This window comes from Orbilia oligospora, assembly GCF_000225545.1.
Source record: "Orbilia oligospora ATCC 24927 unplaced genomic scaffold scaffold00193, whole genome shotgun sequence".
Lineage (NCBI taxonomy): Eukaryota > Fungi > Ascomycota > Orbiliomycetes > Orbiliales > Orbiliaceae > Orbilia > Orbilia oligospora.
In genome coordinates this window covers 387,697-526,609 of record NW_011645750.1, presented here as the reverse complement: position 1 = coordinate 526,609, position 138,913 = coordinate 387,697, and the positions used below count along the sequence as shown (strand labels likewise).

The 138,913-nt window shown below is 45.6% G+C and overlaps 33 protein-coding genes across 33 annotated transcripts in view; 15 read left to right on the top strand and 18 right to left on the bottom strand.

The window, feature by feature from the left end:
* AOL_s00193g145 (uncharacterized protein) overlaps nucleotides 1-797 on the bottom strand; it is a gene marked incomplete at both ends in the record, with an annotated part of 1,899 nt that extends 1,102 nt beyond the window's left edge. The window contains one exon of the mRNA XM_011128756.1: nucleotides 1-797. This exon is cut by the window's left edge and continues 920 nt beyond it. Within this exon, the coding sequence (XP_011127058.1) occupies nucleotides 1-797 (797 nt within the window).
* Nucleotides 798-3,454: 2,657 nt separating this feature from the next.
* Nucleotides 3,455-4,102, top strand: AOL_s00193g144 (uncharacterized protein; the record flags this gene model as incomplete). The annotated part of the gene is made up of 2 exons (XM_011128755.1): nucleotides 3,455-3,641; nucleotides 3,810-4,102. 2 exons carry the CDS (start codon nucleotides 3,455-3,457, stop codon nucleotides 4,100-4,102), a joined length of 480 nt encoding a protein of 159 aa, XP_011127057.1.
* A 547-nt stretch (nucleotides 4,103-4,649) lies between these two features.
* On the bottom strand, nucleotides 4,650-6,662 carry AOL_s00193g143 (uncharacterized protein; the record flags this gene model as incomplete). Its single annotated transcript, XM_011128754.1, has 3 exons — nucleotides 4,650-4,790; nucleotides 4,853-6,303; nucleotides 6,362-6,662. 3 exons carry the CDS (start codon nucleotides 6,660-6,662, stop codon nucleotides 4,650-4,652), a joined length of 1,893 nt encoding a protein of 630 aa, XP_011127056.1.
* Nucleotides 6,663-9,794: 3,132 nt separating this feature from the next.
* Nucleotides 9,795-10,811, top strand: AOL_s00193g142 (uncharacterized protein; the record flags this gene model as incomplete). The annotated part of the gene is made up of 1 exon (XM_011128753.1): nucleotides 9,795-10,811. The coding sequence occupies one exon, from the start codon at nucleotides 9,795-9,797 to the stop codon at nucleotides 10,809-10,811; it is 1,017 nt and encodes a 338-aa protein (XP_011127055.1).
* Nucleotides 10,812-12,844: 2,033 nt separating this feature from the next.
* Nucleotides 12,845-14,151, top strand: AOL_s00193g141 (uncharacterized protein; the record flags this gene model as incomplete). The annotated part of the gene is made up of 3 exons (XM_011128752.1): nucleotides 12,845-13,935; nucleotides 14,012-14,084; nucleotides 14,143-14,151. 3 exons carry the CDS (start codon nucleotides 12,845-12,847, stop codon nucleotides 14,149-14,151), a joined length of 1,173 nt encoding a protein of 390 aa, XP_011127054.1.
* Nucleotides 14,152-14,349: 198 nt separating this feature from the next.
* Nucleotides 14,350-16,754, bottom strand: AOL_s00193g140 (uncharacterized protein; the record flags this gene model as incomplete). The annotated part of the gene is made up of 12 exons (XM_011128751.1): nucleotides 14,350-14,437; nucleotides 14,507-14,621; nucleotides 14,682-14,779; nucleotides 14,841-15,041; nucleotides 15,108-15,253; nucleotides 15,326-15,346; nucleotides 15,408-15,471; nucleotides 15,529-15,657; nucleotides 15,751-15,818; nucleotides 15,879-16,430; nucleotides 16,561-16,629; nucleotides 16,731-16,754. 12 exons carry the CDS (start codon nucleotides 16,752-16,754, stop codon nucleotides 14,350-14,352), a joined length of 1,575 nt encoding a protein of 524 aa, XP_011127053.1.
* Nucleotides 16,755-22,115: 5,361 nt separating this feature from the next.
* On the bottom strand, nucleotides 22,116-23,444 carry AOL_s00193g139 (uncharacterized protein; the record flags this gene model as incomplete). The annotated part of the gene is made up of 7 exons (XM_011128750.1): nucleotides 22,116-22,143; nucleotides 22,212-22,643; nucleotides 22,703-22,843; nucleotides 22,917-22,973; nucleotides 23,040-23,194; nucleotides 23,271-23,349; nucleotides 23,431-23,444. 7 exons carry the CDS (start codon nucleotides 23,442-23,444, stop codon nucleotides 22,116-22,118), a joined length of 906 nt encoding a protein of 301 aa, XP_011127052.1.
* Nucleotides 23,445-31,527: 8,083 nt separating this feature from the next.
* Nucleotides 31,528-32,148, top strand: AOL_s00193g138 (uncharacterized protein; the record flags this gene model as incomplete). The annotated part of the gene is made up of 1 exon (XM_011128749.1): nucleotides 31,528-32,148. The coding sequence occupies one exon, from the start codon at nucleotides 31,528-31,530 to the stop codon at nucleotides 32,146-32,148; it is 621 nt and encodes a 206-aa protein (XP_011127051.1).
* Nucleotides 32,149-32,976: 828 nt separating this feature from the next.
* Nucleotides 32,977-34,271, bottom strand: AOL_s00193g137 (uncharacterized protein; the record flags this gene model as incomplete). The annotated part of the gene is made up of 2 exons (XM_011128748.1): nucleotides 32,977-33,842; nucleotides 33,956-34,271. The coding sequence occupies 2 exons, from the start codon at nucleotides 34,269-34,271 to the stop codon at nucleotides 32,977-32,979; spliced, it is 1,182 nt and encodes a 393-aa protein (XP_011127050.1).
* A 2,258-nt stretch (nucleotides 34,272-36,529) lies between these two features.
* AOL_s00193g136 (uncharacterized protein) lies at nucleotides 36,530-40,305 on the bottom strand (the record flags this gene model as incomplete). Its single annotated transcript, XM_011128747.1, has 7 exons — nucleotides 36,530-36,925; nucleotides 37,005-37,182; nucleotides 37,240-37,402; nucleotides 37,461-37,647; nucleotides 37,722-38,117; nucleotides 38,193-39,394; nucleotides 39,456-40,305. 7 exons carry the CDS (start codon nucleotides 40,303-40,305, stop codon nucleotides 36,530-36,532), a joined length of 3,372 nt encoding a protein of 1,123 aa, XP_011127049.1.
* A 4,233-nt stretch (nucleotides 40,306-44,538) lies between these two features.
* On the top strand, nucleotides 44,539-47,655 carry AOL_s00193g135 (uncharacterized protein; the record flags this gene model as incomplete). Its single annotated transcript, XM_011128746.1, has 3 exons — nucleotides 44,539-44,674; nucleotides 45,167-45,374; nucleotides 47,106-47,655. 3 exons carry the CDS (start codon nucleotides 44,539-44,541, stop codon nucleotides 47,653-47,655), a joined length of 894 nt encoding a protein of 297 aa, XP_011127048.1.
* Nucleotides 47,656-49,317: 1,662 nt separating this feature from the next.
* On the bottom strand, nucleotides 49,318-51,739 carry AOL_s00193g134 (uncharacterized protein; the record flags this gene model as incomplete). The annotated part of the gene is made up of 4 exons (XM_011128745.1): nucleotides 49,318-51,140; nucleotides 51,226-51,312; nucleotides 51,397-51,492; nucleotides 51,661-51,739. 4 exons carry the CDS (start codon nucleotides 51,737-51,739, stop codon nucleotides 49,318-49,320), a joined length of 2,085 nt encoding a protein of 694 aa, XP_011127047.1.
* Nucleotides 51,740-53,800: 2,061 nt separating this feature from the next.
* Nucleotides 53,801-57,386, top strand: AOL_s00193g133 (uncharacterized protein; the record flags this gene model as incomplete). Its single annotated transcript, XM_011128744.1, has 2 exons — nucleotides 53,801-55,262; nucleotides 55,342-57,386. The coding sequence occupies 2 exons, from the start codon at nucleotides 53,801-53,803 to the stop codon at nucleotides 57,384-57,386; spliced, it is 3,507 nt and encodes a 1,168-aa protein (XP_011127046.1).
* Nucleotides 57,387-58,122: 736 nt separating this feature from the next.
* On the bottom strand, nucleotides 58,123-59,810 carry AOL_s00193g132 (uncharacterized protein; the record flags this gene model as incomplete). Its single annotated transcript, XM_011128743.1, has 4 exons — nucleotides 58,123-58,297; nucleotides 58,398-59,089; nucleotides 59,155-59,179; nucleotides 59,563-59,810. The coding sequence occupies 4 exons, from the start codon at nucleotides 59,808-59,810 to the stop codon at nucleotides 58,123-58,125; spliced, it is 1,140 nt and encodes a 379-aa protein (XP_011127045.1).
* A 1,184-nt stretch (nucleotides 59,811-60,994) lies between these two features.
* AOL_s00193g131 (uncharacterized protein) lies at nucleotides 60,995-62,071 on the top strand (the record flags this gene model as incomplete). Its single annotated transcript, XM_011128742.1, has 1 exon — nucleotides 60,995-62,071. One exon carries the CDS (start codon nucleotides 60,995-60,997, stop codon nucleotides 62,069-62,071), a length of 1,077 nt encoding a protein of 358 aa, XP_011127044.1.
* Nucleotides 62,072-63,625: 1,554 nt separating this feature from the next.
* AOL_s00193g130 (uncharacterized protein) lies at nucleotides 63,626-65,116 on the bottom strand (the record flags this gene model as incomplete). Its single annotated transcript, XM_011128741.1, has 1 exon — nucleotides 63,626-65,116. The coding sequence occupies one exon, from the start codon at nucleotides 65,114-65,116 to the stop codon at nucleotides 63,626-63,628; it is 1,491 nt and encodes a 496-aa protein (XP_011127043.1).
* A 7,518-nt stretch (nucleotides 65,117-72,634) lies between these two features.
* Nucleotides 72,635-75,039, bottom strand: AOL_s00193g129 (uncharacterized protein; the record flags this gene model as incomplete). Its single annotated transcript, XM_011128740.1, has 4 exons — nucleotides 72,635-72,726; nucleotides 72,793-73,716; nucleotides 73,779-74,112; nucleotides 74,278-75,039. The coding sequence occupies 4 exons, from the start codon at nucleotides 75,037-75,039 to the stop codon at nucleotides 72,635-72,637; spliced, it is 2,112 nt and encodes a 703-aa protein (XP_011127042.1).
* Nucleotides 75,040-79,213: 4,174 nt separating this feature from the next.
* On the bottom strand, nucleotides 79,214-80,335 carry AOL_s00193g128 (uncharacterized protein; the record flags this gene model as incomplete). Its single annotated transcript, XM_011128739.1, has 1 exon — nucleotides 79,214-80,335. The coding sequence occupies one exon, from the start codon at nucleotides 80,333-80,335 to the stop codon at nucleotides 79,214-79,216; it is 1,122 nt and encodes a 373-aa protein (XP_011127041.1).
* A 2,159-nt stretch (nucleotides 80,336-82,494) lies between these two features.
* On the bottom strand, nucleotides 82,495-83,576 carry AOL_s00193g127 (uncharacterized protein; the record flags this gene model as incomplete). Its single annotated transcript, XM_011128738.1, has 6 exons — nucleotides 82,495-82,917; nucleotides 83,001-83,111; nucleotides 83,186-83,242; nucleotides 83,318-83,359; nucleotides 83,433-83,465; nucleotides 83,523-83,576. 6 exons carry the CDS (start codon nucleotides 83,574-83,576, stop codon nucleotides 82,495-82,497), a joined length of 720 nt encoding a protein of 239 aa, XP_011127040.1.
* A 1,798-nt stretch (nucleotides 83,577-85,374) lies between these two features.
* AOL_s00193g126 (uncharacterized protein) lies at nucleotides 85,375-86,643 on the top strand (the record flags this gene model as incomplete). The annotated part of the gene is made up of 3 exons (XM_011128737.1): nucleotides 85,375-85,389; nucleotides 85,502-85,624; nucleotides 85,714-86,643. The coding sequence occupies 3 exons, from the start codon at nucleotides 85,375-85,377 to the stop codon at nucleotides 86,641-86,643; spliced, it is 1,068 nt and encodes a 355-aa protein (XP_011127039.1).
* Nucleotides 86,644-87,085: 442 nt separating this feature from the next.
* On the top strand, nucleotides 87,086-88,660 carry AOL_s00193g125 (uncharacterized protein; the record flags this gene model as incomplete). Its single annotated transcript, XM_011128736.1, has 3 exons — nucleotides 87,086-87,157; nucleotides 87,405-87,468; nucleotides 87,891-88,660. The coding sequence occupies 3 exons, from the start codon at nucleotides 87,086-87,088 to the stop codon at nucleotides 88,658-88,660; spliced, it is 906 nt and encodes a 301-aa protein (XP_011127038.1).
* A 17-nt stretch (nucleotides 88,661-88,677) lies between these two features.
* Nucleotides 88,678-90,398, top strand: AOL_s00193g124 (uncharacterized protein; the record flags this gene model as incomplete). Its single annotated transcript, XM_011128735.1, has 4 exons — nucleotides 88,678-88,898; nucleotides 88,972-89,703; nucleotides 89,763-89,859; nucleotides 89,925-90,398. The coding sequence occupies 4 exons, from the start codon at nucleotides 88,678-88,680 to the stop codon at nucleotides 90,396-90,398; spliced, it is 1,524 nt and encodes a 507-aa protein (XP_011127037.1).
* Nucleotides 90,399-93,056: 2,658 nt separating this feature from the next.
* On the top strand, nucleotides 93,057-95,069 carry AOL_s00193g123 (uncharacterized protein; the record flags this gene model as incomplete). The annotated part of the gene is made up of 1 exon (XM_011128734.1): nucleotides 93,057-95,069. The coding sequence occupies one exon, from the start codon at nucleotides 93,057-93,059 to the stop codon at nucleotides 95,067-95,069; it is 2,013 nt and encodes a 670-aa protein (XP_011127036.1).
* A 1,143-nt stretch (nucleotides 95,070-96,212) lies between these two features.
* On the bottom strand, nucleotides 96,213-97,877 carry AOL_s00193g122 (uncharacterized protein; the record flags this gene model as incomplete). Its single annotated transcript, XM_011128733.1, has 4 exons — nucleotides 96,213-96,351; nucleotides 96,409-97,006; nucleotides 97,070-97,731; nucleotides 97,834-97,877. The coding sequence occupies 4 exons, from the start codon at nucleotides 97,875-97,877 to the stop codon at nucleotides 96,213-96,215; spliced, it is 1,443 nt and encodes a 480-aa protein (XP_011127035.1).
* Nucleotides 97,878-99,504: 1,627 nt separating this feature from the next.
* Nucleotides 99,505-101,458, bottom strand: AOL_s00193g121 (uncharacterized protein; the record flags this gene model as incomplete). The annotated part of the gene is made up of 3 exons (XM_011128732.1): nucleotides 99,505-100,823; nucleotides 101,068-101,240; nucleotides 101,304-101,458. The coding sequence occupies 3 exons, from the start codon at nucleotides 101,456-101,458 to the stop codon at nucleotides 99,505-99,507; spliced, it is 1,647 nt and encodes a 548-aa protein (XP_011127034.1).
* A 5,749-nt stretch (nucleotides 101,459-107,207) lies between these two features.
* AOL_s00193g120 (uncharacterized protein) lies at nucleotides 107,208-109,229 on the top strand (the record flags this gene model as incomplete). Its single annotated transcript, XM_011128731.1, has 5 exons — nucleotides 107,208-107,382; nucleotides 107,453-107,539; nucleotides 107,594-107,750; nucleotides 107,806-109,026; nucleotides 109,091-109,229. The coding sequence occupies 5 exons, from the start codon at nucleotides 107,208-107,210 to the stop codon at nucleotides 109,227-109,229; spliced, it is 1,779 nt and encodes a 592-aa protein (XP_011127033.1).
* A 4,008-nt stretch (nucleotides 109,230-113,237) lies between these two features.
* On the bottom strand, nucleotides 113,238-114,937 carry AOL_s00193g119 (uncharacterized protein; the record flags this gene model as incomplete). Its single annotated transcript, XM_011128730.1, has 4 exons — nucleotides 113,238-113,277; nucleotides 113,378-114,180; nucleotides 114,753-114,854; nucleotides 114,920-114,937. 4 exons carry the CDS (start codon nucleotides 114,935-114,937, stop codon nucleotides 113,238-113,240), a joined length of 963 nt encoding a protein of 320 aa, XP_011127032.1.
* Nucleotides 114,938-116,050: 1,113 nt separating this feature from the next.
* Nucleotides 116,051-118,277, bottom strand: AOL_s00193g118 (uncharacterized protein; the record flags this gene model as incomplete). The annotated part of the gene is made up of 3 exons (XM_011128729.1): nucleotides 116,051-116,756; nucleotides 116,821-117,855; nucleotides 117,973-118,277. The coding sequence occupies 3 exons, from the start codon at nucleotides 118,275-118,277 to the stop codon at nucleotides 116,051-116,053; spliced, it is 2,046 nt and encodes a 681-aa protein (XP_011127031.1).
* A 1,078-nt stretch (nucleotides 118,278-119,355) lies between these two features.
* On the bottom strand, nucleotides 119,356-120,494 carry AOL_s00193g117 (uncharacterized protein; the record flags this gene model as incomplete). Its single annotated transcript, XM_011128728.1, has 2 exons — nucleotides 119,356-120,337; nucleotides 120,394-120,494. The coding sequence occupies 2 exons, from the start codon at nucleotides 120,492-120,494 to the stop codon at nucleotides 119,356-119,358; spliced, it is 1,083 nt and encodes a 360-aa protein (XP_011127030.1).
* A 1,601-nt stretch (nucleotides 120,495-122,095) lies between these two features.
* AOL_s00193g116 (uncharacterized protein) lies at nucleotides 122,096-124,838 on the top strand (the record flags this gene model as incomplete). Its single annotated transcript, XM_011128727.1, has 4 exons — nucleotides 122,096-122,260; nucleotides 122,431-123,154; nucleotides 123,212-123,525; nucleotides 123,585-124,838. 4 exons carry the CDS (start codon nucleotides 122,096-122,098, stop codon nucleotides 124,836-124,838), a joined length of 2,457 nt encoding a protein of 818 aa, XP_011127029.1.
* Nucleotides 124,839-125,841: 1,003 nt separating this feature from the next.
* AOL_s00193g115 (uncharacterized protein) lies at nucleotides 125,842-129,035 on the top strand (the record flags this gene model as incomplete). Its single annotated transcript, XM_011128726.1, has 2 exons — nucleotides 125,842-126,537; nucleotides 126,600-129,035. 2 exons carry the CDS (start codon nucleotides 125,842-125,844, stop codon nucleotides 129,033-129,035), a joined length of 3,132 nt encoding a protein of 1,043 aa, XP_011127028.1.
* Nucleotides 129,036-129,904: 869 nt separating this feature from the next.
* On the bottom strand, nucleotides 129,905-132,119 carry AOL_s00193g114 (uncharacterized protein; the record flags this gene model as incomplete). The annotated part of the gene is made up of 4 exons (XM_011128725.1): nucleotides 129,905-130,561; nucleotides 130,647-131,298; nucleotides 131,582-131,783; nucleotides 131,861-132,119. The coding sequence occupies 4 exons, from the start codon at nucleotides 132,117-132,119 to the stop codon at nucleotides 129,905-129,907; spliced, it is 1,770 nt and encodes a 589-aa protein (XP_011127027.1).
* Nucleotides 132,120-137,352: 5,233 nt separating this feature from the next.
* AOL_s00193g113 (uncharacterized protein) lies at nucleotides 137,353-138,422 on the top strand (the record flags this gene model as incomplete). The annotated part of the gene is made up of 2 exons (XM_011128724.1): nucleotides 137,353-138,127; nucleotides 138,190-138,422. 2 exons carry the CDS (start codon nucleotides 137,353-137,355, stop codon nucleotides 138,420-138,422), a joined length of 1,008 nt encoding a protein of 335 aa, XP_011127026.1.
* Nucleotides 138,423-138,913: the final 491 nt, after the last annotated feature.

Genomic DNA, 138,913 nt, shown 5'->3' with positions numbered 1-138,913 from the left:
TTATATTGGCTTCTCAAATCAATAGGTCGAGAAGACTCTGGAGCCGCTGGCTTGAAAGCAAGGACCCTTGAGTCAGTTTGAATACCAACGGCGCTGCCAAGAGCAGACTGGTAGGCGGCAGAATTTGGTGACATCTTTGGCTTAGACGACGGAGAGTCACAGTCTGCGTTGCCGTTATAGGTTGAGAGAGTAGTAGCAGAAAATTCGTCAGAGAGGGAGTTAAAGATGCTGTCAGGATCAGTGTGTCCGCGGGGACCGGTCTGTCTCTTGAAGTTTGCCTTGGTGATACCGGTTGGCGACGAAGCAGTCCTGTTTGGGACAAACCTGTCGATATGGCTAGAGTGAGCTCTGATTGTGGTCTTTCCCTTCCTGACCTTCTTGATCGGACTGGCATGCTTGATAGCAACATTGGTGTTGTTGTTGTTGTTATTATTGTTGAGCTTATCAGCATTTGGACCAGTACCAGTAAGTGCCCAATCAGAAACACCTAGCTTGACAGGTGTGAAGCTACTACGGGTGATGTTCGATTTAGGAGAATTCTTGAAGGTGGGCTTTTTGGCACTACCATTAGCCACAGCACTAAAGTGGGAAGTAAGACCCCCAGCGTAAATCGAAGTTCCGAGATCCTTTCTGCTAGCACCCATGTTTTTGGGAGGTGGGGTGAAAGGGGATCTATTGGAGGTGGAATTGGACCTGTTGCGAGGAGATGGGCTCAAAGGCATCCTGCCCCCGGCGGTCTTCATGCTGAATATTCCAGCATGGGACTTGAGGGGTGTGTGGACAGAAGCAGTTGCCATTGTGTCTTGATATGTGTTTCAAATATTCGAGGATGTATAGGTACTTCTCAGGCGTGTAAAGAAAGTACGATTCGCAAATGCGTATTATTGTCGTCTCTTAATGAGTCTCGAGTGAATCAATCTTGTCGGACGGATTATATTATGGCGATAATAATACAATCCAAGATGATCAAGTTAATGAATCCTGGATAGATGCAAAGGTCGAGAAGTGTCCTGGAGGACTTCTTGTTACCAAAGATCTAGCTGATATTCGAACTTCGACTAACGAGTCAACGTCAGGAGGAACGTGTATGCAGCTGATAGAAGGAGCTTTTGGATGGCTGAAGGAAGCTTCAGGTTATCTTTTCGGAATCTGTGCAACTGGAGGTTTGCGAAACTTAGGATAATGGCGGTTTGAGATAGTGGTGATAAGGAAGATGGAGAAATATGTATGTGTGTTTTGATTGTGGTGAGAAGGAGGAAGGAAGAAGGAAGAGAGCCGTGAGAGAGCGCTTATGTACCTGTCGACAACACCAAAATCTGTGCAGCTTAGAAGTACCTGATGTGTGGTGATCGACGCTTTTGGAGTTGTTGCTGTGGGAGCAGACTACCCATGTGTTGGCAGCCGTAAACAGAGAGCTACTTTTGGACGCCAACACAGTATCACCACAGCAACCAGCTACTATTGAGGCAAGGGCGCCTGGCATTTGAGACGACCACCGTCGTAGTCATCGCAACAGCACAATCTCCATGGAATCTCTTTCCCTTTTGACATTAACCTCTCCGCTGGCTCTCCACTGCCCTCTTCTCATTCGGCCCTTCATCTCCGCTTGTCGGATGGAGAAACACTCACCAACTCCGAGCTCAGGTTCAATATGTTTCCAAATTAGGAAGTCTAATTAAGTCAAACACTCTTGGCATAGTGAATTGGCTTGTACCACCTGAGGGAACAACCTGAAACTAACTTGCGACGTATGAGGCACAGATCAGCCTCGAGGGCTTACAACTGGCCCATCATGTGCCAATGCCTGTAAACAAAACAAATTGACAGCCTCCCGAAAACTGTTGGGGAGCTCATTTCATACATAGTAGTACTGTGATGTCAAGTGGACGCACTTCGTCGAACTTATTTGTCACCCGATGGGCCCTCCCAGAAACCTTTAACTCATCATCTACAGAAGTATCTTAACGCGATGCCCGATTCACGATGCAGTATTCTTGTCTGCCGGCTTGTCTATCCGTAGGCTGGGTTGTGGTGTCCTGCATTGGGAATGCTTTGGTCAAGGACAAAAAATTATCACTATCATGCAATACCCTGGTCTAGCGCCATGCGTGAACAGCAGATTAGGAGGCAGATTGACCTCTCTCGGGTCTAGTGATCAAATTTTTTCTCTCTTAGAGGTGGTATTAGCTCGGTAACGTCGAATTTAAACAACAGGATCCAAAGATTATGCCTTAGAGATTTGAAAGGCTGACCGGTATCATATATTATTACTCGGATTTTTTATTCGTAATTATGCAAGTACCTAGCGCGGATACCCTGGATTAATATAACTCGCCTGCAGGATGCATTGACAATGTTTCAATCGAATTGAAAATAATCATACAGAGTCATTGGAAGTACTTCACCTCGTTTGTGGCAGCAACGTATGAAGGGTGTTTTTTTTTAACGCTCTCAGACAGTTCCGATTTGAGAGTAACTCACAATCTCGTCCAAAGAACGATGAAATCACGAGCTTGCTAGTCAATATCAGAGATTTCCTAGAAGCTTAGACAGGACAGGCACCTCAACTAAGACAGGCAAACAAATCTACAGGCCCGGATCAGCTTGGAATGCTAGATCCTCGCCAACAACAAAAGTCCTGAAATCTGAGACGGAATATGGAATATAGTGTCGACATGACGTTTACCTTTGGTCGATCGTATTATCAATTTTCAAGGACCACCATCCGAGACTACTCCACTATTATGCATCTCACACACCTTCTTCGAAATGTGAATTAGTGATAATTTTCCATGTCAGGTCAAGGGCGGCGGTATCATAAGGCTACTCCGAGCTCAGGCACAACAGCCTTTCGGGCGGGGCCATCCACACCCAGGAAGCCAAGGCTTGAAAAGCCCTGGAATATTTAGCGAAGGATAGTTCCTTACATATCATGGCGTGAGTATGTCTAGAATTCATTTCTCGATCCTATCCCAAAGTGGAGACCCTGCCTACTTCTAGCAGCAGCTTAAGAATTCACCGTGCCTGCAGAATGCCATGTCTCGAAGCCAATTGGTGGGATCACCAGATGGGTTATACTGCCAGGTAGGCCTGCCTCGCAATCGACCCAGGGGGTCCTTGGAGGTTGGCTCATCTGATCATGCAAGGTACGCGAACGCACTCCACAGGTCCTCCACGGGATCAGACCTTGGAGTTGGGTTGCAATGATCGATAACCGATAACAGCTATGTAAGGTCCGGATCCTATTGCATTGAAAAAAAAAAAAAAAAAAAAAAGACAAGAATTGCTATGTTAGTTTTTTTTTAAGGTCTATAGACTTGGTCCTAGTCCTAGCTCCCGGAGTTCATAACTTATAAACCTCCAAAACATCCTGTCAATTCATCTTTACAACACCGCAATTCGGATTAAACAAGCCAGCCAACGTTTTGATCCTTAACCGTAATACCGCTTTAATATGATTCGTTCAATCCATTCGTCGTCATCATCTTCTTCGAAGACGCTCTCCATTATTCCCCCCCTCACAGCGGAAGAATGCGGACAGAATACACCAACTCACGAACAGCCACCGAACACAAGCAGACCTCATGAACGAACCGAAAGGTCACGAAGAGGGCCAGTAAGGAAAGAAGTCCAAACTAAAGGTATGGAGGTTGTGCGTTAAACCGAAACAGATCTTACAAACATGAAATCTATTTTGGTGCCTTTCTTAGTCTCGTATTGCAAACGCGGTCCGCACGAAGTGCCTTTCTATTGCCGTAGTGTCTTTACTGGTCTCGTTCCCGTCTTTACTGATTTATAATCCACATTAGAATCCCTATTCGATGAGCGACTGAAACACGGTCTCGGAGCCCGTTCCTCCACCCCACCGGTGGAAGAACTCTCCCAAGACAATTTCTTCGGCCTCTCACACGAATACAGCTTCAGCCAATATGAAATCAACAATAACCTAAATATTGGACTTGACCCTGTATTTCAATCGACTGTTAAAAGCCTACCAGAAACATCTTTCCACGAACCCCAGCCTCAAAGTGGATGCTACGGCATTGATCGGTACCTTGCAACGCCTAGGCACGGGGATGCAGTCCGTTACTATCGCCCTTAGTAACAACGATGTGCATGCACGAACTTATGAAATTACGGATATACGCTTAGCGGGTTGCAATAGCTTTTGTCCTGTTAGAGCTTTAGCATTTGAGCGTTGCAGAGATACCTGGTTTGTTAGTTGGCCACGTTGGTGTGATATTGTCCGACTGATATTGATAGGGTTTCTTTCGGGTTTGATTTGGTCCACATATCTACGTGTCCTAGTTGTATTTATTATTCCACCACTTACCTATTGGCTTCTACTATTGTATTACTAGTACTTACTAATTTTTAATTTACAAGTTTCTGTTTCCGGTTTCGTCGGATGTCTGATGTTGTATTTGTTCCGGTTGATGTGTTGAAGACTCGAGCTTGACCAATCTCTTAGCTGCAGCCTGATTCGGATCGTGATCGGACCCCATCGGTATAGATATATTCGTAGGTGGTTATGTAACTTGGGAAGCGAGTGCCCCTTATGCCGAACATTTATTCCACTGAACTAATGTTTTAATTCTTAAGATCTTTTACTTAGTTATTATGTACACGAATATTTATTTATTATACAGCTACGCTTCCTCCTCCTTTACTAATGGGTTGTGCTGTGCGGGCTTGTTCCTCTTCCACCTATCCTTTTCAACTGTTTGAGGGTCCATCCTAATGATCTTATCGCAGTTGAGAATGCACATAGGATCGAATGCCAGTTTCATCTATGATTTAGTGAGTTAGTGAATTTTATAGTTAATAATACCAAGAATCAGTTCAAGCATACCTTTCTCATGGCATTCACAGTTGTCGGCCCAAGCTCTTTAGGGAGATAATCCCTCTTTACAAGCCCAACTCCATGTTCTCCTGTCGTAGTACCCTCCATGGCAATCGCTCTCTCAACCATCCTGTGGACCACACCCTCTGCCTTTCTCCTGTCCTCTTGCCCAAAGAGTAAAATACAGTGGAAATTTCCGTCGCCAACATGCCCAACCATCGAGCCAAGAAGATTGTTCTTAGTCATGTCGTTTTTTGTTGCTTCAATGATGTCTGGAAGCTTCGATATTGGAACTGCGACATCCGTAGTCCAGACTTGGTCATCGGGCTTTTGCTTCAACGACATTACCGACCAGAGTGCATTTTTCCTTGCGGACCACAGCTCAAGCCTTTCCTCCTCCGACGTTGCGAACTCAAAGGATTCGGATTGGCACGATTTAGCGATAGCTTGGACCATAGAGATCTGCTCTCTGACCCCATTCTTTGTTCCTGCAAACTTGAAGAATAGTGTTGGCTTCTCCCTCCACGCCCGAGCTGTTGATTTGCTCTGATTTATGCACATCATCTGTACTTCGTCCAGGATCTCAACAGCTGCGACGGGGATTCCTTGACCAATAACCTTTGACGCAGCAGCAGCCGCGTCCCTTATTGAAGGGAAAGCACAGACAGCAACGCTCTCGTTCTGCGGCTTGACGGCTAGCTTCAAGGTCGCTTCGGTAACCAATCCGAGAGTACCTTCGGACCCGACAAACAACTTGGTCAAGTCATACCCTGCGGAGGATTTTCTTGGTCGCTGTCGCGTCTTTATGATTGTGCCGTCAGCGAGAACAACCATAAGGCTGAGCACCCATTCCCTCATTGTGCCGTATTTTGCCGCATTTGTCCCAGAACACCCGGTTCCCACCATGCCCCCAATCATAGCACCCGGGCCTGGGTCAGGCGGGAAAAACAGGTTGTGTTCTGCCAGCATTTCATTCAGATCTTCCCAGCCGAGGCCTGGTTGGACAACGACATCTAGGTCGTCCTTGTGTAGCTGTAGAACCTTGTTCATGTGTGTGAAATCGACACAAACACCACTCCTCGTCGCTGCAAAGTGCCCTTCCAAGCTAGTACCCCCAGAAAATGCAGTAATAGGGATCTTGCGGTGACTGCATATTTTCGCTATCTCAGAGACTTGTTCCGTGGTTGACGGGTACAAAACCATGAATGGTAGGTCGTTCGGATTTGCAGGATGTGAAGACCAACTACTTCCAGCATGGTGCTCAAGGTCGTCAAGGTTGCACGATACGTTTTCTTCGCCGAGGAGGAGCACAAACTGGGACCACGCAGCGCTTAGGTTATGTTTTGAGATATCGTGGTATATTTCGGGAACGTCTTCCAACTTGGTGGTCGACGAAGGTTTTGCTGGTCCCCATCTGTATGTTCCGAGCCAATAGGCACACACTGCCGATAATACCCATGCTATTCGCTCTGTCAGCACATCTGTAACACGTTTTGCTACATTGATACCGAGAGTTACCAAACATTTGAGGCAACGTATTCGAGAAGTACCCGTCGCCCTCACGGTTCCGTTTCTCCTGCCTCTCTTTCCAATACCGTTCCATCTCCGCCCGTTCGGCTTGAATACGTTTCGCCGTAGACTCCCATACCTGTCCATGGAACTGTCCCGGCCCGGATTTATTCGATTGTTCACGAATCTGGTGGTACGAAACCCGTGCCCGACTCTGCAAGGTGACAGCAGAAGAAATTGCCTCACAGGTTTTCCGCCTCAGCGGTGCCCGGGCTGCATTGCGCAAAGAAATAGATACTGTTGGGTGCATATTGGCGTTTTTTCCCGAGTCGCGGTTTGATTTGGCAGTTGATAATATAGTCCAAGACTGTGGGGATCTGGCGAAACGACCAATGCAGTAAAGGAAAGATACCCGACACTATATGAACGCCATTGGAGGCTCCTAAGCTTATGGGTTATTTCGGCTATCTGAGTCTATCTTTGCGTAAGCAAAGTACAGTGTCGGCAGCTCGGTCGGCTCGGATGAATGGCAGTTGTAGTCTCGTCGACGAAGCCGAAGTCGAACTTTGAAGGAGAAAACTTTCGGTATCGGCACTTTAGGTCTAATCTGGTGGGGATTTGGTGCAACCTCAAAATTACAACACGGGAAAGGCAACATCTCCCCGGACTTTGTGTTGAATTTCCGAACATCATGACACTGATACGAGAATGAATTGTATTCCGTGCTATCGGACGCTTGAATAATGAGGGATGCTTATCGCGGCTACTGTTTTTCTTTCTTTCTTTCTCTCTTTTTGTTCTTCGGGAGGGTTAGGCACAGTTTCTGCACAACAACTTAGTGTGCAAAACCAATGCCAAAAACAGATGCTAGATGCTGCAGTACGTATACGCCATGTACATACAGTTCTTCGTCTTATCTTCCCACTGGAAGGAAATGAAAGATCAATGGCCAATAATAACCCCGTGATAGCCTCGAAAGGCGCGCATGCTGTCTTTCTCGTCACATGAGCACTCGGGATTGCGAAATCCAACATGTTTCTATTACCTGTTAGACTCGAGCCATTAAGCCCTTTAAGGCGAACGTTATATCTCAATCTCTCTAATAGGTCTGTAACGGCGAAAAAAGCCAGGTGAAAGAATCACCGAATTATCTCTAAACACAAAGCTGTGACCGTCACCATCGTCAATTTTCTCCACATTCATAAAGGTCGGGTTGGATGTTGCGTCATTACTGCATATACATGCATTGTTTGAATAGCCGGTTTTTTAGTGGAATGAAGGCTGCAGAGCGGCCAATGGAGGCCTTTCGCAGTTACAAACCGGTTAACCTCTAGAGTTTCGAGTATCTTGAGAATAGAACTCGAGGGTGTGACAGAAAAATCCCTCAAAGGTGGTTGCATCGTGGTATACCAATAGGCTGCCCGATTTCCTTTTCGATAACGTACCGCCCAGAAACAATGCCTGCAACTGTATTGATTCAGGAAATTGATGAAGTTTTGAACTCGTCAGTCTAATTTAACTCGCATTTTCACCATCCTCCCGGATTCTGCTGAAAGTCGAGAAGCGATTGTGAGCGCCGAAACACTCATATAAGAGGAAGAAGGGCGGCCACTTCCTGTGGCAAACTCGTCTGAATTAGATTTAATAAAAAGTAAGGACTTACTTAAGCAGCCAGCAGGCATCTTCTAGGCTGAGACAGCTCGACTATTTTAAAAAGGAAAGCCGAGACACTGCAAGGGAACACCCGATAAGATACGAGATCAATCAAATCATACCGCCTTCCAATACAACAATAACAACACCAGCTCAATTTTCGGCTTTCGATGCCAATTCTCTGCGAGGAAGATGGTCTGTGGTCACTTTCTCTCGCCCTTAGCGTCTGGGAAGGGTGAAGGAAATCGAATAGAAGGTTCAAAGAAGGAAACCAACTTTCCCGGCTGACCTTTACACAATTAATTGGTGGCTTGTATGCATGGTGTATGCGCTTCGATTCGTTCCACATTCAAAAGTAACCCCGGCCACCGTACATACATACACACCAAGTGCTACGATGATCAGAGTGGTCCGATGGAACAGCATTAGCTCCAATGCATGTCAGCACGGATTGTATACTTCAGGCAAGCTTTCTATCCCTCTGAGGATTCGAAGCACTAGGGATCCCGGAAACTAGCTGGCTACGTGTCCCCGCATTTTACCAGAAACTCGCTCTCTAGATAGAGAACTTCATATTCTCATGACAAAATCAAAATCCTTTAGGGTTACACTACGCTGAAAACTGGTAAGTTTTGGACGATTTATGCTCCTAACAAACGAAATACGGTGTCACTAGGAAAAAGTAGGTTTCATTTAGGGCTGGCGGCGACGCCTCCGTGATCTTGCCCTCATTGATTTAGCCCGGTTCGAACACCTGCAGCGGTCAATTGGCTAGGTAGCTTGTGCTTCATGTTCCCTTGTACGTGCATACGTGCATTAAAGGCGACCTAGGAGTATTAGTACCTTTAGTACTTTTGATCATGAGGTTTGTGATAGCGAAGAATTATCGTTAACTAGCCCCTCCTTCATGCACCCCTCCACACACTAATCACTAAACTCTAAAGCGGGCATCGATAGCTTCCAAGCGGGAGTTCGGGGTGTGCATGAAGCGAAATTTTGAAAATTCGAGCGATATTACTGGAGTATATGGCAGCCAGTTCCTACTTCATCAGTAGCCGCCGACAGCACATTTTAAGAGGTCGTGCTAAAAACTCTTTCCTCATCCACCGCAGAACATGCCCCGATCTTTTAACTCGCATACGATGTTGCTTCACCGTCGATAATAAACGGAACCCTATTTGAATTTTTCAATTGGCTTTAGAAGTTGAAACGGCATACGTGTCCCATTCTTATGTTAGAGTCACGACCACGCGTATACGTCTATGTGGGCCCCAGTCTAGGAATGGATTGCCTTAAGCCAGCGCCAGCACCAACCTTGCAACTTTGCCATCCTTGTGCAGATGAGTGCACCGACGAAGCTGCACATTCGTAGAACTGCATGAGCTACATTGTCCTAGCTGTTCTTGGAAAATGAGGCTCAAAATGACTTGACATGGTTGCGAAAGGTTATAAAAGAGGTTCAATCAACTGCGATAGGGACGGGTAGATCTATCAGTGGCTTTTAGCTACCCGTTGGTGTTCAATAAGGCTCAAACTCTTAATTACTTGATCAATTGAACGCTGGCAACCACCGATCCTGGTCTCGCACTGACCCCGACCTAAACTTTTAGGTTGCAGTCCCGATTATATATTAGTTCACTTACGCACGTGTAACTTCAGCCACCCTCTACATACGAAAGGCCACTCTCCATCTTCGATACCAATCTCTCCTCTCTCTTTGTTATTTACGAGGTCTTACTTATCCATATACCCGTCCTCTCAACCCTAAACAATTCCTCTTACTCTTAAAATGGACGGAGGAGTAGTAGCTGAAACTCCACAGAATTTCTTGGGGAATACTCCTTCTGAGCTTTATGCGGAAATCTTCAAACATCTTCCGTCAGAAGAGCTTGTTGGAAATATTCGAGCTTTCCCATTCATCCAAGATGAACTTCTCAATTGGAACATGACTTTCCTCACTGCTGAGCAACTCGTTTACTTTCACGGATTCCTTGAAACCGGCACACTTACACTCCCTCCTTCCAAGGTCAATACTCTGAAGCAGAACATAATCGCTGCCCTCCCGAAAGCATTTCAAAAGTTCACCGATTGCGTGTTGGCGGAACAACCCCTAAAGCCCAGCTTTTTCAACTGCTACTTCGATGACATTAGCACCACGATGGAGGAAATCAAGGAATGCAAGACCGATGACGCGAAGAAAGAACCTGTCATCCGGTTTTTAGAGAAATTTGACAAAAGAAATACAATCGTCCGAAAATTTTGTACCGCCGTGAAGACGGCTGATCCAAATGGTAAGACGTGTCGATATGGTAAGGTCGAAACGCCAGAACAGGAGACTTGGTTCATTCATTTACTGTTCTGGCTCGCAACCGACTATGTGCACAAGAACCGCAAAGGTTCGACACCGCTGGGCGAGGAAACCATCGCCTTTCTTTGGAGCGAGTTTCTTCGCCGAGTCAGGACACTATTCGGCCCAGAAATCAAAGATTCTCTCAAATATTGCGTCTTGCCACAGGGCATACTTCTCTTGAAGTATCGGGACTATATCGCTGAATGCAGTTCCTCCCTCCCAACAGTATACAATTGCCTAAAGACGATGGCATTTAAAAACCAATACGTCTCAATCGAGGACTACGCAACCTTTATGATAGTAAACGGGCTCGATCGTGCCTACGGGTTACTCCAAGAAGATAAAAATGCGATAGAGTTTATCGCTCAGCCTCGGACGGAGCGTGAAGTTTTCTCTTGGAGAAACCTTTGGCGCAACTTTGAAGACGAATGGGATGCCGAGGGTTCAGCTAGCTAACATGTTGGAGCAGTGGAGGATTTTCTTCAACTCGTTCCTTCGCACTATAAGTTTATTTCTCATTACACTAGCCGGCAATGTAGTCAACTATAACCTTATGTTTCCCTTCTGGCCGCAAGCTATATAAATATTCAAAACTACGAGGGCGAGTACAGGTAGTCTCTATCAACTTTGGCACTGGCTGGTCAGTATTCGTACTCTCAATCTCGCGTTTCATTTTCTTATGCAATGCTATACTGTTGTAATTCTTCTCTTGTTTTGTTGATTTACAGCCAGGCGCATCCGCCGAGTATCCTTAACTTTCAGATTGTTCAATGTGAATAAATGTTACCATTATGGTACTAGTGTTAGCAATGCAATATTTCAATGTCGTACCGTATATCTTCTACATGCTGCACTGGTTATCTGGTTTGTTAATAGTTTAATCCGTATCTTAACTTGAACATATTTGAATTTCAATATGACTAATATTGAATAGGTTGTATACATCGGTAGCCTCATTAATTGTATTGACTAACAAGTCCATTAATTAACTGACATAGGCTCGAGATTTGAGAATGCCTTTCAGCTCGCTGAATCTCGATCTACAGACCCAGACTTAGACCAAGGTAGATTCCCAAATCTCCCTTACTCGTATGATCGATTGCCCCCTCCTTGCTTCCCATTCCTATTAGCAGCCGTTTCATGCTGCAACTTATCTGGCAGGTTCCCCATTTATGACCTAATTGGGAGAAGAGCCTCATACAACTCAACACGCTAAAAAAAATGCAACACGTCTCATCCATAGCCCGATTGGCCAAAGCTGTGGAGGCCAACAGATACATTTCTCCGATTCATCGTGATATTAATGTCGCCGGGGTTTTTAACTAGGTATAATGCAACTTAACGGTCATCCGAGGTACCGAACTGCAAGGTACGCAACTCCCCCCATTTCTGCCACTGTACTGTATTTAGTGTAAATACAGAATTCAGAACCGATATGCACATGCCGTGCATACGCACTAACAGGCATGGTATCATGGCAAGCAATTAGATCCCCATGTTACACCTAGTTCCCCTTCTCGACTGGACTTCTATATTTAGATTTCTGTAACATAGGTATAGGATTTTATGTACAATGCCGTTTTTTGCGATAGGACTTCAAGATTCATGCCTTTCTGGACTATTCATGCTACTTAACCGCAACAACCGAAAGAACGGACTTACGCACCCTCAATTTAATAGGCATTGAAAAGGGTAAGATTACCGTTTATGCCGTCCTGACAATTCGATGTTTCCTAATGCAATCTCGAGTAAAACTAGATTGGAGCCGGAGTTCTACACTCTGAGTATCAATCGGTTTGTTGTTTGTTTCTATCGGTTCTCTCCCGGGATTCCCGTGGCTGTACCTCCTTTTGCACATATATATGTATGCTTATACATATGCAGAGAGTACAACTTACGAAGACATCAAGGGATAGTCTGCAGTTTGAACTATATGAGTTTCATTGATTATATGGGCATGTTGTGATCACGATCGTCCACGATTGCATATAGTCAGCCTGTAGGCCTAGTCGCCGGTTAGCAGATCTTCTGTGGTTGCATTTACAACTTCTCGAGCATTCTCGTATTACGTATGCTCTCTAAATTAATTATATATGCAAGATTTACTATTCGCCACCATGGAGGGAACCTAGCTTCCGCATACAGGAATAGCTGAGGTCCGTGGCGCGTTGCGTGAAGCTATCAGCTTTAAGCTTTGTAAATTTGGCGAAGATCTCAGCTTCCCATTTCGTCTCAGCCCCCCAGGTTCAAGAGAAAGGAGTGGTATCCGATCGAGTCAAGGGAAGACGAGGTGCAGTTACAAATGGCCTATGAATCAGCGCCATGGCGCTTAAGGGATGTTTGCACGAGAGTTATTTCTATTGTCCCCATGTTGAACATTTTATATATAAAGGATAGGACACCCCAACCGCCTATTACCATTTTCGAAGAAGATCTCGAGAGCAGCCCATTTTTAAAGTGATCGCGCTATACATACATCTACTATTAAAATGCATAGAATCGCGGCTCTGATCACCGCTACTTTGCTAGCAGGCCAAAGTACCGAGGCCCTTCCACTTACGCCTACCGGAAACCCACATCCGGTCCCAGCATATTGTCCCTTTATACAAACGAAATTCCTTCCGTTTTACAATTCTGGAAACCAAAAATGGAATGATGCACCTACTCTCAGCATCACGGTTAACGGCCTTCCTCTAATCGCTACCATGGACACCGGGTCGACTGGTATAGTAATCGATTCTAAATATGGATTTAACACCACCTACCTCCAGAAAAACTGCGAAATCGGATATGTATTCTATAGTTCATCGCACTGGTTACAAGAAGGTTATTGGTGTACCACCGATGTCGATGTTGGGGGTGTGGTTACAAGCGCTTTGGCGCTTATTCGGACGAACGAAGTTTGTTGCCCAAAGTTCTCGGAATCAGTCGATGGGAATCGATGTAAAATTCGAGAGAAGGCGTGCGTTTGTAAAGGAACATGCACATCGACAGCTGATCAAAGCGCCTTGACACGTCGTATTCTCGAGGAGGACGAGGAGATATCGAAAATTGAAGCTCGACAGAGTACGACAGCGGCAGTTGGAAAGGCTTATATGGGTGTTGGGTTCGCTCGAGGAAATCCGCCATCACACAACCTATTCATGAACATCAAGTCTATCGATGGTGTGCCAGTCGCTGCTTCGAAATTCAGGACTGGTTATGTGATCAATTCCACCGGTGTTTGGTTGGGGATCACGAAAGCAAATACAGCGGGATTCAGCGCTGTCAAGTTGAACTTGAGGGAAGGAAATGCCGACAATAGAGACTGGGGAGAGCCACCATGCGATGTCCAAATCAACGATGGCTCGTGGGTTACTGGAACATTCCTCGCGGATACTGGGATTCCAAACGCCTATGTTAGGGGCGATGTCGCCCATAAAGAAGGAAACGACATAACTATCAGAATCCCAGAGCCGTCGAATCCATTTGGAGAGGTTAAGTTCGTCTCTGTACCGAAGGCAAAGGCTGGAACCATTGGTACCGAAAATCCCATGCAACCCACTTGGGTTGGGGTCAGGTCTATTCCTGGTGTCAATGCGTAAGAAATCCAGGTTCTCGAAGACTTTATTAGGGTTAGGTGAAAAAAAAAAATTAATTCATGGGCTGAGCAATAGAGGGCGCAAATTCTATAACGGGTACGATCTTTACTTTGATGGTGATGGTGGTTACTTCGGTCTTCGGAAGAAGGTTGGTATATGTTCGCGGCCAGATTTATATGGATTGATACTAATAAATCTATTTCTAGTCTATTTAGGACAAATCGGGAAGGGGAGGGGGGGGGGATTCTATAGGGGTGTGCATGATGATATTGTGTAAGGTAATATGTTGGCTTATTTCGAATATTTCGGGTTGTATAATATCTTTAATGTTGCCATAATATGTATAGCCAGCTAGCAATTCTTTAATGTATGCTATATATCTGCATATTTCAATTGGACTTGTGTCGGAGGATTTATTTCTCGTCGTTTGGAGGTGGGTTAACATCGCTGGGCAGCTGTACGGCTTTATCGAGTGAGATTGGAAGCCCACGATGGCGTCCCCTGTTATACAGCAAACCATGGGCTATGTTAGTCATCAGCTCAAAAACTTGCATATACGGAGCGTCTTACCGCAACATAATCAAACACATTACGAGTTTAGATAGCGATTTGAATTCCCCTGCGAAAGAGTAGTTAACATCTGGGAATCCAGTGCTGACACCGACGGTACCGTATCCGGAAACAGCTAGCGTTGTAAAAGTATGTTAGCGGTACGTCAGGATACGCCATTTCATCTAGGACAGACCTTCGAAGCAGATATTGAAAAACGAGAAGTTCTTTGGGTCAGCCTCAATTCTCTTCGCCTCGATAACAACGATAACCCAGATGCCGAAAATGAGAAACCTAGCAAATTAAATAAGTTAGCTAAGTTGGTATATGCAGGTGTCTTGGTTGATATCCTTACCAAAGATCGTTAGAAAGCTGGGCTTTCAACTGGGATGTGAAGAAACCGAGGAATGGTTTTATCTTTTCTTGACGAAGTTCATAGATAGTATCGTCGTCTGCCTTCTCTTCATCATCACCTTCATAAATACCCAAACTTCGATATAAGTATTCATTACTCCTGCGGATCGTAATGACGACTGGATATACCCCAATATACATCCTTAAGTTTTCCTCGCGTAAGCACTTCTGAATAGATATGACAATCCAAATGAAAAGTAGGACTTACATAATTACGTATAGGGCTTGAAGACTGATTCTAGTGGCAGCAATCGGCACAACGTAGAAGCCTCCGCTTCTGATGGCTAACGCTTGGAAGAGGCCATCAATGATTCTTGCTGGCAGTGGGAGTTTTTCGATTTCAGGTATTCCAATCTGACTTGGACGTTAGCAAGAAACTAAAGCGCATGTATGCATGTCGTTTAGAGAGTATTATTATGAGCTCACATTTAGAACTTCGAATGCCACCTAAATTTCTTTTGTTAACCGCGTTCAACGAGTTTAAAATAATATCAAGGTCGGTGCTTACCCAGTCGGTCCCATTCAAGAATATCACAGCTGTCAGTAGCCACCATGTATGCTGGGGAGGGAATCTATGTTCAGGTTAGGCACGACCCTGGACGCCGGTCACAGGGTACAAGTTAACCTACAGGTGAGTAAAGCATCTCCGCGGGTGACGCAGCAAGAAACCCAGCGCCCGTTTTGTCTCATGGAAGTAGCCGTCTTCCGGCAGGATTTTGAAAAGAGTCCACAAGATTAGTCGCAGGAAGATCGGGAAGCTATCAAAACGTGGAATGGATTAGCCTGATATCTTGGGTACTTGGGTACTTTTAGTTCAGACCCCCTGTTGGGAGAGGTAAGAGGATACCTACCATGTATTCCCCGCTAGAATAAGAAATGACATTGTCACAATAACAAAGTAAGAGTCTTGAAAAGCAACCTAGGCATTTTGGTCAGGCCATAGGGACGCATGGTTAGAGAGAAAAAACAACGACCTTACCATGTTCGCATCTAGTAAACTCATCCCAGAGTTGTTAAATGCGGAGACCGTATTAAACGCCCCGACCCACCAGGGGTTCAACCCGTTAGCCCGGGTCACATCCGCCTTATAGGTTGCGATCCATGCTCCAAGGGAAATACAAGACAAAAGCTGCCAAAGGATGAAATACGCTGGAACGATCCATGAGAGCAAATAAATGGCTCGATACTCGAGTCCCCCGAGATGAAACCTTTGCTCCTGGTCTAGATCGCTTCTATGGGCCTTTGCATGATCTAGAGGTCCACTCTGTGTGACATGGAGATCATCCGGTTGTCCAGCTGATGAACGATTGTGCAACCTAATCGCAGACGGTTGTCCATGAATGTTGATATCCAGATCATTGTGAACTGTACAGGGAACAGCCTCGACCGTCTTCGTGTCAGGGATCTCGCCGCCATGGGGTGCTACTTCCTTTGAATGACCACCTGATCGGTTCCTATCTGCTGCAATTTGCGCGAATCTTTTCTCAAACGCGAATCGCCGAATATGAACTATCACTATTGAGACGAAGACCTATTCGACCAAAAGCAATGCAAAGGAAATGTCAATCCAAGACCTCGCCAACACAAAAATGCACGGATGCAGCTTTTTTATATATTGAACTTCGAGTACATCAGATGAAATGAAGGCCAGCGGAACTTACCGATGAACCAAGCAGTAGTTCTAAAAAGAGAATAAACTGCTGGAAAGTGTTCAATGAAGACAGATCCACCTACAAATGACAATATTCATGGTTAAATTACCAACCTATTCCAAAAGAAGGTAGGGTTCGAAGTTTGAATTCAAAGCGGCTGGCCATAGTTGATTACTAACAGTATTGAGCCCAGCAAGTGTCATCGCACTGATGGACAAAAACAAAGCGTCGACGTATCCCAGCCCACCCCGCGGGTTATGAGCACCCCAAAGGATGCCTGACGCGACAAGCGTCGTAACAATAAAATAGCCATAGTGGTATGTCAGAAAACCAACACCTAATGAGGGTAGTCGACGCCCAAATAGATGCCTGAAAATGGCGGGTCGCTTGAATTTGTGTGAGCCTATTCTCCGCGAAATATATGAAATTAAGGGAGGTTGATTGGTTCCGTTAGCCTATTCCCTTACCCAAGGTTTTCCCCACGATCCTTCCCCCCATGCATAGACCAGACATTTGCATCCACTTGTTATGGCAGGTGATGACGATTGGATCAGGAAAAAGCTTACCCACCATCCCATATACTCGGGATGAGAGCCGATTACTTCAATTAGATGATACAGGTTGGCTTCTCTTAAGGATCCCGGGCTCGAGATCCTCTTGGTACTACCGTCTGGTTGCTAGCTTTCCGCTCCCTACAGTCAAGGCGGAGAAGCTCCGATATCAATCCGCTGAGGTTGCGCCTGGTATGCTGGTATGTAAGTTAGATGCAATAATGTACTGCTGAACTAGTGGGTTGAGCCGCGAAGGTCGGGACCGGAGATGTTCGGGCCTCGAGGTTTGTTAGTCGATGCTTTAGAGGATCAGGAGGCCTGTATCCCCCCGGTTAGAAATTTTTCCCGTAAATAAACTGTGAAGATAATCCGTCGATTCTAGCGTATGTTCACGTACAATGTAGCTTGTAAGTTGCAGGTACTATTATACGTACTGAGGGACTTTTCCGTGAAGGTATGTCAGATAGGTCTGCACAGAGCGACAGGAAAAATTCTTTCTCAAAAGCGAATGTAGGGAGTGAAGAAAAAAAAAAAAAAAACCTTCAGGGCCTCGTATTCTCAAGCGATACACGTCAAGCTAAGATTACTACCGTTGTTATCACTTCCAACCTAAAAAAGTCTCACTCTTTGTCATAAAAATTGGCTAGAGAAGCGAGACTCATGGTCGAACTTGGTGTCTGCTCCGTCTACAAACGCTCAAGGCGTCAGATCAAGCCTGTCTCTCACTGGTTCACAACTGTGAGGGTTTTGGAACTTTCGGTTAAGTTATCCGTAGACCGATTTACCGGCGCATACCGCAGCGCCATCATGCATCCGGACATCACCAGCCAACTAGTTAGCCAGGCCGAAGAGCTGCAAGAAGTATAGAGCTAGCGCAAGTGCTGTCGACAAATGCGAGGTTGAAGCTTCCCCTGTACATGCATCCGGTATTCCGAGGATGCATTTCCGTTGGTTGGGGTTATATGTGAGACACAACTGCGTTGCGGCTTCAACAAACCCAACATCCCGGCCTGCAGGTCTGTGTTGCCATGACATGTATTGTGTAACGGTCTGGATGTGGAATCGATACTGATTGAAGCTTAAGATGTATGATATCTAGGTATGAATCCGTGAAGTCTACAATTTGATTGCATTACATGAACGCAGGATACAAACGCTTGGGCCGCTCATGCAAAACCGGGCAAGGCTTTTGCTTTGGGGAAATGTGAAGTTAAGATAAAGCTAGGAAAAACCAAGGTTTGTCTGTTGTGATTCCCGGGAAGTTATAATACCAAGCCTCGACAATGCCCGTCGGTTCCAGGGAGCCCTATCCTCGACAAATATATTAGAAACAATCTGTTTCAGGATTCGAATCGAATCAAACAAAGTCCGGGCGGGTTTAAATTTTATAGTTAATCGATTCCCGCAACCGATCGCGATTTACCAATGTTTGAAGCCACGGCGTCCCCATAGGGGCCCATGGCGCCCATAGGTATTTCCGATGGAAGGGGTCTTGATATTGCAGACACTCTAACTACTTAAGTAAGAAGTACCTATGTACGGTATGTGTTCACAATAAGTACTCTGCGCTGGCAAGTTTAGCCAGTCTCTGAGACAGTGTTTCGCAGCGCAGTCCATGTCCCCCGCATCGCGTTTATGCATTTAACCCTATCTGGTCGGATATTGGATGTCTACCGCAGTTCCGCTCGGGAAATGGCCCCCAAAAGCTTAATACCTACTGAATACTTCTTCTGAGTCTAGAAATTTACCAGCATATCCCAGGGCGTGCATCGTGAGATCACTTCTAGCTATGGTTGCCTACGATTAATCGATTTTAATTTTTGTTTGAATTCAAATTCTTGTTCATAGCTGCATTAATTGCAATTGAGTTTTACCAGGGTGGAGGTACAGCTCCTTGCTTTTGTTAACTGTGTAAACGTTTGTGCCACATGGAATATGTTCCCCACGGGACGGGTCGAGCATCTCATATCTCACATTATAGGGGAATATGGTATGTAATGATAAGCCAATCCCCTTGTTTCTCGTAGTCATCGTCTTTGTCATCGTTTCAGATCAACTCCATGCGATGGCGCATATGCATATGGCCTCACCACACATACCGTCCACTTCTAGACCAAAGCCGTCCTGACATAAAAAAAATTTTCTATTTCTCTTTCTGCCTACAGGTATTTGCAAGATGCATAAATTCATGTACGACTTAGAAATCATCTAAGATGATTCGCGCATGCATGCGCGCGCACGGCACTATAAAAAAAGGTACTGGTATACTGTCTGAGTTGGAAATGCGTCGTCATATCGGATTCATCAGTTTTCCCCGGGTCTTCCAAAGTAACGTCAGATATTAGAGCTCGATCGGGTGAAGCCACAAGGCCATGCTAGATACGCAATATATGTCGTGTAACGACATCTAGGTGCATAGTTATTCGCCTTATATATTAGATACATGACGGTTTAGGCTTAGAGCATATAGTTCGATATTCGTCTGAACCACGAACAGAAAAGCCACCAAGCCATTCATCCAGTACAGTGACGCGCGATGGGTTCCGACAGTCATCTAGATTCTCAAGCAAGCTACCTTGTGCTACAATATAACCGGCTCCACCGAATACTGGATTGGAAGAAAGAAAAACTTTCGGTCCGCCTTATGCCGTGTTCAACATGCGATCTAGGTGGTATCAAGACATGACTCTGTAACTCCAACCAGTACTAGCTTACGCCTTGTGCTATATATTATGTATATAAGTGTATATAAGACAGAAAGGAAAACAAGTTCTCACTCTTCAGTCCCAAACCTTGAATTGGGGTAGGTGGTACAGGATCTCGATCCTCCCACGCATTATGCAGGTCTGATTCCGACCCATAAGCAAAGAGAAATCGATATAGGTACAACCCTCTCAAGAGTACGCAGTCTCAGACAGGTACACACACACATACCATCATGGAAACAACTGTCTCTTGAATCTTGTAGAACGTTGAACCCGCATTGCACCCTTAGCTATGACAAACAAGATTAAGATCTGAAACATGCATGGCAGTGGGAGCTCCGATATATAAAAAATATATACGTATTTACTTATTGCCCGGGGACTCGCTCGAATCCTAATACCTGATTTGCGATTTCGGGTTTCTGGCGTCATGAGTTACCTCGGGTGCCAATTTTCTTCCTCGCACATCTAGATATTGGACCCGTATTACGGAGTAAGTGACAGCAAGATACATTGCAGGTTCCACGGGGTGGGCCACCGAACATATACCACATTTTCCCTTGCCATACCTTTAAAGTGGATTATGATAGGTCCCACTAGTTATGATATAGGATTAACCTCCCTAGCGAATATATTGTACCCCGAAAGTCTAATCACAAATTAGTTAAAGGCCAGATTTCGATCTTCGCGGTCATTGACTCTACTGTGTCAGGGAGGGAGAAAAAAAAAGAAGAGAAAAGGAAAGAAAACCACGCTTATCTTTAATTCACTAATCGTTAAAAGGGCTTTACGAAGGCCCAATTGGTTAGACTAAGATGGTAACGTGACAAGCTTCTCAAACGTATATCTCTGTGGAGTCAATTCAACAATGCCCTGTCACGGATAAGCTCATAAATACCCAGAATATAGCCCCCTGGTATATGTTATATGACGTGTAACACTATCAGGTCTTACACAAAATATTTTGCGGAGAGGGGGGAAAAGAGAAAGGGGATTAAATGGCAGAAGCTATGAAACTCTGAAATATTTAGTTAGTGCCCTGAACGCCTAGAATAGTGGGTTGGGAAGAAATTCGAAGGAGAGAGAGAAAAAGGAAGTTGGAGAAAAGAAAATCGTAAGAGAGGAGCGCTTTGAACTTTAACGTTCCCGCTGTCTTGTTTTTGGGAACGACGAGGCGAGATGGGTTGGCTCCTTTTGGTTTAAACCGTGCTCTTGAGCCCGCGTGGGATTTTAATCCGTGTGCTGTGACGATCGTATCAAAGAAGGGGAAAGGGTGAAATTTGTCTGCTCAGATAATAATGTTGGAAAGGTGGGGAATTAGGAGGTAATGTTATCAGGGCATTTGGTCGATAAAGGGTTAGTACAAGAGGGCGAGGAGTGACCGTATTATCGTATCATCAAAATTTCGGGTGTGGGATGGTACCGAATTCACGAACGAACGACCATGGATATTGGAATGGCTGTGAAATTCGAAAGGAATAAGTGCCCCTTGCGGAACGTATACGATTTTTTTTGTGCTATGTAGAAGGCGAATGAATCTAAATACAAAAGGAGATTTAGAAAACAAAGGAAATAAGATAAAAATAAGATAAAAAATAAAATAAAAGACCATTTGTGTACTATCCACAATCCCCAAAACTCCCAAGATATATAGTCCCCCTATACTACTGTTACAAAGTATTATAAGGAGAAGGAAGGAAAGGCGCGTGGGAAATTGAAATTTTGGTAATAAAAAAAAGTATGCAAAGTTTCGCCCACCAGCCAATTCCAATAAAGTAGATGAATGATGCTCATGATATCAAAGAAATACAAAGGTAAAATTGAGAAAGGGCAAAAAAAAATAGAGATGGATTTTTGGGGGACAGTAAAAAAAAAAAAAATACTCAAACCCGCAGAACGCCTTGTGCAGATGACTTTGGGAAGCTATTATCGTGGGAACAATTAAACCTTAGAAATACCAATATGGAAGAAATCAAACTCCAGTACGAGCGGAATAGACTTTCAAGGAGATGAGGGACAAATTTAGAAGTCAAGAGAAAAGAAAATCGTTATCAAGGAAATAAAATTGGGTGCTAAGTTGTTGGTATGCGAATGGAAAGAGGTAATTGTGCAGGCGACGGGGTACTCATAAGATGGGCCATCAGGTATTATCAAAAGGAATCCGTAGGAAGAGGGGTATCTTTGCATGAATGGAAGAAACGTAGGCAAGCAGAATATTCCGGTCGAAGCCAATAGTGCTTCGGTTGCGATGAAAACACATCAAGGAAAGTGACGAGGCGAGCCATTATTGTAAATGAATGGATGTATGTTAGGGGCGTCGGGCAATCCAAATATGCCTAGAATCACAGCTGAAATTAGTATCACAAAAGTTATCCCGCATAACCGAAGAAGAGACAAAACTTACATGTTGTTGTACGCATGAACCTTTTTACTTAACATTTCCTTTTTGACAGGGCCAAGAAAGCCGGTGATTTGTTCTAGATCCCAGCCGTAGATCCTATTGAATGGTGCGATGCAAAGGGACTCTAGACCTTCAGACATGGCTAGGGTATACCAAGAGCCAATCTTCTTCAGGTGAGGATCGCTTGACCATGGGCTGTAGGGTACCTGAATGATAACTTCGCGAATATCTGTGAAACCGGCGTCCGCAAGCATCTTTCCTGTCTTATGTTGATACCGAAGTGGTTTGCCAGATCGTTCGGTGGCGTCGGCTAGATATTGATACCATTTGACAAGAGGCGAAATATTTGGATTTGAAGACATTGTTCCATCATCACAACGTGGCTCATAATCGATCTCTACCTGTTCAAACCACCCATATCCCGGTTTTAGATGGCTATGACGGGCGGTCATTAGAATGGATATGCTTTGATACTTGAGATTTGAAAAACCTACTTGAAAACATTTCGATATAAATTGGGCCAGCTTGAGACGCTGCCGACGCCGTTACGCATATGGATGAGGTCAAAAGAGTTTTGTCCTAATGTCCAGGTACTCTCAAAATCGCATATCCTAACCTGAAGATTTCGGGGAATCCTGAAGAAGGCGATATCAGTTAGCAATTTTGTTAATTTATAAACCATATAGCCGAAGTATACGAGTGTCGTACCATTTTGGCTGAATCGGGGACAGGTCTGTTCCAATAACTTCGGCGTCTGGATATTTACTGTTGAGAATGCGTTGTTAGTCTGAATCCAACGCATATGTGTTTCTTGAGGCTATTTCAACATACTCTGCCATATCTATGGACCAAATTCCTGTTCCTGTTCCAAGATCTAATATTCTTGTTTGGCTGTATGGAGTAACTGAAATAGGAGCGCGATGTAATTCATTTCGGCGGGAGACAAGGTATAGTTTGTGCAGAATATCTAATCGATCTTGTTCCTTCTGTAGACACCATAAAACAATCATATTGTTAGCCCGAACGTCCTGAACAACACAGCCCAAGAAAGCTCGGACATACCTCATCGTTCGGATACATATACAGCCCAGCCAAGTATCCGTGATATCTGCGATTTAGCTCATATTGAAACGGTTCCGATCTAAGGATGGGAAGCAAACGGTTAGTAAATTATTTAAACCTCAATGGTTTGTATCGGTACGCTATATTTCAAGTAACATACTGATATATCGTCATGTTTTCTTGCCGATTCCCGTGTACTCTAGGTCCTGGATTCGAATGAGATGGAAATGAAGGCGGAGGTGGAGGAGCAGAGTACCCGCTCGGGGGAGGTCGTGAGTTCGCCAATGCGGATACTCCTCGTTGCTCCTGCAAAGAACCGGACGGTTGACGTTGAGCGTATTGATAGACTTCTGTCATTCAGACCAATTCCCCGGAAAAGGGGGGGGGTTTAGAGGTTTGAAAATCGGGAGAGAGAGAAGGGGAGAAAGAAAGAAAATAAAGAAAGAGAGAGAGGAAGAGAAGAAGAGAGAATGGTGATATTGTTCAAGTTGATTTTTGGTTATCGAATTTTGAACACGGGCAAAAGCAAAATTGCCCTTGCGGAAACGTTCCTCCAGGAAATCGATGCTGCAGAAGGAATCGTTCTAGTCGGGACAACTAATCGACCAATTTCTTGGGAAGCAACCTTTAGCACTAGGACCAAGCGGAACCAAGTAGAACGAATGAGGTAGTGAGTCGGAATCAAACGTTCCAGGGCCAAATGATGCAGAATGATCCGCGCACGATGATGATGTGTATGGGAAGGAAAAATCAGGCTGGTCCAGCTGGCACACTACACTACGAGAAGTAGTGTCCGAATTTTCGTGGCCGAGATGTCGTGAATAAGAGCTTGCGGCTAGTTAGCTCTGAAGTTCAGAATTTTATCGATCTGCTGAAAACGGGTTGCGTGGATATGTTGGACATCCGATGGGACAAGCAAGTCTGGTTCGTCTTGGAAAACTCGATTGACAAGCAACGCGGTAATTTGTGGATGTCTACGGTCGACGGTCCGAGAAATTTGATTCTTGAGGAAAAGTGGAGAAGGGAAGACCGTCTGGTTTTAATTCTTGAGTGAGTGTGAGAGAGAGGGAACAAGAGAAGGTGAAAAAGTGTGTTCAAGAAGCTCGCAAAGCGCGGGAGGGCTGCTCGTTCTTCATATACTTTGGGATAAAGAAACTCTCACCTCCACCAGTTTTTCTTATTCGTTTTCTTCGACTTATTTTTTATTTTTTTTTAATTCCTTCGTGCCTACGTGAACCCGCTTGATTGTGAATTGGAGCTAAACTAACATGAACATGTGCAGACTTCTGGGCTCTGGCGGTGGGACCCAAGCGAGGAAGGGGGATAGGGAAAAGGGAAGGCTCGCTCAGGCCTTAGTTTTGTCGAGACTAGCCTTGGTTTTGGGACTGGACACAAAAGTGCAGCATACATCGGAATAAGCAAAGAACGGTAACGAGGGCCTCTGTACCATGTACAAGTTGGGGACTGGGGAGCGGCTAGCTGGAAAGTACTTGCACTAAGCTAGCTGCCACTATGATGACGGGAAAACTTTAATGCTTCTGGGATTCAAGAGCTGAACCCGAAAAGATACAGACGACTTACGGTACACAGGATGCATATGCTCGGCGTCTCAAAATGAAAAGGTAGACACGGACACGATGTCATCTCTTCATTCTCTAGATGCATAAGATGAGTGGAAAGGAATCTTGCAAGAGAGACAATCACGATAAGAAGTATGGAGTTCCATCCAGTTGGAATATTTGGGAACGGCCGGGGCTCCACTGTTACGTAGAGCTATTTGTGGTACCTCCCATTCTGAGGAATTGTTTTTTCCTTCGACATATTCTGCAGCAAGTGCAGCCCCGGGTACACCAGAGGGGTGTACGGGCCTCAAAGCGTCAGGATTAAACAAGCCTGCAGCTTTTGTTGCTTTTTCTGCATGCAAGATTGGTCGCCCCTGGGTCCTGCGAAGAAAATTCCCGGAAGAAGGTGCGATTTTCAAGGGTAGTGGTTGGCCATGTTTCTCGTGGAAAGTTTAGACCTGCTGCTCCGTCGATGGGGATGGAGAAAAAAAAAGACATTTACAGAGATTCGATTCTGGGTCCGCAAGAGATTTGGTAATATTATAATGTACGAATGTATAGAGCATTGCGGGTTATTATTGCATGTAATACTTTTTGTGGACTGCTTCGAGATAAGCTCTATGGCAGTTCTCAACGGGAATTCGCGGCGGTCATCTGGCCCACTTTTCAGGAAGAGCAGCAGAATGAGGTTAACCATACCATTTCGGTCTGGCTGAAAGGTGGGGACTCTTTTTTCACTTTCGAATTCGAGTCCTCCCTCTGAGGGAATCGCGGAAATTCGAAATTTAAACACCATCAACATTGCAACGGATCAAGCTCAAGACGAACCACCGTCCCTCTCTCTCTCACTTTCACCGGATTGCGTACATGCTCATGATAAGTACCCTGTTCACGATCGGAAATATCGTCTTTTTCGAAATTTCCTCGCGCGATGACCCGAGGCCAATTCAACCAATCCATCAATGATTTATGCGGAAGTGCTAGTAAAATGTGACGGGACAGGGAATACTAAGTCGTTAGTGGGCTGAGTGTGCCAGCAATTTTCTAGTCACCAGCACAGCACAGTCCTCATCTTGTTTCATTCCAACCAAGCGACTATCGCCTCAACGGCTCACGGGGATGTCATGAATTAATAGCGTCAACCCCGATAAAATTAAAATAAGGAATAACAATAATAAAAAAAGATTTCGAATTCGAAGTGTGCGCCCAGAGATAACTTTAACCATTTCTGCTTTGTCATCGTTCCTGATACGTCAATCTTACCATTCAAAGAGTGCTTACAGTACTCTGCATTGAAGAAACCCTCACTTTGTCTGTGCCAGAATACTGGGGAGCCATTGAGGGAGTGGGTCTATCGCCTCAAACCTCAACCGAAAAGGCTCCTTCAGCATCAAACCGGAGGAACTAGAGTGGATCCATACCTTGGACTCTCGCAGACAAGGCAGGGAAAGTAAGCGACAAGACCCATAATTCGGAGCTAACAACCCTTATGAGCCAGCATTTCTTGAATCCTTTTTGTGGTGAAGCAAATGAGCTTTCATTTTCAGAATATTGATATGATTGGGACCATTATCACCTACAAACCCGATATTGCTTAATTACAGACATCGATTTTATTGAATACTGTTAAAGAAGCATGGAATTGTTTCTGGTTTCAAACACGAACTGGAACATGACGGTTTCTGTCAAACTGCAACTGGCCGACCTGACCAGCTCCTACTTCACTTTGCTTCCCACAACCACCCCTTCTTGAGCTCGCCAGGAAATCGGTCCGGTTGTTTCTTCTCGTGCCGTGTTACCCTCTGGAAGTACCCGGTACTTGTTCCTCAGCACACCGCTGTTCTAGCCAAATCCATGCATAGTACCAGACCCCGACCCAGACTGTCGGGAATGTTGCTTGTTAGCTCTTTGGGGGCTTGCAATGGGAGGATCCTCCCGTCAGAAAAGGTCCCGGTGAGATCTTGGAATGCACCTACCAGTACCCAATCGCGCGGGACCCAACCGGAGACAAAGGGCCTTTATACTTCGTGCCTGGTGGCATTTTTTTTTATGCTGATGCATGATGATGGCTTCCCTTCTCTCGCAGGAATCTATGAACGTGACTTTGCGGGAAAACTTTGAGAAGTATCAATACGGTATAGCCTGGACCTTAATTATATACCAGCACTAAGCATACGTATTAGCTGCTGTGGATCCGGCTGGTCACATGGCCTTACGAAATCTGAAATCTGAAATGTTCGTACGAAAAAACTTCCACCGACCAGATTTTCGGAGTAGTACTAGTCTCAGGAACGGATACGCAATCATAAGAACTCGCCTTGTTACTATGTACCACAACATACATTGATACTTACTTATTTAGAGCCTCTCCGTCGATTTCTGTAGATTTAACCTTGGTAGCAATTGAAACATTTCAGGGCAATTGACGACAAGGCAAGGCGAAGAACTCGTTGGTGATCACAGCTAAATCCAGCTAGTTGGTATCAAACTGTCCAATAGAATACCCAAACGCCAGCCAATAGGTTGGGTTAGGCCATGTGGGTGAATCTCACTAGTAGAGTTACAGACTTTAGGCAGCCATATTAACTTCGGCCTTCTGTTGATCGGTCTGTGCTGAATCCAGCTGCTTGGGTACGCTTCTGTCGATTTCGAGACAGTTATTCCTCCACGCCAACGATAGTACTATAACCTATCCTGAAGAGGCTCGATCATTATTGTGGAGATTAATTAGTCGATTCCTGTCTGGAGAGCTTGTTCCGGCTAAACCTCGACGCCGCCCATAGGATTGGGTTCAAACCAGGAAAAACCATGCTAGTTGGTGCGATATTCTGCGGTATTTTCCTGCACTAGTCCGGGAATACACTGGGCTTATCCTGGGAAGGCCTTCCTGGGCCCGGCCACCCGTGAGGGAGCCCAACACCAATCCGGGCACAAAATCTGTGCATCGGTTCAATTGGTTACCGCCATGCTGGGTCGTCTGTCCCATTACAGAGGCACCCGAGCCGTGAGCATCTCGCCTAATCGATCCAGAGCATTGGATATGGGGGCAGGATACCAATTGCGGAGGTCTCGAGCGAGAGAAGCAGGCGTGTATGCAAGGAGGCTTTTTAGCATTCCTAAAAAAGCTGAGAGCGCTGGCTGGACTCTTCGACCAGTCGTGCTTGATGCGATGACCTTGGATATATTGGATAAGTATGAGGGTAGCATTGTGGCAAAGATTATTCTTTTATGGCGCTTCGGATTCGAATCGAGTCCGAGGTGGCGGTTCGAGATATTATCCCAATCTACGTAATTGAATTAGCCCCCGATATTAGATATATTACTATCTTGTACTAGCTACTTGGTACCTAATAAGAAGGGAATTCTAGTCAGGACATATCAAAGAATCCTCCTCTAGGCTGACAAACATATAATTCTTTGCATCTTACTCCATAAAGGGGGTGATATTAACCCACAGGTCTCAATCCTAGATCTCTCAAACTAGTCGAAGCAAGAGAATTCGAACAGGGCCTAGGGATCACCTCAGCAGGGCGTATATACTCACAAACCCCCTCTCTACCGTCCTGGACGCCGCAGCATTTGGTCAGTTTTTTGACATGTCATATTCAACCAACATGCTACAGACCATGATACTGACGACAACATGACCCGACGCATCGATTGTCTCCACTTCTATGCATTTATTTCTGGCCATCCAAGCCGGCTAAGCCGGCGTTTCGCATATAATATGATAAAGGTTAGGGGTTTTTTCCTGATGCTGGTAGCCATCACTTCAGCCGTCGTATCACCAGTCAACCACAGGGCTGGTGTGCATCCCGTGCACGGGGTCCCCACATGGCCTCCAGCTAGTCGTTTTCTTTTTCCACGCTTGAGTAATTAAAGTTTTCGACCTAAACTACTTGGAATGTACCCGAACCTGATTCTTGGGTATGAAATGCTGCAGCTGACTTACAGCATCCCGGTTTCCAACTTTTTCCTTCTGGTTCTCCTGCCTTTTTTCGATGTCGATATGCAGCTACCGAACGAGCTCTGGAAAAAAAAAAAACTGGCCGCTCGGTTCCTATCCACGTTCCCAGATTTCTGGCTTGCCTCGCATTGGGATAAGCCGACATCATTATCCGGACATGCCCCTATTGTTTTCCGAGGACTCGAGAATTCAAGAGTGGAAAAAAATAAAAAATAAAATAAAACAGAAATGCCACTTAACTTCGGCATGCATGAGGATCCTGTATATGTACGTGCGAATGTACAGAGAACGCATGTTCCAACAGCTTGGTTCCAAGCCACTCCCACCGACGAAGCCAAAGCGGGCTTCGCGGCCAAGTCTTTCGCTCCAGAATCCCGCATCAATGGAAGCCCACAATACCACCAATCAGGGAGCAAGGTGCGGATGAGGAGGGGTATGTCAGCTCAATGCCCATCGAGCATGAAACGACCAACTTCGCATAGACGATGTTCTTTTCTGGTTGAGGGAATAAACTACCTGCAGATTATAGTTGCGTCTGATGTCAGTCAGGTTTTCTCCAAGAGAAAGCGAGAAAGAAAAAAAAAAAAAAACGGCCGTGAGAGCTGATTGTTCGTCGACGCCTCATGTCCGAACGGGTTCTCTTCAGCTTTCCCCGCCGACAAGGGCATCGTACCCTTGATAGGGTCAAGCAAAGTTCCCGTTTCATTCCAGTTGAACGGGTTTGGTAAAATCACGCCAGGCGCGGAGACGAAACCGAACTCTATCCCACCCTGACGTATTGGCGTCTCCACCGAAGAGTAGACAGCGTCTCATCACCGGCTTCTAATCTGGTCCCTCCCCCTCACCGTCCCAAGAATGCGAACAAAAATTGGAAACTGGAATATTGTTTGTCATGGTGTGCGTGATTGCCATAGCCCTCATGCAGGTATGCATTCCAATCATCCAGCAAAGGTTTCCAACGAGCTGGTCAAGGAGACGAGATCTTGGGTAACCCTTCGCTTGGAGTAGAACCCGAGCCCATGGCCGTTGGGGCGGAATACGAGGCTGTTGGTTGGCAGGCGGCAGCAACTGTGCGTGCAAGTTGGTTTCAAAAGCGCTGCAATGCACCTTCCTTAAATTACCACAATGCCGATCGAGGGAGCAACACAATCCGGTGCGTTCGCGTTCCCACCGTTAAGTTTACACGACGTTGCTTCTAACTTCTTCGAAAGAGGTCTTCTGTCCCGCCTACTCGCATGATCCCAAAACCTTGGTTCCTCCGTGTGATTTATGTCCAGTCGAGTCCATTATTAGTAGGTACTATTACAACTTGCGCCGTTAAAATGGTGCTGGGCTTTAGCAAACCTGCGGCACAGGCCATTCCTCGGATCAGATTGCTTCAACTTGCTCCGAATTCATGCACTCGCTGGCAGCCCATCACATTTTGACTCCTCTGATGCCGGGGATACCTATCCAAAGAATCAACAAGGGTATATGCCTGCTGTTTAAAAATGACAAAGGGAAGGGAGGAAAAGAGAAAAAAAAAACTTCTACACGGCATTACTCATAACCGAATCGATGTTATGTCCGTCATATCGAAGCCTTCGAATCAAGTTTGGATGCGGATATTTTCCCTGGAGCCCGAATCCGCACCTTACTGCATGCGTCTCTCCCTCATCCAATACATCCGTCTCAGGATATGTCGGCATACTCCACTCTTCTGCAAGTACTCTATGTACTTATGTACATACATACCATAGGTGCTTCTTGCTTCCTCATCTACGACGGATATTTTCCTTGTCACATACCGGTCCGGTCCCTTCATCCGATCCTGGGGCATTTCTTGGGGCGTTGGACCACGGGTAGCCCGTCGGGCGAACCGTAACCACGGGACCCGAAGATCTGGGTAGTGTGTCTGGAGAGGTATTTCCTCATGCACGATGCTTCACACTCAAGCCAGGCTTCGCCGGCTAGTTGGTATCATCGCAACGATGTAACCGAAACTGAATCTCTTATCTCATATTATGATTCTTATCCCGTCATCTCTCGGTTTGCTTCATTCGGGAATCCTAACCCCTTCGAACGTCTAGAAGGAAAGAGCCGGGTTTGAAAGTCTGCAAGCTGATGCAAGGTGGAGCAAAAAGTCGAGCTTGGAGCTTCCTTTCACCAACCAGGACTGATCTTTGCAGATATAGTGGGCCATTCGACAGTCCATGAAGGGGCTAAAGGTCTACAATAATGCTATCATGTTAATAGTATGCCATCAATTGACAGGGGTCGTTCACGTCTACTTTGGGGGCTTCATTTGCTGGCAGAGATATTTCCATTCAGTCGGGACCGAGTCCCAGCTGTCTGGGAATGTGCAAGTTAACCAACGGCTGCATTAACAGCGGATGTTGTGTAATTTTCAATTCGTCAAGGCCCCCTTTCTCGATGGCATCGATCTCGCAGTGATCTCAGCAAGTTGTCCAATTGTTTTTCTGGGGGTAATTCTTGATATAATAGAGCCATTGGACACCTCTCAAGGGAAGGCAGCACAGCATCCCACCCACCCCTCCTACACTAGAGCGCGCAGTCTATGATCTCTATTGTTCTTATTGTTTGACAGAATGTCTACAGCTTGACCCTCAAACTCGCGAATCATTGATATATTCACATTGCATACATGAATACATTTTGAAGTTACCTTTATCTACACGATCGTTTCATTTTTAAGGGGTATTCCCAGCTACCATAAAACCCAGCTACCATGTCGTCCCCCCACTCAGCATCCTCGATCCATAGCTTGATTAATCAAGCTCTAGGTGTCTCTGGAAACACAACCTCAGACAATTTCATATCGAAGTCCCTTGATGCTAGAACAGATGCTTCTTCCCGATCGCCGCAAACTACCTATGCTGACCTTTCTATTATTGCCTCACCGAACGAAACCCGTTCCGGCCCCATTGGCATATCTCAACATCCACTTGGAAACATTACCGAAGCCGCTTCAACCGAGACATCCGCCGGTATAGCTCCACAGCATCTTCAATTCAACACATTCTCACACCAGACTCCCTTGAATAATCCCCAATATCTCCACCGAGGCGGTGGTGAGAGTAGGAACGCCCTACTTTTCTCGCACACTTTTACTACGGCGGATACACCCGTCCGGGACGGTTACGAAGCTCTTGTTTCGTCAATGCCCATTGCGTTATTCATTCCACCCCGGCATATCCCAGAACTATGGATTTTCCCAGCTCCACAATCGTCTGATGATCCTAATTCTGATTTGCGAACGGACCCATACGCTCTGCAGCGTTATCTTGCAGAATCTTACACCGAAGATCCATATCCGTTCCGGTGCAGATTACAACTCAGAGGGCCGTAGCCCTGTGAAATTTCGTAAAAAGGACAAATCTGAACGGTTTTTCCGAATCACGTTTTTCTGTCATGCATGTGCTCTCGTTATTATTTCCGTTCTTGTTCGAAGCTTCGAAGCCAGAGTGGCCGCCTCTTTTTTTATTTTATTTTTTTATGTTAAATTGCTTTATAACATATTACCAACCCATTTTATAGCTTTGCTATATATAGATGGGCGTTTCATTCCGACGGCTGGAGTCACGCGAGATTTCCAACGTCTTTCTTGAACGATCGGTCAAAGTATTTTCCTTGACGAATCGTGGGTTTAATCCGCTCCCAAAAGAAATGGATTAATCCGGGCCTGTACGCAACGAGCAGATTCCCCACATTTATGAGGCACCTGTTAATTGTTTTTTGAAAATTGGATTCGTACGTAGTCCACGGCCGAAGTGGCCTGACTACAAATTCCCGTTTACACGTTGATTCGGCACATTTTGCTTGTTTAGTTTAAGAGTTTCAGGCTGGTGGAGAAGCAATTTTTGTGCCGCACTTTTTAGCCATTGATGTCATGTCAGGTGCAGAATATTCCACGATCTATTACAAGGATTAGGGTTCGAAGCACGGGATAGGAAATGTGATAGTTCGAACCAGACGCTTTATGTTATTGGGCAGAGACCGCAGAAAAATTCTTTATATACTTTATATATATTGGACTTCTAAGTCAGTGCATATATCCTCCTTAGGATATATATTTCTATGGTTTTTTCTATATTAAGGTCATTAGGCAAGTTAGTGATAGCAAACGTGATAATGCAACGTTGAAATTGCTCAGACCTCTACTACTTTTTTTTTTTTTTCACACTTGGATAGGACCTGCCTTTGATTTTGACTTTGTGTCTTCTGACTTAGGTTCAGTAACCACTGCTGCCTGTTCCCCAGCTTCTCCTGCTGGCCGTTCCGTAGCCGGGACCTCAACGGGGTGACCGGTGGCTGTTTCCTTCAACGTCGGTTGCTCAGATGATGTCTCCCTTAACACTAGTACTGGATCCCCGTGAGCCGGTTCTTTGGCAGTGGATTGCTCGATAGGCGTCTCCTTCACTGCGGGATTCGCGGGATAACCCGCCGCCTGCGCCTCTGTCGTTGTTGTAGGCTGTGCCGCTCCTGGCTGTTCTACCGACATGACTGGAATCTCCGGTGCCGTATGCATTCTTTCGGTTCTTGTCTCTGGCTCATCTTCCACAGGAATATAGATAACTTCTTGAATCTCAGCCCCAGCGACCGGCAGGACACTTTCCGTCGATGACGATCCTCTCCGTCTCGCCCGTCCTCTTTCTTCTTCTTTCTCCAGGATGACACCTCTATCCCGTCCTCTCACCGCTTCTAAAACCAATATGACCAGAAGGATTCCAAGGACATAAACCCCGAATAGGATCAGAAACCTGCCGCGCGTGCCGTATAGCACCATTCCGATTGGAATGTTCGCAAGTCCGAGCCCAAGGGTAGCCCATCCTAGGATAATGTGGAGCTTGTTCGAGAAAGGTGTCTTCAAAGGATCTTGGGTATTGCGTCGGACTCTTAACGGTCGTAGCATGAAATGGTTGACAATACCCAGTAGGGCTTGTGCCAACACTGCAGCGAAGACCGCAGCCCCGATCTGGAAATGTGGATTCTTAAATTGATATTTACTGCCAGGCTGGACTGCATAGTAACCCAATATGAAAGCTGGGAAAACAATCACATGTCAGACCATGCACATATGTTACTAATGCCACCAATTCCTTTCCACTCCCCTCCCCCAAAGATTCAGAGGTAAAAACCAGGGTTTCAGGACTTACTCAAAACCATGAAGATCACCGTCCCAATCTGTATCGTGAAATGGAGACGAAACCATACCCTTCCCCTTCCGGTTCTTGCAGTTTTGAAAAACCTTGCGATAATAATTGCGACGGGAGCGAAGAACAGCCATGCTACAGCTGCAAAAGCGGAATGGATGAGAACTAGTTTCCGTCTTTGGGGACTTAGATGTATCTTGATCCCTGCGTCAAGTCCTTTGTCATCGCCACGGATAACCTCACCAAAATCCGGCTTCGCAGATGCCAATGCGGTTGACGTAAAAGTAATAATGCTGGCTGCGTAGGCCGTAGCTCTCATGCCTATACCGATTCGAGGTTCCATTATCAACTTCGAAGTTCTCGACTCTTTTCTAGAGGGCGGCCTAGACGATCTCGCCCTCAATTGATTGAATTTTCGAGGAAAAGATATATGGGAAAACCTTGGAATCCATAGCATACAGGTGATATCGGCCCGCAGTATCGCACCCATAAACAGCAGCCGTTACATTTTAGTACCATTTCGAGACCCTGATCGCTCATATCGCCTCTAAATCCATCAAGCACCACCTCGTGGCCCTGAACACACCAGTCCCATCTCGCAAAATGCAACAAAGTCAAACCCCATTTGCAACACAAAACCCGCTCTTCTCACGAAACTTAAAAAGAAAGGGCACAAAGACGTTCTGTTCCACAAGATTTAAAACAATCTTGGAAAGAGAAGATTCGAGTCTTTAAACGACAACTTTAAAGTATTAATACCTCCCAGCAAGGGTGGCGAGAATTGGCGAGAAAAAAGAAGGTTAAAGGCGTTCCCGTTTTCGTGCAACCTGCACAGCGCCGAAGCCGCCCTATGGGCCTTGGGCTGCACCGGATTTTTCTTGCGTTGCCACCGAACCCCAATATAATTTTTCAAGAAATTTCCTGTTTGTATAGAATGGGCTGCAAGATTACTTCACGATTACTCTTTTCGACGTGGTTTGCATAAAATGGTTCGTGCTTTCCAAACAATAGACTGAAGACCGAACAATACTGTTTTGTGCATACAAGTTACCAGATCATTGGTCGAATACGAGGGTACTTCATGCAGTCCGGGGAAAATTCCTTTGTTCGATGGCAATTCTTTCAAAAAGGTCTTTGCCCGTTCATGAAGGTTACGTCCTGCATCCGGGGTATTCCGGACAGTGCGGTGGGTGGCAACTTGCAGGTGATATACGTATGATTTCCTCCCACGGGTGAACAGGAAAAAGGTATCGAGTACAAGAAAAACCAACAATGCATAAAGTCCGTCCAGAAGCAGCCGAAACTACCGCTGCACCATGCACAATGATTTTTTTTACCCCAATAACTTGCATATCTCGGGTCAGCATCTTTGTCTCTTTTTTTTCCCTTTCGCACTTTCTCTTGCAGGACTTCTGCGTGAACCGAGATCAGATCTGCGGGATTAAATACTTCTTCATTGTCACAGGAAAAATTTACCGGCGTCTTTGTTTCCTTTTTTTCCCTTCCTTCCTTCCCTTTTTTCTCCACAGCCAAAATGGTTATTTTCTGTTGATGCAGGTGATATCCCATCCTATTCGTGCTCATGTCTGTCATGTATGTATGCGTGTACCTAGTACCTCATATCTTCAAAACAGGATAATCGAGCCCTTTTTTTCTTTATTCGGTGACTACATTCCTTTCGGGGACATGCAGTGCAATGATCAGTGGACCCGGCCTTCTGGTTCGTGGGAAGGGTTCCCATAGGAGGGACCATCTTGAATGCATGCAGAGGGACGGAAAAGCCTTAGTCTAGGGGCTTTATGCAAAAGAGACACAGGATGCACCGAAGAATACGAGAATTCTGCAAGAAATGAAGGGGGGGTTGCTTTAGCAAGTTATCTGTATGTACAAAAAGGTGGTTTTGAAAAAAAAAGAGGATTTTTTTATGGTTTTTTTTTCATGCCTTGACCTCCTAGGTGATGGCCCCCAGGGACTTCGAACGAAACCGGAGATTGCATGAGCCAATATATGCAGGCCAGGGAGGAAGTCGAAAGGGAAAATGCGAGAAACAGCGCATGCTTTGATGGTTACCAATTGGCTGGGATATACAGGTTGGTAAGAAGTATGGCACTGTGCATGCAGCAGGTGTATTCCACTTTGATAGCCTTTCTGGTTAAAGTTACCTAAACGAAGCCTAGTGCAAACACTCGTGTCTTCAAAATTAAGAGAGACAAAAGGAAAAGGGAAGGGTACTGGGCAAGGAAGAATAATATCTACAGAAGAGAATGGAAGAAGACTAAAAAAGAAGTACATGAGATCGATGGGGTATGGGGTATGGGGTATAATGCAAAGATGAAAGAGCACCAAACTCAACCTGTGTCTAAACAAAAGAGATTTGGAGGGTAAATGTGAAAAATGCAACCGAAAAATGCAAGTCCAAAGGAACGATAAGAAGTATTTATAGATTTAAGAAGATCGGGGGACGTCGAGCCTTCAACTCGCCATAGGCGAGTGGCGCACAAGGGCTTGCCGCCACATCCTTTGAGACATGTTAGCGAAATGCTTTGATAAGAGCGTGAACGGGATCCGCGAGGTTGTCTAGTCTTCGTGTAAAATTTCCTGAACGACTTTGAGAAATTTGTCGCAAATGCCCCAAAGTTTCATACGCTGAAGTAGTGACTCGACAAGCCTGAGCACTTCCCTGGCCCCTTCGATCGAATGCAGGTCGCCAATGCGCTCAAGTCTTGCCTTTCCACCATGTTTAATCCAGTAGTTTATCGAATCATTGTTTGAGGAACACAAGCTATCCAACCTGACGGCATCGTCTGGAGGGGCCGCAGAGTGCTCTTCAGTAACTGAGGAAAGGTATTGTGTGGTGGTGGGGAAATATTTTGCGAAGGCGTGTAAATACACTCCAGCGATGAAAACCCGAAGGCAGTCCGAGCTAGTATGAAGATTGTACCTTCGGCCAGCTGCGAGAATTTGACCAGCGTGCTAGAATATAACTCAAGTCATTAGTTTCGGAAGGACCGGGTACGCGGGATCCGGGAAATCTACAGGGTTCCCCACTTACCCAAGCGAGTTCTCGTGCATTGACCATGTCTGACGTGAATATATTCTTTATTCGGTTGATCCGCTCCATCCTCTCCACGAATTTCCCCGTGGCGGAATGTTTGGCTAAACTGATGGCCAAATCAACAACGTCCCTTGTGGCGTAGAGATGTGCGTAGTGAACGACAATTGCGGTTATACTAAAAATAAGCGATCAGTTTTGGGTTCTGAAATAATGGGGGACGATAGATACAAACCTGGAGTCTACGTATTTGGTATCATCGTTCGGAGTAGAGTTTAAGAGAATCATAGATGCCTTCAAGAGGTCATCCTTGGCGGGCTTCAAACCAACTGAGAGAACTGGTAGTTGTACAATGCGTCCAAGGGGACTGGTTTCTATCTCTCTAATATCCCAAATCACTAGGAAAGAAGTCAGATGAGGGTGGTATGATAGCCATGGGTTATCCAAGTTACTTACTGCGACTGATACCTTGTGCGCAGAGTCTTCGCCCCCAAGCTGACAGGCTGAGCTGGTCTTGATGGCCGTTTAAGATGTCTCGCAAAACAAAGTAAAATGGCATCCCACGTGGAGGGATTGATTTGTGCCTTGGATAGAGTGCTGCCCATGCCTGGCTATCAGGTGCTTCCCACAAAACTTCTTCACACTGCACAAAAAACGAAATACGGATTAGCACTGAGAAAATGACGTTAATTAGTCATGTGGGCTGCATGGGCTTACGGGCAGAGGCAAGCAAAGGTCTGTCAAGGCAATATTCCCTCTCCTATTCGTGAGAACACTAATCGCACAGTCGCATTCAAAGATACACCAAGCGAGTCGCTTCTTGAATTCTTCCTCTCTCCAGTCCAGCCAGTGTTGTTGGATCTTTTCCAGGTCGCTTAGGTCTGTTGACGGGAGGAAAGGGTCTTCAGTCGTCGGCTTGGGACGAGGGCGAGGTGATCTTCCACCGGGTGTAGTAAAGAGTCCCAGGTTACGGCATGCATTAATCATATACGATCGGGTTGCATCGGCCATCTCGAACAGTCGCTTGTTCCCAGCTCCTAGAGCGTATACACTCTGGAGACAGAATGCCATGAGGTAAGAAGCCGACTGCTTATAATCCTCATTGTACTCTCCCTAATACAATATAAATTGGATATTAGCACACTTAACGGAAGGGAGATGAATTTTTGAAAAATGAACAATACGTACCAACCAGTTCAGAGCCTTATAGCAAAGGGCGTTGAGATTGTCCGCGAACTCAATAGCATGTTCGGACGTATGGTATCTAGCGCCGATGGTGGCAATTGTGATCAAAAGAAAATTTGGACATGAATCAGTCGTGAAGGTAGGAATGTGAAGCATCGGTAATACAGCATGGAAGTGCCTGAGGTAGAGCTGGACGAACTCATTTAACACCTCATTGGAGGGGAATTTCTCATCCCTAAGATCCACATTATTATGCGGCAACCTCTCATAAGGCGCTTTCAATATCGTGAGCATATCCTTTCTGACTTGTTCTGAAATAATAGTCTCCTTAGGTGACTGTCGGTCTCTGCCACTAGGTATTTCATGACTGCGTTGGAGTCCGGCTTGCCTGTGGAATCCCTGCTGTGGAGCCTGTAGTAGTTCTCGGAGGGGTGGCAATATAATTCTAGGTTCCCGGTGACTCGAAGACTGCCAATCCCATGGCAACGAATCCTCAGCAAGATATGGAGGTGCGGAGCCAACATGGGGGAGTCTGATTTCTTGTTGAAAACGTGGCCCTTCTATACCACTGGGGCTCTGATCCTGTGGAGAATGCTGGTTTGATGATGCCCCCCAGCTTGAAGAAGGAAACGAGGTGTTGAGGGAGGGACTTTTAGAGAGCGTTAAGACTGAAGGGTTGAGGTAAGCATGTGGCGCCTTTTCAGGCCTGCCAAACGGTAATTCCTCTGGGATTGAGTGTAAGGAAAAGTCTTCTCTCAAAAAGTCGAATTCAAATATGCTGGGGTCGAAGAACCAGTTCTCAGCCGGGTCATCTAGTTTCTGGAATAACTGTAGACTACTAAGCATAGCAGGTTCTCGAGAACCGTATCGACTTGATGAACCACTTCCAAGACTCTTCTTCATGGAGTCGAAGTAGCTGAATGAATCGTAGGGCCGACCGCCTGGGACCATTCCATTAAGAGCATCAGCTGCCATGTACTCATCTTGCGACAAACCTGGCCAGCCGGAGCTCTTACGTGAATCCCTTTCAACATAGCCTCTAGGTAGTTGGGCATGAGGGAAAGAAGTGAATGATGGCGACGATGAGAGAGAAGTGCTGCTACTGCTCCCGCGGCCAGAACCAAAGTAATGGCCATAATTTACTGGCGGGGGCGCCCCACCGAATCCGGGAAGATTCGGATTATAATGAGGATACGTCGACCCTGCTGTTCTTATAGTAAGCAAAGAAAGTTTCAAATAAGAGTTCGGGAGGGGGCGATTACTAACCATTCATGGACTCTTGTTTCGAGAAAATAGTGGCAGTCGACCCCAAAGAAGAAGACCTACCACTAGAAGTCCCAATACCAGAATCTATCGACTTCATGCTTCGATGGTCTATTTGGAAAGCAGAAGGCTGGCCTTCGTCTATAGTCCTTCGCCGTTTGAGTGAGGGTTCTCTCGTTTCAAGTTCTCCAAGTTTGAGCGGCTGGGGCGCAGAATCCATCGAGTCGCTGGTCTCCATTGTCTCCATCAAGTCCATGGCGTTCATGTCGTCATCATCATCATCTACATCATCGTCGTCTTCGTCGTTGATATCCGCCTCGGTAGGATCATTGAGAGACTCCCTACGAATGACGATTAAATCCGAATCCGCATCGAAGACACACTCATGGCCCCTCCTTGCACATGCATCACACGGCGCCACAACCGTCCGGCCTTTCGAAGCACCACTTGAACATTTGATCTTAAACCCAGCACATCTTATACAACTCCTTCGTCTCGATTTCTTAACTTCAATCTTCTTTGTCTGGTGAACAGCTTTGATATGTCGACTCAAGACATCTTTCCGGGTAAATCCCTTTGTACACAGGGTACATATATATGTCTTTGCCTCGGACGGTGGCAAATGAGTAGCTAGATGCCGGTCAAGATGCTCTGCCCTGGAGAACCCTCGTCCACACGACTGACATATATGAGACTGCTGTTTGATGGTCGGGGTCGGCGGTGCAGAATTAGACGTGCTATTGCTTGACAATGACCCTTTCCTCTCGGGCGACGGTATCACGGCTGGAGGATCTGAGCTCTGCCGTGTCGGAGTCGCCGGCACAGCTGACAAGGGATCCTTTCGAGTAGGCATAATACCGAAGTTTGCGTTGACCGTGTGTTGGGCATGAGCGGACCTCTTTCTGACCAGCCTGTGTCTACCAGATTGTCGAATCCTCTGTTTCTTGCTTTCTTTCTTTGTTTGGTAACGATGACGATAATGATGATGGTGTTGGATACAAGTCCCCCAATCGCAATCGAATCCTTTGATGTGGAACTACTGCACAGCTGCCGTCTATAGAGTTCAATTCGTATAATCTCCTCCTTCCAAGAGAACCAGAGTCGCGTGTATTTAGAGAGGTGGGTCCCTGGACTAGTAAAGGTACTGGTGTTCCTTCCCAATGGATGTTATATCAAGCTCCAGCCGTCAAGTCAGAACGGATGGGGGGCGATGGAACCCGCTAAACCAACTCGAAACGTCGTCCCTTTGCTTTCGTTCCTTCGTTCCTTCCTTCGGGTCTGTCTGAAATATCAAAAATGTCTTGCCTTAAATTTTGCCCAGTTCGTCTGTCCGGTCCAGTTGTGGATGCTTCCAACCAACGACTTGGGCGACAACCAACGACGTCAGCTTACATATAAAATCAAATCAAAGGATCGGTTTTCTTGCAACTAACGTTCGAACTTGCACCTGTCGAGTTTAAAACTCAGTCAGAGGTTCTATTGGAATGAGCGATCCATTCTGACTAGCTGTTCATCCAGGGTCAAAGACAGAAAGGGAAAACCTCAACAAAAGAAAGAAGGGAAAACGCCTAACAGAAAATTAATAGGGAGGGTCCAGAGCTAAAGGAAAATTCCAGTAGTCAACGGTCGAAAAAGAGAGATCCAAAAAGAGGTATAAAGGAAGATCGTGAGAAGAGGCTTTTTGTTGCAGATAGGCTGTGCCTGGTCCTTTTTAACGAATCTGGCTTGCAGCAAGCAATATGATTACATAGCGCCAGCGCCAATTTCCAATAACTTCTGTGGAGAGAGAGAGACCCTCGGCCTCGAGGTGGTATGTGCTTGCTTGCACTTGCTTGCACTTGCTTGCACTTGCGCTATGCTTCAGGTTCTGCTCGTAAGTATCAAACGTAACGCATCCGCTGCAGCACCGCACCGCCTATAGTACTGTACTTACTGACGACCGCAGTTAGGTAGTTCTGGTGCTGTTTGCCTGGCCTGTGTAGGTCAGGTATGCCTGTTCCTGCAAGTCACTTGGCCCACGACGGAGTACCTCGTTCCTTGGATCAAACGACTGACCGATGAACCAAGAAAAAAAACGAGGTGCTAGACTCCACTCCCTCTTTTGTCCAACTTATGCTCCACAATCTGGAGACCGGGGCAAGTTAATATGGAAGTGGAGTTACGGCTCTTTCTCTTTTTTTTCTTCTTTTCTTTTGTTTCCCCCCTCAGAAAATGGCGCTTCTGCTGTGGCACGGATCGGTGAAATCTCGATGTGTTCGAGGGGCTCTTTAAATTCTGCCTATCGAGGATGCCATTTAAGGCCCTAGAAGAAGGAAAAATAAGAGGCAGAAAAAATAAAAAATAAAAAAAATAAACCAGGTACTAGTCCAGACAGGCTGTCTTCCCTGAGGGTTCGTCGGAACAAAGTTGATAATAGGCCTATCGTTGTGTACATGTATGTACTGGCCTGTGCGCTTTGTAGATGTTTAATATTGTTATTCTTTTTTTAATCACTTCGGCGGAATATTCTTTTAAATCTGCTCGTTGGTCGACCAGGAGCCCTAGTTGATATGATTCCAAGATGTGCAGCAGGCCGGTGGATGTGATATACTTTTTGGCGATGGGTATAGATTCGTCAATCTCGCCGGGCCGGAACTGTCGGCCGCGATTCGAAATCTGAGTTAATGCTATACGTTGAAGGGATCCAGAGGTGGTTATGATGATGATAATGGTGAAGTTGCGCAACAGGAAGTGTCCTGATGATGTGGTGATAGTTCAAAAACGACTGCTTTGCATGTTGTATGTTTTTTTTGTTTTTTTTTTTTTTTTCTTTCCCTTACCCCTTCCCCATAATTCGTTTCTTCTTTCCCGTCCGGCTGTGGCTAGGGCATCCAGCTGCTACTCATTGATTCATGTGGATGCTAATTCTGGGTGATCGGGGTTCGCTGCATGTTAGATTCCGTGCAGGCAAAGCATAACTAACTCGGAGTCTGGCGAGTTAATTAACATGGAAAGCACGTATTCCGGTTTCCTTGCTCTCGTCAAAATGCACGTTTCGTTTCCCATCCCCTTCGGCTTCCATCTTGGCGGTTGTGACCATTTAATCTCGATTCTTCAAGAGGCCTTGCACCGGAACGCGAAGCAATTGCGCCGCACGTGAACCTGGTAAGCTCCTGATGCAATAGATCTCTAATCTGACTTGCAATGTGAAGATAGCGTGCTCTCATCGTCATTTAAAATTTCGGTACTCCGTCCGCAAAAATTAGAATAGAAACTACTGGTTCGTGCTTCTTCTGTGGAGCTCCACCAATGACCTGCGATGACGGGGTCTATCGATATCGATGAGATATCATCAACCACCGCACAAGCGGCCTAAAATCGGGGTTTAATGTCAACATGCCTGTACTACTACTACTACGAGATGTTTGGTATATATGGATGCATCTGTTAATCTACATTAAAGAATTAAACAAGCAGCGCACGGGGTATCACAGTCGCACACATATTCCGTACCTGCGCAGAGGCTTCGGAACAGTACTGCATGTCAACAGCTAAGTTTTGGCTAGTCCGAGTGTTTGCCCGAACGGTAGATACAAACCAGCTGAATGATTAATGATTTTCAGATTAACAGGGACTCGCTTTCAAAATACGCATAGTCGGACCGGTCAACTGATATAGCCTATATTGGACGCTAGACGCGACCTGGCCATGGCGGGGTGGGGACAGGCCCAAAACACTGTACAATCGTACCCCATACTGCTGACTACCAGAACCCTGGTACACCCTCGGAGGGTCCTTTTTGGCTGAACTGCTCTACCAAAGCTCGTTTCTCATATTGGTGCTGGCGTTATAGGGCAATATAGAACGTTTGTTTGCGAAATACTGCTCGCAGGAATATACGCAAGCAGTGTTTCACAGAAAAAGATTGTATTTCAATATACGATCCTAGGATCCTTCGAATTTCCTTCGTCTTTTCCCTCCAAGTTCAAAGCGTTTCCGTTCGGCGGAACCAATGCAATGCGAGAAATCGGAAAACGACGGTGGGAGGAAAACCAAGGAAAACTTACCGAACCGAGAGATGCGGAGGTAGCGGATGGGGTTATCCACACCTAGCACAAAACCTACGGCCTTGGAGGGTGGTCTGACACGGATTTCCTTTGAAGGTTGTCCAAGTGGTAGCCAACCGACCAGTCTAAACAGAGCCCAGGCACGCCAAAGTGGAGCTGAAACTCTTTGCCCCCGACCAGCCGAATTCCGCCCAGCGGTTCAAAAGAGAAGGGAGGTCCGCAGAGACTTCGGATGAATAGAAGAATCGTATTGATAGTTGACAACCTCACCAAACTCAACTCTCTAATACGAGGGGGCGTATTATTCGGACCCAACGATAACAATTGCTCGATGTTAACTCATGAACAAGGTCTACTCTGGTTATATGCTTCCCAGACACCGCTGCCAGTATGGATATTGAAGACATGGGATATATTATGGGAAATCGACAGGCGCTGAATATAGCAATGCAGTTCGGGGAGAACCTTAAGTCTTAACTTATCGTCTGGAGTTAACGCCCGCTTCTCCGCCAAAAACACCCATCATGATCATGCAATTCCATGAGTATGAGCTCTGAGGAAATCAAAACTAACTTACTACTCGTGGCCATGGTGCTGTCGATTGAGGATCAAGTGGCCGCCTCGACCCGTCTGTCAGTAGTCCTCTCTCGTTTTTTTTTTTTTTTTTGTGTCCGTTAGTTGTATGGGTAAAACAGCTTCGGACCACCACAGCAATGTTCCGAAGCCCAAAACCCCCCAAATCCAACGTCAAGCCTGGATTGGCAGGCTCTTTGCTTTTTCAACTCCACCCACCCCAAACCAAATTAACCCAACCTCACCTCTCCAAACGCTGCCAGTCCATCGACAGCGACACTATCCTGCCAGGCCGAGGTCATCCGCTATACAATTTAACGTTACGAGGGACATTCCGGCGTTCGATATTATCGCTATACTCGACAAACAATACGAGGGAGGCGGCGCAATCTCGTCATCCTGCGCCTGCGAACTAGGTTTCGCCATTCTCGAATTGGTCAATACACCCAGAGCAGATATACCGGACCATGGCTACCACAGATGCAATCTCACTATCGCCTAAGATCAAAAGGCATAAGCAATACACCCTCGTGATCCCTCTAGATCTTCAGCGAGACCGTGTTCTACTAGGCTATAAGCTCCGAGGCTTCGGCCAGGGAAAGTGTACGTTTCAGATCCCCGAACGTGTTCGATGTCAATCACCAGTCGCAATTCCTGCCGGCTTCCCCCCAGGCCAGGCCTTATGAAATAATATCCTTAATATCCCTATATCCCTATATCTCATACCAAATATATGTCTTTAACATGACGTTGATCTTATCACTAACCGTCTATAGCGAACTTCGTTTCCCTTCCCTTCCTCCTCGTTTTGTGATTATGGGTCAATTATCTCAAATGGACAAAAGGAACAGCGTCAAATATTCTCCGACGGGACCCTTGGTCTATCTAATAGACTCATGCATACTTATTTTTGTGCCATCACATGAGTGACCTGTAGTTCGACCCGTTTGGCGAAAAGTTGGTGGAGCACTCCAAGGTCGGCGACATGCCGTCAGCCCCCGCGGAACAAGCTGTCTACGAAAACCACAATCACTATAACGAGGAGAAAAGGAGAAGAAGGGGAACATCCGGTTTGCATTTTCTCTTTGGATATAGACAATGGCTACGGCGGAAAAGTTGAACCTAATGAAACCGTTATCGCTGCAGCGGTTCGTGAGCTCCACGAAGAGTCAGGTCTTCTCGTCGAAGAACCCGCCATGATTCAGCGTGGCGTGCTCCTGTTAGAGACTGTGGCAGACGATGTTTCGCCAATACTCGAAATACATGTCTTTACGGTCGAAACATGGGAGGGGATAGAAACTGCGTACGTACTTTTTTCCCCTTTGCACCCCTCCCCATAAGCACCACCATTCCTTTGCTTCTATCAGGAATAAGCTTTTTCTATTCCGTATACCCATAATCGTCATCTGATGCGTTTGAGATTACTTTCTGTTATCTCGCTACCCATTGCAAGATAATACATGGGACGTTGCAGCTTGGTGCATCCCCTTTCAGGGTATCGATACCTCTTTTTATCAAAATCCCGAGTCAGCCTTGACCAAAGCATGACTAGTCTCAATTCTCACCAACATTAAATAATCGGTCTCACACAAACCCTTCAGAGATCTAGTCTTCGGTATCAAAGATACCGGACTGGAACCAAGTGGGGACCGACATGCTCGCTGAGCCAAATTGTCTCGCTACCCGAGTTATAAACCTTGCAGAAGCAAGTCCGTGATGGCGGTTTTACGTCCATCTTTGCATCCTTCCAGCACCGTCGTCGGATGCAACGTGGGCTCGAACCTAGCGCCTGACATGATGATGTGGATCTTGCTGCTCTTATCCTTTTTACCACATGGACAACGCAGTTATATTCAACCGTCCGTATCAGTTTCAAGGCGAACGCCTTCTTCGTACCCACCGCATGTCGACTGCATGAAGCCCCACCAACCAAATCAATGCGTCGAGCTTCAGAAAAGCACAGGCCTGAATTATCCTGCTTGTCTAAATAAAAATTTAGACCATGGCAATTCTCGTCCCGTGAACTATATCTAGCTCAATCTGACGCAGGAGAAGAAGAAGAAGCTAGAAGCTAGAAGGAAGCATTAGCATGCCCACCCTTCGACATGGCCTTAAAGCTCAGCATTGACTAAGCTCTTGGTCTGACGGAGCTTTCGGTATCTTCCATCACCCCCCCAGCCACCATCCCCTCTACACCCCTCCGCAGTGTCGGCTTTACTACCTTGATTGCTTTAAGCCTCAACCTCGTCGCTTGCTCTTTTACCCTTCTTACCCGAAGTGACACATGCTTCCCCGGCCTTCTCGTTTCATCATCGAATAGATTAAAAATGCCTCGTGGGAGCTCACATGACTGGTGATTATTTCGAGGATAGTGTCTACGGATATACATACCCTCGTATACACTTCGCATTACTCCCCTTCCCTGGCATCCATACCCCTTCACCGGTTATGCAGATTGCCTAATATCATCTACGATTCCACCATCGTCATGATGGTCCGTGTCGTGGCTCAAGGCTAGAAGCGAAGATTTCGATGCCTAGAAGGGCTTCTTAAGTCCATTTGCTTCATTCGATTTCTTTTCATTGAAGAGCTCCTTCCATTTTATGATCCACTTGAGAATCGTATTTTCCTCCATATTCGTTCTTTTCATACCTAGCTTCGCCCTTCGCCGAAATTCGTTCCACTGGTCTCTTTTTTTTAGATGTGATATCGTATGGTATGATATGATATGATACGATACACACATACATGCGTACTACATACGCATCTTCTTCCCTGCTGCTTTTCCTTCTTTCATTTCTTTTTCCTTTTACAATAGCTTACATTTCAACACCTGGACACCATCTTCCCCGCCTCCGTCTAAATTCCCCTCCCCTTGCATTGACATACTTGCCTCATCAGAAAAAAAGGAAGCGGGAGGGAGAGGGAAGTGCTAGTCGACCTACCTAGAAGCTCATCTATAGCACCTATCATCCTATATACCACACACATGAATTAAACAATTGATTACTAACTCCCTTCTACCACTTTCTAGCACGGAGGAAATGACCCCCCACTGGTTCTCACTCTCGAAATCGCTAGCTACCCCCACGCCATCAACTTCATCATCCGGATCTATTCTTCATCCGTTCCTATCTACTTCCTCCTCCTCTTCGTCCCCATCGTCCGCAGCGGCGGTAGCAGCTAAAGATCCTTCAACCGCCGGAGCACATGACCTCCCTTCCATACCATATTTCCAAATGTGGGAGGAGTCACGAGTCTGGATGCCCCATTTGTTACGACATGTTTCGTCGAATGAAAAGGATATTCTAGTGGGTGAAGAAGAAAGAGGCTTTCTATCGCCATTATCATCGGAGGGTTCTGCTCCGATTGCTGATGAACCTCATGACAAGAGTGATAATAACAACGAGAAGAAGAAATACTTTATCCACCATGTGCAGTTCATTGGAGGAACGGATATGGATGCTGTCGATGGCGGTGAGTATAGTGTTTGGCATGGTATGGGTCCCAGACGACTGGACTGGGTCGATGAACTACCGGTTGGAGAGTGGGAAGGGAAAAGGAGTTTTGGAACGTATCCTTAGGGCGGCGTTGTAACCACGCACGACTACCTATGGATAGGTGAGTTCCTTCCTTCCTCCCTCTTCTTCTTTTCATCTGTCCATGCATATACCATCGGTAGGTATGCGTTTTTAAGACTTCTGTACCGTCGTAGAATTATTTAAAATCAAGATTTAGAATGGAATCAATGAAGTAATCCTATTTTTTTTTTGCAATATATACCTTGTTATACACTCCGCATTTCACCCACACTCTAAAACGTAGATACACAAAATACTGATACCAAAATCGTGGTTCAACCTTGCTTGATACTATCTTGAATGACAAAACACCTAGCACCTCGTAATCCTCATACATGCATAGTTTCAGTCCTATTCATATATATATCGATATCGCACTAGGGACGAATACAACAGTATACTCCAAGCTTGTCTCGTACCACTTCTAGCTCCAATAGATGTATATATAACTATCAATCCAATCTCATCCGATACTCAGGCCACATTTAAAATTTATTTTTATATACTTGTAACCAGTAAATGTAGCTGCGCGCAGTTCATATATTGGCACACATGTATTGATATCGATCAAATATTTAAATTATAATGTCATTGCAAGGTTCCACTAGTACTGTGTGTTTAGCTATATAATTCGGGGTACTACTAGCATAGTAAGTAAGTTAACTACTTAAGTCCTTGGTTAACTTATAGGTAGTTAGGTTGGATTTGATTCAAGGCCAGCAAATAGGTATATATGGATACCCGAATTCATGACCAAATCTACCAATATCTACTAGTAGCTATCTATAGATCTAACCGCAAATATAGTGCAAAGTGCCTATATATACGTAGATACAGAAATATAGATATCTAGAAATTTGAAAATAGTTAGTCTCGAGCACGGCCGAAATGATATTTTAAAATACTTAACACTCTTGTATATATGTATCAAATCATTTCGGCACGCGACTGATCACCTTAAGTATATTAATTACTTAGTAGTTTATCTAGATATCTGAAAGAGACTAGATATGTGTAGATATTGATACTATAGATCATCGCTGCACGAATCAACGATACATTCGACGAAGAGAATGTATTCCTCTTACCGTTAACCGTCTCCTTCGAATTCTTGCGCCTCCCGCCTCTGCAAAAGTCTACTATAGCACCAGTACTGTTGCTGACATCTATGATCTTTCCCCACTAACTTGGTGTATATATTTTTCTAGATCTTTTGCATGCATCATAGAAATTCTTTCTTTTCTTCTATAAAAAAACCGCCTCTTGGTTCTAAGGAGGGTATTTCGTAACACATGCAACTTGACCTTCACACCCCCCCTAAAAAAAAAAAAATCATACTAATCTATCACAAAAACAAAAGGTAATGCTTCAGTTTACCCCACCACCTTTGGTATATTATTCCTCAACCCCCATGGTGAACAACAGAGAAAGAAGAAAAAAGAAGAGATATGTGGGCGTTTAAGGGAAAATGGAAGAAATAACGCCGGCATCTTCGAGAAAAATGCAACAACAACCAACGCTAAAGAGGGAGAAATATAACGCGATGTATCGCCCAACATCACCAGCAAGCATCACCACCAACCCGTTGATTCAAAATTTAGATAAGCAAGGACATAAAAGAGCTGGCCACAGGAAGGAAGTTTTGGGAGAGGGAGGAATGAAAGATCAACTAATCTCCATTCCCTCTCCATCGTCGCCTTCGCCTGCAGTTTCCCCTCCGAACCCATAGCCTCCTCCTATACCACCACCACCATTTCCAACCTCCAGATCGCCCCCTCCCAAGATCCTTCCTTCCACATCGATCTCTTCAAACAATTCCAACATCGCCTTCTTGCTCAACTTCCTGAATCCTTCGCTCCTCACCACCCGTCCCCAATGCATCATACAATATCTCGCCGCTTTACTCCTTAATAGATTCTCTCCGGCGACGCCAGCACGTTCCCAAATACCCGCCGCAGTATCAACGTCCAATTCCTTATTGATTCGTCCGAGACATAACGCGCGTAAGCGGGGGATGTTGTAAATATTACTGATAACAAGCAGCCCGCCCACGGTTGCCAGACCCGAACAGAATGGAGATGGAGCGATACTATCAGTATAAAGGTAATATAAGAATGCTTTAACAACGCTGTAGGGCTCTGGAATATGCAGTCTTCCCGTGTGGAATTCGGACATTTTGGCGGCATAGAGGCGTTGGAAATGGGACCAGCGGCTGAGGAGGATAAGTTTGTGGACGTGGATTGCTGGGGAGATTGAAGGGTCGGTTGGAGTATTGGAGGAGCCGAGGCTATTGGCTGAAGATGATGGGGATTGATGATTTACAAGGCTGACAGTGGTGATACCGGTCATGGCAGTGCCGCCTTGAGTCGATAGAGATGTTAAAGAGGGAGAGGAACCTCGTGGGTGGGGTACCATAGCCCACACTGCTTCTTCGTCGTCACCACAGTAGTTGTCGTTTAAAGCAGTGACGATAAAGTCTGACGTCGAGGCGTCATCAAACATTGTTGCTAGATCGAAACCCATTGTACCGGGCCCACCTATTTCTCCTTCTTTACGCTCAGGTGTGACACCGTATCGGCGGAGGTCGATCGGGAGTATATCACTAAGATACTCTGGTTCTTGACCTTCTTCTTCGAGTGGGCATCCAATGAGGTATGCGGTCGTGGAGTCATGGGAGATAGCAAGATAGTGCCAGCGGTAGTTGGTATTCACAAATACATCCTCACCGTCAGCGAGGTGCTTCCAAACCAAACTATCGAGATCTAGAGCAGATAAGGACGTTTCATGGTCTCGAATAGTATTCGCAGCCGTTACAAAGTCTAGAAGAGTATTGTTGCAGAAGTGGTGGAAGTGGTTTCCCGCGGTTTCTGTAGGTACGTCTGTACCCCTAACAAAGCGAACAGCATTGACAGAACCCGGAGCGAATGGATTGGAAGTTTGACGCATTGGCGATGGGAAACGGTTCTGGGAGTTTGATGGAGCAACGAGGTGGTTGGGTGTGTGACGTTCTTTACGTCCATGGCGGTGGTCAAAACCGAAGTTCGTTTGAGAGAGCTGAGGTGTCAGACCGTTCGACGACTTCCATGTCGGGTGCTCGGAGAAGTCCAGCCAGCAGAGCTCGCCCGTACGGTCCATCTCTTGAGTTAAGCCTCCAAAGACGTATAGACGGTTCTTGTATACCCAGCTAGTGTGGTCGAAACGGCCGACGAACCTCCAAGCCCGGCTCCAGGTCATGGTATTAAGGTCAAGATAGACCAAATCATCCAGGACATCGGAACCGTTAGTTCCGCCTATAACGTAGAGTTTATCATCGTGCAGGCAGACGGAATGGCGAGAACGGCCTCGAGGGCTAGGACCTGATATCTGGGGCTGGGACCAGGTTGAGGTTGTAATGTCGAAGAGGTAGACGTCGGCAAGGTAGACTCTATTCTCGTTCTCGCCACCGAAGACGATCAACTTGTTATCGCGCCAGTATGTAGTCGTATGTCCTATACAAAAGAAGGATATCAGTAGGAGGAAAGATGAGGATTAGGATTAGGATTGGGATCGGAAGAAGGAGAAGGGGTTATGTACCCATGCGCACTGAGGGGATCTCGCCGTAGTTATCGACCAGGGTCCACGTGAAGGTGGATAGATCGAGTCGCAAAACATGGTTATATACTACAAGTATAGTTTCGTATTAGCTCCCGAATTGATATTGGATGAAGATATAGAAGTGAAGATGAGGATAGAGACTATCAATACCTTCATCTGTGAACTGGTCAAATCCGCCAAATGCGATGATTGTGTTGTCGGGACATCCAGTGACTGAAGCATTGACCAAACAAGCCGGGCGTCCTCCTGGTCCGATATAAATACAAGATCTCAGGTTAGTACCACCAACACCACGCTATAAATAATTTGAAAAGACAACTGATAGGGTGAAAAGTATTATATTGTACTCTGCTATAGGGCCCTATGCTGTATTATAACTTGAAGGGTATGGTAAAAAAGAAAGAGAGAACATACCTTTTGTTCGGAAAGCCTTAGGTTTGTATGGTCCCAAATGAAAATCCACCGGAGCTGCCTGAGCCCCAAACATCGCCATGACTTTTTTTTGTAGTACCCTTTCTCCTCAGCTTTGTAGTGGTGGCAGTAACAGAGGCAGCAAGAGTCACAGTAGTGGTGGGTTGGTAGCGGTGGTAGTGGTGAATGAACCCACGCCCCTCTAAGGCAGGTAGGCAGACAGGCAGACAGAACGACAGACAGACAGACCAGCTTGGAGCTTGTCGCTTCTTCGCAGAGCCAAAGAGAGCAGGAAAGAGCGTGGTACAGCAGCTTTCAGAGATTGATCGGACTTTGTCGGCGATTTCTTTTGTCTGCTTCTGTCTGGGAAGCTTGAATGGAAGAACGGCTCGCTGATTGGCCAGGAATTGGCTGGTGGCAATGGGTTTTCCCGTTTGGGCCTGTTTTTCTGGTTGTTCGAAAGCCAAGAGATCGAAACCAGCGACTGTATATATGCTAACTGTTGCCGGTCCTGGTCCGGGTCCTGGTTTGGAGGCAGATTATCTGGGACTTATATCACGGATGGTATGTATTACAATAAGAACGAAGTTGGGGGTTGAAGTCGAAGATGAGATGCATCGATGGTGGCGGAGGAAGAGGAGAAGAGAAGAGAAGGGAGAAGGATGTTGACGAAGAAAGGAATTAATCTAGAACAGAAAGAAAGAGAAAAAATAAAATAAAAAATAAAAAAAAATAAAAAAAATAAAAAATAGTTTCGCGTCCGGCCAATGAAGTGAGACAACTTGATGCCTGAATACCTGCAGACAAGAGACACGATCCTATACATCACGCTACACCCGGCATACTCGTATACTAGAGTATATACATGTACCCAGCATCACACAGCACTGACTTTGGTACTTACTTCAAGTCAAGTAATTTGGTGAAGTAATAGCCAGGCGTTTCAAGTTATTGGCTTGGGACGGGGAGCTAGCGAGAAAAAGTCGATTTCATTGTCAACGCCGTGTCTATAACAGTTCAGATCTGATAGATCTATAGAGAGGATGCTTGCTCCAAACGAATAACACCAGCATATAAAAAAAGAACAGTAGCCGTTAATGCCATGCAAATAGAATAGAGTCTTGTTGTACAGTTGTTGTATCCTGTTAATACAGCAGCCAGATATGTCTCTTATTAACAATGATGGTCCCTTCGTAGAGTATGATTCGTAGAGGTTTCTTCGTAGAGTATGTTCTTCGTATGCTAGTTCTGACCACCCCTAGCTTGGAACCGTAGAGCTCGCTCCGTTGGGTTATACCTACCGTCATCAATTAGCTATTCAATCCTTTTCACCTGGTCTGGTACTACTACTCCAATACTACCACTACCATCGCTACTACCAGAGCAGGGTAGAGCGGGATATAGTAGTAGAGGAAAGGGAGATACCAACCTCAGTAATTTCTCGATCAAGTCAACATGTGTCATGATCATTCTTCGGCAGCAGTATCGCTTGCACCCGAGCTGGTCCATAGCATCACTACCAACCCCTCACTACTATTAGCTTTCTGCCTCCCATATCTACATATTATCCATAGCTTCAATACGCCTCGAGTAATATCGTCCGCACGAATGTATCAATGTACGTGTTGGGTGGGCCATGGGGATGAATGGGTGGGAACGAACCCTTCGTTGACGCCCTCCTCGAGCAGGCGCATGTACGGCTCCCACAGGTCACCGACAACCTAGCTCATTCGAGAAAACACACCTTGTCAGCTAAAAACCATCCATTTCCGACCATAAAGAGAACCAAAGGAGCAAAATTATATACCTTTCCACAGCTGAAGCAACGAACTGGAATAATCATCGTGTCGGTCGGATTTTGGTGTTGATGATGAAGCTGATGTCGGGTTTGGATTGGAGGTGCGATGAGGATTCGTTAGTCAAGAAGGGTGTCGCAGAAAAAGCTGTTTTTAAGCCGCCAAACCTAAAAAAATTATTTTGGCGAGCAAACGAAAAAAAAAAAAGACATCCAACAACCACTCTTTTCCTACACTTCTTCAACATCGTCAACGGTCCTCGACAGCCTCAAAACAGCCAACTACATTCACAACCATCTTATATACCGCCTTGCTGCCCATCGCCCTATACCAGGGTCGTAGTAGCAATGGCTGATTCAACAAGATCCCAAAAGCATGGCTCAAAGCCCGTATCTTCATCAAAACCCGATTCTCAGTCCAAATCCAAAAAGCCTTCCTCAGGCGCAAAGCCTGCTACCCATGCCAAAGATGCTGAAAAGCAGTCGCTTCCAAAATCTTCAAAGTCTAAATCAAAGAAGAACGATATTACTGCTGAAAATGCAGATGTTGAATCCATAACACCTACCGGCGACGCGAAGGACAAGAGTGCTGCTGTTACACTCGCTGTCGCAGCTCCTGCGAAGCCATCGAAGGAACGGAAGGATAAGCGATTCGTCGACTTGACACCTGATGCGAAGCAGGCTAAGCGTCGCGAAGAGCGTCAAAGGAAGAGGAAGGCTTTGGAAGGCACCAATGCCGTTGCTCTCACCATTTCGGAACCGGTTGACGGTGAAAACGCTGCTCTTGCTACAGTCGATAAGGAGGATACGATTATCCTAGCTGCTCCTCTATCAAAATCCTTAAAACCGACAGAGAAACCCTCTCTTCGGCTCAAACGGGAAAAAAAAGAAACTCTCAAAGCTAGGGAATGGAAGGTCTCTCAACCAATTGGTGGCCGCTATAGCACAAACAACGTCGTCTTCTCCACAGACGAGAAATACATCCTACTGGCTCAGGGCCCCTCCCTCAAGGTATTCTCCACTAAAACCTCTCTTTTATACCGAACCCTCCAGCACCTTCGCCCTCCACCGACTCAATTCCCTTATTCGCCTGATGGGAACTACTCCTCAATCGCGAATTACACCCTCGACCTCGCCAATTCTTCCCAAGTCTACATAATCCTCTTCAACGGTGATCTCCTCCTCTGGGACTACACCGAGGGTACAATCGAAGGATATTGGAAGACAGACCTTTGCCAAGGTCAATACCTCGCCTGGTGTGGTCTTCGCGCCCTTCCGTCTACTACGGACTCAAAGGAAACGACTCTATGGACTTATCACGAACACTCACTCCGCGACTTCTCAAGGAAAACAGTCCGTGAAATCAGAGCGTTAACTATTCCCACCCCTTCTGTAACTGAGGAACCAGTGGTGATACCTTCTCGTCTAATACTCAGCATCGACGAATCTCGCCCTCGTCATCTCGCTATCATTGACCCAAACACCTTTGTTGTCGACTCAGGCGACAGTTTCTACGTCGGAAACCGCCAACGTACTACCACTGCAACTGAGATCACACCAGACGTCGTCACCAATGCTCCAGAATGGCGAATCAGAAAAATCTCCACTCCGGGGAAAATCATGACCATCGATGCCACCATTCGTCATAAGAAATCCGGTACAATTCAAGGCGACGTCGCTGTGGGCCATAACACTGGCCAAATCTTCGTTTATCACGACGTCTTAAATTCAGCTTCGTCTACCAAAATCGTGAAGTCGAAACTGCATTGGCACAGAACTGGCGTTGGTTGCATCAAATACTCAAAAGATGGTAAACCCACCTACCGACCTAATATAAGTCACACGACGCTTATGTCACATTTTGCTAACAATCGTACGTTCTTATACAGGCACCTACCTAATATCTGGTGGTCGCGAAACCGTTCTCGTCCTCTGGCAACTCTCCACCTCATCCCGCCAAACCCTTCCTAATTTAGGCGCCGACATCAAGACTATAGTCCTCTCCCCAACCGGCTCGACCTACGCTCTAATCCTAGCCGATAATAGCATCCTCACCATTTCAACTACGGAACTCAAACCCACTGCTTCAATAAGCGGCATTCAATCCCGAGTCTTCCTTCGCGAAGAATACCAAAAAATCTACGGGAAAGGTGGAAAGATCTCAAAAACACAACGGAAAACTGAAACAGAGGCTACAACTAGCTGGAGAATCCCGGTCCTGAAGCATCCATGGAACGATATGCAGATCTTGTTAGCGGCACCCGCGAGTCAGAAAGGGGAGAGTTCATACCCTTATCTGCAAACCTTTGACTTGGCCCAGGATAGAGGGGTTGCGCGACAAGCGATCACACGGACGTTGGTATCCATGAAAAACGTAGACCCAGAAGGTGGGAAGGTCAAAGAGCCTAATGTACGATTTTTGGGTATCTCTGGGGATGGAGAGTGGTTGGCTAGTGTAGATGAATGGGCAGCCCCCGCCAGAGACTTTGTGGACCCTGGAGCACCGCAACCAGCGCTCGCAGAGCGAATTGGGAAGGAAGTTGTCCTGAGGTTTTGGAGATGGAGTGGAGTTTCTTCAGCCTCTTCCTCCTCAGCTGCAATAGGGAGTGCAAGCGGGAAAGGAAGCTGGGAGTTGATCAGTATGATCGAAAGTCCGCATGGCGTATTGGATAACGGAAGCGCGGGGGATGTAGCCGACCTTACCGGCTCACCTAAAGGCGCCATGTTTGCCTCCGTGGGAGGAGATGGAACGATCAAAATCTGGGGGAAGAGAACACGAACCCGAGCCGGTGTCAAAGTCGAGAAAGATGACATGGTGGTATGGAACTGCAGAAGGAACCTAGAGCTATTCAAGAGCTCACCCAATGTTATCCAAGACGGAAGACTGGCATATTCTGGTGACGGCAGCGTGGTCGCAGTATCTTACGCCGACGCAGACGATGAAGTTGTTACCATCATTGATCCAGTAGAAGGAGTTGTTAAACAGGAGATTGGAAGTTTACAAACTGGACGAATCTTCGCTCTGACTTTCGTCGGAAGATATTTGGTCATCGGTGGAGCGGAGAGGGTGGTGATTTGGAATCTTGTTAGTGGCGTTGCAGAATGGGGCAGTGAATTGAAGCCGTTGGTAGGAAAAGGAGCATATCTACAAGGCGATAACTTTGTACCAAACATCCATTTAGCTGGGTGCGAAGCGCAGGGTACCTTTGCTATCTCCGTGAACTACCCATTGTTCGATGATGATAAGAAGAAGGGCCGGGGCCTTGAGGATTTGACGAGGGCAGGGAATACAGCTAGTATGGTCAGCGTCTTTGAGGTTGAAGGATTTGGGGTTTTAAGCAGGAAGAGGGCTGATAATGGAGTACTGGCCTTGGAGGCGGCGAACAACGGGAAAGGCGGGCAAGGATATTTCTGGTTGGATGGGGCAGCGAACGTATATTTCATGAGTAGTGGTGGGGTTGTTAGCGGTGGTGCTGGAGCCGGTGGCGCTGTGAATAGTGGATATCTTGAGGACATCGATGGGGTCGGTGGGCTCGCCAATGCCTTCTTAGAGAAGGCGGTGATCGAAGAGGAGGAAACCCTTGAAACAGGTGAAGAAGGAGGGGATGAGAAAGTGGTCAGAAGCCACATGTTATCCAAGTTGTTCCCTGCGCCTGCGTACGCCAGTCCTGCGGTTGGAGATGTCTTCGGACGGTTTATGGAGATTGTGGGGCAGAAGGCTTTGGATTTACCTAAGTCTTCTGCTAATGCACGAACAACGACATTGGGAGGGGAGATGGAGGTCAAGTTAATTGAGGATGATGAAGAAGGGAGTGATGACGAGTTCGAGGATGCACATGATGGCGACGCAGATGTGTCCATGCAAGATGTCTCGAAGGATGCCTACGCTGACTTACCAGCTAGGGACTTCGATGTCATTATTGATGAGGCTTGAAAAGAAGACCCAAATTCTCAGCTAGAAATTGGGTAGTACGAGGGTGGGTAAAGGTGAAGCTAGAGGATAGTTGTTATCCTCAAATATCTCAACTTGTTCTTCTTTTTCTTCTTCCGGCGTTCCTTTTGTCGAGTTTTGATACTGAGTATATTGCTTGACATCTCCAAAAGTCTTTTTTTGACGACAAAGCTAGGTTAGCTAGATTAGAGTAGTGTATGATAGATTTATCAGACGGAGAGTGTATTATTACCTTTTAGTTTATATTCGACTATTTCATTCAAGCATCCTCAAAGAATTCAATTTATATAATTATATTTCAAGTACGTGACTATCATGATCATAGAACTTGAACATTTTATACTCAAAACGCCACATGCACAATATACAATTATAAGGATTAAACGGTAGATTAAAGATTATATTTTACTAGCCATATATATCTCGTAAAATCATCGTCGACAAATAAACATATATCGCTAACTTCAAGCAAGAACAAAAAGAAAAATGAAAGAAATCTATCGCTACGAGCTGTATCTTCAAGCTTCCCCTGCAGAAAAACAGATCCAACAAGTTTAAAACACCTCTCCTTTAGCAAAACGAAAATAAAAATGCGAAGAAAAAAATGCTTCAAAGTGGAAAGAGAGAGAAAAGAAAGCAGAGGAAGGAAATTTTGAGCAGTTCCCTTAGAACTTGTGGTCTACGAGGTAACTCAGTCCTAATATGTCATCATGCATGATCACCCACAGCAGCTCTTCTTACTACTCCTCCCAGGGTCCATCCTGAATACCTCCTCCCAATCCCTCAACCCTCCTAACCGCCCACTTGCCACCCCGCCCTTCTTTTTCCTCATACTGTTCCCTAATAAACTGCTCGAGGGTCCTGATATCGACCAGTCGCCACCGTCTCCATACCTAATACCAACAGATAATTAGCTTCTTGACCTCCAACAAAGAAAACACCTATACACTAGATAATTCTTTTTTTTTTTTTCAAAAAAAGAAGAAGACTTACGAAACCCCACTATTCGGGTCATCAGGATCCACCTCCCCAAGTTCAATCCTCGTCAGAATCACCCTCGCAAGTCTTTCAAACACTTCATCCACATTTTCTCCATTCAATGCAGAGGTCTCCATCGCAACCGGAATACCAACAGTACTAGCCCATCTACTCCCCTCATCGTACGTAACCTCACGGGCTACATCCGGCTCCCCGGCGTTATTACCATGTAATGTATTCCTCCTAGAGTTCGAAGAATGAAAATCCCGCCAGGGGTTACTGCCGGGATTATTCCCATTGATAGTAATATCCGAAGAAAACGAAGCAGATGAAGATTCTACGTATGAAGACCGAGTAGACGTTCCAGAAGTCGGTGTATCGAATCCATTGTTATTATTATTATAGTTATAATTATTATTCTTTCGGTTTGTGATATTCGTGGGCAGCGGGGATGTCCCCGTCGTAAACCCGGGCTGGGCGGGTGTGCCAGGTGGAGAATTCGAAGGTGTGGAAAGGTCGGCTTTGTTGCCTACTAATAGGACAGTGAGGTTTTCAGAAGCTAGAGCGCGAGCATCGTCGAGGAACGTGGGGAGGGAAGTGAATGTGTGACGTCGGGTGATGTCGTAGATTAATAGAGCGCCGGCGGCGCCGCGGTAGTAGCTTCGGGTTACTGAGCGGAAACGTTCTTGGCCAGCGGTGTCCCAGAGCTGTAGGATTGTATAAGTTATATTAGTGGGGTGTATGGGTAGGTGTGGGGTATGAGAGGGGCTACCTGGAGTTTTATACGCTTTCGCCGACTGCCGGTTCCGACTTTTATAATCTTGGAGGAGAATTCAACTCCAATTGTTTGGGAGGAAAGGATTTTCCCTGTTTAATATTAAAAAAGCTTCTTGTCAGTATTATATTCCACCTAGACTGTGTAATGTCGCAATAGCGAAAACGTGGGTTTAAGGAATACCAACATTCGCCTCGAACGAACCGGTGTAACAAACATGATCTATATAGTTCCCAGCCGATTGGGTAAAAAAGCCAAAAAGGTTCGTTAGCCATGAATCTTCGATCAAACATAGTCAAGAAAAAACGTCATATCTGGCCCTTAGCCAACAGCGCTGAAACCAGTATAAACACCAACTGAAGGGTCTAGATTTCTGAAAGGGAAAATCAAAGAATAAGGACGTACTTTCCACACCCGCTAGGTCCGAGCAGTATAATCTTTGCTAGATAATCGTACATCGTTCCTAATTCTTGCTGTATGACATATGTCAGCTGCCTTCTGTATCCGGCGATACAAATGGTGAAAGCTACTCCGGCATGGGCGGTAGTCCTCGGAGTGGCATTTTTGGAAAGGGTCGCACGTACTGGATCATGCTCCGATAACGAGTGTGATGAGGCTGTGGAGGCGCCAGATGGCGCTCGTGCCCGCGGCATTGTGGTAGTGGTATTCGAGGGCGTCGTGGTTATAATTAATGAGGGCCGAAGTGGTGAGTTTGTAGTTCCGTAGCTCTGAGCGAGTTTGATACGTTGGTATTGGTATACGTTGGTAGAGCTTTGGGTACCAAACCAAATTTGTGCCTGGTAGGTATGGGTACGTATGGTAAAGCAGCAACCCCCGCGCGATGAGATGTGAAGCGATGGGAAAATGCGATGCGGACGAGGGGAAGGTGTCTTGCGACAAATAAAATGAGGGATAAAAGATGATTCGACAAGATATGATAAAGCAGGTGGAATTTCGTCTGATGTTTCTGACCAGTCCCTCTTTCTCAGGACTGTAACTTAGAAGTCACTCACGCCCGCCGGCATGCGCTGGCATTAATAAGGTTCCTGGGGAACCAAAAACGACAGCCGTCGGTGGGTACCTGTCTTTTTTTCGCACGAAAAGGCTGCAGTGGCAGGATTTTCTTCCAGTCTGAGACTTCCTACCTTTTTTTTTTTATTTTTTTAGGAAGAAAATGCGCAGACGACCAGAAATGCCGCCTGGGAACCTGTTTGTTAACGAGCTACTGTAGGTGGGGGAAGCTGTTTAAAGAGCGCGGGATGCAGCTGCCGAATGAGGGCTGGGGCCGGGATGAGCTCAAGGAAATGGTGCAATGCAAGGGAGAGCGAGAAATGGGGACCTGGGATTGGACTGGACCCGCCGACTGTCCACCCATGGCCGTGCAGCAGGCATGCACCCGTCGATTGAGCTCTTTATATTGAAAAGGTATTGAAGCTGTGCGGAGAAGTATCGCAAGATATCGCTATTTTACATTAAGTATCAAAAAGAGTATACTAGACTAGGTTATTGTATAGACAGACAGATAGACTGAGAGGGACGTAGAATAGGATATATGGGCATAAGAGAGACATATGGCCAGAGGGTGGACAACACAAACCGAGTCAGACCGACGTTGGAATATACTCTCCAATATCAACTGGGTCTCTGTGCAACCCAATACCACCTATTCGTCCTCTACGTATGAAACATTTGCACAATTGCACAATAATAGGTACTTATTTCTGTCTCGCGACTTGACGACCACGCCAATCACCAACCTCACCACTCACATCCTTCATGATCGACAACTACCAACCACCACTCACCAATCATCAACAAGAACCAAACACCCGATAACATGGCACCGCAATCGCCTCAGCAGCCATCGAAGGCATCTTTGTCTTCTTCTTTGTCTTCTCCTCCTTCTCCAAAGCATCTCCATGGCCACGCTATTCAGACAGCATCACCTCCCAGTGCTGGTCCTCGCCAGTCACTCAAGCGATCTCGTGACGTCTACGAGGTTGCTATAGTGTCACCGTCATCATCTGCTGCCTTGGCCAATCAACCAATGGAGGTCGTCGACCCAACAACTGGGGACGAAACTCCCATCATGTTTCCTCCTTTGAAACGCCAAAAACCGGACCCTCCTTCCTCCCACTCACCAACCTCTCCTCTTCCTCTTCTTATTTCTTCTTCCTCCTCCTCCTCCTTTCCCCCTCCTCTCCTTTCTCCTTCTTCCTCTCCCTCTCCCTCTCCTCTTCCCGCTGCTCTTCCACCAGTTGATCCGGCTTCCCAAGGGAAGATCCGAGAACCAGAGGCCACCGACCTCACCAGCGACCAAACCACAGACAGCAGTGACAGCGAGAGTACTTGGTCCCAATCTTCCTTATCCGGCGGATCAGTCTGCTCCAACATCTCAGCTACCTCCGCTTTCTTTCCACCACCTCAAGTCCTCCTCCCTCCCAAGGGTCCCAACCCTTTGGGTAATAACTGGGAAAAACTAGGACCCATCGATGAATTTCCCGAGGACCCACTAATGGCCTCTTACACGCCACCAAGTCCATACCCCTTCCCAGCCGGGGTATCGTCAGATATAATATCAGCAAACCCCGAAGTGGCGTTTCTATTCCACGTCAAATCCGTCGGCGAGGAAAACTACTATAAAAAACCCCTCTCATCAGGAGATTCGTTCGACTTTCTTCCGTCGACCATGTCTACTAGCTTTTTTATATCCATAAAGATGGATAAGAGAGGGTTCAGAAGATTGAAAAGAGATATGATACTGGCGAGGGAAATCGGTTTCTTACCATACAAAAACTTTGCAATCGCTGTCAATGCGATCAGGAATTACTCGAGGATGAATCGGCGGCGCGGGAACCCCGAGTGGTTGGATGGGGTTGGTGGAACGGACGAGGATGGGGACCCGTTATATTAGATCTGGACTGGTACCCTGGGCGCGGCCATTTCGAACGAATGGCAAAGGAGTGGATGGAAACCCGTCTGCACGTTAGAGGGTTGAAGGGTGTCCCGGGCTTTGCGAGCCCCGAGGAATGGAAGACCCGAAAACAAAAGGGTCTGAGAAAACATAACTGGGAGAAATGGGAGGCGGGGCTTTTGGAGGGGGGGGCGTAGGGGGTATTTCGATTAATACCGCGGTTTGATCAATGTGGGGGTGGTGGAGTCCCAGGGCGTGGTTTTTCTAAGACGGGTGAGCCGTCATGTTTTGCACATTAGCCATCTATCCAGTCTTGTTCTCTTTTTCTCGAGAATTCACTTTTTTTTGTTTCCTTCCATTAGCAAAGCACAATCGGTCATTTGTGAAATTCGAAGAAGAAACGAAATAGTATCAATCATTTCAGCGCTGCAGCATGAACGTGGAATGACAAGAGAATCGACTCAATCCGTGCACACATATGAATCATGAAAGGAACAAAACTCTCCCTTTGAGAGATGAATTCGAAGCGTTCGGGCAAAACCTATATATATCGTTCAATTCGAGCTTTCCATAATGGTATATAATATTGTAAACACCGAAGAAAATAGGAAATGCAAGTTATAACCCAGCTGCTCCCAAGAATAGAAAGAATAATCAGAAGAAAAACGACTTTGATTTTGAGAATCCAGGAGTAGAAAATCTAACTTTGCAGTAAAAAAAAGATGAAGTAGTATGCACAAAAAGTAACCCCGCAGTTCCGAGTGTATATATAGGTATAAAAACAAGACCTCCCAGAATGTTTTTTTGTGATGCAAGTAGGAAAAGAAGTGATGGACAAGAAGAGAAAGGAAAGAGAATGATCAAAAAGAGGAAAGCTATAGTGGGTTTGAGCGCTCGTAAAAGGCGATTGCTGTGCAAAGGGTGACCGTGCGTGGGGGGGTCTCATCGATGTCATAATCGGTCCCGTGGCAAAATTCAGAGATAGTAAAACAGATAACTCCAGAGAGAAACTTCATCCATGAGCCTAGAAAGATAGAAAAAGGAAAACAAAGGGCTAAAAAAAAAGCGTGGTGATAAAATCTGTGTGTAAATTCTGATAATCTCGGGGTTTTGCTCGACGAGATGTAAAAAGAAAGGGAGAAGGAGAAGAGAGAGAAAAAGATAACGCCGGGTTTCCCATAGCTGTAATAATATAGATGAATTTTCAAAAAACACCTGCACCCAATGATAACGTGTATTCCCTGTAATCCAGTAAAATGATGAAAACAGTGCTGCAAAGATAAAAAGAAAAATAAACAGATAAGAACTTGAGCTTTGTGCAATCGATACTTGCGTGAATTTCGTAGAGGTCATAATGTTAGTCATAAATTTTCGGCCGCGTGTGAAAGAGCGAGAGATCGAAGGAACGAAGAGGCTGCGACGACTAAGTGAATGTAGAGAAGTCGAAATTGTAGGATTTCGAGGAGGAGCGATAGTATAGAGGCGGGGGTTCGGTATCGGATAGGTCCAGGATTTAAAGCTGGTAGACGCACAATCGGTCATTGGCATATGCTCTTAAGTGTTCTTTACAAAGAGTCTGCGAACCTTTCGACCCATCCTCACGAATCCGATTTGAACCCACATGACAAATCCCTGCCATTGGTTCTTGAATCCTCGTGGAGAAGCACCTCCACCAACATGGCCTCTCTTCTCACTTCTAGATCTCCGTCCCTCCTCGGCTGCGCGAATAGGAATGTTTCGTAGACTGGTCGTCGCATTTTTATTCCCTCCACTGTACGGGATTCCAATTGTCTTCTCGTTTGTTGTTCCCAGATCTGGAGTCGAGTGTCGAGTGGCGAACCATCTTGATGATTTGCCTTGTGGGTTTGACCCAACTGTTCCATCGTTCGACGGTCTCCTCGATTCGTCTTTGCTGATCGAGCGCCTCCGGCTCTCCTCCTTGCTGATGGATTTTCTGGCCTTCTTCTCTTCTCTCTCTTCCTTCTTTCTCTCTTGTTCTTCAAACTTTTCTCTGGCCTTCTTCATGCTCTCCACGTATTCCTCGCTGGAATTCCTACCGCCAACAATTTTGCGCTTTCGGTCAATTGACTCTTTCCGTCTGTCAAAAGAGTCATTTCTCTTTTTCGCATCAAGCGAATCGACGGTGTGTGTCCTTCCCAGTGGTGTAACTGGCGATATCGGCGCACTCTCTGAGATCGGAATTCTCGGCGGCAGTGCCAATGGCAACCCCGTCGAGCTGGTGACAATCCTCAACTGTCCAATCTGCCCACCTCCAACCACTCTCTTCCTCCCAAACCTTTGTTCACTGTACCCATCGTCATCCTCATCGTCATCCCCACTTTCCGAATTGCCACCTAAGGAGTTTGGATAAGACTGTGTCGGTGTCGGCGCATACCGTCTCCCAATATAATTCGGTGAACCGGCGTTGGATCCACCCGAGTTTCCCGAGATGGTACGTTTATGCTGCTGCCGATGTGTAGGTACGAAACTTGACAAATCAGTCGCTGAATTCCTACCCCCAATGTACGGCGACGAAGCAGAATAATAAGTCCCACCAGATCCACCGTCGGATTTTCCCAAATCCAACTTCCCACTGCCACCCCCTGTACTCGAAACTTTCTTAAGTAACGACAGAGGTTTTATAATCCCCTTTTTATGATGCGAAGGATCCGGCGGAAAGAATTCCTCTATTGTAGGCGAAGGGACAGATATTGATGTTTCTTTCGATATCGACCGTTTGTGAAGTTTCCCATGTAAATGTTGAGTTTGCTCCTTTTCGTAAGACGACCCAGGACGGGCTGGCACGGTCGCACCAGGCCCGCCTGTGGTGGATGAAGAATATGACGAATAACTCGCCATTCCCGCGCCTCCACCACCACCACCACTACCTATCGTCCGGTATGATGACGAGTGTTTTTGAAGTGTTGATGTGCGGGGAACTATGCTATGGGAAGATGACGAGGCTGTTGACGTTGAGAACGTGGAGTGGTGACGATATGTGGTATAAGGATGCGAAGGGGTCGAGTACTGGACGGCTGTAGCCATGTGGGAGGGGGCCTTGTCATGTGTGAATACTATATGACCTTTAAAGAGAGATGTAAAAAAGAAGGATTCGGAAAAGGAATAACTATAGAAAAGACCTTTTTTGAAGTCTTAGATATTATCTTCCCCTCTTTCTATCTTCCTCTCCCGCTTTTTTCCCCTTTCCTTTCAACCTTGAAGGATGAAGTATGTCTGAAGTATCTCCCCGTAGCCCAAAGGGAAGGATGGAAGTCCTCTTTCAAGGTTAACGTTGTTTTCGGTGAGGCTGGCTGGGCAACACAGGCGTTGGATGTTGAACCGCAGCAGCCGGCTAGTTCGAACTTGCGACTTTGGTGGTCACCCAAAATAGCCCTGCGGTCCTTTTGCCCCCACTTTTGGTTAAGAGGCCTGGAATGGTATGTACCGAAGCACGGTTACTGTTACGTTCCCAACCCGCGAGCACCGAAGCAGAGCGGTCTTATTTAGAGCTTGTCGGTTGGATGTAATGTAATGGTCGTAGTCGCAAAAGAAATAAAAAGAAGACCTAACCCTTTTGGCTGCATACGAATGCGATCAGTTACAGTCCTGCTGCTACTTTCTTCTTTCCCACAGATATAATATTTAGGATGTGCATAATATCGGCGACAGGGCGTTAAAGGGAACCTTGGTAAAGGGAATTTGGGGGAGGATGAATCTTCGACGTTTATGAAACGGACGGATAGGACGTTTTATCATCCCGTCTGTAGGTAATTACGCCCGTCCTAAACGACCGAAACGAAACATGCGTACATTGTAATCGTACACTAAGTATACGGTATCTTCTTCTTCATCAACAATAGAAGCCGACCCCCAAGAGAAATGCATGCAATACCGGCTGGCCTGGTATAGGGACGTACGTTTATTTTATGTTTGCGCCTGCAAACGTAGAAGTGGAAAGGATGGAGCAGATGAGATGCGGGAACGAACCAAAAGAAAAAAGAAAGCAGATGACTGCGGGATATGTCATCTGATCAGGCAACCTGAGCAGGCGCCAGGGAACCCAGATAGACGGGCCTCGTCCTTCTTCTGCTCTTGGTCAGGTTGAATTCAGTGGAGATACACAATCATACGGGCTATGTGTGTTCTTTTGCACTCTGCTGATTTCAATAAAGGCGGAAGGCGGGATGGACAAATCAGGATGGGTTTCACGAAGGTGCCCTCACCCCTCATTCCGAAGAAAGGCAGAAAAGGGAACAGGCGAGACCAGATGATTTAAAAGCGGGGCGATTTGAGGGTTAAAAGAGGGAAAAAGCGACACTATGACGAATGTCGAATGGGTAAAACGAAACGAAGGGAGGTCAAGCGAAGGGGGGTTGAAAAAAAGGCCTCCACCGCACTGGAATGCTAGGAATGAGGATTTTTTTCAAGAACAGATGAAGTGCGAGGGTTTTTGTACAGCTTCAAGAATATGTTCCTTCGAAGAGGTAAATATTGACGGAAGCAGGCTCTCCGTTTGATATTATTGTTGACATGCATGTGGGAATGTTTGCATATCACTCAGGAACCAACTTTCTTAATGATGCTAGTATGCAGAAAGAGGAAATAATAACAAGGTGTGATCGATTAAGATTTGGGGGGACCAACCTGATCTTTTGATTCGACGAACTTAACAAGCTGATTCGATCTGCTGCTTTTGTATACAATCGCACAAATATGCTGATAGGTACCGAAGACACAGATCGAGCGTCTGGCCAATAATAGCTTAGATCTCACGGGTAAACCCCAGTTTCTTCGAAAGGTATTCCAAATTCGTGTTAGGCCCGGGGATGTCGTCGAACTTTTGGGTAACCGTCTACAGAAGTACCTTTCGACCAGGATCTTGCTGGAAGAGGGAATATATGCTTAATAGCGGCTATATTATTATTGAAACCCTCGCGATTCCCAAAACTGAATGACCGGATATCTGGGAATATTGCCCAAAGAGATTTTTTTTTTTTTTTTTTTTCCTTTTAAGACCTTTTTTTTAAGGGAGGGTGGTGTGCGTCTTAGTAGTGGAAGCTCGAACCGATCGGGATTTCCTTAAAATAAATTTCTTCAAAGCACTCTTATTTTACTTTTCGAAGAAGAAAGAGGGTTCGCGTCGTTTACTTGCTTGCTGCCGTTGGATTTACCGCTGGCTTCCGGGCGGTTGTTCCTGTCTGTCCGTCTCCTAAAAATCTCGGTTTGCGATGTTGGGGGAGAATCGAATTGAATTGAAGTATAGCTGAAGCTCAGTAGGCGCCCACGAGCTGCAAGAAGAATAAGTAACTGTTGGAACCTCCCAAGATCCTGCAGGTTGAACCCTAATAAAGTTGTCTTTCGTCTTTCTTTATCGCTAATTGTAACGAAGTTCTATCGTTTCTTTTAACTGTTCAAGTAGCCGCTGGCCGAATGCAAGTGGAATAAATAGATGTCGAGCGGGTTTGAGCGACAATCCAAGATACGGCCAAATGGAGTTTGAAAGAAAGTAAGTAAGAAAACAAGAGAGAATCGGTCTCAGATATCGGAGATGCCGTAGCCGTAGAAATGGAAAGAAAATTGGCGCAAAAGGTGTGTGAGTGCGGGGTGGAAGCGGAACCTAGACTTCAATTCACGAATCGAACGGCGACCGTACCGATATGGTTCCCACGGCCAGGCAGAAGTCAAAATTTAACTCGAAAAAACAAACAGCACCTGCTACAAAAAAAAATTCCTCAAATCCCACAAGTAGCGAGGATCTGTTAGATAATCGGACTCGGTTTAGAGAAGATATGGGCCTTGTGGGATTGTTTGGCCTTTTGTGTGCAGCTATCCCGTCCGTAGCAAGAAAGTCGTCGTCAAATGTTGCGTCTTCCTTCAGCTCAGCCCTGTCGTAACCGCCGAGTGAGCGCAAGCCTGGTGAGATATTATCGACGGTCTGGCAGCAGGAGCAACAGATTGTTTGTATTAAAAAGCATGTATGTATGAAACACGCAAGCAAGCAAACGGGTAGTAGCGCTTGGTGGGGGGCAGAGGGGAATCTATTCAAATTCAATGAAGAAAAGAATCGATATAAGAATAGGAAGATCAATTGGATTGGATCCAAATGATGATGCTTATTATTATAAAGAAGAGTCCTAGTCGTGCAGCCTTCTCTATTTCTGATGTTTCGGCTTCTGCTTCCCCTGAGTGCACAGCAAAGGCTAGAGAGTTTGCCCGGGTATTCAGGAACCAAAAGAGATCAAGATCGAAAGAAGAGAATTAAAAGAGGCGTTCAAATCTGTTAGTGGGACGGGAACGGGCGGAAGTTCGAAGAGAGAAAAATAGGTAGATAGAAAAGTAAAATAAGAAATAGGGAGGAGCAGAGAGCCTCGATTGAAGTTGAAGCGATAGAAATCAATCTAATCACTCTCACTCGAGTGCATTACTCTCTCTCTCTCTCTCTCTCTCAAGCTCTCAGATAGGAAAGAGTTTTGGCACGGGGAAGCTCAAGAAGCTCTTTATGGGATCTGATCAACAAGAGCTTCCGAATTCCCATCCAAACCCTGCATAAGCTTAAGTGATCGAGTTTCTCTTCTGGCGCCGCTGAGAGGTGCCGATGGAATGCTTTATCCTGTCTATATCTACCGATCTCTCTTTTAGTCCTGTCGCACTGACAATTTTTTCCAAATCCCACACCACCGAATTCACGCACAAATTCTCTTTCACCTACATATCCGTAGCTAATATGCAAGGCAGCTGCAGCGTGCATGCACGAAATCGATGTGAAAGAGACAAACGCTAAGAAAGGGCTGGGAATGGTGGATCTGATACCTTGAGAATAGGCAGAGCAGGTTTTCGTGAGAGTGGGGAGCTGTCTAAGACCAGAGAGCTTCGATGCCCCAGCTGGACCTTAGCCAAACTTCTATCCAATCAGAGCCCTTCATCACCTTCACGTCTAGAAGCAGACATGAGTGGAAAAATTCTTGTAGATGCAGGAGTTGAGAGGTTCTCGGCCTCGAGCTGCCAGAATCGGCATCCCGGTCACGGTTTTTCTTCTGTCACCAGCCAGCAGAGACGGTCCGACGCACATAGTGCAGATGTCTACTGCAGCTTCACATCGACTCTCTCGAGAAAGAAAGAGAGAAGAAAAAAAACGCTCTACGGATCCATGGAAAGTCTTGCCACTATCACAAATCCATCCTCATCGCCGTGTTGTTCATCTATAACCCCAAGTTATCCTAGACTCTACTTACGGCACTGATTTCCAACATGATCTTAAGCTCAAACAGACCCCAGACGATCAACTGGGGCATTATGCCTCATGGGACCGAACTATTCCTTCAATACAGAGGTAATAAGAAATCTTCGGACGAAAGTCCTCCTCCTTCCGTCTAGCTAGAGCTTAACTTTTGAGGGCTAAAACGTCTATAGACGAAGCCAAGTATATCTCCAGCTTTCCCCTATCTTTGCAGCTGCCATTATTCTCTTAGCGAATAGAAACCTAAGCTCGATCCGAAGAGCTATCCACGATGCCGCATGAGTGGATCTCCACCAAAATCATCCCTTGTCACCCCTCAAATTGTTGACTTGTGCATTCGATGCATTCAGGGGAGCAAAGAAATCCTGACCTGCCAGCTCTCCTATTGAAGCTCTTTAGCACAGGTTAGCCGACAGCATAGCTCCATAGCTCCTAGTTCGGATGGGTTCTATAAATTCTCAGGGCCAATAAGAGCATCGCCTCAAAAGTTCTCCACAATCCAGAGAAGAAAAATCACGCGATGAGATGAGCAATGAGGCCGGATTGACCAGAGAATGAACAGAGAAAAGAAAAATGAAAAAGTGGACCCTCGCAATCCCTACTCTGTACACGTAGAAAACACCCCCCCTTTATTTTCGTGACTTCAAAATTCTGTTTTCGTACGCGTTCGCTCACAAAGAAAAGGAAATCGGCCCATGTATGTAACTACGTAGCATCTTTCTCGCCAGCGATGCCTAGTCGCATCACCAATCTTTTTTCGTGGCTATGTTTTAGAGACTGTGATCCCCACGCTTCGCTGGATGGGATTATCAGTTAGGCAAGCTCTACCGGACCCGCCTTCCCCTGCGCTAAATTGTAAGCAAAAAGACAGATTATGCAGGGGTACGAAAAGCCCTCCAAAATTCCAAAAGCTAAGGGGAAAAGGCTAGTCTAACAGGTCTTTTTGGTGTGCTATAACTCATGACATGACTGACCAGCTGAACAAAGTCGCGATTGAGGCGCTGTTGGCGACCAACTAGCTGCGCCTCTTTTTCTCGTCGAACAAACACCACAGCCTCTCGCAATAGACGAAAAAGATCATGAGTCGACGTCGTTGGTTACACGGGTGACAAGGATTAACCGGGCATGTAGAACGAGCGATTGACGTCAATAATAATGATCGGCGACGTAGAGCCGAAACCCGAATTCCAACATTTCAGGATATAAGCTTATTCGCTTTTTGCGATCGCGAATCGATCTCTAACTTCGCCTGAGGATATGTGTAGCTTATGTTATGAGGCTTGAAAGGGCGGAGTTTATAATAGCAAGATTTCTTTAAAAATAAAGTTAAATGGCCGGTTTGACGTATCGATTTAAATATTTGCGGGGAAGGGCGAAGAATTAATAGATCGCAATTTTGGCTTGTCACTATTATATATTATACCAGTATACCGTTATATGCATCGCGACCTGTACGTATATATACTTAAGTGCGTATATTGATGAATATAATAGAAAGGTTTATGATCTGATAGGCTGTGATTCAGGTAGGCGCAGTCGGTTTAGCAAGTAAGTACATAGAGACTTAGATATGCATGCTAGAAAGTCGGTACCTTATAATTATATCGTGTAGGCAGAAAGTCGATTAATTTTTAGGCCGAAGGTCTCAAAGGTATCGCCCCCAGTTCCAAGCGCAAGCTTGCTCCAAATGACATGCAGTTTGCCCCCCAAATCTCGCCCGTCAATGGCGCCAATATTTCGTAATGGAACCCCCCAAAATCCACAAGGAACTATGGCATCTTAAATCCGAGAGACTCGGGACAACATGTTTAGCTCTTCAAAAGGTCTGAACGGAGGGTTTGACGTGATTATGTCGGTAGACCCGTCGGCTTCGGAACTGGACTTAAAACCCACGGGATAGTATCAACATCAGATCATCTCGGAAAACCAAATACTGCATTTGCAGCGTCAGGGGTCTGGGTTTTCTGCAATGCAAATGCATTACGATGTTTGTGGCAATAGATATATTGGCCTGGACCTGGATAGGTTTTAGAAGTTAGGAGAAGAATCTAGCTCCGCGCAGATACCAAGACTACCTTCGCTAAAGTTATAGTAGCATACATTTTATGAATCTTCGAGGCCCGTACGTATGTACGCTGGCTTACATTGTTTGTGATAGAATCCACATACCTACATGCGCATGCTATGGCGCTAGTTAGTTGCGTGGTTTCTCTCGGCCGTCGAGACAGTTTAGATATCGTGATATTCGGACGGTTAAACGTTTATGGCAAGCTTTATGTAAGCACACTGGCACCAGCTGGCTTGCAGATGCGACTAACGACCTAAACAATACTTCAACTGTCATGAATGGGTTGATTAAATCAACGAGATTATTGATCAATATATGTCGGTAGTTGCAATTGGGAAAAGCAGCTTTTCAAGACTAGGGATTCGAGTTTGAGGTCTTACTAGAGCTCGCAGCTTCAAGCGGGGTTATGTAGAATCCATGATGGCCATATATACAAGGATCTTGAAAGGTCTTAATGCTACACTCGATTTAGCGAGAGAAGTGCCGAATCGCATGAATTGCAGCAAAAGCTTGTAGATATCGCCATTCAGGAGACTGTCCAAGGACCTTTGTCAAATTATTCGATTATTCATATTCATATTGAATTCATTTGATCACTTATCATACACCATGCCATATACACCATACACGACCGTTCGAATGACCGCCATTCTACCAGGACAAAGGCTTCCAGTTACTAGTAAGAGGCAGTAATATATAAAACAAAAAGCAAAAGAAATATATTTTAAAGTTATAGAAGTAAAGAAAATAACGGGAAATAAAAGTGTGAAAGGAATGAAGAGAAAAGAAAAGTGGACGAAAACATGAAAACGTCGTGAACCTTCGAACATCCAAAAACGGATCCCAACAGCAGAAAAACGAAATGAATGCTGCCTTTTTTACGCTATGCAAAACTGAAATCCAACAAAACAGATACAATAATGAAAAAGATAAAAGAATCGCTATGAAACCTGTGTATGCGAGCCCGATCCAAAGATCTATGCAAATGAGCAACGCTAGAGAAGGACATGAATGGGAATTGTGGGAATGATATATGGATATAACAAAAACAGACATGAAGGAATGTGCATTGAAGCCACTAGAAGTCTATATGCGCAAACGAATAGAAAAAAAGAATTGAGAACTCTGTAAACCAAATTAAAGGAGTGAAGTACGAATAGCTCGCAACGTAAACTAGATCAGATGTTACTACCCGCCTGATATTGTCGCTTCAGCGTTGTTTGTGTGACGCCAAACTTTTCTCAACTGCCGGATCACCTTAAGGTGACGCCGCAAGAGTTAGAGCCGCTTCCACATCAACTCTTCGGAAAGCGGTTCCTAGGCCTGTGCAAATACCTCGCAAAACCAGTTCTATTCGATATTTGTTAGCTGTTTCGTTCTTTCTCGACTACTTCATAGCGGAATTCTAGTGCTTACCTCGAAGCAAGATGTCGACTTTGACCTCCTTGCTGTAGGAAAGGTCTTGGTATTGGCGCGTCGGCCCACTCCGATAACCACCCTCCATAGCCACATCCTCACCTTGTGATGGGAGAATCACCGGTGGAAGATTGTATGGTGGACCGGTTTCGGATGGCCCGCCATGATACGGGTCTTGCAGTTGCCATCTCGATTCACTGCGGCTGACGAGGATCGGGGAGGTGGGAGACGCGGATGTAGTGGTCAATCGGATCCCTCGGAGCGCAAGGACCGCTTCTACTTCATCCGGGTCCAGCAGGCCTTCATCCTCAAGTCTCACAACCACAGGAATGATCTCATCAGCTTTGTCACCGAAACCACGGTTGGCGAGTGCAACCTTCAATAGATCCGGAGTTTTCGTGGCACGGTCCTGATCTCTTGGGCCAACACGAATCTCCCGAATGTTTCCGTTGAGATTCCGTTCAACCCGATAATGCAACCCGGACCCTCCGAGATGGGCAATTGGGAATTTGGCCAGTTGATACGGTTCCTTGTCCCTCCCACTGAGCAAGAGTCTCAAACTCTCAAGCGTCTCATCCTTTGATGCAAAAAGCAGACAATAGTTTGCTGGTAGATTCTCGTGGGTGACATCTGAGTTACCATTGACGAGGCGATAGTACCTCCATTCTAATGCGAGTCTACGCAAACGTTGAGCAAATGTTCGTTCTTCGTGAGGGGGTAATATCAAGCTTGTGTGTGGTGATGGTGATTGAACTCGACTTGGAATACTAGCACGGATTCTTGCAAGATTGAATGTGTCTCCTGGTGTATTTGGTGGGATGTTTCCACTTCCCTGGCTCTCTCGACTACCGGTGGACCGCGAACGAGAAGGATCCCCCTTGCGGACCGTGCCAGCCGGTCCTGAGAAGAAGCCCTCTTCTGTCCCTTCCATGCCCCCTATCAGCATTGGACCGAGAATCTGGCTCCGTAGGTGTCTGGCAATTTACCTTCAGCGTCTGTACCCCCTCTTGGTTTTCCGCCTTCCTTGGGGTTTTCTTCAGGATCATGGTCGCCACCATCCTCGCCTCCTCCTGCCGACGTTCCAATCTCTTTGGAGAGAGCCAGGATCTTCTCAGTTGCGGTGCGTAAGGTTTGGCCGAATTGTGGATTAGCTTCGACTAGCTTGTGTTCAATGGCAGAATCGTGGATCTCGAAGAAATGGTTTAGCATCGTCTCGATAGTAGACTCTAGATCCTCAACTCTGGTCTTCAATGACGCAATAGTGGTTTCTTTCCGTTGACGGTAAGCCCGCTGCGCAAGTCGGATTTGAGTTCGTCGTCTCTATGGTAGCACAAAGCAAATAAAGTTAGCTAACAAGCTTTTTAACGAGCGGGAACAGATTCGAGATGCAGGCGGCACGGCCATTGATAAGCAATGGCTAGCTTCTTTTTTTTTTCTTTAAAAGAAAAAAGGGGTGTGCAGCGGGACAAGAAGACGGTGCCTCACCTCAGCAGCAGTCTCATCCCGGTTATCAAGTCGAGGGCGGCCGCGGTGCTTCTTCTCGATCTCCTCCTGGTTGAATTGATCGATCTTTTCTTGGTCGACGTCCATTGCTGCAAAGTCGTTTTCAAAGCCGCCTCTTCTTGAACCTGAAGATCTCTTTCTACCTCTTACTATGGCAGATGAAGGACCATGAGAACGAGAGAAGTTTCCGGAGTGAGGGTAGTTATCTAGATCTCCTTGGTGGTACACGTCGGTGAAGTCTTGAGGGGCAACCCCATGTCCGAACTCCGCATCTTGCATACGGGCAAGATTGCTAAAGTACTCCGCAGATTGGTGTGCAGGCGACGCAGGCGCTGAGAACCATGGCATATTAGATCGGTCAGACATGCCTACGCCCGTACCTAGATATTCGTACTGATGACTGGGTGACGGGACGGAGTAAGCCTCAAACCCTGAATGGTAGTTGAAGAGTTGTGTGTCTGGGTGCGGTTCTGCGGTCAGCATGCCCAGATATGCATTATCGAGCAATTGTGGACCGGTCGTAGTTAAAGCACGAGTGGTCTCGGATGAAAAATTTCCTGCGTGCACATGCTCTCCCCAACTTTGGACTAAGGGATCAACAGTGAAGTTATCATGTTCACTGATATTTGATTCACGCCTCCGCGACGGCTGACTGAATCTTGCATGATGGTGGTCCATGTCAGTCATGGAAGGCGTCGATGCACGCTGCCCACGACGAAAACGGTCACCAGGTATCTCTGCCATATCTTCCCTTTGTTTTTTCGCTTCCTTGCTTCGCTGTGGGTAGCTTAGAAGATTCGCCTGACACAGCAAAGCGATGCTCAACTAATTCGTTCGTTTGTGCCGTGGGTCAAGGCAGAATTCCAAGAAGCCTTATGTAAGACCAGTCAATGGGACTCAGTAACGATAGTAATCAAATAAAACTAAAAGGTATAGCGGCCGGAACGAAAGTGTGTGTTAATTTGTCGTTTATGTAAAATGATATGCGATATTAGGATAGAAACTAGTCTGTCTGTCTCTAACCCCACGATTGATTCGATGTAATGTAATAATGCGTGATCAATATCTTGATTGCTTTGCTGGGTCCTGCTCGAGCGTACGTATGGATGATTGATATATGCCAATATCTTATATTCTTTATGTTTATTCGCATGAAAGGGAAGATGTTAAAGCGGTTGACCCGAACATGGTAGAAATCTTATATGATTCTTGTTGAACTCGGACATGCCCTTCGACGGGTACGTATATGCGGTACATGCGGTGACCCTCTGGCCTCTAACTTGCCAATTCTACGCTATGCTATATTACAAAGGTTTACTGATACGTAGCATGACGATCTTTTTTAGGGTCCTTTCCTTCAGAAAAAAAATTCGAAACCCTGATAACCGGCCTTGCGCCGCCGCGCAGGAACGGTTTTCGAACGGACAGGGGGCCGTCCAAGCTGGTGGTGGTGGTGGTTTTCGACCGCTTACCACAACGAGCTTAATGCTGGGAGGGCGTTGACAAAGCCCTGTTAGTTGGATTATGATATCAAAAAATAAGCTGTCGAACAATAAGGGTGTGTCCTGCATGCACATTGCACACACTACGATGCAACTTTGCTTCTTTTCCCCAGCAGCACCCTCGGCGATAGCATCTGATCAACTAGAGGAGGTCGTCAGGTACCTATCTGGCATAATTTGCTGTAGTGTTTGCTGTATTGCTTGCCTGCCTGCCTGAACTCCGGGTACGACACCAACTGTACCGGTTTCTTATTTTCTTACCTGAGCATGCATGCCCACAGACCCTTCGATCGGATTCCTAGCCAATCCACGAAAATGTCTGGCTTTCACGGGGCGAGAACACTTATTCCATAAGACATTTTAGTTAACTTGTTAATGGCATTGTATGAAGGGCATTGACTTGAAATTGCAAATTGGTGATTAATTAATTCCCACTAGCAGGTAGTAGGCAAATGCGCTAATACGTATGTACTAGTTAACAACGTCTCTTAATTAATTATTTGGTTCGGAATACGAGATCCGCCGTCAAATCAAACCGGAAAACACTCCTCATTGTCTTTAGCCAGGGTTACATACACTCATTGACCGACATCTCCAAAGTCGCAATATGTTCACATGTGGGGCGGGGGCGCTGGTGTAAGACGGAAGGGTAATAGTTCGAGTTAGCAATATACCCATCCCGAAGAACTATCCCGTCTCTCTTGTCATGTCGTAACGAAATTCTCATGTCGCTTTGAGCTCCAGAGATCTGTTCGCGATACATACATACTGGAGAGTGCCACAATGGATGGATAATTTTAGAAATAATGGGCTCGTTTGATGGGGATGCGGAGCTTAGCTAGCTTAGCTTCACAGAGGGGCATGGGCATGGGATTGCAATTTAGGCCGGGCATTTCGGCTCTGCCCTGCCCAGTGGTCGTGACATCAGTTTTGTCCAACCAACCAAGCCCGCCGTTGTTTAATCCCTGTTTATCTCACTATTCTCAGATCCAGGGGAGCTGATCCACTTCTGGAATTGCGAACGAGAGTTCCCCCAAGAAAAGATCCGAACTGCAACCGAAATCACGATATAGTTTTTGATATACCCGTGTACCGAGTAAGTTGGTATACTTGAATTGACATAGTATTGTATAGGACTTTCCTCAATGTCATTACCCGTGTCTTTATTTAACATGATTGGGTGCTGAGCCTTCTTGTGAGCTCGAGATGCATCGATAAGCCGCGTACACCGTTGCCTCTAGAGGTTAGAAGGAAGGTGATTTTGGTTTTTTTTTGACATTCGAGCCGCTTCATCCCATGGAGCTCTATCGATAACTGGGCAACGGCCGGGACACTACGGACAGACCTTCGATACCTCCGTCGCCTCAGTCATGTTCGAGTGGTGCTTCTAGAAACAATACCCCAGGGCCGCGGGGAGCCGTCGATATTACTAAAGTCCACAAATAGTTCTATAAATTCCTGAAATTCGGCTTCGGCACAAGCGAATGACATGATGTCGCGATTAAAATCTGGATTTGATTTTGTTCGCGCGTGAGCATAAGTACATAATGTCAAACTGAAATCCTTTGGAGACAAGTATTAAAACGTATTCCTCTGGAATACAACAGTTTCATCTCGACCATTCGAGGGACGCTAAATTTTCAGCATGTCAGCAAGTGCCTAATCATTAGGATGTTGGTGTAATGCAACTAACTTTCCGGTTATCGAACTTAATCCCGCTTAGAAAGAGGATCGGGTCAAGCCAACGAGTTAGTCAGCTCTCGATCCGGTCTATCTTCATGGCTAGCTTTAAGCCCGTCGCTCAGATCCCGGCTATACTTGGCGATATTGGATCTCCAACATCGGAAACAAGGTTTTAACGGGTTGGGGCTGCTGCGGCTTCATACTGACAGAAATTGAAGCTACTTTATCTACTTTGGGATGCTGAATTTTCTGAAAATAGTGACTTTTCCGAGCCTTCTCGATTATAATTTCCCACAAAATTCCAGGCTACCAAGTCTTAATTTGACTTGGCAAAGGGCCTTCTTTGCTAATTTTTCCGTGAACATAAGATCCCGCATTTCTAGAGCCCGACAGGCTCGAGACGATCCATCTTGAATCAGTGGATACGAGCTTCGAATTGTTGCTTCGCCGGCTTAGCTTATCTGATGAACGTTCGAACTAGGTAGTTGCTAGAAGAGAGTTCACCTCCTCTTGGCACACCCGAGATCAACAAGCATGGTATCCAGCTGCAATCGATGGCGCATCGTCGACGAGGAGAGCCCGTCACGAGCCGTGTCTGGGGGAGTTCCCTTCGAGGAATGGTGGCATGCTCTTGCTTACTAGGCTTGGACGTCCGTGATAGTAAGTACAACGACGCAAACATGCAGAAACAAGCACTTCAGCTACTGGAACCTTAGTTGAAACTGAGTTACACAGCTTCGTCCGGTCCAGATAGATGGGAGGCCTTGTCAGATCTCGGTAGGACGTATGTAAGACCTCCTTAAAACAATGCACCATCCACATGGCCCTCAAGCCCCTAGAACAATACATATATCGGTTTGTCCACCGTCACTGGTCGCTTGTCCTTAGCTCTGCCTCCCCCACATAATTTCGATGTTGGCGGTGCTAACATAAGCTGGGCTCAAGCCTCAACACCAAAAGGGTTCGTTCTTTCGGGACCTAGCTTAACCGAGGGCTTGGACGCCTGGATGCATAAGATTTATCCGTACACCTGTTCTGGAATTGGGAGCTGTGAGCTGTAAAGGAGGAGCTTTGGAAAAGTCGAAGCTGCCAGATATTTGATTCGATTCTGCTGCAGCTACTATGCTACCCATGGCCAAGCAAGAGCATATGCAGAGCGACAACGCACACGGGTCGAGTACTTCGAAGAACTCCAGAACTCTTCAAACTGCTGCAATGAGCTCCGGTCGATGCAATGTCGAGATCATACTCATCAATTGAGGCAGGTCTTCTTCGAATTTAATACGCCCAGAATGCACTGTGGAGGTTTCGACATACGCCGGCTTTTCTCGTATAAAATTATATTATTCATTGAATGGAATATGATGAATTGATTCTCTCTATCCGACCGCTTTCCGCCCCCCAGATAGTCGAGATATTCCCGCTAGAATATGTCGCTATCCCGCCCTTCCTAAAATTCCCTCGTATTCGTCCCCACTTGCTCTGCAACGTCAACAGCGCGATCAATATAGGTAAGTACTGCGCATTTACGGAACTCTCCCAGACGCTAGTTGGCATAAATGGCAAATTTCAGAATGCAAGCTACAATCACATACTAATATTCATGGTTCTAACGTTGAACGTTGGCGATAATACTATTATGGGTCCAGAACCCCCAACCAGGGGTTAACTCAACACCGCCTCTATTCTGTTTCCAAACATATACACCATATATAATATTCTGCAGACCCTTATCATTGACACGTGCTTGCCTTTCGCTTCCGTCCGTGTGGGATAGGGAAATGCACGTCTTCCTCCTGGAACGTTAACCTGGTGCTGTCAACAGCACCGCCTACTAGAGGTTTCAAGCTACTACCAACGATTAGTGAGCTCTTTGAGATCCATGATTCCAGTTCAGGTGAGATGTCTTGAGGGCCGACAACAACCGATTCGTCTCCATCCTCTAAACTAAAGATATCATTTCCATCCTCCGACATATCCTGCGCGTCGGTCTCACACTCTGCAGTGTTTCCTTCAAGGCCTTCCAAATTTTCCGAACCAAAACTCGCCTCCAGATCTTGCAGATTGATTTCCGGGATATTGTCGTCCGAAATATTCATGCCCTGAAAAACATCGCTGATGTCAGATGTGATCTTCTGGAGCTCCCTCTTGATGTCAACTAGATCTGTCGAACGAAGGTAGTCCGGACGACTAATCGATGGTTCCTGGGACCGTATAGATCCTTTGCCATCCGCCAAATATCTCTCGAGGGTATAACTCGAGGTTTCGGTGGGCATTGACCCTCTAACATCTTCATTATGCCTTTCTCCTGTTTCCATCTCAATGTCTCCTAAAGGATCTTTTCCGATATCACAAGTTTCCTTCAAGACACCTTCTAAGAACCCAGACGGTGCCTCGAGAGGTGAAACGACTAATTCTGGATCGTCAGACTCTCGAGGGGTTATCCATAATCCAATCCATGAGAGTGGAGATGCTCCAGGCCTTGAAGCAGTGTCGTTGGCATGCATTGACGATTCTATACTATCACTGTTCCGACTATGCAGCACTTTCATAGATCCCTCTGATGTTATTTTGATCAGAGGAACTTGTTCGTACCCTGGGGCGAAGAGCTGATCATCTTCGAGGGGCTCAGGCGAAGATAGCAATGGGTTCAGCCTTTCGCCCGTTCGTATCCTTTTGAGAGGCCTCTGGAGAGTTGGTAATATCTGATCGAAAGGTTCAAATGTCTGACTTTGGTCTGGTCTGGCTATTGCCAAGGGAAAAGATCGCCCGCAGGACACAGGGTAAGAATAGGGCCTGCCGACTGCCGACCATGGGCACCATGTAGCTGATGGGATAGCGATATCTACGCTCATTTTTTTCTTGGTATGAACAGCTAAGCCTGTGGGGGGCGAAATGGTAATAGGTCTTTTTTATTTTATTTTGTGGTTTACTCGTCGCTTTGAGTTCCCAAGTATAATTTAGATATTTAGGAAGAGTGCCTTCAGTCGTGAGATCATGATGAAGTTATATATATCACCAGATAATCTCCTGGTGTACTGAGGGGTTGGCGCCCCAATCCTTCGACCTTGCGTTTTCTGCGTTTGTATGTGCGTGCGCATGCATTTGCGCTCGCGGAGGCAACACGGGTGCGGATTCCAGCGTCTACCAAGGCCCGATTTGGATCCTCAGCCTGAAGTTCAAAGGTGCCCTGACTCGGAGTACTAGTACTCATCCTATGACCAACTTAGCCCTCAAGTAAGTACGAACTAGTGGCAAATATAGCTCTAGTGCTCGAATGCAATACCGCGAGCGCAGGCTCTCTGGTACATGTACATGTGCCATATAAACAAATCTATATACTTATGTAGATCTATCTATTCATGAAGTCAAAATAATATTATAATAAGGTTGAAATCAGCTCAATACACTTGTCCATCTACGCCCGAAAGGCTAGGACTCTAGCTTGATATATATGTACGACTACTCTAGCTACTGTGTGAGTATGCAGGTATCTAAGGCCGCTTACTTTCTCAGCCCCGATGGTTCTCTAGAACTAGCTACGTTAATTACGCTGATGCACATACTGGATTCTCTTGAACAAGGCTTATACAAATAGCAACTATGATTTCATAAACGAGGGATTCCGAAACGGCCGCATTGAGCATGTTTGGGTCTCCAGTTCCACAGAAATAGATAACATATCCCAGGCCATGCGCATGCGTTGGCCCAAATCCCATTTCCTGGAACAGGCTGCAGCGCTGTCTTGCGTTTCGGTACCAGGCTATCGATTTGCAGCTCAAACTCAAATTATAAGATTAATTATTGGCACAGGATAGGTCATCATTTCCCTAATCCAACAAGAATTAAGAGGATCACACAGGATCCGGGCCATTAGCTACTATAGAATAGGTGGGTATTAATTCTGCGAATTGGCAATATTGGAGGAACCTAGGCAATATATCTTTAGTACGAACTGTGCCATAATGAAAACTCATTTGAATGATATCGCAAAGCGGAACTGCGTTTGATCTCCTGACCACTTGGCTAGCGTTGGGGATTATAGCAAAATACCGCCTGGCCTCAAAGAGGCATGACGTGTATATATATCCTTCAAATTGGATATGCAAACTGTTCATTCCCAAACGTGTGATTGTTCTTCTGGCGTTAGGAGTATATTTATGACGAGTACTTGGTTCCGCACAGTTGAGGAGTCTGGCGGCGGGACAATTGGTTCTGTATATTTTGTAATATCTATATTTGTTAGTTATTATTTGTTTTGGTGTATGAGTTGAAGTTGCTCGCGCGCGTGAGGCTAGTTATCGCTGGAGCTATAGCTATAGAACTTACATCTTAACATCTTTGAGGCCAGTTGCTTGGCTGCTGCTAAGAAGATGTGGTTAGAGAAACGTTCAAAACGTCTTGCTCTGTGCAGCTGTGCATATTTTGGATATAGGCACCAGGCGACTTAAGATCTTAGATACGACATAGCTATAGCTATAGACTCGTCCCAGTACGAGACTAGGATAGACTGTGTGTAACCTGAATCTACTGGGCCCTTTGAGTCTGATGATCAACATGCTGATCCATCACCCTAAACGGGGTCATAGGGTGCCAGAACGCTTCGTGTAACTAAGACACAGTTTACAACAGGAACAACGCGGAGGGGCAGCGTTTGTCTTTCACATTACATAGATTATTAGGTCACTGGGGAAGACTATTAAGCTAGCCTTCCTTGATTGATATACAGTGGAGGAGAAAATAGTATTGATTTTGATTTTAGAAGACAGGAATCATGATGTCCACCTGATATGCGGAATTGAAGACAGGTGCTTGCTAAGATCCGTCGTTTTGCAGTCTAGTGACTCGAGGAGCGCTCCTAAGTGCCTCGTTACCGTTGTAGATCTGCTCACTGACACGTTCTAGCTCGCATGACCGTTTCAATAGTTAAGATGGGAACACGATATTGAAAACACAATAGTAAAACAAAGAAAAAAATATGGGTGTTGTGATATGTGGTCATGAGTAGGTGCATCTAGATTGGGATGCACTTGGGGATATTGGTTTCTTGAGTCAAGTAAACATACCAGCCTTCGGAAAGACCACCGTTGGTGGCCAAACCTTCGAACTGACAGTTATATCGATCGGTGCATCCGGGCCAAGCACCGCCGCAGCGAGCCAAACCAAGGAAACTGAGGAGGAAAGTGTTGATGACCAAGGAGGCGCGATTGCCTATTTCTCCATTTGGGACACGGAAATCCGGGGGAGAAAGACCACCACGACAAAGCTTGATAGCTGCACCACCGGTGCAAGCACAGTTTATACAGTCTTGGTTTGGACCAACGTGACAGTCTGCTCGGACTTTCTTCAAGCGGTCGGCGACATAGAAGAAAGCGCTGAACCAGTAGATAAGGGGGTTTGGACCGACTCGCTTCGAGCAGGTGTAGGCCCAGTCATCCTAGGAGTATATTAGCTTTAAGAACTATTGATGCGTCTTATGGCTTGTAGAGGGGGTTTATTGTTTGGTAGGTGTTCACTTACACGCTTGCTAAGACCAGAGTTGTTGAAAGTGGAGTTGGGAAAAGTGGGGTTGGGAAAAGTGAAGATGCCATCGGTTTCATTGAGTTTATTGAGGATGTCATCACGATGGTCCTATATGTTTTCGTTAGTTAGTGAGATTGATGTCAACTTTATGGTAACTAGGGAGTGCACGTGAAGCTACTTACAACTGAAGGATAGATAATAGTTCCATTTCCGTCGACGAGAAAGCCAAAGTCCTTGGCCTATAGAAGTAAATTATTTAGTATCTATTACGCATTGGGGGTGTTCAAAGCACTAGGTCGGCAGAGGTAACTTACGATCTCTTGAAGTGATTTCAATTTGAAATCGGCGGGGAGGCTCTATAATCACAACGAATGTTAATATGGGTTTCCTAGAAGACTTAGTTACCTAGATAGAGGGGTAATGGCTTACGAAATTGCCGTCGAAGGCAGGGAGTGGGAAGGCCTGTAGGTTCTTGTTAGCTATATCAGTACTTGGATCAAAAGAAGTCACAAATGTTACCTTCGTAGCGAAGATGAAGAAAAGGGTAGTGAGAATGATAACGATGCACTTCATCTTGGCAATTGAACGGACGAAGGAGGAATGATAGATGATGAGGAGGTATTGAAGTTAAGTCGATAGATGCTCTGTTGATCGAATGGTTGGTAGCTTGATGGTTACGTAGATGGTTAAATGTTGTTGTGAGGATGGAGTAAGTAGGAGGTGAGGTGAAAGAAAAAGAGGAGGAGGAGGGAGTGTCGATATAGATTAAACACCGAGAAATTTCAAGTTTGTAGGTGTGCTATATCACACTTGTGGCCAGCAGCGTCTGGGAACAAGACTATGCTGTATCTACAGATCACGCATCGCAATATCCCTACGCCTATGCACGTCTATACCTCAAATTCTGACTAAAACTCTTCACAATACGTGCGAGACTACGTCTGACAAGAAACTTAGAATTCACGATGGATAATTATTTTAGTGGTAAGATATTTGTAATTAGTGTCAACTATTAGAATCTCTCTAACATGTCGAGTGCCTGCACAAGGTCACGATATTTTATGACATTGTTTCCGGATCCCTAGCTAACTTGATCAACAAACATTTAGTTCAAAACACCGACCGTCGTTGCTACTGCCCCCGTACTGTCAATCTCGGAGACCAATATGCTCACGTATCCCAACATTATACCTCCCTAGCACGAGACTATCTGCGTACACATAAGAATATAAAAAATGGCCGTTGAAACATCACTTTCGAAATTTCGATATCAATAGGACTTCGCAAACCTCCATCTCACATATCTCACAGGAGATAGCGGAGGCTTCACGACTAGTCAACCTTCAAAACTGGTGGCAGGATAGTTCATTAGCTATAGAATGGTGGGTAAATCCTACATGGCACGCTGGCATCTGGCCTCGAAACTAAGTAGGTCCGGAAAAAAGCGAAGTTTAGATATTCATATATATAGCTGACACATAATTAGAGAAAGAGAGTATCACATGATGCAAAATATTAATCCTTTTGAGTTGCTAGTACTTACAGTAACATTGAATCGACTTCGAATTTAAGGACTTATAATCGATCATGGTGCCATATTTAATTTGAACATGAGGGGCTATGTAGCTTTACTAAGATGAAGATAGCTTCATAAATTTAACAGAGTCCGACAAGTCTAAGAACCATCTGTCAATTAATTGCATTGTTACACATAAGTCAGAAAAATCCAACATAGTTTTGAGTTGCAGACATGACGTCACTGCGGATCCAGCACTTTAAATATTGATAACTTAAGGCCTACAGAGCTCTATTCATATTTTCCGGCAATATGATAACAGGCAGAATATAGCTTCATATCAGACAGAACCATTGGAAGAAGTTAGAGCATAACACGTGATCTGGTGCGAAAATGGGCTTGGGTCTCTGTTTTAGGGTTAGTTCCGAGGCCGGTTAAACTCCGGCTAAACTACCACGCGGACTTCTGGCTATCGAGGGCGAGGACCGAAGTTAGACGCATATTACCGATAACCTTCTCTGCAAAATTATGGTTAACCAAACCATTGGTACCGAATGGTAGCATGACCAGGTGGAGGAGTTCTCTGGTTGCTTCCATGACCGGAGAAGGTGCGAATATATTACCCGTGGAGTCTAAGATTCTTATGGCGTTCTTGTCGTAGGAAATTGGCCGTGATTCGTGGATTTGGCCTCCACGGAAGGCGATCGCGGTTGAAGGTTTTGCAGACAATGTGGAAGGATAAATACTGCCTTTTCCCTCCTCTTTCTTCTTAAAATTTATTCTTGAGACCCATCCTGCTTTTTCTCAATTCTCCTCTGCAGTACGTACGAAGAACAACAGACTTTTGTTGCTAAAATGAGTGGACCACAGGTACGTAGACGTGTAGACGGATGGAAGCGGGGACTACCCCACTAGCCCCGCCATAACACATCAAAGCCTAATTGGGCAGAAGAAACACTAATAACTCTGCGTTTGACTTCAGAATCTTTCGTTTGTCCTTGCGAAACCGTTGGACGTTAAATTCGAGGACCGACCAATCCCGGAACTCAAGGACCCTCGAGAGGTACTTGTCAGAGTTCGCGTAACTGGTATTTGTGGTAGCGATGTATGATATAGCAGCCCAGTCTCTTTGAAACCCCTAACCACTGTGGTACTGTGAGGAAAGTTCTAACCAATAGTTGATTTTGTGAATAGGTTCACTATTGGCAACATGGTCGAATCGGAGATTTCATCCTCAAAGCTCCCATGGTTCTGGGTCACGAGTCTGCTGGAGAGATTGTCAAAGTGGGGTCCGCAGTGACAGACCTTCAGCCTGGCGACAGAGTGTGCATGGAACCCGGTGTCCCATGCAGACACTGCCCCGAGTGCAAGTTTGGCAAATACAACCTGTGCCACGATATGCGCTTCGCTGCCACTCCTCCATATGATGGTACCTTGGCAAAATACTATGTCCTTCCTCAGGATTTCTGCTATAAGCTACCAGAAAATGTCAGCTTGGAAGAGGGTGCTTTGATGGAGCCATTGAGCGTTGGTGTTCATGTCGTCAAGCAAGCCCAAGTCAAGCCAGGAGACAGCGTTGTCGTCTTCGGTGCTGGCCCGGTCGGTTTACTCTGCTGTTCAGTTGCAAAGGCGTTCGGAGCAACCAAAGTTGTTGCTGTCGATATTGTCCCAAGCCGTCTTGAGTTCGCAAAGAAGTATGCTGCCACTGGTACATTTCAGCCAACGAAAGAAGGGACACCGGCATCAAACGCTGCCCAGATTATCAAGGAGAACGGGTTAGGCGTCGGAGCTGATGTCGTCATCGATGCCTCTGGTGCAGAACCTTCGATCCAGACTTCTATCCATGTAGCCCGGAATGGAGGTACTTTCGTCCAGGCTGGCATGGGCCGCCCCGATATCACATTCCCGATAACCGCCCTCTGTGTTAAAGAGTTGACGGTCAAGGGTAGTTTTAGATACGGTGCTGGGGACTATAAGCTGGCGGTTGAGCTCTTGGCGCATGGAAGGTTGAGTGTTAAAGAGCTGATCACCAAGGAAGTCAAATTTGAGGATGCTGAAAAGGCTTTCGAGGAGGTTAAGAATGGCAAAGGCATCAAGATCTTGATCCGTGGGCCGGAGGACTAATGCCTGCCTTTTTACATATAACAAATGTTGACATGATACACTTGGCTTTTTTTAATCCCTTCTCTTTTTCAGCCTGTTCAAAAAATATCTCTTACAGAATCTTCTTTTTTTTTTTTTTTTTCTCTTAATTAATATCACTTCCCTAATTGAAATTCAACTGGAATATCAAAAGCTTAACTAAGTTCGAGTTCCCCGGGAGCGGGCCGAAAAAAAACTGGGGTCAGCAAATTTTAAAGTCACGATGCCCTTCTTGCTTATCAATTGGTCAGAAAAGGGCTCGATCTTATTCCCTGCTATCTGCTCATCCAACGACTTCCAAGACCCATGCAGTTCCCTTTTCTGTCGTGCCCTGTTCCAACGGAATCTGGCTGTGCATATGTTAATTTTGCAGTTGATGAGTTGTCACAGCGTCACCTTACCTAAGAAGGAATTTTTGCCTGCAATGCCCGCACTTTACGCACAAATAAATCTGATGGCCTTCGAAACAGCAAGCGCACACCCGGAGTTGAACCACGTATGTAATAGCCACTTGCCCCAAACTATGGCAGGTGAGTTTTGGCGGCAGTGGATAAACAGGGAAAATTTGGGGACCTTGGTGTTTTGGAATGCTCCGTTTAATGCAAAGTCTGTGAAGAATTACTCTACGCACTGTACTGCCAACTCACTCCAAGGGATATCTGCGGTTACCATTGCTCAGGGAAGCGATTTGCACCAATAATACCTGAATGGCAAGTGATTTGAAGCTATTGGACCCATAACAGGGTCATTCGTTGGCCCACGTTTCGATTTCTGGCCTTAATCCTAGTGAGTTCCTCTGCGGTCTAAGTAAATGCGGTTACACTTGGAATCGTCTTCCGTAATACTGTTGGCTGGAGTCTTTTTCTTTTCTGTTAAGTAGTGGAGCCTATGCTCTCTCCATCTCAGCCCAATATCCTTTTGAGTAAAATTAAGAATTGTACAAGTCATCTCTGATATCATTTATATATTCCGAAGGCATCTTTTGTCTTACACAAAAATTCACTCCCTCTTCTCTTCTCATCTTCTCTTAAACTCGACAACCAATTGTGGTTTGAATCAGCTGCCCAGTTGCATCTCAGGAATTCAAAATTTTCCATCCACTTGTCCGCAGACAGACGATCAGTGGCCCGCACAAATTTACCACAAAATCAACGCACAGTATTTAAAAATATATATTTCTGGAGCCTTCACAGCGTTTTAAGCCGTGAGGGGTTCCTTTGATTAAATAGTCAAAATTCAGTCGATTAAAGGTATCCAGACTGTCTCCGTCTCGCAAGAGACTTCCCATCATCCTCTCCAGGCCATAGCATTCAGGCAACCGTTTAAACTCGAGACCGTATTTACTTATACCCAACCGAATCTCAAGTTCTCCGTTAAACCGGAATTAAACGCTCCACCGTCACCCGAAGAAAACCCAACAGACGTTTTTTCATTCACTCAACCAGGGTCCGGATTCGCTGTCCCTCCACCGGCTCCACCGGCTCCTACAAAATCCTTCTCGGATCTTCGATACATAGACGACTTTCCTAGTGATTGGCAAGAAGAATTGCCTACTGGCTATATCCAAAGAGCGGGAAAACTCGAAGCCACACACATAAAGGCTGCCCCCGACGCATCTAAAAAGTCAGTCAAGGCTATAGGAGGTTGGGAAGTCCTTACAAGTTTCGAACCCGAGACAGATATCGAAAACTTTCTTATTCCAGCAGAAGAGGAAGAGGAGAGCGGAAAAGTAGACATTACCGCATTTGAAGTTAAGGACAATATTGCCACAAGGAAAGAGTGGAAGCCTGTTACTCAATTCGAAGACGAGCTCGACATAAGCAAGTTTGTCCAGGAAGAACTGGAGAGTCGAGAACCCAAAGAATCTAAACCGGAAGGAACCGAAGAAGCCAAACCGGCACCTAAGAAGGAAACACCGTTATTGACGTACCCAAAGATTGAAGCCCTGCTTCCGTCAAAGGACAACATTATCGTCTATACCCGCCAGGTTCTTACCTAAAATAAATAATAATAATAATGGATCCAGTCACAGAACTACACCACCTCAGGTACACAGGGAAGACAGATGGAAGGAGGCATTTGGCCAAATTTGAAAGACTAGTTGCTGAGGCATACCCTGGTGCCAAAGATTCCGACAGATGGCACTTATTTATCAAAACAATTCAACCGGATAACAAACAACCAATTGCTATTGACAGCCCTGGAGGCTGGTTGATTGGTTTCAGCAAAACCGATGCGTAAGTAATCAGAATGTTTCATGTTATCCTCATATCAGACTCAAACCTTCTAACTCGGCATATGTGTGATTAGATGGAAATCTGGTCGTTTAACCTACCAACACCTCAAGGCTGCCTTCTTGGACAGATGGGCTGGTCGAGGTCGCCGGGATACGGACTCCCCGACCGAGAGGCGGATGATCGAAGGACCCTCATCACCAGAAAGCGAAGCTTCTTATCACAGCGGCCCCACGAAAACAACAATTGAAATCGACCATAGCAACAAACAAAAGAACCAAATTGTGGTCAGCTTCCCTGATCGAGTTAAGCGAAGAAAGTCGTTCGGCGGCGGTGGTAATCTTAGTCGACCACGCCACCCGGGTGGATATCCTAATGATTCCATGGAATCTCCGTATTCTTCAGACTATTATACCCGCTCTCCGAGCCCCAGCGATATCGATGGCCCTCCACCACCATCTCTACCACAACCAAAGCAATTACAGCCTAAGGAAGTTGTTGTTGTCGTCAATGAGGAGAGAGCTCTTGCTAGAGTAGAACCCCCAACAGCACCACCGGCCGCTGCGGCTCCGGCTGCACCTCTTCGATCTAGGCTACTAGAGGGTCGAGTTTGTGCTATAACTGGCGCTTCCAAAGGTATCGGGAGAGCAATTGCAATGGGCTTTGCACGAGAAGGTGCCCATATCATCGCCCATTACTGGGGATCGTCAGCAGACTCCACAAACGACGAAATTGTCAGCCTCGCCGTTGATATCAGAGCAGCAGGACAGGGCTGTACCCTCCTTTTTGGTGATATCAGTGACCCAAAGTAAGTAACTTCAAGACGACCCATATTTCAATTAATAAATTCTAACAAGTTAACTATAGGACGAGCGAAATGATCGTAAAGAAAGCCGTTGATGCTTATGGCCGCCTTGATGTCTTGGTTACTTGCGCTGGAATGGCTGGCTTAGACCCTATGGACGTAAGTGTTTTTTACAATCGATCGATTAATTTGAATTCTTATTAACAAATCTTGTCCTTTTATAGATGACACCAGAAGACTTCGCTCGTTTCTCGGCCGTTAACTACGAAGGAACATACCATCTCCTTCGTCTTGCCGCCAACCAAATGGCGTCCCAGAACGTTGATTTAAAACCTGAGGACCCTCGTCCCGACTACTCTGTCATCTGTGTTTCCTCTTCTAATCCTTCGGAAATCGGCAACCACAATACACCAGCAAAGGCCGGAATGGCCGCCCTCGCCCATTCTTCTGCTTTATCACTAGGAAGCAGAGGTATTAGGTGCAATACTATTCTTGCGGCGAACATCGAGAGATCAGCAGAGCCACTAGAGGGCACTGCTGAGGAAAGGAGAAAGATCCTGGAGAGAATGATTCCTCTGAGGAGAGTAGGTAGACCTGATGATATTGTTGGACCAGCAGTGTTCTTGGCTAGTGCGATGTCACGGTACCTTACTGGGACAACAGTAACCGTAGATGGCGGATTTGCTGGCTCTTTCTGATTCTCTGACTGATTCACGTGCATTCTTTTCGCAACCCATATATACTACATTCTTTCTATGTTTATACGGGGGTCTTTTACATTTATTTTTTCAGTTCATTGACATATACCTCGCATAGCATCTCTGCAGTTTTTCAGCGCTGGGTGGATAATTTATGCACTGCTTTTTTTTCTCCGCACTTTTTTATATTGTCTTTCTTTTGGGATAATTATTCTTTCACATACTATCAGCATTTCGTTCAAGCATTTTATCATCGAATTATACGTTAGATTTGATAACGATATGTATTTACGCAGCTCTCACCTGAGCAACCAGGCATCTAGGATATCTATAATAGATACATATATCGAATAGAAATTTCGAAAAGCTCCTAATTTCTGAACATTAGAATCAAAATCTTAAAAACTACATCCGTAAAAATTGAATAAAAAAAAGCTCGTATACCCCCTCCTCATCAAGGGCTGTTGTTCCGATGGCCAGGTCATCACTAGCTGAGTCAGGATACCAAATGGCTAGAGCCGGTACATAGGAATACTTGTTGGGGCCTCGTGATACTTGCCAGCTGGCAATGAGGCGCTAAGATGAATCCTAGTCGATGTCAATCCTAGACCCGTTTAAACCTTCTCTGTACCGAGATATTTGGGTTTTAACATTGAATAATGCACCCTAGCGTTATATATAGTTCGACTGGGACATTTTCGCCCCAGTACGATATCCCCGATGCTGAGGAGAAGATCGTAAAAAGGTAAAGTTAAATTTTTACTCCGCAGACGTCCATGGTTATAAAGGTCATTAGATATACATACTGAAGCCCGCCCATAAAACGGGGCTTACAGTAATTTGCGGGGCGTATTTCATGTAAATGGCGATTTTCTTGGTTATCTGTAGCCCTAAGCCACTAAATTCAAATACTCATGAATTGGATGTTGTTGTTGGGGAACCTACTTGGGGTATACACGCTGCACGCTTTACAGTAAGGACATTGCAGATAACACTAGCCCGGCTGGCGGTTTGGGCATTAGGCTATCAAGGACCTGTTGAAAGGATCCGACTGCAGCTGATAGTTCGATTTTTTTTGCGGGGAGCTGGCCAGGTCCGGAGGGGAATACATCGAATAGTTACTCATATCGTTACAACAAGTTGTGTAACAACACTAGCAATTCAAAATACAACAGATCTGCAGAGCCGGTTCTGTTGAGAGCGAAAGCTAGTCTAAGCCAAAAAAAATCTTAGGTGAACAATCAGTCAGGTCTTCTATGTGTGCATAAGTCTAGTTTATCTACCGTACCCAGCCTAGTTTAAAGACTTGAGACTATTCTGTGAATTTTTCGTGATATCCACGCGCACTTGGAAACACCACCGGCATCCCATAGTCTTGGATATTTCCGAACCCAATAATGCAATTAGTTGGCTACTACTTATTAGGGTCCGCACTCGCACCAGCTCCCCGCAACAAACACAGCATATAGGTATGGATTATGACACTACCCCCTATAGAAGATTTGGATGAAAATTTCCGCCAATTCAATACTACTTGTTAGCTACTTCAATGATCCTTAACCGACTGAAACTGTGTTAAATTTCGTTCCATGTATGTACATGTAAATAGCTTCGAACACACATTGGTTTTACGGGTCGGCCAAATTATGGATTCATGAGACTATGCATGCATGGTTATCACGAATAAATTCCACAACAACGAATAAACAAGCAGGCAGGTACATTGATAACCCAACAAAGAACATATCTATATATCTATGAATAACATAATATTTGCAGGTTTGAATAGTATTTCGATAAGTTTGTATATTAAATATCCAGGCAGTTATAAATCAACTTGAAGGTATAAAGAAATTGTGTGGTACCAAAATAGCACGATTCAGGGCTGATCGTTTTTTAAGCGCTGGCAAGTGTCAAGTCTCGGTTAAGTCTGCCCATGGGTTAGCCGCGATATATGATTCGATGAATGAATACTAACGCATTTAAAGAAATAGAAAGTGAACCGGAGGGAAGGGCAAAAGTGTTTACATTTATGTCAAGGGGGTGGCACCGAATGGTCTGTGCCGCGATGCCGCAGATACTATTATACTTCCGTGGCTTCCAAGCACACTCTACCTCAGCGGAGGGTGGATCCGAGCTACCAAATCCATGCACGGGAAGCTTTTTGTTCTATATATACAAGCAGGTGCATACTAAGCGTTACGAGACCAGCTAAACCTATGATACTGTAAACTTGCCAAACCATTCTGAAAAGCCCGGGTATCGTTTGAACTGGCTTGTGGCAATTTTTAACGTGCAGCGTCCGCGTATATATAAGTAAATGGGACAGATCCTAGTTGAATATGGATGAACTCAGACAAATCGTCGACTTTTCATGATATCAACCATTTAAACCACTACATTTTCACAAGAATACCGAGTCCCCATATTAATACTTCGCCGTTCATAGCGCTGTAGCTAGCGGTTCAATTCTTTGTTAGCTGCATGTATCCTTCAAAATCCAGCTCCGTACCTCAGACCAACCCAGTGTTATTCGTCACTCTATTCCACGCCGACTTCTCTCCCTTAGGCCTGGTTTCCAGTTGTGATACTCGTCCACGGGTTTAATTGCGACGGAAACTAGAAGCGCTAGCTAGCGCGAAAACGCCAAATCCAAAAATGAATCCAACTTTTCGAATTGGACCCAGCTCCACGGAAACCGTGGATGAATACCTCGCGAAGACTAGGGTATCTGATGTCACAATTACGAATAATCGCAATGCGTCCATCAACCTGCCTCCCAAGCCCCTCCAACGGTTCTTCCTGCGAACATTACTTCTTATAGTTGCCCCGATCACCGTCACAGGGCTTTACCTTGCGGTTTGGCTTTACTTCATGGTATTCAACGAGGGCGATTTAAAGTATGCTAACATTGACCACCAATGGATCTTTTACGCTTGGTTTGCGGTTGCTACCTTTGGCTTGAATTGGTCAAAGGATGGTCTTGCTGGTATCGAGGTTGCGATGCTCCGAACACCGTATTGGCAGGCTCGTAATGATACGGTCCTCATGATGCACATGCAAAATCACTGGGGCGGGCCTGCCGGTTGGATTCACTGGGCATTACATATTAAATCCCGGGGGAAATTATATTTTCCTAAACTTTTTACCTTGCTGTCGTCTGTCAGTGTTCTGATAGTCATCGGCCTACCACTTTCAGGTCTGACGCTCAACATAACTGAAGGCTTCGTCGCGTCTTCAACATCCCCACTTGTCATTGGTCGCATGAAAGAGAACTTCTATGACCGAAAATCAGACGACTTGCTTGACTCACTGCTCAAAAGCTGGATCATTGGGTCTTTTCCAATAGTTCCCGGGTATGGGATCTTGTATACGCCAAAGAACGTCTCGCGGAGCGACTACGATAATCTTGATAGGTTTCCCAATACCCTACCTTTGACCAAAAGCATACCGGAAATATTCTTGGCTCCCCAGGCAGAATATCCAATAGCGGGGAGGCCTTGGGGTCTTCGAGCCACCTACAATTGCTCTATAGTAGAAGATGTTTCGACCTTTACTATCTTAAACGAAAGGCCATCAGCATTTCTTGATTTGCAAGAGCTTAATTATGCTTTTAAGAAAGACAATCGCGCCCTCAAAACGCCATCTGGGGGCTCAATTACTCCGTTTTTCACTTCGGGCAGTGTTGGACCTAGTGTGTATCTTAACACTTACGCTGAGATTGGGAGAATTGAAGATCGTCCCGACAGGGACGTGGATTACGGCTCCTATTGGAAGGAAGTCTATAATGGGTCAGATATATACTACAACAATCACAAGGGTGTTTTGGAGTACGCACTGTGGCAGATCCGCCGACAGAGCTCCTATAATGAGACTCAGTACAGGCCCGGCTACAAATTCAACGAAACACTAGAGCCAACAATCAAGGGGATGTCACGCCCAACATTTAAGCATGCTAACGGAACGTGGGTCCGGAATACAACCTTCTTTCGGATCAATACGAAGAGCGCTACCGATGGCCCTATTGATGGAACTGCAGATCTTGGAGAATATTTTCGTTTTGGTGGATTTCCCGATGGAGAATTCGCTCCATACATTATATCGGTCATGGACCCCATTGGGGTTCGATGCGAGTATACTTCCGCGGTTGGTACAGCCAAGTTAGAACCCGAGACATCTTCCTTCAGTTCATTTGTTCCTGAGCCCCCATCTTGGGATGTTACCCTCAACAGAAACACTCCCCTTGGATACTCCGCCGTAGAGGTCCTAGGGGGCACAATTGCTGGAATATTCACTTCTACGGGCGCCCCGCCCCCCGTGACGATTTCTAACACCGAGCTCTACGAATCCTTTGTCCAACCGCGGGTCTTGTTGAAATCTATCATGCTCTTCTTCGGTCTCGACGCGTTGCATCTCATGTACGACAGCGCCAATGGGTTCGAGGGGGGCTGGCGAAACGAGAATTTGACTTCGTCGACGAAAGGAAATATTATTACACCAGGAGTCGTTCCTCCCTCCATTCTACTTATCTTCTTTGTCCCATGGACTATTATATCTCTCATATTAGCGGCGTCTTATGGGTTCCGCCCGAGGTTGAGTGACAAGCTGGATTTTCACAGTATAGTCCAACTTAGAGAAGAGCTTGAGGATAGGCCGGTTGTGATGATATGATAGGGAACTTGTGACGAAATTTATTATGCTTGTATTTCGTTTTAATGCTCTGGCGAATTGGGCAGAGGGGCGTTATTGGCGTTATGGGTTTTCTAGAACAGCTAGTTCCACTTGGTGAACTAGTCTAATCAAATATTCAGTTGTCAATAGATTAAAATAGATAAATCTGATTAATGTAAAATAATATATTATGGTTCAATTAATCGATTGATCGATTATGGGAGAGACTACCTATCAATATTTCTCACCTTCAAAGTCCCCAGAATTCCCAAATGCTACAGAGAATGGATATCATATTGATGTATCATATGCAGGCTATAGAGTTCAAATTGTCTAATCTTTATATATATATATTAGATATTGAAGATTCAGATGTAGATAATTGGATCGAAAGGGGATCAAGTGTGAATTCGAATTCGCGATGTATAGATATATCGATATGGCAGATGTGGGCTGTACAACCGAATCGAATAATATGATATACGTCTTTTCGTAAGTAGGCAACTAGTTCAGACTCATCCAAGCTGGCTTTTTTACATTGTATTATGGATGTCTCCTTTGATTTTCATTACGATAATATGCGCCGCGGCGCCGGTAGCAATATGAATCAACAAGGGATATTTGTCTCCTAGGATCCATACCACCTTTTCCGGCAACCTAGATAAAGTATCGATAACTTGTTGCATCCTGCGTGTGCTCGCGTTGCTTTGGAATCAGCCCAGCTTGATATAACGCCACATGAAGCTATTGAACCATTTTAAAGACGCACTCGTGAAGAATTGTTAATTTGTATGTAACATAGGCCAAGAGATCGATTAATAGTAGTTATATCCCAATATAAGGTAATCTCGTTTCCAGAACGTAAGACTAGTTATCGATATATATCTCGATATGAATCTACTGTCACTTCCAAAATAGCCTGATACTTGGGGTTCCGGAAAGGTTCAAAAAGATATCGTATCACGTATCTTTAGACTATTTGAATGCTAAAAGGGTAGTCCGGCTCCGCGAACTACTCATCTTGATATTGCAAAATGTTAACTTAATCCAAAATATATACATCTATGAGTGATCATAACAATGGCGTTTGATGCCACAAGCAGATAAATATTACCCGCAGCTTTAAAGATCAGCATTAAAATCTTAAGCGGTCTTGATCAACGATGTGAAAAGGTCGCCAATAACGCGAGCACTCTTCTTTGGGTGTCTCTTCTGACCACCGTCGTAGTCGACATAGGTGACACCGAAGCGGGTGACATAGCCCTCAGCCCACTCGAAGTTACTATCGAACTCTGTTAGTATATAATCAAGGTGGGGGAGTAGTGAGGTCAGAACTTACTCCATCAAAGACCAAGCGGTGTAGATGCGGACATTGACACCATCCTCAACAACGGCGTCCTTCATAGCGTTGATGTAACCTCGGAAGTATTCGCATCGGAAGTCGTCCTCGAGGATCTCTGGGAATGGTGGTTCGGCCTCACCGTCGCCTCTCTTAGCTTCGGAAGTACCGTTTTCGGTGACATAGATCTTGGGGAAGTTGTATCGCTTGCTCAACCAAACGAGCAACTTTCTGAAACCAATTGGGCTGGGTCTCAGCCAGACACTCTGGGTCTCTGGTCCAATGTTTTCTCCGGCCTTGCTGTAGAAACCGGTTTCGAGGTTTCCAAGGAAGTCAGCTGGCTCAGGTTCGCCCTCCTTGTGCTTGATGTAGTTGGCAGTGTAGTGGTTCATTCCGTAGAAATCGTTGGAACCCTTGATGAGTTCAACTTCTTCTGGTGTGAATTCTGGGAGACGATCTCCGAGCTGCTTCCTCATCGACTCAGGGTAGTGGCCGAAGTAGACTGGGTCGGCGAACCAAGAGATGGCGAATTCGATCTTGCGGTCACAAGCCTCAACATCAGCTGGGTCTTCTGGGTCCCATGGCTCGGCCCAATCACCTATGATACCGATAGTGTTAGATTTAATCAACTAACATAAGGGTGTAACTCTATATATCTTACCATTCAATGTGATACCGATCTCACCACCGTTCTTTGGCTTGAACTCGTCACGGTAGACCTTGACGGCCTTTCCGTGGGCGACGAGCAAGCTGTGACCAACGGTCCAGCACTCAGTGGAAGAGTCACCTTCGGCGGAGACGTCACGGTTGCTTGTCCTTCCAGGGGCGTGGAGGCCGACATTGTAACCGAGAACAGCGCTGCACCATGGCTCGTTGAATGTGATCCAGTGCTTGACGGTTGGGAGGGCCTCGAACATAACTCTGGCATATCTTTCGAAGTCCAAGCTGAATTCTTCTTTGTTGAGGAGACCGCCGTACTTCTTGTCGAGGTTATCTGGAAGATCCCAGTGGTAGAGAGTGACCATGGGAGCGATTCCAGCTTCCTGGAGCCTCTGGACGAACTTTTGGTAGTGCGCAATACCAGCTTCATTTACAGGGTCATCTCGGCCACCAAGTGGGATAACACGGGGCCAGGAGATGGAGAAACGGTACACCTTGGCACCGAGGTTCTTGAGGAGGGCAATATCTTGATCGATATTGTTGTAGGAGTCGCAAGCGACATCTCCAGTCTTTCCATCAGCGACCTTTCCTGGAGTCTTCGAGAAGGTATCCCAAATGGATGGGCCACGGCCATCCTGATCGAAACCGCCTTCAATCTGGTAACTATATTCGAAATATGTTAGCAAAAACTCTTATCTCTGTCGAGTTATATGATATTGAAAGACAGGATAAGATGGAGCAAGGGGGGTGGTGCGGGGTACATACGCGGCAGTCGCAAACCCCCAAAGGAAATCAGATGGCAAAGACATTCTGGATCTCTGGTTTTTGGTAATGTATGTTAATATAAAGATGTAGTTTTCTCGTCGGACAAAGTTAATTGTTCACGAAGGCAATGATGGGAGGAAATATACGGACCATCTTGAACATCGAGCAGAACCTCCGAGCTTTAAATACGAGATTCTTGCGTTCAGTCTCTTCGTCGCGTCGATTCCGAGAAATTGAGCCCTGGCGTTTCTCTAGTCGCTCGGATTTACTTGATGCGCCATATAGCCGTATATCCACTCTGCGACAAGGTCGTAGCTTGTAGACTGTATAGCTCTACGTCGCATTCTCTAAGTTTTGGAGCTCGCCAGCTGAGCCAACCATGCCGTTTTAGTGCCGCCATCGAGCTATCTTTCCGTCGCATTGATCCGGGAAGTCTGGGGTAGCAGGCTATACAGCCACCAGTTAAGACCACGGGCAAAACCCCACGTTCCCACCGAGGCTTCAACAATAAAGTGGTGACCTGAAGCCCTTCGGAACATCTCTGGAATAACTTTCACAACACAAAACCTCGGAAGAACTCTGGAAAAACTTTTTGAGGCTCGTATCATAATTGTTTCTTAGAAGGCGACGCTTTGTTTCGTGATAATGGTCATTGCGTCAACTAGAACGGGCGCGTGCTGTCGGGACTCGGTTTGAAGCTAGATTCAGTGGGTTTTTTGTCACGAGATTTCGGAAACATACGGTAACACAGTGGTCAACCACCGTGACCACAAGGATGATTCGTCTGATATTAATCAAGCCAGATTTGCTCTAAGCATTTGAAGATACAGTAGAAGGATCTCATAGTTTTTATGTTGTCGCAAGATGTCTGTTTCAGTGGGGTTGGAAGCTCACACACGGCTATTCGTCCCGTCTTCCGTTTCCGAGGCTGTTGCCAGCTGCCAAACTTTTAACGCATCAGATGATGATGGGTAAATACAACATTGCATAAATAGAATCCATTTCTCCGCACTAGTATTGATTAAAGTATCGGCTTCTCGCCATAGTCTCGTCATTTTATATATTGGCACGGAATGTATACGCCTATGTGTATAGGCGAGTACATTCTTTCCGTACTGTCGCTACCAGAACTCGGGTCTTGTCAATATGCAATGCCCAGATCTTCTCGGCCACTCGGCAATCTCCTAGGTCTATCCGGGTTCCGAATATTTAGTAAACGCTCTGCGTATCGAATTTGTGGCATGATCATTTGATCGAAAACCTCTGCCGAAGTTTTGTTCAAATTTATCATTTGGGCTAGTCTACCCGAGTTGTATAGTATTTTTCTAAACACAAGTTGAGAAATTATTCCGGAACAGAATTCTAGAAGACGTTGTTTATGGATCTCAGTACTTCGCTTCGTTTGGGGACTCCGGTGCTATAATATATAATAGGACTTCAGACTACCCGCCACGATGCCCGCCTATATAATTGTGTCAGACCTTCTGTAAGTACTATTAGTTTTGTCGAAACATTCGGCCAAACTAACTCTCAACATATACTTGTTGCACGGCATGAATTTGAGCGCTAGAGATGAGTCGATAACGTTTATAACAGTGGTCTACTAGATTATAATATTACGCTTGTCTCAAACCAGACTTCGCAAAATATTATGTGGTTATATAAAGGATATTAAGCGTACATCCGCTCCGCGCTCAAATCGACCACTTCGTCCTCCAGCCCAAATGCCGCGTGTCTGATCGTGCTCTCGACGTTGCATCTCAGCTCGCCAAACTTCAACCGGTGTTTCTGTAAATCTGAGCCGCTGTGAACCACCCCAAAGCAGCTGCCTTTGCCCATTTCGTCCAAACTTGGATTCCTGGTTGTCAGCATTATCTGGGAGAAACCCCATTGGCAGATGTCGCCGTTTTTCAGTGTCGCTCGCAGTCCAAGAACTATAACCACCATGGAGAACACCATCAACGGCCCGTAAGATACGTACAGCTGCGTAGACCGATATCGGTAAACGTTCCGATAGCTAAGGGAAGTACATGTTGTCATGATCTTTGAGGAAACGATTAGATCCGAACGGCTCAGAAGACTTATGGTAAGATTATGCGAGAGTTCTTCAAATCCTTCTCTAAGGTTATCCATTGGGAAATTTTGAGTTGAGTTCCTAAAGTCCTGGCTGAGTGTGATCCACGGCGTAACAAGATTTGTGAAAATGATGTCGGTATTGAAACGGACACCCCTCATCGAAATTCCGCCGTATTCGAAAATTTCACCTACGAACGGCCCCTCGTTCCCGGTGAAATAGCGGTTGTATGCAAAATACGCAAGTTGTTCGTAATTCGGGAGAGAAGACTCTAGATCCGGGATGATTGGGATAAACTTGGCAACCTTGCTGAGCTCATATGTTACCGTCTCAACTCCATTTGTAAAGTCGATATCTACGTTGTAGGTCGCGTTGTATAGGCTACACTTAAAGCACTTGATGTAGTATTCTTTTCGTTCTGGAGCCTCGATGTATAGATAAGGTCTGAGGGGTACTCCCGACTCGGAATATCGCCTTTCTTCTTTCTTCGGGTTCGCATATACTGTCCATAAGTCGCCGTTAGAGGACACACTCGAGTTATAGTGGTGAGAGAACCTAAATATTTCTAGCGGATCCCAAGGTGCATCCTGCGACTTCCAGTCCTCATCTGTGCACTTCAAAGCGGGGCCGTTGAAGTTTACTGTATAACTACAGTTGGTACTGCATTGAGAAGGCATTCCCAGTATCCTCCCCCCAACCGCGACATTAGTACCGAGCTTTCTCAAGATAGTTGACGGATCCGCAGAATATGCGCCTTTCCTGGAATCTGCGCTGTAATAGTCATCCGCGAGGCGACCGAGCCTTTGGCTGCCATATTCCGGTAAGGCACCGAAATTCAGGCTCGAAACTTCGCACAGTGAAGTAGTTTCATAAACGCCTGGCTCGATGACCAGTGTGCTAGGTGGAACGATACTCGCTAATGGCATAACCCTCCAACTCAAAGTTAGCGCAATTTATAGTAGTTTCGGCTAGAGATTTGTCTTCCTTGGAGCCTCACCAGATCCCAATCGATAAGATACAAATTAAAGTTGCGCGCTCCCACAATTCCAGAAGAAAGAACGGCGTAAGGTCTTTCGTAATTGTGAAGATACCATCAATCCCATAGAGAGTAAATGCTCTCTTTTTCACTCTGCGCCAGGCTATTTGCAATAGAGCCGTACCAGTGGCGCCGGCGACAAAAGCTCGTACTAGAAAAGCAAACACCAGGCCAACTTGCAGAGTAAATGACTGGCTCAGTGGAGCGCGTCCATCCAGATTTAAATTGAAACAGTGATGCGACACAGCTATCGCGAAACCTAGGACGTATAAGAGAACTATCTTTCCCACAGTCCTCCTATTGGTTGATGAGCATACCATTAGTTAATAATCAATGATTTCAGACTATACTATTAATTACTTGATATCCGCTTGTTCCGCGAGAAGGGTTCTGGATGGGACATTGTCTTTCTCTCGGGCCTGAGGTGTCGGTGATTGCTTCGTGACGATTTCCACACCGTCTTGAGGCCCCAGAGTGTCCAATAAAGGGTCTATAGTAATCGCTGTTGCAGCCATGTTCGTAGTACAAGATATGGAACATAAAATTCCATAGATATCAGGGTACAGATACCTGCTATTTATCAAGTTAATCAAATATACAGCCTAATCTGGGAAGAGGGGCATGGAGGGATGTGTTTCAAACAATGGGAAAGATACTACGATTTGAACCAGGCACACAAGAACGGCGAAGTTTGCTGATTGCTTAACATGCATATAGCTGCAAAAAACTGCATCGCTGTGGCACAGTTGTACCTTGTGGATGTGCCATTCGCTTTTTTCTCTCTTTTTTATTTTATCAATTATTCGAATATCCACTTTCTTAATTTTGCCCCCTTATCCGTGCACGGACTTCACAACGGCATAATAGTTTATTAACGTGATGTCGAGAAAGGTTATAATCTATGGCATATACACCAGCCTCTTGAGTTCGCGTAGTTGTAACAAGAGTAGTAGTAGTAGCATAGTAATAATACTTACTATTAGCAAATCATAAACACATACTGGTACCAACGAGACCAAACACATAGCAATTTTGAACGTAATTCCATTTTCCATCATTTGAAAGCTAACCTCAATATATATGGCAGACGTGCTCCAGGTTGCTGCCCAGCTTATGTCAGTTCGGAGTCGACGTCGGCAGCCTCTGTCACCGAATGAACTCGGTATTAAACTTAAAACTGCATGAAAGATTGCTAGAGGAGTGGTTGAGTATCAAATAATTCCAACACACTCATGGGAAAAACAAGAACCTTTTGTAAATGGAAAGGTCAAAATAACGAACTATAAGAGCTTAAAAGTGAACTGTAGTTTTAAAAAAGAAAAAAAGGATTTAGGTAAGAATACTCAGGTACTAAATTGATGTTTGGATTTAAGTTATTCTGGAACACTTACGGACAAAAAGACGGACATTTTGCAACATTTTCAACACGGGATCATGCGTTGTAGGCGAGGTCCAGTCTCGACACTAAATCAGCTTAGCTCAGGGCGAGGTCTCGAGGCTTAACAAAGCTTAACTGTGAACGCAACACGTCTTAACACAAAAACTTCTCATAACCTACGGCCTTGAGGCTAGTCGGATACATACCTTGCTATTCAAATTCAGCTGATAGTTGATTTTCTTGTCAAGGCGGAGTAAGAATATTGAATTAGAGTACTTCAATGTTGTATTATCCTGTGAGATTCGGGCGATATCAGGAAACCATATATATAAGCAGGTATGTATACGCAAGTGCGCACATTCGCATTCACAATCTATCGCTGTTACAATACACAGACCAATCTTAAATCCTTTTGAAATGGGATCACTCGACATTTGGCAGGCTGCCGCAATCGTTATCTTCGTTGTCTAGCTGGGGTGTGGAATAGCACTTTGATACTCAAAATTTCCATAAATATACGGTAATCATTCTTGCGATCTTCCGAGTATGGGAAGTGTTTCACCGTATCACTTAATCACGGGGATTGCACGCCTTGTTTTACATACATGATACGATGTCAGAATTCTGAGTTTCTAGGTTTATATTATAGGCAACATATTACACCCAAGATAGCTAGAAGGCGTCCGTCAGTATTCTTTGGGTAATCAGGCCAAGAGGCCTTTCGGGATCTTTGGGATCTTGTTGGTCTATGTCCTATACGTGCAGCTGAATTAATAATCAGAATGGTGAGTTAGGCTTATATTACCAATAAATAAAGGATTTACTAGGGATCATGACTGTCGAGGTCTACCAAGGTTTTAGTAACTTGTTATTATTATTACTGCTATGTTTAACTTCTTCTTTACATTCTCAACCGCTGGAACATAATATATAGTCCTGATACTCGGATATACTACTAGGAATATCCTTTGAGAGATTCCTATCAAAAAGATGCTTCGTTTTTGGGTCTCGGGATTGACAGGCTGATCAACATAGGTATTCCCTGATCGGGATCAAATTTAACAGGGTCAAGGCTGTAAAACATTTGTCGTAGGAAGAATAAGGCTCAAGTAACGTTTTTAGAATAGTAAATCAAAGTTGTGGGAATACTGATATATAAACACAAAGTGGTCTCCCGTCAGCTGTGTAAGAAATACGAGATCCGTCATTTAAAGTAGCAATTTACCCAAATTAAGCGAAAAAGATGAGGAGGACAGCGTCTACCATAAAGTTTTGTGTGTGTGGTAGGCCATCGAAAAAAAATAGTACAGTAAATACCGCGAATCAACCCACAGCCTGGATGAATGTGCTATGTGACTACGGAGTAGTTGGCTGTGGACTTTTTAATTTAAACCCCGCAATAAGGGGTATGGGAGATCGTCTGTTGATGCAGGTACGATACCAAGTATTCAAAAAAATGTGATATGGTTCATGACGCAGGGCCTCGGGCCTCAATCATTGCCGTGGTGTCTACCCGTGATACGTAGCAATTATTAGTAGCTTAGCCCCTATTCGAAATCACATCCCATAGTTTGACATCGGCAAACTAGATTTCGTACCTAAATTTACATTTCTGAGCTGTTATTTAGAAGTAGGTATTTAGCCTACTAGGCTGATATGGGAACATGTGTCGAGACAGCGGGCCAGATGGGTGCCAATGGTTGCAATTCCGTGAGCGTAAATTATAAATGGCGCTTTGAGTGATGCATTGCATTGGCTATTTAGTAATGAAAGCCATGAGGATCGACGACTGGCTTCGAAACGAGAACACCAAGAAATCGCTAATGATAAGTTGGTGATTTTAGCCAGATAAGTCCTACTGCCAGAAACAACGTGCTTGCCATGCTCTCTGCACTGTGAATCCCAAAGCCTCATCTCCAACTATGACATACTAGTACTACCTCATGGTAGGGTGTAAATGTGTTATAATATTGTGTTGAGCTATTTACTTGCTGCATTTAAAAAGCATTTCCCTGCAACTTCTTTCCAAAAACGTTAAACATCTCCGCGTTTCCCCGCATGGCACTCGTGTGGTCTTGAGGCTAACGTAAATCTGGAGCCCGTACGAGACTCGCACAGGTCCCTCTCACGGCTCGACAAAAGATGACCGGAATTCAGAAATGGGGTAGTATGAATGCGACTCAGTTCATATGAGCTCAGCCAGCTGTGGATCAAAAACGGAGACATTCTCGAACATGCAAACTGCGTCAAAGCAGTTCTTAGCGGCTATCGTCGACGACGGAGCGCCGTGATTGGGTGATTTTAAAATTCGATACGTCTGACGAAAAGGAATTTTATATCTCGAAAGCTTATTCCGTTGAAGGAATCATATGATAATTTAAACCGAACACAGATTCTTGCAATTGGAAGCAAATTTGACCCGCAGGGGTGCACGGATATAAAATTTTGCTGCAAGAGCGCCGCTTGGGCCGCCACGTCCCCTCTTTGCATTTTATAACGACCGCAAAAAAGGATTGATCTGCACCATGGCGATAGACGGTATGTCGGCACCATTCAGGCAGATATTTCCCCTTCATCGAGTGCATCAGCTGCGTTTGAAGAATTTTATTTAGAAGTTGTCTTCTTGATATCTTCACTTGCTGAACCCGTGAAACGTTTCCGAATCTGCATTCTGATAGCTAAATCTTATCGTCACACACTCGTGCAGAGCTGCAGAGAATCGCGATAGAAGATAATGCAGGCTAACGGGATCGGGAAATCTTCCCAGGTGCATATACGCATCTCAGCGTCGTGAAATTTTGTCTGAGAGCCCTCTGAAGTACGAGGTTGGCAGTTCGTATTTTCTAAGAGGTGAAACCTGCCGTGTTATTGCAGTTTTATAAGTGGATACGACGAGCGACAAGTCCTCATACTCTGTCAGTCAGTGCGCACTGCGTTGCAACTTCACCTTGATTGCGTTCGAATTCCAAGTTTACTTCAGAGCAAAACCACGGAAAAACTATCCTCCTGCACCAGGGAATACGAGTCCTCCGGCCATGGCGCAAGTTGTCAATAGAAATGCACTAGAGGTGGCCAATAAAACGTCGCACTCGCCATTCTAGCGCAACCCATTCGGGATTACTGGATATTTTCTGTGGCCAAGATGGAGCTGCATAGTGTCGGAGCTGGATGACGGTCCCACCGTCCCGGCTAAAAGCAGGACGGCTCACGAGAGCATCGGCTGCAGGTTCACTTCCAATCAAAAGAGCGCCACTTCGAAGGGAATCAGGACAAAAGCATCAAGAGATCCAGATTAATTTTGATTATTATGACTATTGCGCTGCTATTTTTCGGAAGTTTTGCGAAACCGTTTCCCGTTAACCGTTCTATAGATGTAATATTTGAATCGATTTTTTTTAGGTTTCTGAGGCACCATATGGCTGATATCTTATTGCGCGATACGAGTTCCATTTGGCCAAAACATGTGCTAGAGGTGAGTGTCAGCTTCCCGCACGAAACAGAGTGGGGATATCCTACAGTTTCTACAAGTTTTTTGGTCCCTAGAAATACATATTACTTACATACATACATGTATGGTATGTATCTGATAATGGCTATTGACTCAAGCTTTACACTAGCTCTGCTGAAGTATAAACCATTCCAAGCGATATCGGTCACGTTTCTATGATGTGAACCAGGAGAGTTAAAGAGTTTAATGCCTTGTCCTGCGGGATGTCGACTCTGAGCGCCGATAAAGTGGGCTGCTATGGTTCGTATGCGGGAAGAACACCCGCATGCATACTTATGTAGATTCTAGAAGACCCGGCAAATTCTTTTCCCCACCATTGGGAGCGATCCCAAAGGCCATTCTCTGGCTTGTAAATTTCGACTTTGGGTCTTACCCCTCCCTAGAAGTCCCAAGGCTTTTTCTGACAATTCGCCCCTCAGTAAAGTTGTGAACGCCTACTCTAATGATGGCCATCCATGTCGACGCTTGCTCATGGGCTCGTATACCTCTGCCTCGCCCAGTTCAAAATCACGCTTTTTTCGGTTAAATACTACATCTGACAAAGAGAAAGTTCATGGTAGAGGATGGACAGGGTCTATCAGAATTCTTGGGTTTCTTCCACGCATTTCCCCGTATTTTCTTTCCTGACATGGTGTGGGCCAACCCCGGTCCATACATCGGGGCTCTCTGGCGGAGAAGCAAAGGAGAAAGGAAGACTTTTCTTCTTCTGTATGATTTCTGTTATCAAAGGCGACAATGATGCCGCCCTCTCAGATTCCTCCGGTTGAATTCAAGAGACCCAGTCTCTGGCCACCTGCAACAAGCTTGTCGAAGAGCACGCTATACCCTTTCCATATCCCTGCGCAAATCACCTACGCCTCATGGTCACACTGTCAAAGCGTTTCTCCACAGTCTCTTTTCTACACAGCACACAGCGTTTTCTGGGGCCGCATATCCAGAACATGCTTTCTGGAGATGGGGACTCCGTTCAAGGGTGTGTGTTTTGTCTAATTCACACACTAAAAGAAACGGGCTGGGGACCTGGTCAAGTATAGACTCTCGTCTTGCGAATGTTCCAGTGCATGCAAAAATGCAAATCGTATAAGAAACTCGCCTTCTCCCCTGTACCGACATACTTTTAAAAAATTGGCGACCATCACTCTCTTTTCCATACCTATTTCAGGTACTTCCAGAAACGTGAACATCCACCAATCCATTGGTGAGACAAGCGAGCAAGATACCGATAAACGTCTATCGATATCTGGTATCCCAAGTCAAAGCTTTGACTTACCAAGTATACTAGGTCAGCTTGGTATAGTGGGAAGATCGGGTATAACATTTTATCGTGGAGGAACAGCCGGACCCATCCGACTTAAAAATCGAAACTGTCAATATCTGAATGTCAAACTCTAGTTCGAAAGCAGCAAACGAATTTGATTTCGGTTTCGAGGATAGTAGGCGACGATCAACAATGGGTCGACAAGACGAATCTCAAGTCTACTACCAGGAGCGGGAATCGTGGGGGAATAACAGCAACCAGGACCAGACTTCTGATCGTTGGCGAAGAACATATGGTAAGTATCGAGCAATCTTATGCAAACTAAAATCATTTACTTGTATATCCTAACCATAAAACCGAAGTAGTGTCGAACGAGACTACGACAGTGAATGAGCAGTTCGAATATGCACCTTCACAACATGAGGGTCAAGTCACAACAGTAGCTAACATTGGTATGATCCTACTTGCTCTGAATTTCATATCACAGATACTAACGAGGATTTCAGGTTTGGCTGATGCCTTGCTGGCCACAAAACCTTCGCCATGGACATCATCCATGTTAAAGTTGTACACTTTTCTGCTGGTGGCTTTCTTAAACTCATGCATCAACGGCTATGACGGATCGTTGATGAGTGGTATTAATGTCATGCCCTACTACCAAAGGTAAACCTATAATCTTCAAACCTGACAATAGGGACTCTGGCTGACCTTATCCTAGGTATTTCGGAATGGAAAAGGAAGGTGTACAGACTGGCTTGGTCTTTTCCATTTACACCATTGGTAACATCGTTGGCTCTTTCTTCGCCGGACCATTCACAGATTGGTGGGGCCGAAGATGGGGGATGTTCATTGGTGCCTCCATCATCATTCTCGGCACTTGTGTTCAAGCTCCAGCCACCACAAAGGCTATGTTTATTGGTGGTAGATTCGTCCTTGGTTTCGGTGTCGCGATTACCTCCACAGCGGGCCCCTCGTATGTGGCTGAGATGGCTCACCCAGCCTGGAGAGGTACACTTACGGGTCTCTACAATACCTTTTGGTTCGTTGGTGGTATCCCTGCCACTTGGACTTTGTACGGAACGAATAAGATTCAAAGCGATCTGTCCTGGAGACTTCCTATTTGGCTTCAAGCTGTCGCCTCTGGCCTTGTAGTCCTCGGCGCCCTCTTCTGCCCAGAAACTCCTCGCTGGTTGATTTCTAATGACCGCCACGAAGAAGCCATCCAGGTCCTCACCAAGTACCACGGAAATGGTGACCGCAACTCTCCAATCGTTCTTCTCGAGTATCGAGAGATGATGGAGGAAATCTTTACTGAAGGTTCCGACAAACGTTGGTGGGATTACTCCGAGTTGGTCAATACCAGGCCAGCGCTTTGGAGAATGTCCTGCGTTATTGGAATGGCCATGTTCTCTCAGCTCTCTGGTAACGGTCCAGTGTCATACTTTATGCCAATCCTGCTCGAAAATCTCGGAATCAAGGATGTCAAGACACAACTCATGTACAACGCTGTTCTCAACGTTCTATCCTTCTTCGTGGCTACGATTGGTGCTCGCTTCACAGATGGTCTTGGACGAAGACCCGTTCTCTTAATCGGAACATCCCTCTTCGTTTTTATCTGGACTATGATTACTGTACTCACAGGTCTTTATGGTACATCAGGAGAACAAAACGAGGCAGGTGGTCGGGCAGCCATTGCTTTCATCTATCTCTTCGGTATCACATATTCATTTGCCTACACTCCACTTCAAGCTTTGTATCCCGTCGAGTGTTTGTCATACGAAACTCGAGCCAAGGGTATGGGTATCTACAATCTGGCAGTCAACATCGCAGGTGTTATCAATACTTTCGTCATCCCAGTTGCTTTCAAGGAAATCGGATACAAGCTTTACTTCCTTTACATCGGTTGGGATTTCTTTGAGGTTATCTGCATCTACTTTATGTAAGTTTTCTATGCTACTTTTCTCATCAAAGGCAAAAGACAAGACTAACATGGCATCGTACAGCTTCGTCGAGACCAAAGACCGCACTCTCGAAGAAATCAGTGAGATCTTCGACGCTCCCTATCCAAAGCAAAAATCTCTACAGAAGCACATCATTGTCATCACCGACAGAGGTATCCTGGACAAAGGATACGATCAGTGATTTCTTTGATTTCTCGTCCTGCTTTTTGTTTTTTTCATGTCTATATTTTTGCTTTAAGCATTTCTTGTTCTTTGGGAAAAGTCTTTACACCCCTCTTCGAACTTGCATCTACCTTCCGTTCGTTCTGTGCAGGACACCGACGACATATACCTAATACCATCAGCTCGACTCTTACTACCGATAATTTCACATCGTCCTCGCCATACGCCAGTAAAGCGTCGGATGCAGTACTTTACGCTCGTTACGCTTTTCATACCTTAATACCCATTCATGTACAAAGTTTAACCACCAATTAACCTTCCGGAAATTCCCTCAATGGCGTCAAATTTGGATCTGGAACGAATTTCCCTAGCTTTTCCTTTTGGCGTTTACTCTTCCTCTTCTTTTCTGCTTGGAATACCACTATCACGTCGTTTATTTATTTATTGAGTGTTCTGCTCGCTTTTTTTTTTTTTGGAGGACCATGTTTCTGGAATTAATTGCCATCGAACAGACTAAGTCTGTCTACCTTGTTTTTTCACAAGTTTTCGAAAAATGCATATTCACACTCATTCACAAGAATATATTTTTCTTTCTTTTTCTTATTTTTATTTCGTCTTGCTGGTGGAAGCCCCCATGTATAGCAGACAGTAAATGTACATGTACTATAGCCTACTTACCGATTAACCCAATATATTTGAAATACCCTCCAGATTTTATAATTTAACATAATTTTAAAATTGTAAATTCAATATATATCCAGATTATCTCTACAAATAGAACATGTCATCATTAAGATTGAAGTCGCAATTCTACGCGAATTTATGGCTAACGCTGATGTACTCACTACAAAAACATTCGAAGCGCGTTCGGCCAGCTAATTCCGAATCGAACCTTGGGCTCATGTCGGGACCCAAAAAACAATACGAAGGACAAAACCGGTTTGTTCGACTTGCAATACCAATTCGAAGAAACCTACCCTCGGTAACGCACTTACCAAAGGCGAGATCTCAACTGCATAACACTTCCCGGCTGATTTTCACTGCAATGATAGCTGTGCAGCGCAGTCGACAACTTTAGCAATTGGCCAGTGCGCCTTTACCCATTGGCTATAGGATCCAACCAACCAGCTGGAGTAAATTATAGCAGAAGGGTATATCTAAGATATGCAGACCTTCACACCATCTGACAGGCTTTCAAACAGTACTAACACACTTTACATGGACAAGGGCAGCGGATATAGCGAACCAACCCAGCTACCTCACCGAGAAAAAAAACGTAATCCCACAGAACTGAACCCTAGAAATCATGACCCTGAAGAACTCTTCTCCCCTTGACCATGATCTGACACAGATGTAGAAACTAGGTATACACCACGAGCTCAGCTCCGAGCCTCATGAAATAATTATATACCCTTCCTGTTTTATTTCGGCTCTTAGAGTTTTCCCAACTGGCCGGCCAGCACCTTTCAGACAACAGTATATACGTAAGTACCCAGTACACCCACCCTTCGTTTACTAAAACAAGCTGGTTCGATTCATACGAAAAGGGACATATGTACATACATACCTGCATCTGCAATATTAAACCGTTTAACAGAATTTAGATTTTAACCTAACCATGCTCACACATCACCAACCATGACCATTTCATGCTTCTTTGAACAACAGAACCCCATGTCAGGTACTTAGTATCCACATTGTAAACTTGTACCTGACTAGGCCGGGGTCGCTGTTGTTCTGCCCCACCTTTGCTCGCATGCTTGTCAACGCATTTTTTGATGTTGGATATCCTGGTAGGGTGGTCAAGGGTGCTCCGGGTAAGTCCAATATAATCAGCTGGTCAGGTTTTCGCGCGAACAAGTGCAAGTTAAGAAGGGAAAACAAAAAAGATCGTTTCAGAATATGTATGTATGTCTCTACATCGCTTGGAGAGATAGTATAAAAGAATTTCAATATTTATTCAAGTCTTGTGATTTCGTTAGTTTGCGATTCCGGTTAGTCTGTTATATCGTATGATTCGAGATCGATGGGTTTTCAGCATCATGAGATTCCGGTTGTATAAATGTCTTAATTTAAGAAGGACATGCCAAAATACAATGGGATAAAGCTTTAAAGACCAACGGATTCTAGTAAATCTACCACCGCAGAGGCGGAGAAACTTCTGCCACATGTCAAAAACATGCTCTTTTCATCCTTTTCATTCCTTTTTTCTTTTTTCTTCTCTTCTTTCCATTGAATTGGTCTCCAATCGAACAATTCATCCCATCGTCCTTGAATTAGCACCATGTCGACGGACTTCCTACATGGACATCGTCCCCCAGCTAGCCCTGCTCACAAGCAAGGCTCAACTTTACCCGATAACCACACTACGGGAACCACATCCCGACCAACTAAGCTAGCTCGCAAGTTTACTCTTCTCTCCACACACACGCACACATCCATCCCGATGTCCCCAAATTGCACGCCCAAAATAAGAACACACTCACACACACACACACAATTTAATATTCAGGTGAAGCGGCAAAATTCGATTCCGGTAGATTGGAAAAACCAGATGGGACAAAAAAAAAGTTCCATTTCAACGTATGTATGTTAGCTTTTACGTACACACGGACGTCCGCCACAATATGGGAGATATGAGGCAGTGGCCACGGCCCGGTCGCCAATCTACTAACTCACTCACTAACTCACATAATATAAAATAATATGGAATTCGAAGCGGCGGACAGGCGACGATTGATCCCGTCTAGGTGGTGTTAGACGTCCGAACTTTAGTGTGTGTCTTAATCTATCGAAAATATATCTCTTTCCTTTTCGTCCCAAAGATGCATTGACTAGTTCGCCTCTCGAATCGCGAATAGATTAACGAGCTCGATGCCAGTCCAATGGAGTCAGCGGAGGCAGTTGGTCCGTGTTCAGAGAGGACTTGGCTGGACCCGTATCGGCATATAGTGCTGCTATTTCGAGGCCTCCTTTATGCTCTGGGGCCGACCAATCGTTTTTCTCAACCCACAACCTGTCTACTACAATTAATTAACCAACAGTACCCAGCCCAGACTTGAGCCAAAGGCCTCAAAGTAGGCAATATGATATTTCTTTAATAAATAAGGGTTGCTACATATATATTTACACCAATTGATATGAATTGAATTTGTTCACAGCCGCACCTCACATAATACGAGATCGAGAGAAATTACTATAATCATAGATATTAAGTTAGTATATTCTACCATCCAGCTTGAAGCCGGGAGACCACTCTATTCAAGCCAAAGTTACGGCCTTATAACAGCCGGTGACTACTTTCCTAAGCGGCAAACGTCGCGGTATAAACATCTGACCCTGAAACATCCATGAATAAAGAATAAAAAGCCACTGTCTTGAATATAAAACACCATCCTCTGGCAAGAAGGATTGTAGTCCCGAAGCTGACCTAGCAGGCCTCTAAAGTTAACCTTGGTGGAGGCACATCTATTACGATAAGCCTGACAAAAGAAAAGGCGACGATAAAATATCCACAGTTATAGCACGAGCGAGATAATAGGCTCAGGATCGAAAAGTGTAAGGAGTATGAAAGAAAAAACAAAACGCATTAACAGAACGGAAAAAAAAAAAAAACCTGGGAACGCAGATGATAGTGAGATGGTTTTGGTATTACACCCGGTTTTTGTAACCTGAACGCCATTAGCTTGCAAAAAGACACCGAGGGAAAATAGCAATATTCTGGAAGTCATGAGGAAGGAACGAGGATTAGTGGAATGTCCGAAGAGGAGTATCTTAGGTCAACTGATCAGTTACCCAGTACATAGGATGAAAGGTTTCGTAGACCGTAGCTTAGGCGATGTGGGGTTAGCAATAAAGACAAGGATAGGGCTCATGTGATTTGAATGCGGCTGTTGTAGATGTTTCATGCCTTCTACCCGAGTTTCTCCTCGATTTCGGAAGAAGATTGATGGGGGTTGTGGGAAAAATCAATATCCATGAAAAACGAGATGAGGTCGAGATAAGAATAAAGTGTAATCCGACTGGGTTACCACTCGTACTCTCCAGTGGCTTTGCCGAAGACATATCTGCGTGATAACATGTTAGCGGTTCCCGCAACAATTGAAATGATATCTCACGTCATAAAAATGACTACCGGTTATTACAAGGAAGGGGTCATGGACGTACTCTTTTCCGTTTACAGTCAAGACACCGTTTCGGAGCCAACACTTCCACTTATTCTTAGTGCGTTGGACCTTGTCGTACATGCACAACATGATCTGAGAGATGCCTTCGCCATCGTCATCGTCATCGACAGGTTCCTCGTCAGTATCATCAAGGTCTGAGTTGATGGCGTCCTCATCCATTTCGGGACCATCGGTCTGGAGTGGTTTGAATGAGGCCAAGGATGATGGACCGGCAACAGCATCAGGAACTGGTGACAAGGTCAAATCTGTATCGACAGCTTTATGAGAGATAGCTCTTTTCCCCTTCTTCTTCTTCAGAGGGCGGACTTGGAGAATATCTGTCTGGATGTTGAATTGTCTCAAGGCTTCCGCGATGGCATCCTCGTAAGTACGAATTTGTTCTCCTTCCAAGACAATTTCTCGAATCTGCTCATCAACTTCTTGTCTAGTGGGCCCATCATCAGGTCCATCGGTTTGGCCATTGTGATGTTGCTGTTGAGGTGGAGTAGGCAACATAAGTCCAGGAAACGTCGAGCGTTGTTGGGCATTTCCTCCGAACTTCTGAGCAACCATCTCACGAGCACGCGCTGCAGCGAGACTTGGGTCACTAAGAGCTTGACCCAATGGAGCCGGAGCGGGAGCAGGCGGCATTTCAGCCTCTGGCTCGGGCTTTATGCGAGTACCATCAGAGGCGAGGTCACCGCCCGTATCGACAGCCTCTTGCTTGGCGGCTGGCTCAGGAACGGGCTCAGGGTCCCAAGGGAAAGTGGCTACCTTGAATCCGGACAACTTCTCTTGCCAGACCTATTCACGAGAAACGACATCATGTTTTAGTCAATTTGCTTATAATCAAGAGCATTCAATGGGTGCTAATAGGTTTGTTGGAGAAGCGTGTTGGACTGCGTTGGGGTTGGTTTGAGCGAATAAAAGACGCGTCCAAAGCTCCAATGAGATATAAAAGGCTGCTCAAGCTACCTGGGAACCTGGCAGGATCTTGTCCTGGCCTAGCCCAAGGAAAAATGCGACCTAGCTTAAAAGCCCGGATCTCGCCCTGATGGAACCCTGAAGGGATTTTGCCCCAACAGCACATCTTTTTCACCAGAACGCCTGCAGCAAAGGATATTTCAGAGAAAAGGGATAGGAAGCCGGAGGAAAACCGCGATGCCCGAGTAGAATCTCAATGCCCGGTCCTCCGTCGACGCGACAAAGTAATGACCGAAAAGCTCGCGGTTTTTTTGGTACCTCCATATTGTGGCGACTTCCAAGCTCCCTGCTCAGGGAGACTCGTTGCACATAAGGCAAGCAACAAGCAAGGAAGGCTGGGAAAATGGGAATCTCGGTCGGTGGGGAAGAAGAAAAGGAGATTATACTCGTACCTTTTTCAATTCCTCTAAGACTGAGGGATCGATACCGCTATCTTGGACATCTGTGACTGAGCTGTCGATGACTTGCTGGATGACCTTCTCGTATACCTTGCCCTGTTCCACGTCGGTTCTGTCAGCCACCACCCAAACAACAATTAGCAGGCATTAGCGACACTCACAACAGTAATGTTAGTCATGGTGTCGGGTCAGGAAGATTTGTGCGACAATTCTTAGAATGGGAGGAGAGGAAGCAAGGATGACAGCAGTCAATGAGTGACAGTGAATATGTGGGTTTCGGTGGTGAAGCAGAGGTGACAGCTTGCTTCTACTCGATGGGTTGATGGAAATAGAAGAGAAGGAGCACAATCGTTGCAGCAACAACAACAACCGTGTGATATCTTTCAACAAGGGATTCCTCAAGTCTAAGTCTGCTACCGAGCGTAGTTGCAACTTCTAGCTTTCTCCGTTCTGAAGTTGGGATAACCTCAGGTCAGGTTCTATCTCTGTCTCTTCCTCGGCCCTGGGTTATGTAATCCGTTTTTTGGGGAAAGTCACAACAAAGTCAATTAAGTATTTAATTCGCTTTATTGCTAGCAATAAATTTCAATTGCTTCTTATGAAGCTTAGTTCCTTCAAGCGTAGACGATTTCTGGCTGGAAACTAGTGGTTTCCTTTGCTCAGCGCGGAGGCCGTCGGCGGCTTGCTTTGTATGGCGGGAGCGAAGAGAACGAGGCGAGGTGGGTGATGGGTATTTATAGGGTGGAGAGTGATGGTGGAAGGATCAGGTTGCAAACAGGACGGTGGAGAGGGAGAAAGATCCCTGGTCACGTGCTGGGCCAGCTCTGAGTAAGCCACGCGCACAAAAATACCACATCTTCAACACAGGATCCAATTGGAATCGAATCCCATAGGTTGGAAGGATCTAGACACTCGAGTATCCAGGATTTAAGCAGGAAAATTAGCATAGCTATTTTCCTGTCATTGATAAAATACGGCTGTGTAGCATCAATCCCGAAAAGCTAGTCATCATACGGTGGATGTAGCTCAAAGATTATAAAAGGATGAAATATATATCGGGAAATTCTCAGCTTCATAAGCTCATTGGAGTCTCGGAGAGCTCATTGTTCATTTGTCATTCGAATTACAGTTAACTTCGAAATATACCCTTCCTAGCCTGGCCATCCTAAAAGGTTAGCTATCTTGTAACATATTCCCGTCCAACTAGAATAGAAATCAAAAACGCCGAAACTATGCTTCCCTCTACCGATAGCAGCTAGTAGAATGATCAAAAAGCAAACCAACATGAAAGCTTAAAGCCTAGCACCACCCTCCTTAGATTCTGGCTTCGTCTCTTCGCTCTTCTTTTTGGCTTCTGCCACTATCTCTCCAGCTTTCTTTGAACCTTCCTCCCTTTTCAAACCCTCTTCTCCCAGCTCTAGATCCACTAATTCCCATCCCTGAACCACCCCATCTCCGAAAATCTCACTGTCTCGCTGACCCTCCCCATATCCAGCAATATCTTTACCACTCTCCCTCAAGAACTCCGTGATAGCCCTAACGTTTAGATCTAACACAGCCTCCGAGTCATCCACTCCCAGTAAGTATTTTGCACTAGTAGGGAATAATATCCCAAAGTCGCTTTGTGACATATGTGCGGATTGAGCCACATAATAAAACCTTCTGTCTGGTTGTCCTGGGATCGATAATTGTGATTTTCTACTTTGCGTTCGTTTGAGAGATAGAGCCTCGGCGTCTTCCTCTATTTCTGATATAGCCGTATCCGCGGATTCTCCTTCGTTTAATTTTGCTTCGTCGCCCTGGCGGAAACCGATAGGTAACTGAGGTGTAACATCTAGGCTCGATGCCCTGCGGAGTTTCTGGGTCTGTGGCAGAACCCCGCCCTTCATAGCTTCGGTTTTCGTAGGAATAGCAATGGTTGGAGCTTGATCCTCCTCCGCCTGGGCTTCCTTGAACCATTCGCTCTCGAATACCCCGCCTTGACGATTCATAACATGTCTACATCCGATATGTTAATTCAACTAATGCTATGAATTAATTAATGGGTAACAGAAATAATTACCTGAATCCTCTCAAATTCTCTTTCCACTTGAAAAACTGTTGGCTAAAGACACCAATCGTGGGTCCTGGAATAGGTAGCTTCCACATAACCCTCGTCCTATCTCCCAATAGCGGCAAACACCAAGTATCCAATAGCACAGTGCCAGGTGCCTTTGATGCCTTTCCGATCGTTCTGTCTGGATGAAGATGTTGTAGTAGATATTCAGAAGGGACGTATAGCGGTTCTTTTAGATCACCATTCTGTTTGAATAACGGAGCGTACCAACAGCTCTTCACAAACTGGGTTGTTGTTGCGGCCCCAAATGAGTGTCCGGTCCAGGTTATGCTTCCAGGTGAAGCAATATCTAGTCTTCCTTCGAACATCTTGAGTAGACGGTGAGTATCGCTAGCCTTCTTGACACCAGTGAGGTATACATCTTCATCAATATCATCTTCTCTCCATCCCTGTTCGAGTTTTTTAATCGCGACAGAGAGTACTCCAAGCTCCCATAACCGAATTTCCAGTTGTTTATTCCTAATTGCGGCCGTGACAGGTGAAATCTCGTGTGCTTGGGAGATATAATCTATCCTTCTGCGAGTGGCGCCCTTTCCTTTAGACATTTGAGTTTTATCCTTCTTGTTTTTCTCGTCTTTACTCTCGCCACTGCCATCGGTTTGTTGTTTTTCTTTCTCATCCTGCGAGCTGTTCCCAGCGGACCCTTCCTCGCAATCCGACCCGCTTGAACTTGGCGTTTGCGGTATGCCATCGACCTCGATTTTAGGTGCTTCATTCTTGGTGTTTTTCAGAAGTTCAGCCAAGCCGGATTTCCTTTTCGGTTCTCGAATAAACGTAGCCGGCGCACTTCCATCTCTATGTTCAGGACAAAATACGACGCAGCCATGGGCGGCGAGGGAAGCTGTGACGTAAGAATACGTATTCCTTGTACCACCCAGGCCGTGAGAAAAGACTACAACAGGAAACTTTGATGGGGATCCTAGAATATTATGGTTGGCATAAGCGGGGATTTGGATATAGTAAAGATGGCGGGGTATGTAGCTAGAGGACGTTAGTAAGTCTATATTTGAATAAAGTAAATACATATTTACGAATACGCATGGTTTAATGAATCCATGAATAACGTCAGATATATTCAATCAATTGGGACAAACTTACGAAAGAACATTTGCTAGAAATTCACTAGCACCCGCAAATCTACAGTATGCAGCTACATACTCTTTCCTCGGTGACGGGACCCAATTAGCACCCTGAATCCCAGTAGCCTCGCCTTTCAATGCAGCCGGATAGAAGATTCGAAATTGAATTGTTGGAATGTCAGTGTGGCTTGGACATGGTGGAGACAGTCCTTCGTCGACGAACTGAGAGACAGGTATCTCAAGATCGATTGTACCGACCTCATAAGGGCCCTTGTAAGAGGGGAAATACGGAACTGGATTTAAACGGGAGAGGAGAGATGCCATTTTTGTCGAGGTAGGAGTGAAGGCTGAAAATTGAACTATGCAATGCAAGCAGGCCGAGTGATGTCTACAGGACTAGAAACGATAGGTTGTAGATCTGATCAAGGATATGAATAATGTGAAGTGAAGAAATAAGCTATGTCCACCAGCAGCCCGATTGCAAACATTAATCTCCGGACCAAGGCCTGGAATTCTCGTCGTTGAATGCCGATTTGATCAATTGAGACAACGCCTAAATCGAGGAAGCTCTTTAAAATACAACAAAATGGCCTTTAGCTTTCAGTGTAGGCAGATTAAATGAACGGTAACAGATCAAGTTCCATTCCAGAATTCCAGAAAGCTTTCAAGAGAATCCAGAAAATAACAAAATAGGAACGAGTCAAAAAAAAGGAGATTTAGTCCTCTAACATCAAGCCAGGAGTAAATTTATCTTTGCGCCAGCCAGAGCTCACAAGACCTATCCAAGAAAGAAAAAAATTTTAAAATTTTTGTGAATAGGAAGAGGTATCCACACGGCGCTGCCGTCATACAAAATCTACGAATCCACAAACAGCATTCTTCCCGGGTCCACGCATCCGCCAGCCAGATCCGGTAAGTGCGCATATGCGTCCAACTTTTTTTCTTACGATTTTATTGGATTTTAGAGTCGGAGCTTCAAAGTCTCCGACTCAGGGACAAGTATCGTATGCATGATGATGACGGCATTTGCATTTGTTTGTAGCCTGTTTGACGTTATTGTTTGAGCTAAACCGATGAGCCGAGGTTCATTTAATCATGCTAACCCTGCTGGACATCAAAGCTTGAGGTAGGCCCGTACGGCTCGGAAACGTAATTCGCCCGTCATCCCAGTTTCAAAGAATATTCAGTCACACGAGCTGACCTGGGCCTTGGGATCTGTCGTCTCCCGGGCCGATTTTGTGCGAACCTGTACGCTTGGGGGTAACACTACGAAGGTTCTAGAGCGACCTTAAGATCTTGGACATGGCTTCATCCCTGAAGGGTCTGTAATTTAGTGTTTCCAAAAAAGTACAAGTTATACAATAACTTGTCATTGTCTACACGGTAGATGTCGAGATATCTCTTAAAGTATTACGATATCGTCTTCTAGTTCACCATTCCCCGTCTCCTCGAACGGGGCATAAATTACCTTCTTTTCAGTCCACAAATCCGTCAACCACACCGCAATTCGGTCATAGAGCTCGAATGTAATCTTGCTGAGCCTCTCATTCGCCTTTGAATCCATCCTCTCCACGCTCTGGTGCGTAAACCCATGCCTTACACCCTTAACCTCATCAAACACCAAATTCTTCTTGACCTTTCCGAACTTCTCATAAAACTTTCTAGAATCGATGTTCAACATATCGTATTCGCATCCTACCAAGTAGATATTCTCCGGCAAGTCCTCAGCTTTGGCGAACAACGGACTTAGGCTTGGGTTTTCTCGGTCGGTACCCCGGGGAACGTAGCCAAAACTAAAGAAGTCTCCCATATTACGGAGGACGTCTGGTGGAGCATCTTTGGGGCGAAGTGCGAGCTTCTCCTGCGTAGTCATGGTGAAATCGAGTACCGGGTAGACTGGGACAACGGTTTGAATCTTTCCCTTAAGTTCTGGCTGGATTGATAAAGCTGTGGAGAGGTTCCCACCAGCGCTGAAGCCACCAACAGCGACCTTGGAAGGATCGTAGATATGTGAGATTCGTTCATCTTTAAGTAACTCAACAACGAGTGCTGTAAGATCCTGGACTTGAATTGGCCAGCGACTGTATGGCGTTTTCCGGTATGCCAAAGCAACGACGATACAAGACGCTGCGTCGGAGATGTAGCGGTTGAATTCAGAGTCTAGGACTGGGTGGCCGACATTAAATCCGCCACCGTGAATAGTGAAAAATAGAGGAAATCGATTCGTGGGAGCTAGGATTGTAGACGAAGAAGTAGAAGTTGGATAAGACTTTGGAAGGTAGACTTCAGCAGTAGATGGAACCCAGTATGAAGGAAGCTTGTGTTGAGGGACGGCCAATGTGAAAGTCGGAGCATCTTTGTAATATCCGACGCGATAGAGACGACTAGGAATGCGATAGTTAGCTATTGATACCGTAGGTTTAAGAAAGCAGTGATGTACCGGACGAAGAGGTAGAAGCGCACGAAGTTATTCATCCACAGGAGGTTTAGGAAGAACTGAATCCGCTTCAGCAAAGGAGGAGGCGGGAACACGGTCGGCATTGCGAACCGAATCTAATTCAAATCTATAGTCTGGAAATTTTAGATCTAAGAATTCGAAAGATTGGTACTGGGTGACGGTGCAGGCCCGAGGAGAGGGGAATGGAAACTGAAGTTGTGATATCGATATGAAGAAGTGCCGGAGAACTTGGGCCCGGCGCCCGCGCCCCAGATCACAAAGTGCTCCATCGGGTCAGCTTATAATATTAGGTATGCTTGGAAAACACGTCTGAGCCGAGGCACCGGTACTTGTTCGCATAATAGCGAACCTGGCTCCATTGAAAATAATGATATGAAGAAGAAAGTGTCCTTGGATTTAGAATGCTCCGTTTACGAGACTGGTTTATTATCAGTTAGATGATGTTTCGAATCGCAATACAAGATGGGATTTCGGGATGGTGTCTAAAAGCTTGTCGGGCCCGTGTAACCTGGTACTCTAAACCCAAAATACCACAATATCAACTCTTTTAGTCGGATGAGCTAGCTGTAGGCGAGATGGAAACTCGAAGGTTCTGTACTCTTGAGCTCATTCCTGGATCCTTCTCGGAATCACAATTGAGTATTTCCCTCAAGTATATATGCAAGTTTATGCATATGAGATTTGATTCCAGTATACAATTCACATTTATTCATCAATCTCGTAGTCAGACTCGTCAACATTATACCCTGTGTATTTTTCCAATCGCTCTCGCGGAAGCGGGTGGGTTCGAATTGATACTATATTGTACTATACTGTTACACGTCGCTTGGTTAACTATTGAAAATTCTCTTCGAAGGAATATACAGACTTAGGCTCATTAGTTTCTCAAGCAGAAATGTTGAGATTCTGAGCTTTCGCTCTCAATTAATATTTTGTGCACTAATCTAGGTTCCGAATGCCCCGTGCTTCAAGTTCAAAATACCTAAGATGATCATATGATATCACAATAGCCGGGAATATTTCGCATACAGTAGGTTACCAGATATCAGTCATATATAACAGCGAAAGGGTCAAAAGTTCATTCATTGGATGCCTTTGGGCCTAGACTTGCGCATGCATCAAGGCATCCGGTTCTAGCCCGCCAAGCCCGTTCCATATAAATGACCCTAACATTATGTTCCACGTGATCTGGATCCTTTTGGGACATATCTGGATCCTGACTAAGCTTTTAAACTCGCCTCGTTCACCGACCATTCTCCATTTCTTCAGCTGCGCCTTTGCATTCTAACTTGCACCCAAACAATACAGAGTGCGGTTATAACTAAAAAAGTGCTAAAACCCCCCCCTCCTTTCCCTTTTGATTGTGGACTACGTGATTTTTTTCGATCTAGTTGTTGAATAGTCTTCGCCGTGAACGGGTTTTTTTTTGACTTCTATTCGTATTGGAATATTAATTCGTATTCGCAATATTGATTTGATTTCTTGAGTGCTGTGTCGTGCTGTATTCCCGTCAACGTCACCTAAAGCCCTTCCACCTAGATCAATCTACAACCATCCACTTAGTTCCAAACAAACCAACTTTCTCACATTTTCCCTACACATATCACCTTCTTTATCACCCTCGGTGTCCTATATTTTTCCCCATTCAATCCTAATCCTCTACATCTCCTCCCCCAAAAGAGCCATGGGCAAAGGCAAGGAAATTGATACCGCTAGCGGCGGTGCCACTGGGACCTTCGAAGACCCCCACAAACTCACCTTCAGCATCAAAGATCTCCCCGCGAACTCCGTAGTTCTCTATCCCGACCAAGCGCAGATTACCCGTGACATTGAAAATGTCCAATTGAAAGTACGTACGCATGTTTTCTAACTTTTCCCTAAAATATTTCCGTAAGATCCTCTCCTAGGGCCCTTGTTGTTGAAGTTCCGTGAAATATGATGATATCGGGTTTAGCTACATATCAAAAAACCAGTGACGGAAAGCTAACATGTATGACCTATTTTTTTAAAAAAAAACAGCCGGGTGTCAACGAAGTCACAATTAAAGATCTGACAGGATATTGCCAAGAACACTCGATCAAAGTAGAGGGTAAAGGCGATGCCGTCATCACCGATATGGTCGTCGAAATAGCATGGTTCACCAGACCTCCCGGGCAAGGTCTCTTCGGCCAGCGTGCCCAGACCAGCTTTTCAGATGATTCTTCAGAATCAGAAGATTCGGAATCCGAGTCTGAATCTGAACTTGACCCGGAGGAAGACCCTGCATTTGCTGAAATCCGACAGATCGATAAGGACATCAAGGAGATTCGTGCTTCTGCCCAAGATGCCGCCGAAGAGTTGAAGAATGCCGAAGTTCAGCTTGGAGCATTGGAAAAATATGGTGGCACGATTACAGCTGAAGTAGCTGCCCCGGAGACCATGACCCAGTTCTTAGATGCGTACCAAGAGTCGCGCAAGATCTTGTATAAGCAGCACAAAGCTGCCAAAGCCACACTCGAGAAGCTGGACAAGAGCTTGGTTGCTAAGCAGAAAGAGAGAGCCAAGAAGTTGAAGGGGCCGACAGCTGCTAAGCTTAAGGCTGTTAGGGATAAAGCTAAGTCCAAGGCAAAGAAAACCGAGGCGAAGAGAGAAAAGAGAGAGCAAAAGGAGGCAGAGAGGCGTCTTCGCCCCGGGAATAGCTATCGCGTCAAGGTCATGGTCGAGACCAACTCTGAAACTGAAGCTAGCCTCACCCTTAAATACCGTAAGTACTATCAATCACCTTTCTCTTCGTGCATCAAGATATCACTAACAGCCGCAGTTGTCTACAATGCCAAGTGGTATCCACGCTACGACTTACGTCTCGACAGCACCTCCAACACTGGACAAATCGTTTACCGTGCTCATTTCGAGAACAAGACATATGAGACCTGGCGCGATGCAAAGATCACCTTCTCGTCATCAGCCCAAACATTTGGCGGGTTGAGGGAAGTCGTCCCTGTTATGACACCTTGGACACTCTCACTTCAGAAAGGATTCAATCGCTTTGCCGGGGATTCCGATAACACCGCGGGGTTGTATTCTATCAAAGAGCAGCAAGCTCTTGCAAAGAAAGGCGTTTTGTTTGGTAACAACGTAAGTGGAGTACTGAATACCTCATTTGGGAATAAAACGCATACTAACCCTCACATCAGAAGCAACAGCAGCAGCAAATGCAACAGCAGGCAAATATTGTTCAGGCCCAACAAGCCCAAGTTAATCAAATGAACCAACAGCCGGCGGCGAAAATGGGTGGGCTTTTTGGACAGGCGAATATATCGAATAACCAGGGATTCGTCGGCTTCGGCCAACCAGCTCCAAATCAAGCGCCTGCTGCTGGCGGATTATTTGGTGCTCCAAATAGCAATAACATTCCAGGAGCATCTACTCTAGGTGATCTCCCTGTTCAGGGCGCCTCCAACCCTTTCGGTGGGTTCGGCGCAACTCAGCAAGCAGCTACCGGTTTCGGACAGGCCACAAGTCTTTTTGGGCAACAAGCGCAATCGGCCTTTGGGGCGACTGGAGGCGCATTATTCGGTGGCGGAGGTGCAGCTCCTCCTCCTCCTCCACCTCCTACGGATGCTGATCAGAGTGGGCCATCAAATGAAAAGCCTGAGGGGGACCCAGCGGCTGGAGATGATGGTGCTTCTACCCTTGCACCATCCCGTGCCTCGATGCTTATCGCTGAATCCAGCAGCTACGAGTCTTACGGAATGACGACCGCGTATGACATCTCTGGCTTGAAAACCATCAAATCGAGTCCTCTTGTCCGGCGCCAGGTGATCAGTACTATTGATCTTCCGTCTGTCATATTCACTTCAGTCGCAGTTGCTAAACTTCGTTCCGCTGCCTTCCTTAAGGCTCGCTTCAAGAACGCTTCCAAGCATACCTTCCTTCGTGGTGTCGCAGGACTCACTGTCGACGGTTCCTTCTTGGGGCAAACGAATATTCCACATTGTCCTCCTGACGATGTCATTAGTCTCTCACTGGGTGTAGACACCGGAGTTCATGTCTCCTATGCCAAACCTACACTCGTTTCTTCATCCCAAGGATTTATTTCCAAGGAGAATGTCACACTCTACAAACGTTCAATTTTCATCCACAATGCCAAATCGCAACAATTGACACTCACGGTCCTCGATCAAATCCCAATCTCTGAAGATGAGCGCCTTAGGGTTAATGTTGTTAATCCCAAGGGTCTCCGTGATGGCGGGGATCCCGTCAAGACCGGCGCTCCTGGTAGTACCAACCTGGATAACAAATGGGGCGCTGCCTCTGCCGTTATGAAAACTGCTGGGAATGGAGAGATCACGTATACTGTCAAATTGGAGAAAGGAAGAAGCTGCAAGTTGCCATTGGAGTATGAGGTCAAGTTGCCCGCCGGCGAGAAGATCGTTGGACTAACTTAGATCCAAATGCATTGAATTATCTATTTGCAACCATTGCTTGACTTTTTCGCAGCCACTAGTCCGACTTCTTTTTTATTTCGTCTCTTTCTAAAACATTAAGGCCTACTTATGTACTCTCTCTTGAAGGATCAGGACCATGATCGAAAATGTATATTAGTTTTATCAATACGTCGCTGCAAGCAATAATAACTGGTCCAATCACCTTTCTCCAACCCCCCATACAATCTCGTAGACCCCTCCCCCACAACCAGACTATACATAGTATACGTATACGTACCGAGAGAAAGAAGTAAGACAAATGCATAGTATGATATCATAGCCAGTGCGTTGTTTTTGTGGTTGCCAAGCAGTGGCCAAAAGCGTGTTTATGTACGCATCTCCTATTCAGGCAATTTGGACCTCCTTCGCCCAATGGCCATTAATTTCGACAGTCTGAATTCGAATCCTCCGGCCAGTCGGCCTCTTCGGTCTTTCGCATTGGCTCGCTGTCGTTGTAGTCATAGTCGCCTTTTTTCTCTCTGAAGATCGGAATATAAAACTCCCTCGGCCTCCACGCGGCGTGAAAGTCGCAAAAACATCCTTTTCTTATCGATTGTCGCGCCGTCCCGGTTAATCACTTCTATATCAGGGGATCCATCGACGTTACATTCGCTGATTATATCATGACCATGGCATTTACACTGCTTCTATTCTTGTAGACTTTCGATACAATCTTCGCTATAATCACCATCTTTGTCTTCTATTTTATCTTTTACACTTTTTTTAGTTTTTCTTCGTTTCTTTCTTCTCTTTAGATCTTGCGCGCAGACATTTCAAATTCATCTCTCATAGAACAGAAAAAAAACATAATCTCTAATATACACCTCCTTCTCCGCCACATATAAACAAATCATACTTCTGTTAACTCCTCTGCACTCTCAAAATCCTACCCCTCATTCCAATCTGGGGTCGGTCAGATAGCAGAGACGCAATTCCTTTTTCTAAAAAGAAAATAATGAATTAAATGTCTTCCGCATACCGCCACGAATACCTCGAACCACCCCACGCCCGCCGTCCATTCCTTCATACAGACGTTGACATCTCGTCGAACACCGCGCTCTCTACCACCGCTGTAGGCTCCTCACCCGAGGGCACAGTCTACAATAATTCATCCGACCAGCTTCTCAGCCAGGGAGGAAATAGACTTCCACCTCCCCAACGGGCGGTTGAAATCCCACCTGGTGAGATCGATTTAATCCCGCCTCTGAGGACAGGCGCATATTCCGTTTCGCCTGATAGTGAACGGTCTGTCAGTGGTGGCGTTACCGGGGCTGGTTTAGGTACCTTTGGATCAAGGAATCAAGCAGGAGCAAGTGGTGGTGGACTCGAAGGGGAAGAAAGAGAGTCTGATATATTAGAAACCGACGAGAAAGCTAGTTTATTTACACGATTTACACGGCGCTGGAGGAATCCTGTGCTGGTAGCGATTATAATTATGTTACTTATTGGGCTGATATTGGGATTGGCCATTGGTCTGACGAAGGGACAGTCGAAGGGAGGGAATAATAAGATCATAGTGAAGAGTCGGCCATATTATCCGTCACCGAGAGGAGGATGGGTGCCATCATGGCAGGATGCCTACGAACAGGCTGCAAAACTAGTGAGGGATATGGATGTCCCCGAGAAGGTCAACTTGACAACAGGAGTGGGGTGGAGCATGGTATGATAATCTTTAAATCGTAACCTTTAATAAACTGTTGCATGCTGACGAATTTCGAATAGGGCCCCTGTGTCGGTAATACCGGGTCGACAAAGCGTATTGGAAGTCTTTGCCTTCAAGATGGGCCGGCTGGTATCCGTTTCGCAGACGACATCACCGCCTTCCCAGCTGGTGTTACAGTCGCAGCTACCTGGTCGAAATATCACATGTACGCCCGTGGCAAAGCACTCGGCGCCGAAGCCCGTGCGAAGGGTGTAAATGTCATCTTAGGACCTTGCCTGGGCCCCCTTGGAAGATTCCCCGTCGGCGGTAGAAACTGGGAAGGTTTTGGCTCCGATCCTTATCTACAAGGTGTCGCATCAGGTATTACGATTGAAGCGATACAAAGCGAAGGAGTCATTGCGACCGCAAAACATTACATTGGAAACGAACAAGAAAGATTTCGACAAGTCCCCGAAGCACACGGACAGGGATGGCCGAATGTTACCGAAGCACTCAGTTCAAATATCGGAGACAGGACACTGCACGAGTTATATCTCTGGCCCTTTGCAGAAGCAGTCCATGCAGGAGTCGGTGCGATCATGTGTTCCTACAACCAAGTCAATAACTCCTACGCCTGCCAGAACAGCTACCTGCTAAATAATGTATTGAAAGATGAACTTGGATTTCAAGGATTTGTCATGAGTGATTGGTTGGCACATCACAGTGGAGTCGCAAGCGCTTTGGCAGGTATGGACATGAGCATGCCTGGCGACGCCAAATCCTTTTTGGATGGTGAAACATACTGGGGCAGCTTCCTTACCGAGTCCGTGGTCAACAAGACGCTTCCGATCGAGCGACTAGACGATATGGCACTGAGAATTGTGGCGACATGGATTAAGATGGGTCAGCATAAAGATTTCCCCGATGTCTCTTTCTCCAGCTGGACAAAGCTCCGAGATGGATTTGTTTACCAAGGAACCTTTTCGGGTCCTATGGATGTCGTCAATGACTTCGTGGACGTCAGACAGAACCACTCGGTTATCGCGCAGGAGATTGCAGCAGAAGGCATCGTTCTTCTGAAGAACTTAAACAACTCTGCGCTCCCAATGAATGACAAGAAACTGCCTAGAGCAATCATGATATTTGGATCAGATGCTGGACCAAGCCCTAACGGCCCGAACGGGTGTATCGATCGAGGGTGCAACCAAGGAACTCTCGGACAAGGCTGGGGTTCCGGATCAGTCGACTACGGCTACCAGATCACACCGCTCGAAGCCATACAAGCACGCCTGCTAGGTCGACGAGGGAAGAAGCCACTCGTCGAATATTCGCTTGACGATCAGGACCTCGGTCGAGCTTCGAGACTCGCAGAGACACCTGGAGCCAAGTGTTTCGTCTTCGTATCTTCAGACTCTGGAGAAGCATATCTTTCCTCGGAAGGGCACTTGGGCGACCGAAATGACCTCAACCTCTGGCACGGCGGTGACGACTTGATCAAAACCGTCGCGGCGAAATGTAACGATACGGTCGTCGTAGTCCACAGTGTTGGCGCCGTCGTTATGGAAGAATGGATCAATAACCCAAATGTCACAGCGGTTCTAATGGCCCACCTTCCCGCCTCCGAATCCGGCTCTTCACTTGTCAATGTCCTCTGGGGCGACGTCCCACCATCTGGCCATCTACCTTACACCATCGGCAAGTCTCTCGAAGATTATGGCCCTTATGGTGATATCCTTCGCCAACCCAATGGTCCTATTCCGCAGGATGACTTCAAAGACGGACTTGACATTGACTACCGCTACTTCGACGCAAATGGTATCGAACCACGTTTTGAATTCGGTTTCGGGCTCAGCTATACCGAATTCGAATACGGAAACCTTACAATCCAAAAAGTCTACCAAGGAAATCTATCATCAGAGCTCCCTCCTCCACCGGACAGAATACCCGTTCCAAAAATGAACACCAAAGTCCCAACTCCTCAAGAAGTCATATTCCCAGAAGGATTTAATCGACTAAGAAACTATCATTATCCATGGTTAACCCGTACTCAAGCCTCGGCTGTCGAAGGTCTGTTGGGATCTGACAATAAAACCGAATACCCATACCCAGAAGGATGGAACGCAGAACCACGTCCCAACCCACCACCAGGTGGCGGAGGTGAAGGCGGTCACCCGGCTCTTTACGATGTTCTATTCCACGTTGACATCGATGTCAAGAATATCGGAAAGAAACCCGGAAAGACGGTACCCCAACTCTACGTCACTTTCCCAGATGGGGTCGGGGTATACACACCCTTCAGACAGCTCAGAGGGTTTGAGAAAATAGGTGTCGGCCCAGGTGAGAGTGTGACTGTTGGGTTTGATATTAGGAGGAAGGATCTGAGCGTTTGGGATGAAGTCAGTGGGAAGGGGTGGTATATCCCTTCTGCTAAGGGGAAAGCCGTTGGGGAAGGGTATACTATTTGGGTTGGGCAGAGTAGTAGAAGAGGAGGGATTGAGGGGAAGACAACAGAGTAAGTGATTGGCCGTCGAAAAAGGGTTTCTTGTAGATATTTTTCTTCTTTTTTCTTTCTTTCTTTCAGTTCCTTTCTTCTCTCTTCTTTTCTCTTCTTTTGTGGATGAGGTTCAAGCGCCCGGCCCTCTTTTTACTTTATTTTATAATGACTACTTGTAAAGAGTATGCTTTATGACCTTCTTCTTCTTCTTTTTCCTCTTCTTCTTCTTCTTCTTCTTGTACTTTTGGATATACGGATTTGTGGATACTGGAATTTAGGATATATTTTCGTGTAATGATTAATGGTAACATATGATGTCGGGAACTAAAATTTTTGCTACGCACACTAAACAAAGCTATCATTGATGAACAAGGTCACAAGCCAATAAGCTACCAGTCATGACCATTGGATTTACGCCAGCTGGGTCTACACAGACATTGCAATGAGGGAGATATCTTTACTTGAGTCGTTATGTAAGTATGTATGTAACGTACATGCCAGTCGACGCGCGCAAATGAGAGAGAAGATGGGTGATAGGTGGGGGGTGGGAGAGAGTAGCGCTGAAGACACCATAACGATTCGAGAATGTAACAAAAATCACTTCTTATCATAACGATATGAAGGGGAAGACAGAAAGGTCTTGTAAAATATGACCGAAGGGATTTTTCGAAAAAAAAAATAGGAGAATAAAATCCTGAACGCCATGAAAACATGAAAAAATGGAAGCCAATGTAATGCACGCTATGTATGATGCAGGATGGGGTATCACGGCGTTGATAAAAAAAAGCGCGACAGAAAAGATCACAAAATCAGAGAAACAAGGAAGTAATTGAAAGGGTAAAAAAAAAGACAGGAGACAATCATGATGCAACAGTGGAGAGAAGTGAGATTTCAGTGGAGTTTTGGACGCTTCTGCCTTTCGCCAGAATCTCGAGATTGGTGTTCATCTTCCGGTCCAGGAGTTTCCATAGCTGGAGTTCCCATGTGATTGTTGCGAGCCAACGGAGCAATAGTAGTGGGAGGACGAAGGCTTTCTCCGTTTAGGAGAGTGAACCCACAGGACAGGGCACGATCGTTCATGATTCCATCGACCCTGATGACAGAATCGATGGTCTGATAGTTAGTGTCAATTAGTTGCATTATTCTCGGGTCATAGTATCGACTCAAGACCACAGGTGCGCTGACAATCCCTTCCATCGATTTGCTCTCGGAATCGGCACTGCCAACCCATTTACCGTAGTCTGTACCGGCTTTCTCCAGGTAGAATGGGATCTCAAAGGGGATCGGATCGAGAGGACGAGGAGGATCCGTGGAAAGAAGATCGCCGACGAAGTAGAGAGTGATATACCTGAGAGTATTATCTGGCTGGCCCTCAGTGTGGCCCACGGCGAGACCTAGCTTACGGATGACCATAAGGCCATGCGAAGCTGGGTCCCAGACAGACATGTCCGGTGGCGGCGGGTTTTTCTTTTGGATGCGAATTGCATCCCCGACCCAGATTTTCTCCGGGCCGAAGAAAACACCCTCCAGCTCGTAGATGATCTTGGCCTATTTATTTCGAAGCCATCACATTTAGTACAGTGATATTTCATCAAACAAATAGATGGCAATGGATGAGAAGAGTGTCACTTACCCCATCGAACGATGGTGCGACGTTCTTACGAGCGACCTGAAAAACCGCCATGGAGGGCCTCATGGCGGCCCCCCTCGAGACATGGTCGATGACAATTCCGCGAGCGTCATCTTTAACTGGAGTCTTGGCCCATGGCAGGACATATCTTAGGTTGTAGTCCTTGACGTAATTGTCACTACCGCACTTCTGGATCCGGTAGTGGGTCCCCTCAGGCTCGTCGACCATGTATGCGTCGGCATAGTCGTCGATTGTCATGGGTTTGGTCGAACCCATGACAACGGCCGTCGACGACCCGACGATATAGCCGGCGATCCATCTCCCTCCCGCACCAAAGGTGCCATCGGGGTCCGATGGATCGGAGAGCCTGAGGGGCTCTTCGAGGTCCCCGGAACCAGTGGGTTTTCTGGGTGCCTCGAACACCCACACCAACTCACCTTGGCGGAACCTCCAGGCCCCATCGTTGAGGTCCTGGCGCCTCTCGGAAAGGGCATGCTGGTAGTTAGCCATGATTGCGATTGATCTGCTCTTGGAGATTAACTCGGCTTGACGCGACATTGTGGTTTGGGATGGTCGCCTGGTCTTTTTGGTGCAGTGTTGGCAACTGCACGCGTAAAGTGGATCGTGGGTGATCGTGGTGTTTCTTGGGAGACCACTGGTAGAGCAAGAGACAGAGTTGTTAGTAAGAAAGGTATAAAACAGGTTTCAGGGATGTTACTAGATCGACAGAGGTGAGGATCAAGTAGGCAAGAAGGCAAGAAGGCAAGAAGACAGTTGGTTCGATTCCTGGAAACGGCCATACAGCTCTCACCTGGTCTCCAGACCAGCTCAACATAAGGCTGTCTATAAAACAGCCTACGAATCCCACCAAAGCCAGCCAGTCCTCCCCCCCCATACATCCATCCAGGCCCTACACAAACAGAGCGCTCCGTGCATACCTTAGAGAATCCTCGTTTTGTCTGATGATACTGGCAACATGTGGTAGAAACTCCTTTGGTGAACGGTATCTAGCTCCAGATTGGTGGCCGTAGAGATACGAATCCTGGCGCTCGATGACAAGCTTTCCCTTGTCGTCAACTGTTCCCTTCTGAGATGTGAAGATAGCATATCCAGTAGGGAGATCTCGAAGCATCCAGTCCTCTAAAAGAAAAAGAAAAATACCCAGGTTAATTTATCAGGAACTTAACACAAAAGGACATTTATGATCGTATGCATACCAGTTCCATGGAACCCAAATTCTTCGGCAACTAAATCACCAAGCTTGGCCCGATAGATATTGACTGCTGCCAAGTCATCACGAAGATACCAGTCAACCTTTTCACCAGGTTTGAGTGACTTTTGCGGATCTCTGATATTCGTAGGAAAGCTGTCAGAAGACGTTTCGAGAGACGGCAGCTGGAGAGTAAGCACTCGGCGAGTCTTCCCTGAAAGGAAGGCGACAGTTGCGTCTGCACTGAAGATCGGAGGAGGCTCCATCGTCGAGGGGAGGTTGTCGAGCGTCAATGATCTTCACCAAACGATGGGAGGTTGGTGAGAGGGCGTAGATGTAACTGAATGAGGGATGTGGGAAGAAAGCTGTTGCTAATAGAATCGAGTAGAATGGAGTTTGTGGTTTACGTGACACCAGAAACAATCAAACGCAAAGTCACGTGCCCACGCAACAACACAGCAACGCAACAGCACACCTGATTCATGCCGTATACCGCCACTACTCAGAGCTAACCCACTAATTCGAGCAGCGTTATAGCGCTATAGCGCTAAAGGGGAACGCACAGTTGAGGAGTCTGGCGACGAAACAAGGGGAACGAAACTAGTCTTACCTCATAGTAGCATTTATTTAAGTCCTTTCCCCAATATTTCGTTCGTAGAATAAATCCCCTATCGATCTCCTGTAAAATAGCCATAGTTATTTCTATTTTTCCCTTTTCTTCGTGGATGTCAACTTGTAATATTACCTCCAATTCAATTAACAATTGAAGCTAATTAAGCGGAAAATAAAATGCAACAAGAACACATATTTGAGTCAAGATAGGACCAGCAAGTCTCGTCTTGGAATATGATACGATACGATACCACATTATGGTGGGTAGTCTGGTAAAAACCCATCAACTTGTCAATGGTATTACATGCTGATCAGAGTCCCCCCGGAAATCACACATTTCTCGAGACCGATAAGATCTGGAGAATAGGTAGTTAGATCATAGGTCCCTTTCCTAGATAATGCAAGATAAATACTCACATACTTTCAGAAAGCAGTTCGACCTTATCTCCGTTTTTCATGATCCTGCATGAAATCCTTCGAGGTGTGGTATGACGGCCGCAGAATGTTTTATTTAACGAGAGAAGGATATCTACAATGATGATCGAAAATTATGAATAATGTACTTAATGCACTATGCGGGTGTATACTGGCCATTCATAACTTCAAGACAAATCAGGATCATATCAAAAGATATCCCAAGGCCGAATCCTGCTTCCACTCTTAATCAAATCATATGATACTGAAACTCGGTTTTGGAAATTCCGGAATACCCAGATCCGGGTCCAAAATATCCGCATGTACGCATGCCTCAAGAACATGGGTACAAAAACCGATTGAATGTTTGCGAGCTCCTCGATTTCGCTCATCATCTATGATTCAAATACATTCTCAGACCACTTCAGAAACAACTATACTCGCCTAGAGGGCTCTTCTGCCATCCAATGAAGCTCTATTATGGGATGATCTAGATCCATGTACTCTGCTTAGAGCTCACCGAATCACCAGCTACCATTGAGAGTTCAGTACCGATCTAATAGTCCAAGCGAAGTTAGCCGATATACAGCCATTCCACCTCCAATTCCAAAGTTGGTTTCAAAACCCGATAGTTGGAGGCTCTTACGGAGCAGATTGGTTGATTTTGGTATCCCAGTTTCGAATTTCGCCGAAGGAAAGCCTTTTCGTCTCGGACATCGCCTCCACACACAAGAGCATCTACATGTATACACTCATGTCTTGTTTGGTTGGTCTAAGCGTGCAAATGATATTCACACCTCTCTTAGTACGCACGCTACTCTACGGCCTATCCTATTCACCTATCAGTTATCATGCTGCCTAGACAGGGCTCCAATAATTAACAGCCTCTATCAAAAGGATACGTACCAATGATGGTAGCAGATTGATAACGATATCAAAGGGACCCTCGTCAGGGATATACTTAAAAAAGAAGTCTTTGGCGACGAGAGAGGACACCTAAGGACTTCACAAAAGCAAATAACAATATATCCCTTAGGAGAGTCATAGATTACTCAGGAGTAATAGCAATCTATATGCCCATCCGTACATATTACTGTATTGAGTGCTAGCTTGCAAGATTTCCGACCACAATCATCGAAATCGCTGACATCGGAGCTTGTCCGGACCCGACAGTTTGGTATTCAAATCGAATCGAGATGCCCCCGTTTATCCCGTCCTTGAGATCTCCCGCAGCGCCCAAGCCTGCAAGATAACGATAATTAAAACATCAGTTGATATATTATAAACTCCGAGAGAGAGAGAGGGATCAAGCCACGTCCTATCACATCACACCTGCATATGCATAATCGATAGCGAAACGAGGGTAACTTAAACCACTTTCAGTATTTTAATTTATTACCATCCCGCAATCTCTCGATTCCAGGCCCGTCTTTTATGTCTAACATATAAATCATATGACGGACTACTCTCATGAATCCCACAAAGTGAAGTAGGCACTCTGATAAAAAAAAAAGAATCTAACAGTTCGAAATATTCACCCGAGCACCCGCTAGCCAATCGTTCCAAACGTCCATTGTGGCGTTTGTCTACAATGTCTTAGACCTTCCCCTCGCTTCGGTTACATAGCCCATCATGCATCACCATAGCCATGGCCATATGCAATATGTGATCATGCATTGTTCGTCTCCCGGGAAATAACAGACAGCCATGTGCTCAGGCCATGGTGTCTACAGACTACGCCGATTGAGATTTAGTTGAGTCAGGATGATATGAGTTCACCTCGGTTCATGTGCTATCCCACCACCACCCAACGCTACTGGGAGTTCATCTGGAATGAAACGGTTTCGATTATTTGATGTCTTTAGAGCATCTGAATATGATATGACAAATGTTAGGCAAGAAAAAATTTACTTATTTAGTGCGTAAATTAGAGCCTCTGTCGCTTGACCAATCAATATTCGTATATTGGATGAGGGCCTGGTGAGACAGCAATAGAAACACCTACTAGCAGCGAAAAAGAAGGAAAAGTTGGAAGAGTGTTAATATCGGCGAAACACTCTTGTTTGAAAAAAGTTGTGGGGGGCAATTGGTACTTCGTTGGATTTTAGGCGTTGTGGGAGGTCGAGGATCTTCTTTTCCCTTCAGAAGCACAGCGCTTATGAGGCTTGATCAAGAATCCGAAGCTCGATCTCAAACCTCATTATCGCGATTCATACACAAGCACCACACATAAAGCAAGAAATCCTCAAATACGGACAAGTGAAAGGTTTTCTTCGCAATTACGGCGTTTCGGATTTAAATTTTCCAGAAAGAACTGATGAGATTGGTTCGTTTTCCCTGTCCTATTATCTTGATTTACGAATAGGCTTGATTCTTGATTAATTGCGTAGACGGTGTTTCAGCAAAAACAGTTGCAACCATGGCCGGAACGTTGTTCGATCGCGTGCAGACGCTGTGAATCGTGGTATCGGAGAAATTTAAACAAGGCTGATGGCTTGCTAGCTTACCAAAAGCTCTAACATTCCAGCTAGTTCTTTAGCCACGCAGTTACGTAGTAGGTTGGTTTTTCCGAGGTTGATGGGGCTTTTCTGACGACGCTAACGTTAAAGGTCTGGATTGGTATAACATTTCGCAAACTGAAGCTGAAATGTAGTAAGAAGTACCTGTATCTAACATCGATGCATCGACGAGCTCCCCCTACCTGTCTCTGTCACGAAAACGTCAAGAAACGAATAACGAATTTAACTGAAAGAGGAAGTGTAAGCTTTGTCCTTGCGGGAACAGAAAGAGGGCTGATGAAAGGTTGTGAAAAGGTTTTTCGGATGCAGCTTCGCTGCATATGAAGAATAGCCCGGTTCAAGCTTCTCATTGGCCCGCACCGTTACGTATCTTCATTCCTTATGGGATGGAGGGGTTCGATGAAGGTACATGCCCCGGAAAAAGAAAAGGCTTGCGGGCCTTTGAACCAGGATGTCGATGTTTTTCTTATTTCTACGTTTCTTTATTCAATAAAGAACGGACGACTACAAAGACGCGATGCTGATTTGTTTGATAAAAAGTGGCCCAGCCATCGACTTTTTAATCGCGCGTTCGTAACATGGACCCGTTTATTTTTGGCAGAAGCGAATCCGTCGCATGAGGACCAATGCATGGGCTTTGGGTTTGCAGTCAAGGTCAACCGATTCGTTCCCAGACTTCTGCCCCGAAAGAAACATATGTCACAATTCAGGGACGGGGACTTTGAACGGCTAACAAGAAGGGACCAAATATTTCAGGGACAGCAGACAGGCTGTGAGTGGTCCGTGAGGAACGTTCGGGTGGCCAAGGAGTCCGTGGCGGGACACAATTGCGATTGAGATCTGTGAATCTTTATTTCGATTTTCTATAGAGATTCCATGAGGGGTACATGGAGCTGTGCTCCTGTGCATATTCGGCACATGGGAAGCCATTGCATCGAACATCTGGCGAATTGGCCGACAATTGGCTGTGTGGACACCACGACACCATCTCGCCTGTGACAAGGGCAGCTAATCCTGGGGAGCTAATGTAAGTATGTGTTGTCAGACCAGACTGTGGGGTTCCTTTTCAGGTTCTTTCGTCTGGTCTCCTTCTCTCTTCTCATCTCTTGAGATGATGGTAAGAGCAATATTATGTGGTAATGTAATATTATGATATTGCTTGATGAGCAGAGGCGGTTGAGGGGACTGAAGCTGGATCCAATGACATCCAGTGACTTCTCCCAACCCTGCTTCAAGATATCTTGCTATAGCTATATCCGGCCAAAGTTATTCACTGTTGGCTCCGGACTCGATCTTATTAATATTTGTTTTGATTCCTGACATGTTCCCGTTCTATAGCAATCACGTTACATGAACATGGAAGTACGAGGAACCATGCCCTCGGGCTTCGAACCCGTTTAGCAAAACAGTAAAAGCAAAGTACCAAATAGCCCGCACAGTAGTTAGTGACGGCGGGGGCTGGTGATGCATCTAGGTCATATCCGGTTGGAAAGCAGGACGCACCTCAGACTCGCATGCATACCTTCAAGTTCGAGTTCATTCATTCAGTCTTTCCCATTGCCCGTTTTGCTCCTGCGATGAGAAACACCAGGTTCTATTTCCGGACAAGCCGATCCCTACATCATGCTGCTGCATAATCTTTAAAAGCGGCGTGACTTCTTTCTTCTTTCTCTTCTTCTACACCATGCGTTCGTTGCCGTTTGGACATTTTCAATACAATCGATTCTCTTTTCTGCTTGCCAGCTTACTTGTCTAACAAAATTATTTTCCTTGTTGCATTATCGCTTATCAACACAAATTATATCATATAAATTGATCACCCTCGCTCTCGGTACAGCAGGCAGCGCTGCCTCAGATCAGACTTTTAATCCAGACTCTCGTTCTATTGAATTGAATAACCAACAACATCGTAAACATATATCATATCCATATATATTAGAAAGATAAGAGGAAGATGTCTACAGCCACCGTTCTCAACCATCGAGTCGGCCACCGGAAACAAAGCTCTGCCCAGGCGAATTCGATTTCCAATCTTCCTGTCGAGACCATTCTGGATATCCTGGCCAATGCCACTTCTTTCCACGCTCTCAGGACTCTACTCCAGGCTTCTTCTCATAATGATAGAGTTATGCAAATATTCATGCTCAACAAGGACTATATCTACACTTCGATTGCCAAACGTCAATTCACTCCACTAGAGGACGCTCTCGCCGCAGCGTCTATGGCATCGTTGCTGGCTCCAGTCAATGAATTGGACGAACTAGATGATCCTACGGCTCCATTGACACTTCTCTCTGACCGAGAAGGGAATAACAAATCTCTTCGTGTTCGAGACAAGGGTCCAGAAGGCCTGGAGGAACGGATTCAAAAGCTTCTCATAAACGATATGGTTGCCACAGAACTCGAAACACTCTTTGAACAGCGCCTCCATGGATCTGGGTACAAACTCTCAGCTACGGAGAGGGTCATGTTTCGACAATCTCTTTATCGAATTTGGGCTTTTACCGCTGGGATCCCTCGTTTCGCCACCCGTTGTGTCTTTGATCCTGAAGAGGTCAAGCAACAATACTGGGAGGTCAGGTTCTTGTCGAGATATTCCGCTAGAGATATCTGCGAAATCGGAAAGGTTTATTCCTTCCTTGTAGGGTTGGTGGTTGAAATCTGTCGACGATGCCGTCACCAAGAATTCTTCGAACCTGGAAATGACAACGACGAAGAATACCTCTCCGGTTAGCAAAATACCTCTATACCATCTCTCCTCTGAACGTAGTGCTAATGAATTCTCCTGCAGATGTTATTGGATACCATATCTCTAAAGGACCCGACGCAGTCTTGGAGCTCTTTAAATTAGCCACCTCTGAAGCAAATCCTGCCAAAGTATCCCGCAGACTAGCTTGGGGTGCTGTTGGCTACCAACGATTCCTCATTGGTGACCTCGAATACGTCTGGTATAAAAAATATGGTGGCCTTAATTTCCGTCAAAAAAGCTTCCGCCAGAGCTCCAAGGACGCCATTTGTTCCTAAAAGTCATAAGTAATGGATGTGTATCATCAGTGGGGACGCTACAACGACAATGACAACCCGCTCTGTATCCTTTTGGTTCACATGGCTGGTTTCTACCCCGTAACGCTTACGATTTTCTTCTTCTCTATTCTTTCCCTTCAGTTTCCTTTCTAGCGACTTGTTTTTTCTTCTCCTATTTGCCCGAGCGAGCGAGCGAGTTATGTCTTTTTCTTCTTCCTGGTACTTCAATATCCTTTCCCGGCCACCTATCTTGCGAAATCTAGCGAGCGTGTGAAGCGATCCTTTCCTGTTTTCCTTTCCAAAAGTGTATCACTCACGATTTTCCTTTCAAAGATTCTTTCAAATACCTCTTCATGTTGTGGAACCTATCTACCTACGGGTACTTTGGCAGAACCACCCCCTCTCCCCTGGGGAAGCTAATAATGATTTAGAGACGGAAAACTCAGACCAATACCCTGGAAGAAAAGAAAACACTTTTTTTCTTTAGACTA